The sequence below is a fragment of the Aulonocara sp. 'chitande type north' Nkhata Bay genome, linkage group LG8, assembly GCF_057382095.1.
Source record: "Aulonocara sp. 'chitande type north' Nkhata Bay isolate Kocher_YH1m ecotype deep benthic linkage group LG8, A_spYH_male_GT1.1, whole genome shotgun sequence".
NCBI lineage: Eukaryota > Metazoa > Chordata > Actinopteri > Cichliformes > Cichlidae > Aulonocara > Aulonocara sp. 'chitande type north' Nkhata Bay.
The window spans coordinates 964,535-1,106,013 of NC_141351.1; the positions used below are offsets into that span (position 1 = coordinate 964,535).

Below are 141,479 nucleotides of genomic sequence, written 5' to 3' on the forward strand. Positions count from 1 at the left end.
AGATCAACAACTCAACTTTATCAACAATCAACAATGATCACAACACTTTAACATCCACACAAACATTATCATTGCAGGATTCAACGGAGTGCAAGTTGGACGTGGAAGTGAATATTTTGACTGTTGACTAATACTGTAGTGACTACTTCTTTTAAGAAAAATACCTGAGAGGCTAAGTTTGGCTATTTACTGCTGTGCATTCAACAAAGTCCATTCTAAAGCCCACTTGCCATTGAGGATACTGATTTTATTAAAGCAAACAGGAACAGCAGAAAACATTACACTGGAATCAGTCAGTAAAGTAAGAGTAACAAGAAAGAAGTCTTATTCACCTTTGGACCTTACAATTAATAATAAGCAGAAAATCGCTATTTATCATGTGATGAAAGTGGCCTCGAGTATAACAGTGAGACAAAATAACTGAAAAAACAAAAAACAACAACTAAGGAAAATAATAAGTGATGAAATGTTTGTAAACTGAAAAATACAAATACATTGTACAGCAATGTTACTTTTTACTGTCTGCTATTCATCATTCACAATATCCCATTTCAAAAGTCATTAGGCCTGTAGATCCTGTGGAAACCATGGATACCAATCAATTTACAAACTTTCATGATAACTAATCTGCTAGTTTTTGTGTGCAACGCTAATTCAGTTGACTCTGTGTAGCAGGCAATTGCAGCACCACTGGTCTCTTTGCTTAATTCTGCACACTAACCTGTGGTCCTTAAGTCGAACTGTTAAAGGTTACCTTCACTGGGACATACATTATGAATGATGCCTACAGAAGTAAAAAGATAGTTTGATTCCTCTGGTTTATTTTGTTTTGGCTCCAAGGTGGTGAAAATACCACTAGACACATGCTGAATGTAAAATCTATCCAACATAGAGAATCAACTGAGGGCAGACTGCATGCTTTCATATTTTCTTAACCAACATAAACTCGAGAGGGTCAGTACTGGTGAAAGCTACAGGAACATACGTACTATAGTCTAATTACTTACTATTTCTTATTAATATTTTTATTCATATTGTTATTCTATTGCTTATGGTAGTAGAACTGGTTTTCTTATACCACGCAGAGTGAAATGGATACATATGATAAGCACAAAACTAGACTACACAGGAAAATCTCCAGTGTTAAATTAACACTAGAGAGTGTCTATATGGGTCCACACCTCTGAGTGTTAAATTAACACTTTTGACAGTGTTATATGTTTAAAAGTAACCCAGTCAGTTTTGAAGATTAACAATGGCTAACACTGAGCAGTGCTGATTTTCTAACACTGGAATATTTCTAACATTTTGAGTTATTTTCCAGTGTTAGAAAATCAGCACTGCTCAGTGTTAGCCATTGTTAATCTTCAAAACTGACTGGGTTACTTTTAAACATATAACACTGTCAAAAGTGTTAATTTAACACTCAACAGTGTTGTATTTAACACTCAGAGGTGTGGACCCATATAGACACTCTCTAGTGTTAATTTAACACTGGAGATTTTGCTGTGATACAATACACACCTGAACACACTTTATCTAATAGAGTTACAAACACACTGGATAAATGTGTGCCTTGATGTGTGCTTCCTGCTTTTTTCTTTTGTTTTGAGAAATTACTTTTACTGGTAGCTGGGATAGGCTCAAGCCCCCACTGCAACCCTGACAAGCATAAGTGGAAGACAATGGATGGGTGGATGGATGGATGGACTTTTTCTGTTACATTTTAGAGATGCAAACCAGGAGACCAACTGCCAAGGGGAGTTCGCAAACTAACTGGTGTCTATTCAAATGGATTATTGTGACTTTTCGTCTGTTGATCAAGCTTGTTGGAAACTGTATAACTAACAATTGGCAAATGCCATGGTTGAAACTAATTATCTACATTCTTTTTTAAGCACTGTTTGCTAATCCCTATAAAGATTCTCTACACTGGCATGATTTCGACATCCACCCCTGTAATCATGTTGTGATTTTGTACTTCTATCGTAAAGTATCATAACCTTGACCCTTCTAGCCTGATTGTCCTAGTCAACTATCTACTGTATGTGTCTGTAAGAGTTTACTCCAACAAAGACCTCAGAGAGAACCCCCACAGAGGCATAGATCAGCGAAGTACTCTAAAAAGACACTACTCAGATATTTTACAGTACAATGTACATTTAAATGGACTGGTTGTTATATAGTACTTAACTACTCTATCTGAGCACTCACCACTTCAAAGCACACAACTCACCTCAAGCACTTTTTTCTATGTAAGTACTTTCTGAGATTCACATTTCAAGCAATGGATTGGAGAGCAATGTGGGGTTAAACTCTTACATAAAGACATTTGGCATCCAGACTGGAAAGTCAGGGATTGAACCACCAACCTTCCAATTAGCAGAGGCCCTTCTCCACCACCTAAGCTACACCCACCCCAGGCTGTAACACCAACTAAATACAAAATGATTTAAATGAATTACAGATATAAAGCACAAATGCATGTTTTTATATGTGTTCCCCTCTATTATTAAGTCACTCAATTAAAATACAGCTGCTCCAGTCAATATAATTAGTTAACCTGGGCATTGGAGGCATTATATAAGTCCATTATAGTATCAAGATCTTTCATTGGTTAATAAGGTGACAAAATCCCTCTCCACAAAACAAAAATTAACACTTGACAGAAAAAAATCAAGTCAGGTTTGATAATAAGCTTTTGTCAAATCTATCTATCTATCTATCTATCTATCTATCTATCTATCTATCTATCTATCTATCTATCTATCTATCTATCTATCTATCTATCTATCTATCTATCTATCTATCTATCTATCTATCTATCTATCTATCTATCTATCGAGTACTGTGCAAAAGTCTTGAGTCACCTCCACCTAGAGAACACATTGGACCTAGCTTATTCAAACATTAAGGAAGTATTTAAAGTATCTCCTGCCCCCACCTCGGCTCCTCAGACCATCTCTAATGCTAATTCCTGTACATACAAAACATTACTAATCACAGGGAAATCCACTCTGACTGAGAGTCTAGCCTGCAGGAGCCATGGAGGCATTACGTATCAGGGGAAGAAGGTCTTATGCAGTAATCGATTCAAATTTGAAATTTTTAGTTCAAATCATTATCAATATGTATGGAGGAGGTCAGTAAGTGTTTGAAGATTGGGCTGGACTTGCTCAAGAGATGTGTGTGGCATGTTGAAAAATATATCAAAGAACTACAGGCTATTATCTGGAAACAAGGATCTACAATTGAACATTAGCATCAGGGGGGCCAATAAGTTTGACCCCAATAGTTTTTGGCTTTTGTAAAATAAGTTTGTGTCTGTGTGCAAAGTTAAATAATGTAAGCATCCAAACTAAAACTAGGATGTTTGGAAAACCTGTGTCAAAAAGTTATTTCTCTGTTTAACAGCATTTATATTACATTATGACCATTGAATAGCACTGAGCATGTCTTCCCTGTGGCACCTGTTAGTGTGTGAGATATATTACGGAGCACATGAACATGTGTCCTCAAAGCTAATGTGTCAGAAGCAGGAAAAACGGGCAAACCTGAGGATTTAAGCAAGTTTTACAGGGTGAGTTTGAAAACAAGTTTTGACAGTTACTTCATGGGCATGGCTGGTTGCGTGTGCATGCCAGGATTTGCCTTCTTCTCATGACTATGAAAAGAAGGCAAGCTGGCAGAGTCAGTTTCATATCTTGAGCAATTTTCGGCTGGGAAACCTTGGGTCCTTCCATTGATGTAGATGTTACTTTGACAGGTACAACATACCTAAGCAGTGTGGCAGGTCATGTACACCCTTTAATAGAAACAGTATTCCCTGATGAATGCACCCATTCACAAAGCAAAATAGTTCATAATAATAATGGATTGGATTTATATAGCGCTTTTCAAGGCACCCAAAGCGCTTTACAATACCACTATTCATTCACTCTCACACACTGGTGGAGGCAGCTACAGTTGTAGCCACAGCTGCCCTGGGGCAGACTGACAGAAGCGAGGCTGCCATATCGCGCCATCAGCCCCTCTGGCCAACACCAGTAGGCAAGTAGGGTAAAGTGTCTTGCCCAGGGACACAACGACCAGGACAGAGAGCCCAGGAATCGAACCGGCGACCTTCCGGTTACAGTTCAGGAATAGTTTGAGAAGTACAACTAGTTTAAAGTGTTGACCTGGCCTCCCAATTTCCCATATCTTTATCCAATCGAACATCTTTTGGATGTGCTGGACAAACAAGTCCAATCCATGCAGGGTCTAATTGCATCTTAAAAGAGTGGTGCTACCATCTTGGTGCCAGATATCACCACACAGCCACAGGGTCTAGAGGAGTCTCAGGGGGTCAGGGCTTTTTTGGTTGCAAAAGGAGGACCACCACAATGATGGAGATGATCACTGCTGGGGATACTGGAATACTGGAAGAGCATATGGGAGAAGGAGGTAACCCATAGTGAAAATGCTAAGTGGCTAGTGCATCTAAGGGCAGACCACAATAACCTCCCTGAACAGGTGACCATCACTGGACCATCATTTGGCAGACATCCAAGAAAGGTTCTCCAGTATGAAGACTTGGACAGCACCAGGGTCATGGAGCACCAAAACCAAGTCACTGGCATAGTATACCGCAGTGGCTCCCAAACTTGTTTTGCTAGGCCCCCCTTTGTTTTACAAGAAAAATATTTGCGCCCCCCACCCCCGCGCACACACACGCACGCACACATCCTTTAACCACACACACCCACTTTTTGCTCCATTGCAGTTTATTTCACACCTCAAACATTTAGTAAACAATTAAGTAAATACAAGTAATGTACAGGTAGTGCAGGTAGTAAGAAAATAAACTACTAACTCTTTTACACTACGTCCGCACCTACACGGGTATTTTTGAACACGCAGCTGTTTCGTCCACACGTAAACGGCGTTTAGAATCACCGAAAACTGAGATTTTTTAAAACTCCTTTTTTGCATTTACGTGTGGACGAGGAATACAGAGTTTGTCACACAATGTCAAAGGTATGTGCCTTTTTTTCACGTCACGCTGTGCGCCACGTTATTGTTCACATGAGATGAATTGCAGAATGGCAGATATTCAGATTAACAGTGACAGTATTTTGTCTCTATCTTCAGGTTTTACACGCCTACATACACACACGCAGTTACTGTCCCTCTATTTAGAAAGGCAGAGGCGTCACGGTGTAATTATTTTACGTGTAGTTGTTTTTTTTCCTGTGTAATAATATTCAACATTGCTATCAATACATTTTTCAAAAAATGCCTCTCTGTGGAAATTGGTTTAAAAACATAAACAACTGTGGGATACTGTTTGTCCGTGATTTGAACTGGGGGAACAAATCGTGGCAGGATCAGCCTGATATTATTTGTATCCCACTGTAACTTTACTGCATAAAAAGTTAACATATCCAAAATGTCAGGAGTAGTTAGTCATTACAAGAAGTGTTTGTGAACTAAAAATCAAGAATGTGGGATCCTGTTTGTCCGTGATTTGGACAGCCCAACGCGTGCTCCCGACGAAGGGAAAACCACTTATGCAGGGGAGACCAAAGGGAAGATTTGCTTCACCATATTTTCTAGTCGTCGGCTTAGAATGAAGTTGGTTTGGAAACATATTCAGCTATGCTTCATCTCATGCTTTGCATTTGTGTGGGAGCCCTGTCAAAAACCTGTCCATTATGCTAGCAGTGTGTAAGCGTTGTTTTTTTGTTTTTTTGTTTTTTTGTTTTTCATACCGCGCCCCCCTGCAATGGCTCTGAGATACAGACCAACCAAACAAACATAGTAGTAGTGGACAAGCAAAGGAAGATGTAGCAATACCAGTTGAAGGCAACATCCTGAAGAGGGAACATGAGAAGTTGGAGAAGTACTAAGGACTAAGAGAAGAACTTGAGAAGATGTGGAGGGTGAAGGTAACAGTGGTCCCAGTGGTAATCGGACCACTTGGTGCGGTGACCTCCAAGCTAAGTGAGTGGATCCAGCAGATCCCAGGATCTACTAGTAACATGGGTTAGTGTTATACTACTTACCATGCAATTTAGTCAGTAAATAAGTAGATTTGATTAGCAGAAGGGGGCAGCACGGTGGCATGGTGGTTAGCACTCTTACCGCACAATGAGAAGGTCCTGAGTTCAATTCCGCCATCAGGCCGCGGTCTATCTGTGTGGAGTTTGCATGTTCTCCCCGGGTACTCTGGCTTCCTCCCACAGTTCAAAAACATGCAGGTAGTGGAGATAGGTTAATTGATTAATCTAAATCGCCCATAGGTGTGACTATGTGAGTGCGAATGGTTGTCTGTGTCTCTATGTGTTAGCCCTGCGACAGACTGGTGACCAGTCCAGGGTGTACCCTGCCTTTCGCCCTATGACAGCTGGGATAGGCTCCAGCGCCCCCCGCGACCCTGGAAAGGATAAGCGGAAGCGAATGGATATGATAAGAATCCAAATTAAACCAGGACTGGACAAAAACTGTAGAGGATTAGTAAGAAGGAAGTGACGGCACTATTCACAAATGAGATAAAGACTGGAAAGGTTGTTGGTCCTGATGACATACCTGCGGTGGTATGGAGATATCTAGGAGAGAGGGCAGTGAACTCTTTGCCCAAATTGCTTAAGACAATGAGTGAAAGGAGAGGAAGTGTACTGGTACCAGTTTTCAAGAACAAGGCTGATATGCAGAGCTGTCGCAACCACAGAATTAATGGCATGCTGACAGATCTACAGTGTGTAAAACTTGCTTTTATGAGGTATTGTTTCGATTAGTAGATCACTCACTCTTTCATCAGCTCTGTTGATTTTTGATATGCTAATTTGTGCTGCTCTCAGTAAACCATATTTGATACCATTTAAATAAACAGGCTGCTTATAAATCAGTCCATTATTGATGGGATGTCCCACAGAACTTTCCAATGATGCATTTCGGATGTTACAGCTTCATAACAATTTGCCCCACTTAGTTAATCTGATTAGTAAAATGTTCACTGATACACATAGTCAAATCTTGAATTAAATAGCATGCAGGTGAGCATTTCACCATAAAAGCTGCTGCTAGTTGGAGGTTTACATGCAATAAAGGCAGCAAAATGCATTTATATTTTTTGGAGCGGCTAAAATGATAAAAGTTAACCAAACTTTGGAACACTGCTTCATTCACACGGACGGTGTAAATTACCTTAGACAATGATTTAATTTACCTCATCAGATAACTGTCTTCTTCTTATTTCTTTTGTTTGATGTGACAATGAAACCAGTGTTATCATAGTTCAACGGTAATTTTGCTCCTGCACTGTTAGTTACTGCAATACAGTATTTATATAAACTCAACAATTCTTGTCATTTTCAAAATAATAGTGCTCTCTTAAAGATTCAATTGGCAGGAACACATAATTTGTAAACTAGGCTGATATTGTGAAATATGCTGAGCTTATTTCAAACCAAATATCTCCAATACTGTGTAACTGTGTCTGTGGCTATATCTAATTTGTTTTTATATTTTGATTCAAAGAAACCTGACTTTCTCATCATTTTTTAAAAAGTGCTCTTGAGCAATAATTCTGCTGGCTTTCCTAACGTCCTTCAGTTTTTCTTTGGAATCTCACTGCTTTTCCTGTATTTGGAAGGTTGGAAGGTTGAGGTTTGGGAAAGGCCACTCCAAAACCCTCCTAAAACAAAAGAATGACTCTGGAAAGCTGGTCTTTGGTCCACCCATTCCTGGGACATTTGAGACTTCCCTGGTGAAGGCACAGGCTCCTCGACACGCAAACAGCTGCAGGAGAGAGAAATCATGTAAATGTATTTGCTCGGGTATAAATCACCCAGCGATAGTGTTCTAGGGTTAAGAGCAAGAAACCTCTAGCAGAACCAGCTTCAGGGTGGAGTGGCCATCTGCCGCGACCAGTTGGGGTTACGGGAGGAAGACAAAGACTGTGGAAGAGAGCCAGAGATTAATAATATCAGCAACATCAACTGGGACTTTATCCCTCTATAGATGCAGTGCTACCCAGTTAGTGGAGAGTTCACCCCGCCCCCTCCACCCACTTCTGTTGAGAGGGATAAGACTGGGGATCCAAAGACAAGCTAAAGGCTAAGCCCTACAAACTGGCCAGCCCAAGTCTTTTTTTTTTTTTTTTTTGCCAGTCGTAGGTTTTGGTTGACCTTTAACAGTGCTAAAGGCAATTAGCCTTAGCTACAATTAGCTACAATACAGAGACCTATGCATTCTGTGTATCTCTTAACTCTGGCCAGACTTGGCTGTTGAACAGGCCAGGGACGGTCTAGCTTTATATAGTTCTCCTTTTCACATGTTTTGAAAGAGACTGTAATAAACTGTCTTTGTTTCAGCATCCCAATTGGACCTTTATCTGTTACAATTTACGTCACTGAATTATTCATTTAATTTTTCATTCACTTTATACTTTGACTTTTACTTAGTGATTAGCTGTTGGCACTAAACGCTACATTGTTAACCCTCTCAAGGCAGGCGTTGCTGATTTGCAACAGTTAAAAACTAGCAACCTGATTACCCCACATACATATTTTATGAGTTTTTTTTTACTCAGAAGTATCACTGCAGGACTTGGTTATGCATTAGCAACAAAAAGTTTAATTTGAGCCTGAGAGGGTTCAATTTATATCAGAATCAGAATCAGAATCAGAATACTTTATTGATCCCTGGGGGAAATTATTTTTTGTTACAGTGCTCCATTTTAAACCAACATTAAGACAAGACAGACAATACGCTAACTAAGAATAGTACAATATATACATATATATACATACATACATACATAAGTCACTCATAAATAAATAGTTGGAAAAGAAACATGTGTAGTTGTAGCAGCAAACAGTGTGTTAAGTGGATGCGTTGTACAGGGAGATGGCCACAGGCAGGAATGATTTCCTGTGTCGTTCAGTGGTGCTTTTCGGTAATCTCAGTCTCTCACTGAACGAGCTCCTGTGACTGACCAGCATGTCATGGAGTGGGTGGGAGGTGTTATCCAACATTGTCTTTATCTTGGACAGCATCCGCCTCTCCGACACCACCTTGAGGGAGTCCAGCTCCATCCCCACAACATTGCTGGCCTTACGGATTAGTTTATTAAGTCTGTTGGCATCTGCGACCCTCAGCCTGCTCCCCCAGCATGCAACAGCATAGAGGATCGCACTGGCCACAACAGACTCATAGAAAATCCTCAGCATTTTCTGGCAGATGTTGAAGGACCTCAGTCGCCTCAAAAAATAGAGACGACTCTGGCCCTTCCTGTAAAGTGCTGTGGTGTTTTTAGCCCAGTCCAGTTTATTGTTTATAAAAAGGAAAGGAAATTCAAATTTCATTCCACATATTTTTAGCACTGCTGAAGGCCAGCTAAAAGTTCAATACATACAGTGTGATGAAATAGTACCTAACTTAGATAACGAAAATAAGTATCGATGCCATTTGACGTCTATCATGCCCTAAATCATGAATCAAGATTGTGTCGTTTGATTTCAGATGGACTGAGATTGATTATGGAGTGGTGAATATGTAAACAGGTTGTTATTTTGATCTTGCTATTAACTCTGGTGAAATGTGTTTTGCCCTAACATAAAGGACATTTTTCTTTTGATCAAAAAGCCCCATATTAAATTTACTTTGAGTCAAGCCATAAAATAGGAACCCTTCCATGGGGGCAAATCCTTTTTTAGTCACCGAACTAAACTAAATCTTGTGTTGTAAAGGGACCCCTTGATGTCAGGAACCCGTTGCACTGGCCTAAGAAAGCCATGCATAATTTAGGTCAATTTATTGTGAAGCCACTCACTGGCTGATGAGCTGTCGAGGAAGGCAACGACAAAGCTGGGCCTCTAAGGGCAATAAACAATCCCGACTAACAAGCCTCCTCTGGCAGCATGGAGCACAAATAAACACAACAGTGTTGGTAGATCAAATGAAAGCAGACAAATACAAAAGTTTGATGCGAAGAAGGTTGTTAGCAAGACACACAAATCATATGCACACATACACATATTGTGGGAACATAAATGCGCCTTTGACGATAGGAGTGCTGTATAAAAGCTAGAGTCAATGAGACTTTCTGGAGTAGGCATGCACACAATTATATAATCAACACCATATTCTCTTGCCCCTGTGAGTCATTTCAGAGAGTTTGGGCTCTCTGCTGTTGCCTGCCATCCATTCGGTGTCTGTACACTGCATCACTTGGTGGAACTGAGTCTTCGAAGGCATTCATAGTTTAATCAATTAAACACTGTTAAGTCTCAGGCTGTCTAACAAGCAGAAGGGGTGGGGTGGCTTTTGCAGGGATAAGCTTTTCCCCTACAAAAGAGGCTTAATTTGCTGTAATTTAAGCTCAGAGCACATTCAGGGTAAAAGTTGGGATTCATTTTGTAGGTTTCTAAGGTTTTTTTGGTTGCAAAAGCAGAAGGCAAACAACATTAAAAGGTCAGAGGCAAAAAAATCAACTCATCTTTCTGCTGAAGTACCAAGCTGAGAGCCTTCTTTGTGAAAATTGCCCCATTCCTGAGTCATCGTGCTTTTACTCACGAGTGTCCAAATGGACCACTGGGGAAAGCTTTGGGAAATCTTGATTCATGCTATCTTGTGTCTAAATGGTTGTGATCATCCCTGAGGGAAATACTCCTGTCATCTCAGCATGTTCTCAGGTTCAGGAATGAGAAACCTTTACGTAAACAGCAGATGAGATTAGATCATATAGAATCTCCTTCTCATCTCCCAGTTGATTGTACAGGAAAGTCACGCTTCAGCTCCCATTTCACACTTTTGCATTTATCAGACCATGACGATTTTCAGCCATCTGTTACCTGTAGGTGTTTTACACATCACAGCAGTGAGAGTGCTAATCTAAAGCAAATGAAGTCCATTTATTTCCTGCAGAGAAGGTTAACGTTACGGTCTCAAGGATATTTGAATGATCAGTTGGCTGGAAGCAACTTCTCCTGACACCAAGCAAAAGTTGCTGGAGCTGCTTTAATATACTGCTACCTCTGCCCCAGAGTAGGAACAGATGGCACATTTTGGCAGAGGGTTTTTTTGGCTGGAAAACACCCTCTTGATTGAGATGCCCATTCTTTTACATGTCTAAAAATTATGTGTAGAGAGCAAACAGTGGAAAAAAATACGGAAGCAAAGCCAAATTATATTCTGCTATGTATGCAATATCTTATAGACCATCTGGATGATTCATTTGGCTGTTTAGGTTTCACTGCACTTCCAAGAGAGCTCAGAGTTGGGGAATGTTACTTTTGAAAGTAACTTCTTGCATTACAAAATTACTGACATGAAAAGGTAATTTTTTAGATTACAGTATTGCCTACTGAGAGTACTGACTCTTTAAATACTTGTTGCTTTACCAAAAAGAAAATTTGCAATTACCTTGTTGGATATATTGTCCAGATGTGAAGCCTACTGTACGTATACTTCTGAGTGTACCGAATTCACCTCATTGCACAGCATTATGATTCTTTTGGCTCAGGAGAAAGAGGAGGGGTACCGTATACGTAGCAATCAGTTGTTCAGTGGCTTTATCCCTGGCTCCTCCAGTCTGCATGCCAAAGTAAACTATTCACATTTTTTTTGAAATCCAAAAAAAAGTCAATTGTGTTTCTCTAAGTTAGGGTTGGAAACTATGATCAATTATATGAGAATTCATGTCAGGCTATTGTGCAGAATAAAGAATGAAACAAGTAGTGTAACTCTCATGTCTTGTTTTGTCCATTGAGTCTTTTGTCCACTGGCCTTCTGGCTCATGACAGTAAGAAGTTACTTTCTTCAATTAAATATGTAAAAATAACAGATAAGATAAGATAAGATAAGAGAACCATTATTACTCCCACATGTGGGAAATTTGTTTTGTCACAGCAGGAAGTGGACAGTGCAAAAGTTATATAGCAAAAATTAGAATACAATACGGATAATATACTGTACACAACTGTACAGAATAGAATAGAATAAAATAAAATACTATATACAATAGGATAAAAATAGAATACAAATTCTATATAAAACTGAGTAAAAATACAAGTTTGTCAGAAAAGAGTATTGCACTTAGTCTTATTGCACATTACTTGTTAAAAGCAAGAAGTAATGTCAAATATATTTTTTAGTAATCACTCAAACACTGTTGTGTAGTGAGTGTATATATGTGACATTTCCTTCTCCACACGATCAGCAACAGCTTTAGAGAAAGGAATTTAGAAAACTATCAAAAGCTATTCTCTAATTATTAGAGAAATGACGAACTAATTTCTCATTTTTATACCCAAGTTCGAAACACTGGACTTGTCTAAGAAGTTGGAAATTAAGTAATCATAATGTTAAACTACTTAAATGGATTTAAGACAAACATCCACCATGTAGCAGAAGCCTATTGAAACTAGATATTAACCTTCACAGGCTACTGTGAAGCAGCACCTGTATTCTTGTTGAACGTTGAAGAGCTTGTTTGTGCTTATGTTTCTTCTTATTTAGAAAAACAGGAATACACAGGAATCCCATCTGTCTTGATATTCCATCAGCACTTAAATGCAGCTTACATTTCTGGATCTAACAGTATGAGATATGTCTCCAAATCCCACATGCACATTACACGATCTGTTCTTATTGGTCATTGTTGTTTATACAATTTTTCTGAAAATAGCTTTATGTATGTTGCAGTTCCATTTATGTGTGTGGATTGGAGCAAGCATTTGTGAACTCTCAAACACTTAAAGACAAATCAGTCTACACATTTGTAAACCTTAGTTTACATTTATGATCATATCATAAACATTTGGTGCCAATATGAGAATGGTTTTGCTCCATACTGGTCTCCCTACTGGTGTTCCAAAACTTCTTGCAGGTACTTCTTAAACATGTGAAGTAGCTCACTTGTCATTAACCCAGCACAAAATAATGTGAAAACTTCACACAGTAATGACTGTCCTCTCTGCTGTCTCACTGACTCACTTAACATGCTCAATGTAATGGATTGCTTTCTTTAAAAAGTAATTAAGAAACCGATTGCTTGAATCGCTGAAAGTAAAATGTGTCTTCTCCTCTGTAAAGTGTACACATTAAAGCTATTCACACACTCCGGTGAAGTTTGTATATTCTGTTTCTCTGTTTCTTGTGCTGATATCTCTGTTGTAGGAGTACATAAGAGTAAAGGCCTTGATTTTCTCGTTGTTCTGCATTAACTGCAGTAATCAGCTAATGGCCAACTTTGGTCACAAACCAAAGGGCTCTTCAAGGCTGTGTTACAGTCACCATTATCCTTATATTGTTAATGACAGCACATGTGGGCCTGGGTTTCTAAGTGACTCCCGGTAGTATGCCTTCTAATCCAGTAATTGGTAGAGTGAGAGGAGTAGAGAGAGGAGGGGGGGTGTATACAAAGAACACACAGAGAGGACTGACCCTTTTCTCTCTTTCTCTAATTAGTAGTATTAGACAAAGAGCCCTGGGAAAAGACAGATTGCATCCCATCTCAAGTGTGAGATCACTCATGTTGGAGTGGTCCTCGGAGCAAACTGGGAGCAGTGTGCCAGCATCTGAAATAAAGCTGAGAACCAACGCACCTCGTGTGACTCTAGAAGGATAGGGTATCAACTTCAGAGCGGGAATGAATGTTTGAAAACATTCACTGACAGAACTGTTTATCGGAAGCATGTTTTTCTGGATAAATGACCTGCTGTTGATGAATTAAAGACATTACATAATGAAAACTGGAAATTCAAGAAAAAGGATTTTGATTAATTTAATTGGTTCAATTAATGTCTTGATGCATGCTCAATCATCCAGGTAAGGAAATCCCAAAAAGTTGATTCTGTTCATTGGGAGAAACATTTTGTCACTTATCCAAAGTGACTTCTTCAGTGTCAGCAGGTTTCCCCAACCTTATAAAGAGTACATCTGCATAATGACTGAAACTAACACCACTGGTGAACAATGGGCTGTGAGATCAGTTTCTTGATTATTAATATGCAAATTGTAATGACCACTGATTTTTGTTTCACTAGTGGCATCCTTTCACAGTACCATGCTGGAATTCACTGCTCCTGAGAACCACCCATTCTTTTACAAATGGTTGTAGAATAAGTGTGCATGGCTAGGTGCTTGATTTTAGACACATGTAGCCACTGAACTATCCAAGGTGTACTCTCACTTGCAAGGTAACAGCAGGAGAACAACAGCCACACCAAGGATGAAGATGGAACATGTAAATGGAGAGTCCTCTTCAGACACTGAGATTAATTATGGAGTTCCACAGGGTTCAGTGCTAGGACCAGTTCTGTTTACACTATACATGTTTCCCTTAGGCAGTATCATTAGAAGACATAGCATAAATTTTCACTGCTATGCAGATGACACCCAGCTCTATCTGTCCATGAAGCCAGATAACACACACCAATTAGTTAAACTGCAGGAATGTCTTAAAGACATAAAGACCTGGATGGCCGCTAACTTTCTGCTTCTTAAATCAGATCAAACTGAGGTTATTGTACTCAGCCCTGAAAAGCCTAGAAATATGGTATCTAACCAGATTCTTACTCTGGATGGCATTACCTTGGCCTCCAGTAACACTGTGAGGAACCTTGGAGTCATTTTTGACCAGGACATGTCCTTCAACGCACATATTAAACAAATATGTAAGACTGCTTTCTTCCATTTGCGCAACATCTCTAAAATTAGAAATATCCTGTCTCAGAGTGACGCTGAAAAACTAGTTCATGCATTTATTACTTCCAGGCTGGACGACTGTAATTCATTATTATCAGGATGTCCAAAAAACTCACTGAAAAGCCTTCAGCTAATCCAAAATGCTGCAGCAAGAGTCCTGACAGGGACTAGAAAGAGAGAGCATGTTTCTTCTGTTTTGGCTTCCCTTCATTGGCTTCCTGTTAAATCCAGAATTGAATTCAAAATCCTGCTCCTCACATGCAAGGTCTTAAATAATCAGGCCCCATCTTATCTTAATGACTTGTAGTACCATATCACCCTATTAGAGCACTTCGCTCTCGCTCTGCAGGCCTACTTGTTGTTCCTAGAGTATTTAAAAGTAGAATGGGAGGCAGAGCCTTCAGTTTTCAGGCCCCTCTTCTGTGGAACCAGCTTCCAGTTTGGATTCGGGAGACAGACACTATCTCAACTTTCAAGATTAGGCTTAAAACTTTCCTTTTTGCTAAAGCATATAGTTAGGGCTGGACCAGGTGACCCTGAATCCTCCCTTAGTTATGCTGCAATAGACGTAGGCTGCCGGGGGATTCCCATGATGCATTGAGTTCTTCCTTTCCAGTCACCTTTCTCACTCACTATGTGTTGATAGACCTCTCTGCATTGAATCATATCTGTTATTAATCTCTGTCTCTCTTCCACAGCATGTCTTTATCCTGTCTTCCTTCTCTCACCCCAACCGGTCGCAGCAGATGGCCCCGCCCCTCCCTGAGCCTGGTTCTGCCGGAGGTTTCTTCCTGTTAAAAGGGAGTTTTTCCTTCCCACTGTCGCCAAAGTGCTTGCTCATAGGGGGTCATATGATTGTTGGGTTTTTCTCTGTATCTATGAAGTGCCTTGAGGCGACTTTTGTTGTGATTTGGCGCTATATCAATAGAATAGAATTGAATTGAATTGGAACAATACTGGAAGAAGAAGAAAAAGAAGAATGCAATGGTCAGTGGCTAGTAGGTCTAATGTCACTGCTGTGTTGGTGAGGTGGGTGATATTTGGAATGAGTGAGCCATTTCTCTGTCCTTCATCTTTGTAACATGCTAGGTCTAGAGAAGAGGGACTTTGTCTGGCAGGTATTTGAAAAGAAAAAATCCCCAAAACAACAACAAAATAATACTATCTTTGTCAGGACTCCTCACAAGTCTAAGAACCTCTGTTTGCAGTGTTCTTCCAGGCGTTGAATCACAATGTATTCTAGGCTCCTGGGTTATTTTTGAACATTTTACGTATATAAGCAGCTGTTAATATTTCATCATGATGAATTATCCAGAGCCTCTGTATGATGCAATATTTAGCAGATGTGTTTTACTGTATACACATGGTTTTCAGGATATTAATTGTTATTGTTTTTAATGTGTAGAAATAATCAGTTTTCAGTTGATATCATGACACCTAGGGGTTAAAGTAGCATGATCGTCTTTTCTTTTTCCGGGTATAAATTATTTAGCAGCTTATAAACATATACCTTTTCAGTGAGTGTTTTTTTTGGACATGTCACAGCAAGAAAACCACATGTGTAAATATTCAAATAAATAGAAGGTGAATTTCATGTACCTGCTTTAGTTCCCCAAGACTCCAAACATGAATAATCATAACAAGTAAAACTTACAAAATGCACACTTTTAGGACAACAAATACACACATTTAGCATTTATCAATTTGCATTTGAAATTCTCCAAGTTAAACCACTCGTTATCTCTAGACTGCTGACAGAGCAAGGGTACCTAAACAATATTGAGCAGATGGTATTTAATGTTGTTGTTCATCTGCACATTCAATGCATAGTCATAGTGGTTACACTGTTCAGCCCAACCCATCATTTCAGTGACACTGCCTGCCAGCAGGGGTGACAGGGCTGAGCCTCGGCGTCCACCAAGGCTCAGCCCTGTCACCCCTGCTGTTCATCCTCTGCATGGACACAGTGACGACTGACCTACAATCACCAATACCCTGGAGACTCCTTTACGCAGATGATATGGCACTTGCAGACCCAGACTGCCTGCCCATCTAAGAGCAGTCGCAAGAATAGTAGGACTGGCTGGAAGAAAGTGGAATGCGCCTGAACGCCAACAAGATGGAGTATCTAGAATGTGGCCATCAGACTCCGGGATCGATCCAGATCGACGGCCAGGAGTTAAAGAAGACCACCCAATTCAAATACCTCGGGTCCCTGGTCTCGGTGGCCGACCGCGAGGAAGACCAAAGAAGCGGTGGATGGACGCAATCACCGAAGACATGCGCGCAGTGGATCTCGCCCCAGAGAACACGCAAGACTGATCCAAATGGAGAAGACAGAGCCATGCAGCGGACCCCGTGCTGGAAAGACCCTAGGAAAGAGAGAGAGAGGCAGTGTCAGAAAGCAGACGCCATTCTTACATGGACCCATAGTGAAGGTCACACTCAGGAACTCACTGACTATAGTATCTGCAGAGAAGCTACTGTTTGTTATCCACACACAGAAAGAAAACATACACACACCTTTCACACAATTCACAAATATACTGTATTATACAGTTCAAAAAGTTTAATTATACAAAAGTATATATCCATGTAAACAATAATGCATGCATGCATGCATCCAATCCATGCACATCCACGCTTACAGTAATACAAAGCCAACTCAGCACAGCTGTGGCTGTGTTTGATGTGGCCATCCAAGCAGAAGAGGCTGTTTCCCTGCATCACTCATGGGTACAAACTTTGATCTCACTGTCGCTCTGTTTCTGTTTTCTCTCTTATTTTTTTCCCATCTTTTTTCTACCTTAACGTAAGTTTAGTGGCTCATTATTGGTACCTTCATGGATTAGCATAGACATTAGAAACATCCATCTTCCCTTGTTGACGTCAGAAATTACGTCTAATTGTTTTGACCTGTTTTCTTTTCTGAAAGAAAAAGAGTACAGACAACTGTTAGCTTAGCTGACTAGCTTAATTAGATATTTAGTCAGCAAAGTGGCATTAGCATCAGGCCTTTTGAATTTAGTTGTGTGTTTGGCATAGTGTTCAGAAATAAAAGGCACTGCAAAAATGTGAAGATTAGAAAATTAGTAAGGCCACCATTGTGCTGTGTGGGAGCCTGTCTATGGCTAAAAATGTTACCATGTAGCTAAAGCCTGTTCAAAACATTGCTGGATCTCTTGCATGTACTTAAACCAAATCATGTCTGTGTGTTAATAAAGAATGTTCTACTCAGTTCCACTCTTTTGCCTGTTCTTGTCTGGGTCTTGCACTTGGGTCCACTTCCCTCTGGTTTAGCTGGTCATAACATTAAATTAAATATTGGCAATTTGCAGGTCTGCATGCTGCAGACCATATCTTTTTTGATTGAACTCAAAGGCAAAGATTAAAACTTAAAAAACATAGGGTCAAATGAAAGAATTTTATATGAGAAATAGAGAGCCCAGTGTCAGGGGGCTGGATCTGTGATCCAGCATTTTTCAGTTTTGTATTTTCATTGCTTATTATATATTGAGATAATGTTAAGTTCTAGTACTATTATTAGTTTGTCTTAGTTGACTTTTAGTCTAGTTTATGTTTCTTCTATGTCTCCTTTATGACTGACAAGCAATCAGTCTTAAAACAAACAGTCTTAGCTGACTTTAACTCTTCTGAGCCTGAAACAGTCGGTTGTCCCAGTTCAGGTTAGTTTAGTTTTTCCCCCAGTTTCACTTTGCCTTGTTTTGAGTTTTTCCGCCAAAACAAACGGCTTGCCTTTTGTTATACTTAGTTTTCTCTTCCATGTCTGCTTTTGGGTCCACACCACAAACACATCAGCCATCCCGGCAGTGACACCTAGAATACTCATTAGGATCCTACAAACAATAACATGAAGATCATTGCTAGCAAATCAAATCAAATCACTTTTATTGTCACATCACATGTGCAGGTACATTGGTACAGCACATGTGAGTGAAATTCTTGTGTGCGAGCTTCACAAGCAACAGAGTTGTGCAAAATACAATAATGTAAACAAGCAAAATACAAGAATGGCTACATCTGAAACTAATAAATATATGTACAATATATAATAGTATATGCATTTCTGGATGTGTATACTAAATATTTTTCTACGTGTGGGTGTGTGTGTGTGTGTGTACACATATTTTACAAATTAAATAGAGTAAACAATAAATAAAATATATAAAAATATACAGAGTTGAGACATGTGCAAAACAGTGGCATTACTGTACAGTATGGAGTGCATAATGTTAAAGTTCCAGTAGTGAAGCTGAGGTGTCTATGACGTGTTCAGCAGTCTGATGGCCTGGTGGAAGAAGCTGTCTCTCAGTCTGCTGGTACGGGACCGGATGCTGCAGAACCTCCTTCCTGATGGGAGTAGTCTGAACAGTTTATAGCAGCATTGGCTATCATGTCCACAATGTTGCTGAATTCATATGATGGTTGTTTTCTCCGTAGCCTGGGAGATCCACTACATAACATAAAAATCTCTCCCAGAAGAGGTGCAGTGTTTGAAGGAACTCCAGGTAATGAGCTGGAAAACTACACTGATAATGTTGACCGTCACTTACTGTTCTGATGTGAAAGTGTCAGGCTCGATAAATAATGTGTGAGGTGCTATCTCAATTTTGTGAACGCTCACCTCTTTGAACCTTTCATAAGCATATGTCTCACTGAAGCTATTTGATTATGTAAGCCTATAACTAGTGGTAGGGAAAAGGAAAAATGGGGAACGAGCCAACAGAAGTAAGTTATTTAACTTGCTTTTCATGTGGATGCTTGTGTAATTAGGTGAAAAAATAAAAGAAAGCCAGAGTGACGAAAGACACAGGGTGCACAGGGTGAGGTGCTCGTTAGTTGTAGTCATGGATGACCGAGAACCTTCACAGACACTCGTTAGTTGTATTTGGTATCCTAATATAATTAAATCTTCACATACACACAGAAACCTTGTGGTTTATCATTAACAGAAGTATGTTTGAATAAAACACAGAAGCAGAATATTCTGCAAATATTTTCAGACCATAGTCTATGCAGAAATTGGAAATACAAGACTAAATTAAATTTTCCTCAACAACAAAGATAAGGCCAACCTAGGAAACAAGCTTTGCTTGGTCTGAGGAGACAAAGCAGATATCAAAGAGAAATACAGGGATACCTAAAAGATAGAGGGAAGGACGTGCATCAATATTACAGCCTATTTGGAAAATTTATGCTTTGCTATTGCCACTGTCTTCCTCTTGCTTCCATAGGAGAGGACATGTATTTTGAAGCTGGGCTGGATGAGGACAAGCAGGGGACAAGGTTGATGCTCCCTGCTCATGGAAAGACCCTGCTTTGCAAAAATACCCTTATATTGGCAGCTGTGACCCACTTCTACACATCCATGCACAAGCTATGATACACACAAACGCACACCCACAAATGCCGTAATGCATCAGTGAAGAGGAAAACAGAGGCATCTGGAAAAGTCATCCTCTGGGACGCATTGACATGATTTGCAGGGCCTCAGTGCGTTTCCCGTAACTTTTAGAGTACAACATTCTGGTATGTGACTTCCTGGTACCTTCTTGGGATGTTGCTTTGGATTCCCAGAACACACTGAAAGTCAAATGAATTTTACTTAAGGAGCACAGAACAAAAACTAAGACTCAAATATGTAATCACCCCCCCACCCAACCCGCACACACACACACACACACACACACACACACACACACACACACACACACACACACACACACACACACACACACGCACACACACTTGTGATGGAGACGACAACGACTGCAGTAACAGTACCTGTAAGACTCATTTTAGTTTATTGGCCTCTTGGCTTGCCATTCTATAATAACACTACGTGCAGGTGCACAGAAACAAAGTTATGCATGCACACACCGTACTCACACACACACCTACATACACACTTTTCATTCCAAATATAAGGACTCTTGCTAGTTTGTCGCACCCTTGTCTCTACTGTGTCCAGTGTTGGGAAGGTTACTTTTAAAATGTATTCCACTACAGATTACAGAATACATGCCCCAAAATGTAATTTGTAACGTATTCCGTTACGTTACTCAATGAGAGTAACGTATTCAGAATACTTTGGATTACTTAATATATTATCGTGCTTTTTTACAACTACATGAATGTGAATTATTACTTTTACTGAAGGTTACTACCAATACCAACTAAATTTTTAAATGTTAATATAAAATGAGTAACTGTAGGGTGGACATTAGGTAAGGCTGCACTTTTTGAAGTGATCTCGTATAGAAAACTATTCCGTGCATATATAAAACATGTCCGAGACTCCGAATCGTAGTAAAGGGACCTCTGGCTAATACGGGCTTGTAGCTGAAAACTAGCTTTACTTTGTTGCCTGGGTCAACTTTGCTAGCGAGAGACAGAGAGAGGCGTTGAAAGGCTGCTCCAACGAAACTTATTGTTTCGGAGGAAAACACGAACACAGCGTACAGTTGAGTCTTAATAGCTTACTTACAACTGGGCTCGTCAGGCACTCTTCTTGGCTGCAGTGGTTATTATTATATTTACATGCTTCCAGCTCCCGTTTCTGCTCGATGACAACTCGTACATTTACACTCTCCTTTTTCTCCCTCCTCGCGTTCACAGACACATAACGGGTATGGCAGTCCATTCTCCCTGCAGCACGACTACACTGCCCATCAGGCTACATTCTCTAGGGCGAAGCCTGTAACGCTCTGCCTATTGCCTTCATATTAAATAATTTTTAAAAATATTTCTTCACGGCATTATGAGACGCGAGATTGAGACACAGGCATTTGAGCCTCTTAATGCGTGTTTTGTTTGCATTTCCACCGGCGTGGAATTACCAAAAATAGAGAGGGCATAGCCTAGCATATGAAACAGGAAAAGACCGCCATGTAATCCCTTTATATCAACAAAGTAACTGTATTCTGAATACCACCTTTTTAAACGGTAACTGTAACAGAATACAATTACTCGTATTTTGCACTTTAAATACGTAACGGCGGTACATGTATTCCGTTACTCCTCAACACTGACTGTGTCTCTTGTTTTTTAAAAGAATCATACTTGTTAAGTGTTCCTCATCTAGCAGGATAAAAAAAAGGCATTGTAGTACAAAACGTTTTTTTTCAGTGGCTCTAATTCTCTTCCGTACATTTTTGATAGAGTTAACACAAAACACAAACTCAAAGAGTATTTGTTCCTCCTAGTGGTCAATACTCAAGTGATTTGTTATGGAATTCTTTGATGTGCAATGACCATTAGAATCAGTGACCACAAGTGTGAGTATTATAAAACTTCAATGATGCATTAACTGACATCCTCTGCCAATTTTGCATTTCAGTGGTTCACTTTTTCATTAATTTTTGCTAACTATTTTCTATTTGGTACTTGCCAGGTACTATACAGTAAATTTATTAAATTAGAAATAGTCATACGAGTTCAGGGACCAAATCAAAACCTTTAAATTCTACGCTATAAAAAGCAAATAATGAGCAGCAAGCTAGTAAAAACTGCACGAGTGAGTGAGTAACCACATTGCATACTGTTATTTGAACCATTGTTTACACAAAAATATCCATTAATTGAGCTCTAAAGAGCTAGCTATTTGCACACCCCACTCTAAATCCATCCCTGCTTCACTCTGTTGTCCAAATGTATATCTTTGATTCATGATAATGTCATGAAATTGAAATCAACAATTTCACTTTGCAGTTTCTTTTTACAGTGTTTTACAGCATACAGTTGGAATATCCCAAGATTCCCTGATGACGACAGCAGATGATTATTATATTCTGTAATTGACTGCACTTTGAAAGAACTCTTCCAATTCCTATATGGGCTACCAATCCCCAGGCACTTCCACTACACCATCAACTCCCATTCATTACATTCTACAAAGCGGCACTTCAGTAATAATCATTTATAACCCCAACCACTGAGAGCTCTGAATATACAGCCCTGATCAAAAGCCAACACTGAACATCAAACGGGCTCATTCACTTGTAAGTCTGGCTGTAAATTAGTGAGATATTATGGCGTGCCAGCGCTGGTGCGGGGACAGGATTTTAGACTAACAAGACAGTTATGGGAAGTGATGACAGCATGCTGGCAAGTGCCATTACTCTAGAGCTGCCACAGTATTCATCTTCATGAGACAGCTAGCAAACAGCTGAAAGCTAAGAAAAATACTGACAGGGTTAAAGTGTTTCATCACTCCCAAAAGTGGTGCATGTATTCACTTAATTTTACTTGGCATTAGCACACCATACAGAACATGTATTTCTATTTTTGCTGACGTCATGTGAGGATAAAGCAGCCATACACGACATTAGAAACACCATCTTGTTGGGAAGTGTTCTGTTTCCATATTAGAGAATCTGTCTGGGTTTTAGTTTGCGCCACACTCCACCAGCTTAAAGCCGATGGCTCAAACTTGTAGCCCTGTGGGCAAAAAATGAAGCATTATCAGAAATTCCTAACAAAGCACTTTCTGGAGTAAGACTCAGCAGCACGCATAGTTAAACTCAAGGGGACAGTTTCTCTTGAAAGCTCCTGTCCCAGCACCGGCTCTTTCTGCAATTTGGGAAACACGGTTTTCAAAAGAAATTGGGTCATGGTAATGGCAGAAGAACATGGCATGTATAAAGGATTGGCCCCTGGAGAGAGAGAAAGAGGAGTCAAGAACAATGGTGTCCTGCTCATACAGGGCCGCGCTTCACTGGTTTGTCAGTGCTGTAACAGCAAAGTCTTGGATTGTATAATTCTACTCCTTCAGCCCATCTCTCTGTTTCTTCCACATTCAGGTAATGCATAGTGTGGTCATGACACCGATCAGGTCATTTCACAAGCAAATAAAAGGCTTATTTTTTTCCCTGACTCAAGTGATGGTAAAGTTCATTGCTTTTCAGTGTCAAAAAGGTCTCTTGGCAGCCATGTGGGAAAAAAAGAGAAAGCCATGGCACTTGAAACAAATGTATCCGAAGCCTTTATTCTGCATGGCTAGTCATGATTGCAAGCTTAAAATTACACAAGAAAAAGAAAGCGAGAAAACCAAGGCACTCAAAAAATCAGTCTTTATTCCGCTCGGCTGGTCACTGTGAAAATTTCTAACTCACCATTATGACTACACAAACAGAGATGCTGTTGATTCTTAACAGATTTTAACAAAACCCTGAATTTGTACTTTTACTTCATTATAATTGTTTAACGCAACACTAACAGACACATGAGTCAAGTATATTAAACAATGGAGCTGCACAATAACTAAAGACCCTGTCTGTAACAGTTTTAAGGAATATTCCAACATTTAATATTAATTAAGCAGCACCCTGTCCAATATGCACCCTGTCAATGGTGCATATTGAAAACTTTCCTTTCTGATAAAGTTTATAGACTGGGTGATGTTTATTATATTTTTTGTATCGCATTTGATACATAAAGCGTTTTTGGCAACTTTTCTTTTAACAACAGTGTTAATTTTAGACAAAAAAAAAGAGTTTTGTCCATAACATTTTGAAATTATGGCAAGTATTAATCATGTTGGTGAGATAGAGGTCTCAAAAACTCACGTATCAAATATGATACAAAGGGCATTATAGGATTATACTACTACTGTAATAATCCCTGGGTTTTCCACAGGGTGTGCAGTTTATTGTACTTGATATTCTGTATTTAAAATGTTCTCTTTAATTATTGTTCATTCCCTGAATTTCATGTATGCTGACACTTTGGTTTTTACTTCTAGTTTCTATTGGAGTTCATTTTATTCTCTCGGGTGTTTCCTGTCTCATCAGCTCCCTTATTAAGTTCATTTTTGTGTCTGTATTTTTCCCTTTGATTATTGTAGTTACTTTTCTCTAGTGTCTTGTGTTTAGCTCTACTTTCTGCCTCATGTGTCAATGTCTTTGATTATCTTCACCTGCCTCTGATTACCCACCAGTGGTCAATTCCCTAATCACTGTTTTTGTGTTTTAGTAGTGCAGTCTTGCCTTCAGTCTCGTCTCGCTGTTGTCATCCTCTCGTTCTTTGCCAGTTTATGAAGTACTGGGGCTTTAGTTTGCCTCTTCATGTCACGGACTTGGTAACTCTTGGTAAATCTGACAGCAGCCTAATTAAAGGTTTGCTTTTTGTTTACATGTGCCTGCCTGTGAGAATGCATTTGGGTCCTTTAGACTAAGGCTGCTGTGGCAGTTCCCATGATGCATTAAGTGTGCCTTCCTCACTATACTACATTTCATTAGATTTTGTCTTATCACTCTTCTTTGTGTTTTTTGTTCTTGTGTCTATGCTTTCCTTTCTTCTCTTCTCTTTCCCTACACGTCACAGGCAGTCATGGTAGATGGCTTTTCCTTCCTGGGCCTGGTTCTGCCAGAGGTTTCTTTCTGTTGAAAGGGAGTTCCACCTCCTTAGTGTCACCAAGAGCTTGCTTGTGGATGATTGTGTGATTGTTGCACGATGATGATGATGATGATGATGATGAATGAGCCTTTATTTGTCACTTGCAGTTGCCTGTAGTGGATTTTTGCTTTAAAATTGTATGGTGTTTATTATACAGTATATAGCTGGTAGATAAATAGAATTAAATTAAACTGAACTTTAGTAATGAGTAAAGTTTATTTATATAACACCTTTTACAACACAAAGTGCTTAAGAAAGGTTTAACCTCCTAAGACCCGAACTCTTCCACGGCATGCATTTTTAATTTCTCTTTGATATTTGGGCTGATTGGGACCCAATGAATGTAAAAACAAAGAATAACCAGATTTTTTTTACCTGATTGTTGTTACAAAGAAAAATGAGAGCCACATATGAGGATATTTGTTTAAAACTTCGATAGAACAGTAGCAGTATAATGTCCTCGTAAGTGGATATCAGGCCCTTGTAGAGCAAAATTGAGTATTTTGGTCTAAATAACCCAAAATGTGATGTCCACATATGTGGACACCAGGTCCTAGGAGGTTAAAATAAACTTGATGGGACCAGCATATATTCATGCTTGGGATGTAAGACTGTACTCTCCAAGAAAATGACCCCATTGGTGCTTTATGCAAACTGTTCTGAGCTACACATGTTTTAAAGTTAGGCCGCCAGTAGTGGTCATATGTATCTAAAACATATGATGGTGTTATTACCTTAAGGACAAGAACCCAGACTGTGTATAAAACATGGATGAAGCCATTGTGACATTAGTAAAGTGTAGTGAAGTCTGAAGCTGAGCATTTTTGTGAGGTGGACTATACTTAGAAACTGGACAACACTGCACTCATTTGGTAGCAACTTGTAAATCACAAGGCAGGCCCACCCTGAAGCCCACTTTAGTCTCCTTTTTCAAAATTTAAACATTGTCCACACATATGTTGTATATATATATTTAAGAGTGATTTTAAGAAGTTATTCACATTCATCATTTAGAAAAATCCTATTTTAGGTTCTTTGGAATATGTAACTCCTCATGATTCTAATATTTGTTTTCTGAGTGTTGCTGACACTAGTCCTAGCACCAACAATCATCCTTCCTAGCATATTACACTTACGTATTGGAATGTTATCACAAACTGGTTTGATGAGATGGTTATGAATGGAACTGTATTTCAATTTAACAACAAAACAGACATGATTTTAGATGTCATTCAGCTGACCCTTTTAGTTGTGCACATCCCTAAAACCCATGGTTAATATTAGGAAGCCAGTTAAAACATATAACATAGGAATTACCAGTAGTAATGTCTCTCCTTGGTGTTCACATTATGATCTGAAGTCTGAGACATTCAAAATCTAAGAGCACATGGCATAGAAACAACTGGAAAAATACGAAAACTGCAAAAAAAGATGACAAGGACCTGACAAGGGCTCCTGGAGTAGACAAAAGTTAGATATACACAAGGTAGAGAAGGTTAGTAAGGAATAGGTAAACTCAATTATTCACTAACAAGTGTTAGTGAATAAAAAGCAATAAAACGCAGATGAGGCATAAACCTTCAAAATAAAGACTGTGGTAAACTGGGAAAGAGACCAAGAATAAACACAGAGAAAAATATGAGATGCAAACTGGGGAAAGACAGGAGGCAAATGAAAAAAGGAAAACCTTCAACATGCAGGAAATCCAAAAGAATAATTACAACGACCATGACAACAAACCTGTAAAAAACATATGCCACCAAAACCAAATCAAACATTAATACAGTTATGACACCACCAGTAATGGGATGTAGTAATGATGCCAAATGCAGCCTTATGCAAGATGCATCTTCAATCATGTTTATTGCAGGAACAGAAATGGATCTGAAACATTAATGGAACATCATCCCACTTGGTCACAAACCACAGCACACAGAAAGTACAAGGTTTAGGTTAAAACACTACCCTCTGCATATGCATTTGTGCGTTTGGGGATACAGCAATATGAATTGCGACTCATGGAAACAGAGTACACTCTGAACTCCTACTGTGTATTTGTATGTTTTGCACCACTGTGTATTTTTCTTTGATGCTCAGCTTGGTGTCCTAATCCATATGTTTCAAAGCACCATCTATATCTTATGTCAAAGTCCCAGAGAATAGTTCAGTATTGAGTAGTTTTAAATTTTTCATCACAAGTATGGATGGCATCGTAAAACGTGGTTACCAAGCAACTGCTTCTCAGCCTCCCAATCAGCAGCATTGTTGGTTTGAGATTCAGACACAAATATCATCACAGTCTCTCTCTCTTCACTGCATGTCACTCAGTGTGCTAAACCTATACTGAGTGAAATATTTGATATGTCCTAAATTAAAAAAAAGAAAACTTCTATTCAAAAAGTCTTTCTATTTCTCTCCTGAGGGGCAAATCTACCTCCTGACTCAGTCTATCAACGTCAGCCTGATGTGCTAATCTATTCAGGAGATACAGTACTGTAAGTTTTATAGGAGAGGCTTAGACTTAAATTAGGATCTTTTGGTACCCTAACCTGCTGCCAGTCACACCACTGGTGATAGTGGAAAAAATATGCTTATGCAAAGCATTTTTCCCCCCATGCTGTTTCTGTCAGGGAGTTTTTGAAATCCCTTTTCTAATGAGAACTGGCATTCCACCTTCCTACAGTATTTCCTCTGGAGGACAAGCAGGGAGGGGAGGAAACGGAAAGATGACAGCACTGGAAGTGACACAGTCAGGAAAAGTCTTCTGCTCTCAGCTTATGCAGAAGTCGTAAGCGGGTTTGTGTGCTTCATAAAAAATGTCATGGAACAGCAAGGTGGTGGTCAGATGATTTCCATCTGCAGCGATGATATCTGATCTTGCAGTTCCTGTGCATTTCTGGTGGGGAGTGCTGAAAGATATGGATTAATGCAACTTTATAGTCAGTTTCCTTGTGATATCATAGTTCAGAATCAAGAATTGTAGACTCTCTTAACCCTCTGAGGTCTCGGGTATTGATGAATAACCCTAGCCCTGAAACCCTACCCCTGTTTTTAAAGAAAACATTCTTACTGTGACGTAACCCTAAGAAAGACTCAAGTAAAACTCTCAGTAATCATCAGTGATCCTAATCCTAAATTTGGACACTACAGAGAAAAGCATTTTTTAAATTACATAGTCTGATAATTAGGATTAGAACTGGATTTATTTAAAGTGATGAGGATTAAAAGGGTTTTAAAAAAATGGTTGGAAAATATATGTTATGTTAATAAAGGTTCAGCGACTCCCTGAAACAGCTACTGTCTCCCGTTCTCTTTTCTTCCTTTTTTCTTTTAAACATTACTTTTATGAAGGTAAATGATATATTTGTTGTTGACTACTTTTTACTTTTGATTCATCCACAACTGGTGCGCCAGGTTTTTTCTCTTTTCAGCTGCAGTATCTGTATCTGGGATTAATCCTATAATGATGTCCTTTGTATCATATTTGATACATGAGTTTCTGAGACCTTTATCAACATGATCAATACTTGCCATAATTTCAAAATGTTATGGAAGAAACTCTTTTTTTTGTCTAAAATTAACATTGTTGTTAACAAAAAGTTGCCAAAAATGCAATGAATATTTTTCCTTATTCATACTGTTTCTCACAGGACTGTGAGAGCCCACTAGTACCTACTCGGCTCGGCTCAGCTCATCCCGACTCGATTTTTAAGGTTTTCCATTAGGTGGTAATACCTGGTACCAGGTACTTCAGGGGGCCTAAGCAATCACAGGTGATCCACTGATTGGCAAGTCAGTGGAGTCAGTTGGTGAGTCATGAGAGCGACTCATTCATGAAAATTAATTTAGCCATTTTTGAAACCTGACAATGAGAGAAATGGCAACGCAACAAATAACCCCGTGATACACCAAGCAGCATGTATATTATGGCCTCAGCGGCGTCCTGTGTTGTGTTGCGTTTGTGCTGCATACACATGACGTCATGAGACTTTCGGGCATGTTGCTATGACGACACATTAGGACGTACTCAATTGTAATGGAAAACAACAGAAACCGAGTAGAGTCCAGTTGAGTAGTGTCAAGTTAAGCTGAGTACTAGTGGGAAAAAGCTATTTGTGTTGTGTGTAGACCCATGTCTTTTTCAAATTTACATGTAAACATAGAAACACTGTTCAAGGCCTAAAATGTTTTACAATAAATGTATAAATTATTGATTTATCCACAGAAAATTTCTCGAACAATTAATACACAATGTGAAAGAAAGAAGTTAAAATACATTGAATAATAATACTTTTATTCATTTCACTTTCAGCTAATTTTACATGATTAAAGCTTATGATGTGGTAAAAGTTGTAAGCGTTAAATTTGTCAGACATGCATTGCTCGAAAAAATAATTGGGGGACACTTTTTAATCAGAGTATGGCATCAAGTAAGTGAAACTTCTGTGATACTGATCTGGTCAGTTAAGTAGCAGAGGGGTTGTTAATCGGTTTCAGCTGCTTTGGTGTCAGTTAAATAAAAAACAGGGATGCCACAGGGGCAACAATGAGACAAACACCAAAACAAGAATGCTTTTACAGGTCCATTTTGCTACTGATATTTGAGGACCCGATGGGCCCAGTGCTCACCGCCTGGCACCGTGGAGCCCAACTGGCATTTTCCATAGAACCAGACAGTTCCTGGAGGATGAAGTTATTGTTATCACCGACTGGCTCCACACTTGCATGATCTAAATCAACAGGGAGATATTATGTTTAGTTCATTCTTATGCACTTTCAGGCATCTATCCTGTACATCAGAACAACATTTTTGTTTTACATTTTGAGAGAGGCCGGGTGAGTTTAATAATAGACTTAATGATGTGTTGATCTTGTTATTTTTAGCATCTACATGGATGTTAAAATCACTCACAACAATTATTTGATCTGCGCTGAGCACTAAATCAGATAAAAAGTTTGAGAAATCAGACAGAAACTCTGAGTAAGGCCAGGGTGGATGATAGATAACAAATAAACCTGGTTTTTGAGTTTTCCAGCTGGACAAGACTAAGCATCAGGCTTTCAAATGAATTAAAGCTGAAGCTGAAGAGGTAGATTGCTGCAACAACATGGATGCAAGTCCAGGTTTTCTCCAGAAAATTTCCCAATTATACATAAAGCCCACTTTTTTTTCTTTTATGACATACTAAGTAATTTGTTTAGATAATTCTTTATGGTTCATAAGCAAAGTGTTTCACATATAAATACATAATTGATTTAATTTTGACCCTGATTTAAGCATGGTGCGTTCCACCGTAGTCAATTGTCCCTGGCCTATAAAATTTAGATATAAAATGCAGCAACGTGACTTCACTGCAAAGGCCTTTTGAGTAACTTTTCATTTCCAGCACATTCAAAAATCATGCCCAGTTTTGTAATGATTTGGAAGTTCAGGCTTGTTGGACTGTAAATAATGGCTGCATGAGTGGAATTTCAGGTTCTTGAATCTTTCATGGGAGCATAAAAGTGGTTTGCCTTTATTTAAGACAGGGTTTTTTTGGTCACTTTAGAGCAGTAAAACCAGTTGTGACATAACATTGGACAAATTATCACCATGCTGTTTAAGTGTTTTTTTTCTTTGACCTTATACACATATGGGAAACAGCTATTTGCAAATGTATTTAACTACTATTGTGTCTTTTATATTTAGAACACATTTTTTGAATAAAAAAAATCCATATTTAAAGTTCTGAAGAAATTAAAATAGGATATTGTAAAACTTGAATAAACTAGAAAATATTAAAATAAATATTTATATTCAGTAGAAAACATGAGTTAGCTAACTCATGCATTTATTTTAGTACTGGGCATTTACACAGCTGACCCTAAATAGTTTCCAAGCCTACATACGTCAGCGGTCTCTGTTGAGTATCTATTACCACTCTGCATTTATCCTCAACATGAAAATCCTAATACAAACTGCTTTAAAAGTATGGCATTCTTGAAAATTCCTGTGGTTTTAGAATTTAAGCATTTTAAATACTATAGTTATTCAGCCAATATCACTTAATTTTCAGTCAATTTCTTCTTAATCACACAAAAGCAGTGTTTAACTGTAGTTTCATTACTTTACACAGCCATAAATAACAGAGCTTGAGAGAAATAGAACCCCAAATGACTCAACATGATACAGTATAATTATGCATAATTTTCTACTTCCCATTTTCTACTTCTTGAAACACTTCCAGGCACTTATTTTCCACCATTACTTAAATTATCTTTAATTTCAGTACTTACCAGGAAGCTGCATGTATAGAATCAAGTTCTATCAAATCCGATAAAAGCAGCTTAAAAGGTTTGTGAACTGCTCTAAAATTAGGTTTTAAATGGCCTTTTGCCCCATGGAATTTATACGGTCATTACTACCTTTGCTAGAAATTTCCCATAGATTTCTACTCTGAATTCTTTGAGTGCTATGTCTCACTCTTCTAATAACTCTGAGACTTCCCCATCATATTTGCTGAATTCCACCTACAGAGTGTATTAGATGTACAAACAAAAATAATTACTCTGAAATAAGATTCTTAAGTGGGCTTCTTTAATCTCCAAAGTAGTTCACCAAAACGCTTCGATTTCATCAACTCAACACAACTCTTTTTCTTAAATTGTTATTCCATGCACTGGCAACTGGAAGACAAAATACTAAAACATCCTCTTTTTGCTTGTCTCTGAAACACTTAGAGTAGGTCTTCACTGATTGGGATTTCAGAACTCGGGGAGTTAAAGTAAGGGGGGGGGGGGGGGGGGGGGGGGAGAAAAGTGTACTTATTTAGGTCTATAAGGTTAGTAGCTTCATACAAAGTCTTTCCACCAAAGTCTTTGCTCAGTCTTTCCACTGTGAATTATGTTGTGTGGGAGAGTGGATTTCTGAAAATGCAATAAAAGCCACAAACATAATCGCACTTAGCTATAACTTTAATAAACGTGTAATCAAATGAGGTTTGCAAATAATAAAACACTTCTAGTCGATTCTTCTTCTTTCTCTCTCTTCAAGTTCTCACAACATTCTCTCTTGTCTGATCTTTACTAGTGCTCCTTTGTCTCACATCATTACAGCCCGCTGCCTACCAGAAATACTCGTCATTAACAACACGCTGAATTCTCCTCACGTTGCTGTGCGCTTCCAGCTATGGAGGATAACTGCGATTTAAGGTCCCACTCTCACCCCGCAGCTTCCACACCTTTCTGAAGCTGTTGCTGTCAAGACACCCCTGGCAGTTTGTCATCAGAAGGCGAGAAAGTGTTGGGTGCGAATATGATGTGTAGTATAACTCTGCTTTCAAGCGCTAGGAGCGATGTATGCAGCTCTTCATTATAACCCGGCTCTGTACCTGCCTTTTTCTATAGCTGAATGTGTGTTAATTAGTGAAGGGGTTTATTTGGAAATAAAAGCATGGGCGGTTTGCATTCCTGACCGCCGTTTAAAAAAGAAAAAGGGAGATCTGTTTGTGGAAGTGTGCATTTCAGTGCAACAGTGCTGAACACACACTTGACTGGTAATTTAGCCCTATCAGTTTTCCACAATCCCCCAGGTACCATGGCTTGGCTACAGTGCCAACGTGAATGACTTAATCTGGAATAATGAGTGTGTTAACTGTGATCGGGAGCACAGCTTAGTGTTGATTCCTCCTGAAAACAATGCGTGTTTACAGACATTAAGCCACAAAATGATAACAGCCAGTCGCACAGAAAGGTCAGGAAATTGCGCAGAAGACTGCAAGCACGAATAAGCATGCAACCCATGCGGAGAGTGAAGGATGCTGCCGGATACCGCCAGCGAACAAGAGGTCTGTGCAGCCATTTAATTTAGAAGTGTTAATGCCAATAACCAGGCTTGCTTGGAGGAGGAGAAGGAGAAAAAAGAAGAAGACGGGGGTGCAATTTACCGATACATGGCTGAGTTCTGACGCCAGCACCGAAGTGATGTAAGACAAGAGGGAGGGAGAAAACCAAGAAGGAGGAGAGGAGAGGAGAAGTAGAGAGATAGGGAGAGAGACTTTCAGAGACCCAGACACAGAGCAACTCCCCAGTGGGTATCCTAACAGAGGTAGGCTGGCTTTTCATACTCCCACTCCGAATTAAAATACCGTGAATATATCGAGAAAAATAAAACTCGTCAACTTACTTTGAATCCTCTTTGAAATTAATGACTGGAATGCTCTTGGCGCCACGTTTAGTTTAGTACTGCAATGCTCGGGTGTGATGCTTAACATAAAGATAACACACCAGATTCATTTGGACGATCTTGTGATGTGTGGGTGGAATGTTATCAAGTTCGAGGTGTTGCGCAAACTGCACGAACGAACTCAAATTCATGGCTCAAATGTGTCGGGATATTTATACGGGTAGAAAAATGAATTAATGACGCGCTTCTGACGTGAGGATAATACCTAATGAGCTCATTTGTTTTATTTGTTCCCCCAGCCTAACTTTGACTCTTAACGGAGCTGACTGTGGGCTCCAGATATCAGCACCTCGGATAGCGACGCGCCGCAACAGCTCAGCAGAGGCAGGGAGAACGCGCAGAGCCCGGGCGGCTGTCAGTTCCTGAGCCCGGTCAAGATATGGTTGTGCTCTCCTGTCTACACTCGGCGAAGGCTCGCAATGGGCTTTAGTGTGTCCATTGCATAATAACTGCAGAGAATGCCCTTGACAACAGTCCGCACAGAGTTGCATTCAGCATGACGGCTGCACAGGACACTGACCGAATAGGGGAAGACTTGCACGAGACTGAACCTTTGAGCGTTTAACCAGAGTTGAAGTGTCTGTGCAAGCACATAACACTGGAAGACTTCTTCACATTATCATGGGGATAAGGTACCTTTTATTGCTGCTGATCTACCTGGACCCCCTGTGCGTCTTGAGCGCCGCAACGGGCGGTAAAAAACCCAAGCCGGCGACCAGGAAGGCTCCGAAAGCCACCGCTATCCCCACGGTCGTCCCGCAGAAGACTCCAAAACCGTCGCCCGTCAGGAAACACGAGTCCTGCAAGGGCTACTTCGATGTAAGCGGGCAGTTTGACAGTGCGTTCGAGTGCAACAACACAGATCACCGGTACTGCTGCGGGACGTGCTTCCTGCGCTTTTGCTGCGAGTATAAGAAAGACCGACTTGATCAGACTGCGTGCACGAACTACGTAACGCCGGGCTGGTTGGAGACGGCCACTCCGTCCCCCATCCCGACCAATGATCCCTATCTCTCCATGGATCAGACCAACACGGCGGTCTACATCACCTGTGGGATCATAGCCTTCATCATAGTGTTGGGAGTGTCGGCCAAAGTTGCATATGACAAAGCCACAGAGCCGCCTCAAGAAATGAATATACACAGGTGAGTGGGAGGAAGACTGTAATAATTCTGCTTAACATGCTCCCTTTAATCAAGAAACAAAGCTGCATATTAAAAGTCTGCCTTTTGCACTTCATGCATATGTATAACTGGACAGACCATAATATGCACAGAGATGTAGAGTCCATTTACAGGCAGGGGCTAAAGGTCAAAGAAACAGGCCCAAAGTGCTGTCAAATGCGATATTTTTCAAGCAAGCAACTTGTTTTCTTCCTCTCCATCAGCGCTAACGAAGTGAAAATGAGGCTGGTAAAGCGCTGGAATGAATGAACAGACTGTTATCTAAAAGGCAGCACTTCTCAGATCAAATTGTGTTCGATCTGCAGCAGATGTTAAATCCCAGAAAAACCAAAGCCTAAAATAATTATAGAGAGAAGTTGAAAGAGTGTTATCATACTGATACTGATTGTGGTAGGCTGGTGCTCCTGAAACAAGTGCGTGCATCTGCTATGAGTGGGAGTGAGAAGGACTAATGGCCAACGTTTATATTTTATGTTTTTTAGTTCATATTGCAGAATTAAAAAAAGAAAAAGTAATTGTAACTAGTGCTGGAGTCTAACACTAGTCTGCATACTGGGCTCAGGAGGCAACCAGCCAGCTGTCAAGAATCATACTTGACAGCCCTCTCTTCAGCCTCTACACATCAGCACATGGCTGTCTGATGTGTTCAGGTGAGGAGGTGGATGAGGATGCTTAGCAGAGATGGCGCAACTGCATCCCATCTCCTCATACTGGCCCCATCAAACACGGGCAGACCAACGCGAACAAATGCTGACACATAAGATCTTCAACATTGAATTGTTTTTTTATTATTACTGAATGCATTATTCACAGTCTTGAGCAATCTTAAGTCTGTGAATAATAGATGATGTTTGCATTAATGTTTTGGCTGTATCAAGGCTGTGTGACACGCATGCACCACTGGCACCACCACATTCCATAAGGGTCACAAAGGAGGGCAGGGTGGGAAAGGGATGAATCGCTGAGGTGGGGAGAGGGGGGAGGTAAAGTGAAGCTAAGATATTAATTTAAAGGCAAAGGTTAAACCACCAATATATTTGTCGTACAAAAGCTTTGAGATGCTGCGGCGCCTTCAAAGTAATTAGATTTCCCCCCATTTTTTCTAAGTATGATGTCAGAAAAAAAGCAAACAAACATTTTTTTTACTTTCTTTCATCATGATTGCTTCTCTCCCTCTTTCACCCCCCTCGAGGGCTTCATCCTTCCACATGCACCTGGTGCGGTCTGAAAAACATTCAAATTCAACCCAATTAGCTGAGATACTCACACATCCAACGCTGTTTCTCTTGCAAATGAACATTCGTCATGTTCCCAGACGTGTTAAAAAAAAAAAAAAAGAAAAGAGAGAGAGAGACAGAAGAACAAGAAACGGAGCAGCCCTGAATTACCCATAATAGCGCAACACTGTTTCAACAATCCACGTCTGGTTTTTAACTGTGTTCAGATGCATGCACAGAGACAACCTGTACAAAGAGGAAAAGCCTCCTTTTTGGTGTAATGTTCACACTTGTTTGCTGTGTGCTTGTCTGTTTTTAGGGCCCTTGCAGACATCCTGAGGCAGCAGGGGCCCATCCCTATATCACAATACGACTGTGAGAATTTTGCAGCCATGAATGGCTCACCCAAAGACAACACACCAGTCAGAACCTCATCCAAGAACCACTACACCCCTGTTCACACCTCCAAATCCAACCATGGTAAGAGCTCTTCTTGCTCTCCTCTCTATACTCGAAGCTCTAAAGCTTATGTTTATGGCTGAAGGGACATTTCAGCAGCTGAACCCTGTGCCTGTGTCTTTGAGAGCATTTTTGTGCAATGCATTTGCAGCATATCATCATTATTTGTGTGTAAAATTCTGCAATACCATTCAAATCGCAGCCACTGTACTGACCCTTTCAGCATTTTAATCTTCCGTGGTAACATCCTGTAATCATCTGATTTGAGCAAAAGAGAAGAGAGAGCAACAGCGAGACTAAAGGACAGATAATCACAGACTAGCAAAGGTAGACCTGCCCAGCAGATTCTGATAGGCTGGAAGTGATGACCTCTCACTCAGTCAGCACACACACGGAGTCATTTAACCTTGCAATTGCAAGAACAGACAGGAGTGTTAGTCATTAATATGGCCTGAAAAACGGACACAGAATCCAGGCAGCACTGGCAGGTTCACAGACAAAGCAGGTGTTATCAGATGGAGAGATACAAAGCCACTTGGGGAGAGGGACACAGATGGAAAATAATGAGATATTACAATGGAGTTGCTGAGATGGAAAGAAAAACAGAAAGATGTTAAGCCTCTGTGCAGGATGAGCAAATGCAGAGATACGGAGTAGAAAATTAAAGGTGATGTAGCTCTGAAAGCACGGCAGACTTTACTGCTGTGTAACGTTTTCTGTGGCATGATCTATTAATTTATCTATGTATTTACTGTCAGAGAAGAAACTTCCCCTTGCTATACATATACCCCTAATTTAAAGCTCAGGTGGTTGACACTGGTAAGTAACTACAAATTGTGTTTTTTAATTTTTAAGTCCGGCTGGGGGATTTCCTGCAAGTTATATAAACTAAACTAAAATTAAAAGCCAGAAGAAACTGTCTTTACATACGTCAGTATATGACAGCTTAACTTTTCATGAGTTCAGCAAGAAAATTTAGTTTCATTTTTAAAATAACAGAACAATATAAAATAATTCTCATACGCAAACTTCCCTTAGCTAAAAAAAAAGTCTAAGAATGACATTCGAGCAACACGTGGGAAGGCTGAACTGTCATGTTGTCATCCAAGGCCTCAATAAAAGACAATCAGCTAACAGTTACTCAGAGTCAAAGTGTTTGCTTGGATGCTTTCACACTGTGATAAATGACAAACAAGCAGTTATCTCTGTTTAGAAATCATCTTGCTGTATAGAAATTCTTATTATATCCAAACTATAGTTGGACAGGGTATATATATCACTTTGATACTCTGAATGAGCACTCAAAGCATTTTCGGACTTTGAGGGCTATCTGTCATTCAAATACTCCAATGCAGGCATCGGACAATTTGCTGTGTAGTACCTTTTCCGAGGCTACTTTGACTTGTGGACTGAGAGAGCTGGAGATCGAACCTCAGATTAGTGGACAAAGTTTTGAGACAAAGTGTTTTGATCTCTGCCAGCAGCTTCACAGCTCAGATGCTGTGAGAAAATGAGCAGGTTGGAGAAATCAGAAGTGAAAGGATATTGTGAGCCACTGTTTTTTACCTTTGGAAATATGGTTGCTAGTTTGCTAACTGACCTTGAGATAATGTTGGCTGTTCTCACTTTCAGTCAGTTCCATAAATATGTGTATCATACTAAAACACATCTGAGCCCCCAAATCCAGGGCAAATAAATGAATTCTCATACATACATGGACGATTACGCAGGTTACTTCACCTGAGAAAAGGCACAAAAGCAGCCTGATGGCAGCCAATATTGTCAGCTCATTGTACAGTAGGAGAACATGTAAGTGTAGATGTGGAAGTTATAGTGTTGAATGTAAAAAACGTCATGAAAATTTAATTGAAAGCACTACAGTGCCAAAGAGTCTCAGTACATTATATTGCAGTATATATTAAAGTGGAAACTAGTGCAGAAAATACAGGGAGTGCAGAATTATTAGGCAAATGAGTATTTTGTCCACATCATCCTCTTCATGCATGTTGTCTTACTCCAAGCTGTATAGGCTCGAAAGCCTACTACCAATTAAGCATATTAGATGATGTGCATCTCTGTAATGAGAAGGGGTGTGGTCTAATGACATCAACACCCTATATCAGGTGTGCATAATTATTAGGCAACTTCCTTTCCTTTGGCAAAATGGGTCAAAAGAAGGACTTGACAGGCTCAGAAAAGTCAAAAATAGTGAGATATCTTGCAGAGGGATGCAGCAGTCTCAAAATTGCAAAGCTTCTGAAGCGTGATCATCGAACAATCAAGCGTTTCATTCAAAATAGTCAACAGGGTCGCAAGAAGCGTGTGGAAAAACCAAGGCGCAAAATAACTGCCCATGAACTGAGAAAAGTCAAGCGTGCAGCTGCCAAGATGCCACTTGCCACCAGTTTGGCCATATTTCAGAGCTGCAACATCACTGGAGTGCCCAAAAGCACAAGGTGTGCAATACTCAGAGACATGGCCAAGGTAAGAAAGGCTGAAAGACGACCACCACTGAACAAGACACACAAGCTGAAACGTCAAGACTGGGCCAAGAAATATCTCAAGACTGGTTTTTCTAAGGTTTTATGGACTGATGAAATGAGAGTGAGTCTTGATGGGCCAGATGGATGGGCCCGTGGCTGGATTGGTAAAGGGCAGAGAGCTCCAGTCCGACTCAGACGCCAGCAAGGTGGAGGTGGAGTACTGGTTTGGGCTGGTATCATCAAAGATGAGCTTGTGGGGCCTTTTCTGGTTGAGGATGGAGTCAAGCTCAACTCCCAGTCCTACTGCAAGTTTCTGGAAGACACCTTCTTCAAGCAGTGGTACAGGAAGAAGTCTGCATCCTTCAAGAAAAACATGATTTTCATGCAGGACAATGCTCCATCACACGCGTCCAAGTACTCCACAGCGTGGCTGGCAAGAAAGGGTATAAAAGAAGAAAAACTAATGACATGGCCTCCTTGTTCACCTGATCTGAACCCCATTGAGAACCTGTGGTCCATCATCTGATGTGAGATTTACAAGGAGGGAAAACAGTACACCTCTCTGAACAGTGTCTGGGAGGCTGTGGTTGCTGCTGCACGCAATGTTGATGGTGAACAGATCAAAACACTGACAGAATCCATGGATGGCAGGCTTTTGAGTGTCCTTGCAAAGAAAGGTGGCTATATTGGTCGCTTATTTGTTTTTGTTTTGTTTTTGAATGTCAGAAATGTATATTTGTGAATGTGGAGATGTTATATTGGTTTCACTGGTAAAAATAAATAATTGAAATGGGTATATATTTGTTTTTTGTTAAGTTGCCTAATAATTATGCACAGTAATAGTCACCTGCACACACAGATATCCCCCTAAAATAGCTAAAACTAAAAACTACTTCCAAAAACATTCAGCTTTGATATTAATGAGTTTTTTGGGTTCATTGAGAACATGGTTGTTGTTCAATAATAAAATTATTCCTCAAAAATACAACTTGCCTAATAATTCTGCACTCCCTGTATATAAACTGGTGCACAAATGTAGTCCAGAATGTAGGAAATAAACTGCCTGATGCTATCCCCTAAGATGCCACCCCCACCTATCCCTCGATTAAATCTTAATCCATGCCTATTTTTCCACTCTTTTTGAAATGTTTTAATTAGAAACCAATCATATAACAACATATTTATATTAATCGATGAGAGAGTCATAACGACCTTCAGAAAATGTGAGCAAAGAGAATATGCTCACATTTTCTGAAGCTGTAGATGTAAGCAGCACAGAACCTAACACAGTACATGAAGTTGTTATGGCTGAGTTGTGTGACAAGACAGCAACAGTCTCTCTGCATCCTCATCTTTAAATAATAGATTGTGCATATTCTCAGCTTTATTTGGGTTTGCAGCTGCTTGAATGTCATGTAAACTTGGCCTCTTTCTGTCACTTTCACATCTATCACACACTTGGGGGGGGGGGGGGGTACAGTGCTTGTTGCAGAAGAAAAACTAATGACATGGCCTCCTTAATGTCTCCTCAGCTTAGTGAATGAATTGGTCTATCCTTAATGGTCACTTGCCGGCCCATGCACAGAGAGGGAGAGAGGGCAGATGCAAAGCTGCACATGTCAGCCTGCCTTCAGTGCACACTTGCATGTTTTTTTCCTCACATGAGCTCGGGCATCGCTTTATCTTTATATTGCTCACTGCAAAGAGAATACAACTTGCGCCAGCTCTGCTCAGTCTATCCTAGATAAAATAGAAAAACCCACCCCCTCCACATCAGGGACCTCAGCCGTCCTGATGGGGTTGGACATGAAAGGCAGTGACAGTGCGGGCACAAGTGTCGTTAATGTGTGCATATAAATTGAGAGAACAGAGAGGGAGTCCACTCGCTCACATAGAAAATGCATATTCATGTACGCCTAAATGGGCATTTGGCACAGAATGGCAAGGCAGGCCTCTTAAGGAGAGGGTTCTCGGGTGGAACTGTTGCTGCTGGCACTTCACATCCAGAGGCTTTCTGAGACACTTTTATATCAGGTGGACAGACCTCATGAAGTAAAAGGCTAAGGGGCCCAAGAGGATCCTGTCAACTTATGTCTAAAGTGGGTATAACAGCCATATCTTCTTTGATCTTTGCATTTAAACATGTCCGGTCTCTCTTAGCTGCAGAGATGTCCTCCCCAACATATTTTAAAATCCTTTATTTCAGCCCTTTTCTAAAAATACACGCTGATTTATTTTTTCACATCACAGATCTTGTGTGGCAACATGGTACCCTTGGTGCATTGCAAAACATCCCTGCATTTTTTTTAAATAAAAAAAAAGAGCGGCCTACAGCAAAAACAGTACAGACAGCATAATATGATACCAGCGCAAGTGCTTCTATTTTTATTCGAATCCACTCTGCATTGTTGTGTGGCTCAGATCCTCTTTTAGGTCGGGGTGTAAACACAGAGCACCCCGGAGCCACAACAAGGAGCCGGCCTTGAAAGGGAGGAGCAGATACCTTTGCAGGAGTTTGCCGTCGGTTAAAGTAAACAATAACCGCCTCTCTGAGTAATGCAGTTTGGCCCACAGCTCTCTTCAGATGAAGCTGATTTATTCACCACAAACCACAGGCAAAGAGTTGCCTGTTTTTCGGAGGGTTTTTAAAGTGTTGCTTGGTTTACTGTCTGACAGTTTCCTAATGCAGAGAATGATGAAGTAAAGTTTTCAGGTACAGAAACCAAAAAATACTAGTCAAGCGCATTTGTTCCTTATAGGCAGGCCAACTAGAATTCCCTAATATCACAGTGTTTTAAAAGCATTCACTTCACTTAGAACACTTGCAGGGATTGGTAGTACTCTTACTGAAAGAGAGATCAGATCTTTGAGAGATCTTATGTTTGTCTCCCTGTTAAATGCAGAAGAGAATGAAAGAATCCTCCATCTCCTAATGAGCAACGTCTTGAGTGGTCAGGCCCAGTTTTCAAAAGTAGAATGGGTGAACTACAACAATAAACTTGTAATGAGTTGAATTAAAGATTGGATTATAATTTATGGTGTTGAGTTCATTGAATCGCCGCATGTTAGGGTTCTCATAGCAGCTGAAAAGCCTTGAGCTGGTATTTATATATCTGCACTGTATGCAGCACTGAAGGGATGTGAGCTGTCAGTTCCTTTTATGCGATGACTCTCGAGCTTAAAGGTCAGCTGCTGTGGACAATTAGAGGTCGTGATGATGCAACAACATTTTCGGCTGTTTGGCGGTTATGACGTGATCTTCAGATACATATTTTTAAAAGCGTTCTCTGTGTAGCACCTTCTTTCCACATAAACCCCAAATTTTGCCTAAACAACAAAACAGTGAATTAATTACTCTAATTATTTGCCAATAGGCACTTTTATAATTATATTCAGTGAGGCATCCCGCCTCAACCACTACTACACACATGTAACAAACATCTGCTTCCTCTTCTTGCTGCTTCTTTCCAATTAATCCTTGAAGTGTGCAGCAATAACATCTCCGCTGTGACCTCACTGGCTCCCCATTGGCCAGATAATCATCAGGCCCCATGTTAAAAACAACATTTCTGTGCTGACTGCATCAACATGTTTATTAGAAGCTTTCTCTTGAGTGCACCTGTGTTTAACCTGAGCAACTGAGAGACTCCACCTAATTGTTTCCTGCCCTAGATCTCATTATTGCCCCTTATTATACAGCTGGACTTCTGGCACCCCGAGTGCCAGACATATGTGGATACAGTAAGTGTGTTTCAGGTGCAGAGGCAGGAATCCAACTATATCCCGCAGCTGTTGTGGTTTAAGACAGCCCAGAGTGGGTTAGAACTGAGGACTGCACTGCACAATTAGTTTCATGAGAGGGCAGGGGCATGTATTTTCCAAGGTATCACTGAAAATGTTTCCTTTAGAGGTTTCAGCTTATATAACAGAGAAACTGAAAAAGAATGAGATATGTGACACTGAGCTACAGTCAAATGGCTTTATCAAAATGACACATATAGTTCTGATCATTCTCTAAAACCAGCATATAAATGGTATTACGGTTTAATTTAGGAAGCAGACTTAAAATTCACAGAGGATTGATCAAATACCATTAAGTACACTTAAAAGTAAATGAATGTGCAATATTAAATATTAGCTCTCTTTCTTATAAATCACTATTTATAAATCAATAAATAATTGATCAGAATGATGATTTTCTTTTCCATAGGAAACCTTGTTACAACAATTTGAATATGTTAGTTTAAATAAATTAGCACCCACAAGTCATACTGTCAGAGGCCAAGGAGAGGAGTGGCAGCAATCTTTTACTTATTTTACTTATTAATCAACCAAAGACCTGGACAGAGTTATGAATCATTTGAAAGCCACTCTGAACTTTGTCCACCCTTATCAGAGAAGCCAAAAATCAGGTGTTATCTGTTTTAGTGCTTCCTAATGAACATTCTTACTCTGATGGATGCATCGGAGAGCAACTTGGGGTTCGTATCTTGCCCAAGGATACTTGGCAAGCAAACTGGAGGAGCCAGGGATCGAACCTCTACCTCCAGAGCTACAGCCACCCCCAGCCTTAACACCTCATTTAATTTTTTATTAGAGAAAATATAAATAAGCCCAGCCATGCCTTTAATCATACTCAGGTTACAACCCCAGATACTTTGGCTGCTCCAAAAAAGAAGGCAACAAATCAGAGATCGATACTGGTGACAGAGGTTGGTACCTTGCGTAACTGATAAATCTGTGCCTTAAAGTAGATAACATCATTTGGAGAGAAAATTGCATTAAAGATCTTAATTTGGGTAGAAAAAAATCAAAAATCCAAAACTGTACCACAATAAGAGTCTTCCATAAAGCTAGAACGTTTACTATTTGGTACGATCAAGGAAAACAACCCCAGGTTTCTTTTCTGCACTGTAGCCACGCTGACGGAGTCAGAGCTCTCTTGAGCCAATTATTCCTTTTTGACCTAAATTAGCAAGGACTTTATGAATTTCTTTACATATTTTAACCAATAGAGAAAAAAATATTCACAGCTATCCCACAGATGTGTCATTAAGCAGAGGAACTTAGAGTCATTCTCTCCAATCAATTTTTCAGAGTTAACTTCAATAATGTCTTCCTTTAAAACATCAATACTCCATCCTTACAAGATTGTTAAAAAAAAGTTTCACCATTTATGAATGATTTAATTTTAAATATGATTAATCCATCTTTATTAACAGGCTGTGAACCACACGCTTTTAAGGCCCTTACTCAATCCAGCCATAAAAAAACAGTTTCCAACCTTCCTATCATTAAAAAAAAATCTTTGTCAAACAGTTAACTGATCATTTACAAAGGAATGTTGTTTTATTGGAAAGAGTTTCAGTCAGGAGTTAGAGTACATCATGTCACAGAAACAGCATGAGTGACTGGCGTCTGACAGTGGCCTCACCTCTGTATTGTTCCTGTTCGATCTCAGCCCAGTGCTTTGAATCATATCAATCTGACAGAGTCTAATTTGTGTATGTAAATGGGGAGTTTTCCTCAGACACAAAAGTTAGTCATGGAGTTCCACAGAGGACTGTGCTGGGACCAATACTTTTTACATTGTACATGTTTCCTTTAGGGAATTTTATTAGAAAGGACTGCACACATTTTCATTGCTATGCAGGGGAAACCCAGTTTTATTTATCCATGAAGTCTCATGGTACAAATCACCTAGTTAAACTACAGGCATTTTTTAAGTTAGTATACTTGGCCTGAAACATTTAGGACATTTAGAAACATGGTATCCAACCAGATATTTACTTTAGGTGGCATTACCTTGTCCTTCAGTAATAATGTGAGAAATATTGGAGTCATTTGTGACCAGGAAATGTCCTTCAGTGAGCACATCAAACAAATATATAGGATCACTCTGATTCATTTGTGCATTCTTGCTAAAATTAGAAACATCTTGTCTCAGACACTGATTCATGCAATTATAACTTCAAGGCTATAATAATTCATTTTTATCAGTTTGCTCTAAAAGCTTCCCAAAAAGCTTTCAGTTGATCCAGAGCTCCGCAGCAAGAGTACTAACTGGGACTGGAAAGAGACACCACATTCCTCCCATATTAGTTTCTCCTCATCAACTCCTTGTTCAGCTCAGAGTTGAATTTAAAATCCTTCTCCTCACATATAATATCTTGTATTATCAAGCCGCATCATGGAATCAGCCTTCAGTTTGGATTTGGGAAATAGACACTGCCTCTGCTTTTAAGATTAGGCATAAAGCTTTCCTGTTTGATAAAGCTCATAGTTAGGGAGAATCAGTTGACCCTGAACCAGTCTTTAGTTATGCTGCAATAAGCTCAGGCTGCTTGGCTGCTCATTCCTTTTAACTGGTGTTTATACACTACTACTGCATTTAATCATAGGTTAGAATTGAACTCTGGCTCTCTCTTCCGTAATCTGTTTTTTTGTCCTGACTGGTCTCTTCCCCTCACCCCCAACAGTTCTCTGCAGATGGCTGCCGCTCCCTGAGCCTGTTTCTTTCAGAGCTTTCTTCCTCTTAAAAGAGAGTTTTTCCTTCTCACTGTCACCAAGTGCTCGCTCAAAGGGGGTCATGTGATTGTTTCTGTTTCTTTCTAATATTGTAGGTTCTTTAAATTACAGTATAAAGCATCTCTATGTGACCGTTGTTGTGAATTGATGTTCGAAAAATTAAACTTAACTGAATTGAATTGAATCAAATTACTTTTGCCTGGCTGTGTTGGACCTTAATCGACCTTGGATTCAGATAGTCTCTCCAATGCCTGCCAAGCTGCACTACATCAGGCTTTGTTCATAATATAATTATCTTATTATTCACATTTTTCCAATTTCAGAGGTGTAGGTGTGCAGTGAAGAGGTCAGATTAAAAAAAATATTACCATATGAATCCTCAGCGTGCATTGGCTCCAGCGGCTGTTCATTTCCATAGTACATCATTGAGGTGAAAGTCACGATTTTCTTTGTATCAAGGAGGATAAATTAATAATGTGCAACGTTCTCTCTGCAGACTCTTCATGCTATCTCTCAGCAGTGAGCAGTGGGAGAGAAAGCGGGAGGGGAAAAAAGGTGGATTCTGATCACTTTTGAATGGTTTTTCCAGGGTCGTTACAATGGCCTGTGGAGTTACCTACCAATGACAAATATGACAAAAGAAGACAATAGTGCAGCAGCACTAGCAATTCTGCATGTGATATATATACATGCATGCTGGTATGACTGAATGCGTAAAATAACCCTTGTAGATATTCTATCTGCAGCATGAAGGCAGCACAGGGAGAGGTGTGATTGAGTTCAAAGTGCACTAGTATGTGGGTGGTGGAAACATATTGCTTTGTTTCTTCTTCTTCCTTTTTTTTTTGAATATCACAGCACTGTGTTTGCAGCTGCTGTTCACATTTCAGCCACTTCCCCTCAATCCATGTCTGAGGGGTAATGACACCATGGGAAAATTTTATATTTGGCACAAAAAAAACAAACAAAACACATCTGAGGCAAATAAGAAATTTGATAGAAACACTCAAACACAATTTAGCTGCCCTGCAAATGTTCTTTTAAAGTGAAACATTGTTGATTTTATACGTTAGTATATATATTATATTCCAAGGGTTCTATCAGTATTAAAGTGGTTCTATATTTAGTTTCCATTAAAAACTGATACATAACTTTTTGAGCTTTGTAATTTCTATACATTTCTATATGTCATTTTTTGTGTAAATGTTACATTTTACTGCGTCAGTGTCACAAAGAAAATGAAAAAATCTGTGATATTTGTGCTTTTCAGTGATATAAAAGAGTTACAATGACACGGACAATTACATGCCAACACAGTAAAAGCAATAATCTAAATGTCCAATCTCTGCCATTAGTCTGATTGTGCATTTTCAATAACCGTAAAGTATTCTATCCTGTCACCAAACACTGAGTCAAACTAATAAATTAAATCTTTGTCCTAACTGTCAGATTCACTTGTAATGGGCGCCACCTTTTGACATTTGAATATGAGTTCTGGGAGAAAGCAGGTAGCTTTTATAGTTAATTTCTAACATTTCATATCAAGTGGCTGCAGCTCAGGAGGTAAAACGAGTCATTTAATAATCGGAGAGCTTTGTACACGACATTGGAGTGTGACTGAACCCTGAATTTAGTTTGTGAATGTTAAATAAAAGCATTTGTATGAATCTGTGTAAATAGATGAATGAAGCTCATAGACAGCGCTTTGAGTGCATGAACAGAGTAGAAAAGCACTACATAAGTACCAGCTTATTTACTATGGTAAATGGCCTGTCTTTATATAGCGCTTTACTAGTCCCTAAGGACCCCAAAGCGCTTTACATATCCAGTCATCCACCCATTCACGCACACATTCACACACTGGTGATGGCAAGCTACATTGTAGCCACAGCCACCCTGGGGCGCACTGACAGAGGCGAGGCTGCCAGACACTGGCACCAGCTGACCACCACCAGTAGGCAACGGGTGAAGTGTCTTGCCCAAGGACACAACGACCGAGACTGTCCGAGCCGGGTCTCGAACCGGCAACCTTCCGATTACAAAATAATCTAAAATAAACTAAACTAAACTAAAATAACAAGTGAGTAAAAAATGAAAATATTAATTTGTTATAGTCCCACAAGTGATTGAATATGCTACTTTCAGAAAGGGTAAGGCTTCAACGGGATGGTCAACATTATTGCAAAGGTTCGATTATACTTTATACTTTACTTTTACAGTTGCCTTCCCTGGAAGTGCTAGCAGATTATTTCCCACGTTGTCTTCCATTGCACATGGTTTAGCATTTTTGTCCCTCTGGCTCAATGTCACCATTGTGTTTCATGTTGCTTTTTTCTTAACCTTAACTGTCCAGACTTAAACAGTCTAAACACAGTGTGGATATGGCAAAAAACTCATGTTGACCACCAATTGTTGACTGTAACACACAGTTTTCCCCTTGTCTCTTTGAATTTTAAAATTTTTGAGTTGCTGCAGGAAAAGCAAGTGTGCCTCCAACAATATCCAAATTTAAGCATATTTAAATAAAGCTAGTTAATTTTTAGCTTAACATCTCATTGTGAGTCAGATGCTTATGTTTGACATCATTCCCTTATGACGTTTAAAAATTACTGCAATATTATGCCTTCTTATTAATCAGGGAAAATGGGTGTATTTAGTCACTTCTGCATAACAGGATATTTTGGTGGGATAAAGCTCCCTTCTTTATTGATTGGCATGGTGGTTAGTACTGTTGCCTCACACAAGAAGGTTCCTGGTTTGAACCCTAGCTGGAGTTGTTTTGTGTGGAGTTTGTAATGTTATTGCTAGACCTGCATGGGTTTTTTTCAGTTGATCTTATTTCCTCTGTCCCAAGGTCATATATGTTAACTGGTTAATAGGCCATGGACGTGAGGTATAAAGTGTTTGAAGTGCATAGAATAATGTGATGTATGATTAAAAATGCCACTTGTAGTGCTTTAAGCGGTCAGTGAGACTGGGAAAATGCTGCGTAAATGCAAGTACACATCTTGGACAGCACGCCCTCAGTATCTCAGACACAAGTTACCTACTGGTTACACAAAATTTAAACGTTCATATTCAGGATTCAGAACACTAACACTGTGCATTCAGGTCTCCCCAACTGCTGTGTTATAATGTTTCTGTGTTGTGGCTCTACATGCTTGCCTCTGTGTGTCTCTGTATGTGATCAGGTCTCCACTACGGAAAAGAGAGCGTCAGAAGCAGTGGAGGCGCTGACCTTCACAACTTTATCTCTTCTGGTTTTGTGACACTGGGACGAGGCCATCAGAAAGGTAAAGTAGTTTTTCTGTCCTCGTTTCCTTCTCTTTTTCTTACTTAGAAGTTTAAATTCTTTTTGTGCAAACACCACACTTTATACCTGCTGAATGCTTAAAGTCCTGCTCACTGTTCCACTCACATCACCGATGATCAACTACGAGACACTGGACAGAGGTAAAATATTTCCAGATTCAATTTCCCTATCCAGTCCCCATGAATACATTTTGCAATCAAATACAAGCAAGCATAAACATAGCTCCGGTGATGGGCGACATGGGGTGGAGAAGGTGACTTTGTGTATGCATTCTCAACCCACATGCACCTATTAGTAGGGCGGGGGTAGAGTTTTCCCATGGGTAACACACTGATTAGTATGCAGCCACATTGACTAAGCTCTTGTGGTTTATTCCCATCCATTTTAGCTCCAACAAATCAGACTCAGTGTGTGCCTGTGTGTGTTGGTGGCTGTGTGTGTGTTGGTGCAACCTTGCAGTGGTTGCAAGATGACATCCTTTACCTGACCCTGCTTTCAAATGTTTAATTGAATGCTTGTACCGTTTCATGGTAAATGACTGCCTTTGTAAAAAATCGACTCGATTTAAATATAATTTGCTTCCTCTGTGGTGTACTTTGATGTATTTCCACGCTTCCTCTTTGCTATCAAAACCTGCTGATTTCCTGCTCATCATCATAATTATGGCAGCTGATGACCTGCCGTTGCTTTAATAAATACCAGTTCAGATTTATGTGTTGCTCGGTAGACATGTATTTGTGTGTGCGTGATTGTTTGTGTGTATGTGTAACTGTATATGTGTGGCTTTTCTACCAGCAGGAACGGATTCTCTTTCAACAAACATCATGACTTTGTTTCCAAGTGCACAAGACTGCAGGAGCCTGCAAGTTTTCCTCCCACTCTTACTTCTAATGAGGAACCATCGCATTTATGTTTACATGAAATTAGCCGTTTTCCTCTTTGCTCTCTGCTTCATTTGTTTTCATCCCCAGAGGGGGTTTGTTTCACAATGGCATTCATGTGCAGCTAGAAATGATAAAAAAAATAATAAAAAACCCTTCTGATATGCTCTGTAGCCCCTCCACCCCCCACCCAGCGCTTCTCTACCAGAGATGAGTAATGAAGTTTTGTGAATCCTGATTCTTTTAAGCAGATTTTCCTCCCTGTACAAATATCACAATAGCAGCACTCCCGCATCCCTGCACTTGTCATAACAGCAGCAAGGGGGATGGTTTAGCATTCAGCATCTGTGCAGTTAAAGCCGTGTTTTCTTGCAAACTGTAGCCTTTGATTCCTCCACAGCACAAACAAATAAAATGTGACAGACTGAGAATTTGGAATCTTAGAAAGACGTTCTGATGCTTAAATTTCTCACAAACAAATATGTGAAGCTTTTTGCAGAGCCCCAGTTCTTTTTAACAGTATTCTTCTTTCCAACATCTCTGTTTGGCCATGCTCGTGCCCAGAGGCAGGTATTACTGTGGAGTGAATCCTGAAATCATTGAAATGGTGGTGTGAAGTTTGGTTCAGATGTTGTTACTGCTCTGTATTATCTTTAGCAATGTACACTTCAGGACAGCAGAGGCAAACAAACCGTTTAATTAGGGATCCCACACTCTTTCATGGTGTTTTAACAAGTCCTCTACAAATCCACTAAAGCAGAATGGATTCAGCTGCTTCTTAGTTTTCTCCTTGACGGGCAAAAGAAACTAAATTTCTTCTACCTACTTTACATCAAAGTCGGAGTTTCTGACAACATGTGTTAATATTTCCAGCCCAGTGATTTACAATTGTCAGAAAGTCACTTTCTCCCTCTCTTTAACCAGCTTTGGATTTATCCAAAATCTGTGGATGGATTCTAAAATGTCCAAACAGTAAACATGTGGGCTGATGTGAGCCACGTTAAGGTTAACATCAAGTAAACAGCTGAAGTTAAATCATATCGACCTTCATTACGTTTTTTTTGGAAGAGGTTTGCACAGCTTGGTTTGCTCTAGGCCAAGAGTAACAAAGCTGGAAAAATGAGAGAATGCAAATACATATTCACAGGTCAGTCAGTGGAAAAAGTCTGTTTGCCACATGAATTTGAAACAGATGTTGTCTTCTTCTGTTATATATGGGTTTTTTTGCCAGGTTGACAACGAAGTTTAGAAGTCATGATGTAGTCCTCTGGCTCGGATTAGCATAGCATCTGTTATAGCACTTAATTACACAGGCAGAAGGTATGTTTGGTTGGTAATTAGATGGCAAGTTGTGTGTGTTTGTGTGTATAGGTGTGTGTGCTGTTGTAATGCAGTCCTTGGGGAGGACAGGTGAAGTCAGGACTGGGTTTCTGGGCGTCAGAGCAGCTGGATGTTTCACATCTGTGTAGCATGATACAAAACAACTATGTGTCAAATGAGATCAGCTCTGAGCATGAAAAAGGGGGAGCTTACATTTATACTCAGAGAGTATAAATCACCCTTTTGAGTACGATTGAGATTCTACTTCAGATAGGAATCACCCACATTTCTGAAAGTGCTTTTAGCAAGCTTTACATAGAGATCAGGAACTTGAGTGGTCATATTTGACAACCTGGATTAGGGGGTGGTCATGTTTGTGCTTGGGTTGGCAACAGAAGACTTCTGGTTAAGGTTAGAAAAGATGTTGAAATGGACTAAGTGGTAAAATTGGCAATTACATGCAAACTATTTGTCACAAAAAGGTTCAATTAACTGCAGTAAATTTGTGAAAATCTCAATACACATACACAGAAATCACTCACAACTTGTGAACAATTACTGCAGGATAGTCATTTAACTTTAAAATGGCAGAAAGTCAAAAACTTTGGCTTTATATCAAAATATGGCTAGAATACAACCAGTTAGCAACCACTTGACTTGAGCCACCTTTGTTAAAGAGTTGTATATCAAATGAGTTGAGCTCATTGGGACAGAATGCCTTGGGGAGGACAGGTGAGGTCAGGGCTGGGTTATCATTAATGTACGATTATGGAAACAGGTTCCCTACCACCAAGCAATGTGAACACTCACCATGAAAGTGGATGAAAGTCAATGGTTGAGAATGTTCATGCACAACCTTTGACTGACTAGTGAGTAGTTGTGGTGACAAACTGCAACTAAGAATAAATTTTAAGATGTGTTTTTATCTAGATTTGATTTTACAACCTTGTGTCTCTATTGTTTTACATATTATTACGTTTCATTTTGTTAAAACACCAGAAAATGTAAAATACTAGCAAAATCCACATGAGTGTCTGGAGAAGGCACCTCTTCACAATTTTTCTAACCTAATCCTTAAAAGGAAATGTAAATTAAAACTTTGGTTCATTCCTTTCTGTCAATAATAATCTGCTATCAATCTCTGGCTCTCTTCCGCAGCGCGTCTTTGTCCTGCCTTCCTGCTCTCACCCCAAACCAGTCATGACAGATGGCCACCCATCCTTGAGCCTGGTTCTGCTACAAGTTGCTTCCTGTTAAAAGGGAGTTCTTCCTTCCCACTGTCGCCAAAGCACTTGCTCATAGGTGTTATATAGTTATCTTAACCTTACAATATAAAGCACCTTAAGACAACTGCCATTGTGATTTGACACCATATCATTAAAATTGAATTGAATTGAACTGAATAAACCAAATGTTCCTGTATGGTGCAATTAAACCCCTGTAGAAGCAGACACTGTTTTAAAAGACCTTTAATCACACCTACAACAGTGAACATAAAGAGATATGACGCTTCTGTTTTGGGGAAGGTTTTTAGTTCTCCACACACATCTGTTGTTTTCTTCATCCCAGTGGAGTCACCAAGTCAGTTTTCTGCATCATTTTACATTTAAACAATACTGAGCCACCCCCTCATTTCTTTAGAAATCATTGTTTGGGGTTGCATATTATCCAGTGGTGCTGGGAACCTTGTCAAAATAGCTGGGACTGGTATTTTTTACATGATCCTTTAGGACAAGAAGCAATGAAACACCACGAAAACACATTGAGTATCCGGCAGCAAATGTCTCTGAAGGACAATCGGGCTCTCCCAAGCCCAAGCTTCTTGTTGAGAAGAGAAGGGTGTCAATTTCATTACCGGACCACCTGATCAAATCCATAATTCTTTAGGTTTTATTGACTTTCAAGTTCATTAGAATTGTACAAATACTATTTTCATTTAAATCCTCAACTCAACTCAACTTGTGACACATAATTCCAATACATGCTTCCAGTATGTATTAACTCACGCTTGGATTATTGCAACTCCCTTTCAATAGGGGTTGGACTGGGCACTCTGACACGCCTGCAACTAGTGCAGAATGCTGCGGTTTTTATCTGGTAGAAGGAAATTTGAGCACATTACTCCGGTTCTGGCCTCCCTGCACTGGCTTCCAATTGAATTTAGGATTCATTTTAAAGTGCTTTTATTGGTTTTTAAATCCTTAAATGGTCTAGCACCTGCATATTTGTCTGATTTGCTGAAGCCCTATGTCCCCACTCGTTTGCTCCGGTCAGCTGAGCAGCTGTTGCTCTCAGTCCCCAAATCACGGCTGAAACTTAGAGGAGAAGGAGCGCTCTCTATCATGGCTCCAAAGCTTTGGAATAATCTTCCTCTTCACATTAGGCAATCGACATCAGTGCTGGTTTTTAAATCCAGATTGAAAACACATTTTTATTCACTGGCTTTTGACTCAGTGGTTAAATGACATGTATTTACTTATATTTTATTGTTTTTGCTATGTTTATTATTTTATCGTATTTATTATTCTTATTGTATCTCTTATATTTCTATTGTTCAGCACTTTGGTCAGCCTTGTGTGTTTTTAAAGTGCTATATAAATAAACTATGATGATGATGATAAATCCATCCATTCTCTTCTGCTTATCCTCTTCGGGGTCATGGGGTAGCTGGAGCTTATTCCAGCTTTGAGATTCAGGCTACACCCTGGACAGGTCCCCAGTATGTTGCAGGGCTAACACATAGAGACAGACAACACTCACATTCATACCTTTGGACAATTTAGAGTTACCAATTATCCTAACCCACTAAATGCATGTCTTTGGACTGTGGGAGGAAGCAGAGTACAAAGAGAACCCACAAAAACACAGGGCAGAACATGCAAACTCCATGGGGTGGAGCTCAGGCGGTAGAGCAGGTCATCTACTGATCGGAAGGTTGATGGTTCGATTCCTGGCTTCCCCTAGTCTGCATGCCAAATATCCTTGGGCAAGATATTAACCCCAAATTGCTCTCCGATGCATCCATCGGAGTGTGAATGTCACTTAGAAAGCACTTAGAACAATGTGCTTGTGCGAATGCACAAGTTGTGTAAAGCGCTTTGAGTGCTCAGAAGAGTAGAAAAGCGCTAATATAAGAACCAGACTATTTACCACACAGAAATTGAACTCCAAATCTTCTTGCTATAAGGCAACAGTGCTAACCACCATGCCACTGTGCTGCCCTAATGCTGAATTACTGCACATAATTCCAATACATGCTTCCAGTATGTATTAACTCCAATAATACATACTCATGTGGCCATGACAACGTTACACATTTTGGACTTTTTCTTCTGACACACAAAAAAGTTATTTTTCGTGTAAAAAAAAATAGGATGGACCATATCACGACATTTGTAGTTACCAGGACTGAACTAAACAGAACTAAAATTAAAAGTCAATGAAAAGAATAACTAGAAAAAAAACCTGGACCTGTAAATACATCAATAAATGCATAAAACAGTATTAGTGTTTGGTTTTAGTGTCTGGCAATGCAGTCAAATTTGTCAACACACACACACACACACACACACACACACACACACACACACACACACACACACACACAGATATATATACATGCAATAGTTTGGCTGAAAAATAAAATTCAAAGAAAATTAATTAATTGAATTTATAAAAAATATTTGATAGCAATTACAGACCTCGACCTTTTAATGTTGGAGCTTGGCTGGATAAATTTATCAGCAGGTGTGCCATGGATAATGCATATTTTGATTCAATTCACATATGTCACAGCATCTTTATACTGTAGTCTACTTCACACCATCTTAGAGCCCATTCACATCTCCACTGATAGAAAAAAGAGCTGCATTATTTTGTCCCAGCAGTCAAACCACCAGCAGATGCAAGCTTTTTGTGTAAAAATATTTCATTTCTTTCAATTTCACAACTCCATTCAAAGCCTTGTGGTGGTGTATGGAGCCAGGTCTACTGTGAGGGTGGGTGGCCATCTGTTCCCTGCATGAATTCCCTTTGCTCAATGCCTCAAGTTGATGCAAAGCAAATACAAAATACTGGCTACCAAAGTGGCTTTGATTTATGGTATGGCAGAAATTAATATTTTATTCATTCTTTTATTTTATGTGGGAAAGACTAAATGACAAAAACATTAGGCTTATGTGTCTTTCTTGCAAAAATATCATTTAGTAAAGCATTTTTATTATCTTTTTGTTGTTACTTGGTTGTCAATTTTTTATCCCTTCATTTAGCATGCACAGCTGCTTACCTTGCTTCTGTCCCCTCAGCCATCTGTCCAGATCGATGCACTGCCTGACACATTCTTTTGCGCTTGTGTTTTTTCTTGTCCTCTTGTCCAAAATTAAGGAGGCAGGGAGGTTGAGGCTTCTGTCAAACTGAGCCAAACCAATAAAGATTCTCAAAGATCTGTTGTGTGTGTGTGCGTGTGTGTGTGCTGCTGTCAGATAGAACCGCACTGTTACCTCTGCCTTGGGTGTAAAAACTGCAGAACTCAGTTTGAAGCGTCAGAGTCACCAGTAATTGTATAAAAGTTCTTTGGAAGCATAATCTTAGAAGAAGGATAAGACCAAGGCGGTGCTTCTTCTCGTTTGCTGGCAGCGCTACACCACATCACCACTCGTAGCTTTCACAGACTGACTTCAGTGCCATTGCAAACTTATATTAATTGCTTTTGTCATGAGAGAACTGCAGTGTACTTTTCTATTCACTCACTGTCACTGAATCAAATTCAGCACTGTAAATCACTGTCACATTGTTAGCACATATTTCCTCTGTGCGCGAGTGTGGTTAAAGAGAAAAGCTCAAAATCCACGCCACTGATGTAGTTAGATTACACTTCTAACACCTTGATTGATTAGAATTTTCTGCCTCAGACAGGAGACTGGATTGACAGGTAGCATGCAAATTTAATGGTGTATTAAAAATGCAGCTTGCCAGCTGTTGTTGCAGGCAACAACTCGAATGTGTCCATTTTAATTATTTTTCCATATGTCACTCTTGTTGATATGAAATACGGCCAAGTCACGGCATCCGGAGAAGTGATTACTTCAGACAAAGCCTCCATCCTTGACTTAGCGTGTCATACTTCATTACCTTGCTAAGCCCAACTTTTAATTCTGCCCTGTGGAGGAAGGCAAATTGGTTTTCATGGCAGGCAATTAGTGTTTTTACTGTATGAATACAAGTTTTGAATGCTGCATGTGATGATGCAGCAGCAGAATTAGATGGGGAAGTTAACTTTTTATTTACAACGCAATTTCAATATATTAACAAGTCCAGGCATCACTAATTGGCATTCAACTCGAGTTGTACTATACAACGGCATCGTGCCGAGGGACTGTAGGGACTATCAAGGGAAAGGACTAGCAGAGCAAACACCAGTCATTTGTTTCTCCTGTTATGTACTAACAGCTGTTTGCCTCTGATGTGTTCTTTTTTTTTGTTTACCTTTTTGTGAAGAACTTGATGGCAGGGTATGACAAGCCCCTCCCTGCATTTCAGCACTCCCCTCTGATTGTGACACAGTCATCTCTTGTTCCTCTGAATGAATCAGATGCAACACAAAACCAAAAACAAAACAAGCCTACAGGCATCATCATTTCCAGTCTGTGTAATCACCACTCCAGGCTGATAAGACCGAAGATGAAAACATCCACCCGTGAAAGCGTTTGCTGTTGTTTAAAGTGTGCAAGGGAAAACAAATCCAGAGATAAACTGATTCACATGGTGGCCACGGATCGTCAGGCTAGACATGGAAGATGAGATACAACACTTAGTGTTCTTAGTTACTCAGTTCAGTCTTCAGCCCTCCTTCAGACGACTTCACGACAGCTTGCGGATTCTGCAAAGTCCCTAATCCTTTTTATTTAAATATTTAATTGTAATGTGTTTGATTATTTTCATGACAAGACAGTACAGCAGACAAGAAGTGGCCTAGGGCAGAGTATGGGTTGCCTGTTCAACCACAGCCAGAGGAACCCCTAATCCTGGATGAGGTCACTAAATAAGCACTTTTGCCCTCTTTAGACTAATCTACATCAATGTGAGTGGATCTAGGAGGTTGCCAAACTAACACTGGAGCTGTAAGGTTATATAATGCAGAATTTCTTCTTAACAGTATTATAATGACCTTATATAAAAAAGAGATTACATAACAAAGGTGGCTAGTGGGATTCAAACAATGTAACAGAATGAGCGAGCAATCGAAATGCTAACCACCCTGCAGCTTCTACCGACTTCTAATTAGCCTTGTGAAACATCTGGACTGTAAGGTGAACTTACACGGTGAAAGGCGTTTCCTGCTGGTCGCATGTCGTAGCCAGAGTACAGACGGGAACCAGACGCAGTTTATACCTCTTTATTATTACTCTCCTGGGAAAAAAAAACACTTTTTGAAAGTTGGAAATGTTTTTCACAATGGAAGCAGAGTAAACACTGTCAGTTTTTTTTGGCTCCATTTCTGCAATTTTGTTAAAAACAAACGCACAAAGAGAATTGAAAGCTGAGCTACTACTGGGAAGCTGGAGTGGAGCGTGGGAGAAGCAAGACAGGACAGCTACAGCAGACAGTGCAGAACTTGAAAACTGATGATAAACAGTTTTCTGTGGCAGTAGTATCTTTACACAATGAAGATCAGGGGCTACACAGCAAGTCAAAGATGGCTTTCTGGCTGATAAGGTGTAATGTGCATTGATTGCCTAAATGTGGCTGTTTGAGTTGGGTTTTATGGTTACATCTGACACTCAACAACATGGATTATAAATTGAGAACTCCCCAATTTCACGCATGTAACCAGCACCTTAATGGCCTGCTCTGTCGTGTGAATTTTTTTCACTGTTTAATAGCTTACACTGGAAGTTGTAACATGCTGTATAATGAGCAATTAGCTTAAGTAACTCCACAAAGACTCCCACAGGCCATTTGTGTATCAGCAGTATTGGAGTATTTTCTCTTTCTTCTTTTTTTTTACCTTTTACCTTTTTCTTTCATTTATTCACGTATATTGTAATTTATTATTTATCTTAGTAAGAAGTCATTTGTATAACAACCTGACCTGACCACCAGAACTATTTATTGTAGGTCAATTATTCATCAAAACAATCTCAGTGAACACATGTTTGAAAAATTGTTCTGATTTTATGTTTGTTGTTTTGTCTAGTGAGGGAGAGACTCAGTATGACTGAAAAAACTGACTAAATTTCCTTGAAAAGCTGTGAGTGTTTACTGCAAGGTCCTTTCACTGATCAAAAACCCTTCAAATCGTGTTAAAGAATAAAATAAACACCACTTACGTTACAGTCTCACACAATTACACTAGTAAGTGAGATGCTACTGCAAAAAAAAAAACTGGTCTGAACTCCAAATCTCAACAACTATAGGCCTATTTCCATTTACCGTTCAACCAATTCATTGTGAGCTGCTAAATGCTCAACTATGTTATCCAGATAGCCTGTAATTGTGTCTGTCAAGTATTGTATACTGACTTTTGAGAGCTTTATCTGAGAAATCAGCTGCCTGCTGTGACAGAAAATGGCAGTATGCCAAGCGTGAGAGTGAAACAAAACAGTAAAGACGTACTGTAAACTGACAAGAGAGTCTGCTGATAATTTTCTGTAGATTCATCACAATAAGTGACATTTTTCACTTTGTCATTTGACAAACTGAAGAAATCTTTATGATATCTTCAAATATGACTTCAAAATTTGAATAAGTAATGGAGTTAGGTAGGAAGAATAACTATAAACTGTTCGTAGTTCCTGTTGTCATTGTTTGAATAGCTTTCATGAGAATTACATTGGCTTGTTTTCGAAAAAACAAGACAGTTTTAGTGTTGTGTTTCTTCACATCTTTAAAATAGCAGCTTAAGCGAAATATATAAGGTCTCTTGTGTTGCTTACATCTCTGATGATTAGCTGTTTAAAGTGCAAGATGCTAAAGAAGACAAGCTTCTGTAGGCCTTCACAGCTATTAAAAAAATCATTTTATAGTATATGATGTGGCATCTAAACATGGTCTTACAAGGAATACATGCATTATTTCTAGATTTAAGAAGTGTTCTTCGTGGTTCTGCTGGTTACTTTCCCTACAGCGACTTTTCCTTCCGTTTGTTATTATCAGTTCAGGTTAAAACACTTTGGAACCAGGTCCCACTTCAGGGAGCAATCTCTACCTCCCAAATCAGTCTTAGGTGGAAATCCATCCTGGCTCTGTGGCAGATTTTTTGATTGACAGCACTACAAAGTATCCTGCACATTCAAAATGATGGTCAGGTTCTGGGGAGGTGGCATGGATGACCTGCTGGCTAAGCAAATCACGGAATAACCATTAAAGAAGTGTTAATAAGGTCCTGTGGAGGGCAAGGCTGGGGCTGTGGTGCTCATTAGCAGGTTCCTTTCAGATACATTACAGAGTGATTGGACTTGTCCCATCTCTTAAAGTTCTTCCACTGAATATGTAGGGGAGCCCAGGAGGAGAAGGATAGAGGTGAACAACTGTGTCTGTAAAAGAAAATGAAAAAAAGTGACTTGCTATGCATTTCACCATATTTTGGGCCAGTTTATAGTCTGTTAGAATTAGTTCTGACAGTTCTGTGTTTGGCAGAAATCAGTGTTTGTATTTGTTCCAAACGGAGCGTAGATGGAAGTTTAAATATTTGGATAACTGTGAACAAATTCATACAGTCCAGTCTTGCACTTAACTGACATCAAATTGCATGGTCATTGTAACATTAAAAGTGCTGCTGAATAAGTTAAATTATCTTTCTCAACACTCCCAACCACACCATGAAGAGATGATCAGTTTTGCTGAGGTACACGGCTACAGTGATCAACCACAACATTAATATCACATCCTTTGTATTTTGAGGATCCCCGTGGCTCCATACCCATTGAAGGATTGTCAGTCAATCTCTGTGATGTCCTGTGGTGTCACTAGCAATGAATCCTGTCTCTCGCTCCTTTGTTCTTTGAACTGTCTATGAGTAGTTTTGCTGGGTTTATTTGGATGCATTTTTCTACTCTGGGAGTGTACAGCCATTGGGGAATGTTATCTCCACGGCAGCTTGTGTCTCTACTGCAACAATTTTTGCCAGGATCAAAGGTTTCCCAGTAGAACATTGCAAATGTAGGATGACAATCAATGTTAGTTGTTAGTTGTTGGCTTCAGTAGACCTTTTGATAAAGGTTGTATAGTTGGATCAGGTGGTCTGTTGTCACCCCTACATTATGTCGCAACAGCATAAACAAGGTATGGTGGTGGGACGCTTCACAAGACGCAGTACCTCATGAGGTACTACAGATGAAGCACTGAGCACTTCTCTTTTACTCGCTTCTTTTTCACTTCCCATGTGTTTCTAAGTCACTATTACACATCATTACTTTTGTCTACTCTGCCCTGTAGTCTGTGTTATTTCTTCATCTGCCTTTTTTCTGTCTTTTCTTCTTCTTTGTCGTCATCTCAACCAGTCATTGCACATGGCAGACCTTTTTTTAAATAAGGTGTTTTCCTTTAAAAAAAGGTCTCCTTCCTCATCATTATCAACTTCTTGTTCATCTGTGATTGTCAGATGTTTCTAATATTGAACGCTCACAATATAAAGTGGCTTGCAGCTCTGAACTGACACTATAAATTGAATTGAATTGAGTGGTTATTATTTGACATTTGTATTGTTGTGTCCTGAAGATCTCTATAGTTTCTCCTCAGCTGCAGAGATTTAATGGCAGCTTCTCTTTCCCACAATTAACTCGTGAATTTATACAACACTGAAGTAATCCTCACTGTCCTTTAGCTGAGGACTGATTTAGCAACTGTCTCTGGTTTTTGAAATTTTAACACATGTGACAAACACCTTGTAGCATTTTCCAAAATACCAGCAGAGAACAAATATGTCGAGGTCAGTGAATGACAAGCCACCCTACAATTCCTGACAAGACTCTTGGGTATCCCGAGGAACAATAGCACTTCTAGATACACTGCAGTCAATTACAGTGATGTGAGATGTGGGGGCAGACAGAGGAAATGACAGTTGGGAGACAGCTCTCTTATCATTGTCCTTCTGTTGTGGTCACTTTGAAACAAGTGGAGCTATTTGTCTGGCAGTGAGGTATGCTGGAGGGGAAGAGAAAGAACGCTTTTATCTCTGAAAAGACAGGAGAGGGGAATATGCAAGAATTGTAGCGCAGACAGAATATCTGAGTATTAACCGAGGGAGCAAGCTAAAAAAGTACTTTGAGAGGAGCTGTTTGGCAGGTAACTGGCAGGAGAAGTGATAGAGAATACTTGTAGGCAGGTAGCTGGAGGACAATGGACTGACAAGGCTGCGGTGATGTTTGCCCGAGCACAGTGTACTTTAAATGTGGAGCATCAATCAAGATGCTGCCCACTGCACAGCACGGCAACTTTTATCGCCACTCATTAAAGTAAGTGCAGATATTTTATGCATCAGTTAAAATGTAAGGACATTTTCATGCTAATTTCCCTCTTTTAGATTTGTTATTCATCATCTTTGATCAACATGGTCCTGCACACAAATAAAGCAGAGGGTGTGCTGCCTGATGAGTCTGGATGAATCACATCTGCAAATTGCTTCTGCTGCTTCAGTTTATTTAGAAAACTCAGGACTTTTATTTATGTTTAATGAAACCGTGTGATATATTAAATCCCGCTTCAGTTGTTCAGAACCAAATTGAGTGCAGCATTAATTTCTTTTTGCAAGGGAGCATTTATCATCTTTAAAAGTGGAGAACAAACAGAGTATGGGATTCAAGTTCTGTTCTTGTTCCAGTTCTGTCTCTGGGAGCGGTTCCATCATCAGAAGAACATTTAGCAACTCTAAATCCAACCTTTGCCTCCTGTCTAACCACCTTTGCCCCCCTCTCCGATAGGATATGCTAAAAATGCGGTGGCCTTCTCTGAAATGAAATAAACTTGTGAACTTTGGCCCAAATTTCTCACCCCGTGGACCGTTTTGCCTCCCTTGTGAATCTGTAATCAGCGGCCGGTTTGTGTTTTGGGTCTGGTCTTTGAATTTCAAGTTTCTCTACACTGGGCGCTTTTTGTTCTTCTATTTCACAGCAGAAACAATGGTTTTTAATTGATTTTTTATGAATGAACGTGAGCAGTGAACACCCTCTCTCATTAGAGACATGGGTGCAGATCTGAGAGCTGTTAATCCACTGTTCAAAGGACAGTTATGGGCTTTTGAATCTAACAGCCTTTGTATAGCAACACTTCCTATTTAGGATGCCTTTAAGTCTGGACTTTATTTATTAACTTACACAGCGGCAGTTGTGTTAATGCTTGTTGTCTCTAAATACCTTTAAACTGTTTATCTGCTGTTGCTCTTTTTACACCAGCTGAAGATTCAAAATACCAAACATAAGAGCAGCTAAGCTGGAACAGGAGCAACAATGGCACTGGCTCAAGCTGTTTATCGTATTGAAAACCATATCACTGTGCACAGTCATGTCCTTTAAAGAGTTGCACTGAGTGAGAAAACAGCAGTTATAAATAGTGATGCTAAGGGCATTTTAAGGATACTTTCTCAAGTATTTTAGATAAACCTGGTAAAAGACTGATCTTGCCTCCTCTGTGCTGACCTCGAGCAGCTTTATATCCCACCTCCTTACAAGGCAATCTCTTGCGCTCATCTGTAATCTATTATTCATAACGAAGAGGCAGAGTAGAGACTGGGAGAAGCAGATAACTTGGTCACTTCTTTCTCCATCCACCGCCCCTCAACCCCTCATTACTATTATCCAGAAGCTATTGTGAGGGGAAAACAAATGGAACGACTGCCTTTTGTTGTATAGGAGAGGGGAAAATTTGTATTCTGTGCAGAATTTGAATGTAGATTCAGAGCACACAGGCTATGGCTGCCAGTTGCATTGTGCAAATAATAATGCACGGGAGGGATCAAATTAAAATTTATCAGCTCTGAGATGGTATCCTTCTCCAAATCTATTTCTTGCAGATGAAAAATTGAAAATGCAAAAGTGAACACGTTTTGAGTTTGCTGCTAATTTGCTCTGTTATTCCAAGAGAACTCCGAAGACAAGTTTGTGGCTAGTTTGTTGGGACATATATAGTCCAATGGTCATATATATATATATATATCATAAATGTTACATAATGGACCCCGGCCTTAAGTCACTAGAATAATATTTGCCATGAGTGGACTAGCTTGTTTTTGTTTCCCTCATTAACAATGACATTTTCATTTATATAGCACATTTCATTCACTATAAAAACCTGCGCAGGTTTGCAGTGCCTTAAGGCAGTGAAAACAGCAAAACAGAACCAAAAAACAAACAACAAAACAAAATTAAAAAACAAACAAACACCTCTTAAGCTCAGGCCTGTCTGAATATAAGGGTTTTGAGTCTGTTTTTGAGTATACGTACAGATGTAATTGACCCCAAATCAGCAAGACAGCTTGTTCCAAAGACCAGGACAACAGTAACTGAGAGCAGCCTGAGACCTGATTCTAGGAACAATTAAAAGATCTAGAATCAGATCTTTTAAATCCATATAAATTTTAGATCTAGAGGAAAAAATGAAAAGGTCTGAGAGGTCTGACTGGGTTGTAGAAATGGGGGAGTCAAACTATTGTATTGTATCTTTATTTGTTTCTTTATTTGTTTCAGACATATAAAACAAAAAAACAATATATACACACTACATATATTTTCATTTACAGATACGAATATATATGTAGATATACACACACACACACACACACACACACACACACACACACACACACACGTATGTGTTCAGATAAACAAAAAATATATAATGAAATAAAACACCAAAGGCTATAAAGCCAATGAAGAGCCCCTTAAATACTGGGGTAAGGAATCTGCTGCATTTTCAATGAGCTGAAGTCATCCCACTGATGATTTGGGGCATCCTGCAGTAATCTAACTTGAGATTTTCTAACCTCAGATATATTTGTTATGTGATAAAAAGGAGCTGTGGAGCTCAAAGCTGAGATCACTGTAAAAAACGAATAACTGATGAATAAATATGAAAAAAAAGGTAAAAAGGTGATCATTTCAGGATGGTCACATTAAATACAAAAACAAACATACTAATGTTTTCACATTGACACACTCAAACACACAAACAAACAGTGGTCCCACTCTTGGTGTAAAAGCTGATAAATGACTCCTGTTGTTGAGATAATCAGTAATGATTATCAATTTGCAGAGGGCGATTGTTTACTGAGCGCCTTCACAATTTGCTAATAGTCACAGATGATAAACCACTACGACACAGTCAGTGAATTCGGACAGAGGGATAATACATTTCCTGATCTGGGCTCAACCACACTTTTATACGTAATTGTTTTATTATCTCTGCAATATATTTAACAACAAACCAAGTCTCTCTGTCTCTGCATAAAGTAGGCGGTGTTTTCCTGGGCATCTATTTCACACTGTTGTACACGCAAGCTGGAGGGACGAGAGATCAACACCCTGTCAGGCTCGGTATTAGGCTGCAATCTGAAAAAAAAAAAATCACAAGATGTGAGAGACTTGACATGCTGAGAGGTACTCTGTTGGAGTGAAAAAGCTACTCCACGAGTTGTTGGTTGAAGAGAGAACGTGCAGCAAAGTCTACATGTCTTAGCTGTCACTGACTCCATTCCCCCGCTGCACATTACAACATGGTACTCTCAGCCCTCTCCGACCAGACCTGCAAATTGCCTCTACCTTGTTGCCGTTCCTGGTTCTGTGAACTTATCACATGGTGGGCGAATGAATTATCACAGATAGAGGCAATATCTATCAATTTGTCAGTACAGACTGTGGGGTAATAGACACGGAGGCTGAGATATTATAATTGAAAGGCCCCTTCAGTAGCGATACATAATGAAGTTTCCCTGTGGGCTGTTAAGGGTTGGGGAAGGCAGAGTTTCAGATGGTGGAAGGTGTTTTCACATATATCGAGTCATCCTGTTAACCCCCCACTGGGTGAGGCATGGAGGGAATATGATATGGGTGTGAAAACACAGGAGGGGGAGTCACTCACACGGCTTCATTATGAATCACTTGGAACAGGTCTGTGCATGACGCAAACGTGGTATTATCTGAAAGTGCTATTAACTGACAAATTCAGTGAGACATTAGGGAGACAAATCAGCAGCTTTCCATGACACAGCCAATGTACTACACATCATGTATGTGACTGCTAAACATTTTGCAAAATGATTGCAGTTGTCGTTTGTTGATGTTTAAAATCTAGCTGAACCCATGAGGCCTAACTCATCACTGGTGTCGATCCCAATCCTAACAGTACCAGTTTTAAATCGTTTTTTCACATCTCATTCAGGGAACAGAGACAATCATTCGAGCATTCATTTAGCACACATCTTTTCACAGTTTTCCAACATAAGCTTGTTTTCCCTTTCTCCAAAGTATAGGATTAGGGTTAGAATACCACTCTACATTAGGTCATTGGTGACGCATCTAGGGTCCATTAAAGCCATATACTTAAAACTAAACTGGATTTAAAGTATAACTGAGAAAACAAAATAATAAGGCAGCTCACCCCTTCAGCTTCACCTCCTACTTACACGTGATAAGTAACCTAGTTACAAAGCTCAACAGTCCTCGGGAAAACATGCACAAGAATCACAGAGGGTTTGGAGGCCAAGGTCGGGTTTGTTGCTGCTGTCAGTTGCTGCCTGGGGACAACTGCTGGAGAGGTTTTTTCAAAATAGCCACTTGATCAGGAAGCCAATCAGCAGCTGCCAGCTCTCCAATCAGGAACGACCTGCAGAGACTCTTAAAGACACAGAGCATAGAACAAAAAAACAGCCACTGGGATTCAAATTATGGCAAGGGCCATAACACGGATTTTTGTCCATCCAGCAATCCATAGGGTGAGAGGCGGGGTGCAACTAAACTGTTCTCTCAGGTCTTGGCATTCATGGAACAGGGTTAGGATTATCACCTATGTTGACTGTATTCATTTTGGAATTACAGTTCTTCTTTTTATGATTTGGGTTACGGTATGTAAAAAGTGCTGGACATTAACCACACCGCAGTTTCAATGTTCTGTAATGATTTCACTGATATATGCTTTAAATAATTTGTTTCCAAATACTGAACGAATTTTAACCCCGTGCACCTTTGAGCTACATCTACCCAGGTCAGGTTGTTACAAAAATCAGTTTCATGGCACATTTGGTGATAACACTGCCCTCTACTTGTTCAGTTCAAATGGCTCTAGCATAGGGCTTCATTTCCATTGTAAAATATTTGGGACAGTTCAGTGTTTTTGAATAAGGCCAACAACCCAGTGCGTATACTCGTGTTCACACTTATTCACACTATAATTTCTAATGTTGATTTGTGAACTGAGAAAGAAAAAAGATTTTCAAACCTCACTTTTGCTTAATGATGGCAACAGTGATTATGTATGTACTGTATTTAAATGATTTCAAATTCACTTCATTTGTATGTAAATTAAGTGTATTCAGTGACATTAAACACTGCGCTAGATCTCATCAGTGGCACTTTGAGGAGAAAATATTAAGTAAAGGGTAACAAGAAATGGAACAAAATTGATTTTTTTTTAAGTTTACAAATGCTGCTTCGGGTACCTAAAACATTTATTTCATTTTTGAGTGTTAAAAATCTGTTGGTATCTTATGATTGTCAAATGGTTTACAGAAAGGAGTCAAAACCATTAGTTTCCATTCATTTTCAGACACAATATCCATATAGCTGAACCTTGCCTCCAGTTATGAAACCAGTCTATTATTAGTAGTATTATTACTTTCACATTCCTTAATTACGACAATGAAAACCAGTGGATTAAATAGTCACTGAACTCACATTAAATGTTTATGCTGTCAAAATTTGGCAAACTATAAACCAAGACAAAAAAGACGAATTGCTGAACAGGATAAAAATCCGTACATTTGAACTGTGCAGCGTACATTTAAAAATTGTCTGTCAAAAATATGTGTGTGATTCATATTTTAACTACATTTACTTTAAAATATTTTCTTATTAATAAAGTCTGTACTATGTCAGGGTAAAAGTCACAATTTAATATTTGTTCAAAAACCCTACACACGGATATGAACCATTCACAGCTACAGGGGATAAAAGAAAATCAGACCTACTTCTATATGTACATTTATTTAAATGCCAACTTTACATATTTACACATTAGAAAATAAAATATTACTCAAGAGTTAAGATATGAAAATAAGGACATTCATTCTAAGGGAGTTCTGCGGTTATCTTTTACTCAACATGACATAAGAAAAAATCACACCATGAGCAACCAGCAGCGCGGGGCACTTTTATTACTAGCCAGTATATAAGGCTTATTCGGTATCTATTCAGTCAATCAACTTTCCATTGTTTTGCCATCTACTAAAAAAAATCCAAAAGGAACTGAGAGTAAATCCTTCTCTCTGGATCCAAGCTGGATTCTCTGCCATTATTGCTACACGGCCTACACTGAGTCTGCATTGGCCCTAACCAGTATTTTATTTTATTTGAACAATAATAACTTAATAAAATAAAAACAATAAAATCAATAATTAATCAATCTTAATTTGGAAAATATAGGTTATTAGCCTACTGCCACTTCTTCTTTATTCTTTTTTCAAATAGAAATGATAAACTATTTGGAGTTTGTATGTTCGACTTGAGCCTGTATGGGTTTTCTCTGGCTCCCGGGTTTTTCTCCCATAGTTTAAAGATATGCTTATTAGGTCAACTGGTGATTCTTAGCTGGCCATAAATAATGTTATTAAGAAAACAAATATCAAAGCTGGCTTCTTTTCCTCACACTTGTTGCAATCAGCTGATTTCAGCTTATGTGCACGAAATAATAAAATAGTACAATAGTCTATAACTTTTAAAATAGTGTCGATATAAGCATGACTTTTTGTTGTTGTTATTGCAGAAAGGACATGTTTATTATGGCAAAGTTGTCTCCATGTTGTTACTTATATTATGTCTAATTACGGCAGGCTAAATGACTCACTACAGACAAGTCCAAAGCAGCAAGATTTATATCTGTGACACACAGTTCATCCACTTTTACGACACAATGTTCAATCTCAGAGATAAAAGACTGTTTGGAAAAGATGCTAGAAAAGAAATATTATTTAAAGTGGGCAATATGGTGACTGATAGAAATTCAGTGTAAAAATTATGGATGGCTACGTTCTGATGGTTAATATAAAATTTGTAATCTTCCATCTGATATTTAACAAAAGGCTAACTATAGCCTGTTGGTGGTGTTCATTACTTTTCTATGCCCATCCCCAAACGTGAATCACATGTCACTGCCTATACTATATGCACATAGTAATTGGTGCACCCTTGGAGCGCTTTCAAATCAGGCAAAATTAGCCGCATGCTGCCGCTTCTGATAGATATGAGCTTTTCAATCCTCTTCCCAACTGAGTGGAGGAGTTTTCTGTGTCTTAATTACCTCACATTTGGCACAGTGCACTGCAGAGCTGGCTGTCGGGAGATAGGGACTCAACTGAGACACTCAGACAGCGGTTGGTGACAGAAGCCAGGGGAGGACGCAGGAGAGAAAAAGCTCCCAGCTAGCATGCTTTGGATGACAGAAGCAGTGTTGGAGGGGGCCATAGATCCCCACGGAGGGGCAGAAGAAAGAGAAAGAGCCAGCTCAAGGGAGAATCCCCCTCAGGCACATATGGCAGAATTGAAACATCCATATGCTGGCATAAAACAGAAGAGTGTCGATACTTTCGCTCTCTCCTTCTCTCTGCCTTTGGAGATACGGTATACTGGCTGGTCTTTTTTATTTTGCACACAACTCAGAATCCCCAGAGGAATGCTGACTGTGGTAAAGGAAAGACCGATGTTTCAAAAATCCATACTGGGAATACAACATCATGGCTAGTCCATGGATGAAGCTATAAAATAGAGGCTGCCACAAGAACAACAGGGTTTACAGAACATTATATGAAACAACCAATAAAAGTCATTTTTCTCTAAGACATTATGTGTGTGCCATAAACTACTATTGCTGAGCAAAAAAGAAAGTAAAAGTTGCACCTTTTACAACATGTTGGCTGCAGTGTTGAGGCACAACTTTACTTAGAAGGCAAACCTTCTCCATTTCCACTTTGCCTCAGAGAGTAGCTGGATAGTGTGCGTAGACCAGTCTGCCACTTCCATTGGAAAATGCACTTTTTCCCCTAGCAACAGGATATTGGCAGGGTTGCTGACTGGTTTGTAGGCCAGCATGACTGGGATTTACATGACTCCCATCAACATCCGGCAAAACAAATTTTTCCCTCATGACTGGTGGTTGTCAAAGGTTGTGACCCTGACTCTAGGACTGTTTGATTAGGACCGTATTCACTTGATACATTGTTACTATAACTGCCACATAATCCACGATGGCAAGCAAGCTAATGTCATATTGTTAGTAGCCATGTGTCTGCACAACCTAAATATAGACTGGTGATAAATAAAAAACAAACAAACGAATCCATCATGGTTTCTTGGTCACCATCTTCACGCTTCAGTCTGACCGCGAAACCACTTACTCGCTGGATTAAGTCATAAGCCAGCGAGCATACCACCACCATTTGCCATTGTAAAACATTTTAAGAGCAAGACTTACTAAATTGAGGTCAAGTGAGAAAGCCATTTTCCCATAGACTTCTATAGGACCATCTTTTTGCAACCACAGCTATCACCATCTGGTAGCCTTTAGAATTCAAGTTTAAATCACTCTGGATAAGCTTCATTTTTCCAACCCTCATGTTACATCCATGTTTTATTATATCGTTATTTCTACAGACAATATTTAACGAGTATTAAAAAAGAAACAAAGTGTTAGGCTGTAGATATATACAGGATTTGATCTAACCAATAATGACTCATTCAATTGTCAAATAAAATAAAATAATATTAAGTACTGCTGGGATATCACAGAGGTCCAATCACTTAAAGACACTTCAATCTTATTTCTGTATTTACAGCTGAATCATCTAATGGAAATTCTCCTTTACACTTAATAACTCAAACTTGAAATAAAAGACTAGCGTGTATGTCTTATACCCAAGCAATTTCCTGTCAGTGTTTTCTCTGAGTCAGTTGATAATGGGAAAAACATAAAAGGACCCTGCAGAGAGAGTTGACTCCTGCAGCCAGAGGCAATGAACTGCAAAGGCTGACAGCGAAGCACCCGAGGTGTTAGTGTAAAAACTCTTCTTATATCCATGCCGCAGACACTCTGCTACCAAAGTATGTGTATGTTTGCCCACTCTTTTAATTATAAGAGTCAGCTAATTGTAGGTAAAACAGGCCTAAACACAGCACAACATGACACTGACACCATGTCAGTGTCATGTCATGTCTATTTTTTAATGTTTTATGGACAACATATGGAAATTAGCCCTTGGCTATAATCTGGCATGTTTACATGTAATTTATTGTTTATGTTCATTAACATGCACTGTCCTAAATAAATAAAATAAAAAAATAAAATAAAAATTGCCGACATAAATAACTGTACCTGTGTTGGATATAAAGAAGCAATCGTGTCATTGCAGGGGCTGTTTTTGTTCCCCTAGTAATACACGGTGTGATTTAGAATGGACAGAAACTGTACACAGCGGGCTACAACACAACATCTCCAACCAGATCTGCCTCCAGTTCAATTGTGCTCCCTGTACTAAACTGTCTCTATTCCCTTGATGTGGCATTGATCGGCCTACTCGGAGCATTGTCTGATAGTCTGACCACCACCATCAATATTGCATCAAGTTCTTTCTAAACAGCTCAGAACTATTTTGCACTCCATCTAGGGAGAGGTAATAAACATGTCTGTCTTCATTCCCTGGCAAGAATCACATGCCGCCTCATCTCACCCAGTGGCTTTATTTTGTGCGAGGGAGAACTGAATAATTGAGATCCACTTCTTTTGTGGCGCAAGGTGAGCTTTGGAAAACAGGACTTGTTACATTATTAATCACTTCAAATATTAATTAGTTATTCTTTGTAATTAGTATGTGGTCCACAGTATCCACTGTGAAGATTAAATGTTTACAACAGAGTAAGTCAATATTTGCTCACTGGAAGTTAAAGCACTCAAACCTGTGGTAGCAGCAGAGGGAATTCAGGCATTCCAGTTCTGTCTTCTGAAAACGCAGCTGGACCAGATTTTGGCCCAGACTCCACCTGACTTCTCACTGGTTTTTTCCTCCATCTCTCTCCTGACCACTGTGGTCTATCTGGCAGATACAGCAATCTAGGGAAGCATGAAGATATTAAATTAAACCAGGAGGAATCAGTCATGCAGCTGCCACAATGCCCTGTGGGAGATATAGTAAAGAACAGTGTTTGAGAGGAGGACATCTACAGTACTGGTGACTCATTGACCCAAGTCCTCTAGCTAGCTCATTAGCCCTTCATTATAACAGGTTCTGCAGACTCTGGTGACAGTGTGCTGATGTTATGTACCTTGATTTTAATTATTGGCCTGGAGCCGCTCAGATGCACTCCTGTGCTACCAAATTGCATCTGATAGCAATCTGTGTGCAATTAGGGTCACTTAAAACATATTCATATTTAAACTGGTGGTTTTGGTCAAACGATTTGAGACAAGAGACCAACCAAGTGCAGAGCCTACTTCTGAGGATGTAGCAGCTCACTAATGATCTCATCTAATGCTATAAACCCAGAAGAGAGACGGAGGGAATGCCATTTTCCCCAGTTCACCTAGTAAAAATGATCTAATTTCATGCCTTTATTTAGCTTGATTTATTTAGCATTATAGTAGGTCTAAGGGATCTTTAAAAAAGAGTAAGTGATCTTTGATGCAACTCCCCCAATGAATTGGGCATCACTAAGGTTAAATTGATTATAACTGAAATTGACCATAATATTGGGTTAGAGAAGTAACAAAAATGCATTAGTTTGTACCAACAACACGTAATTAGACAATTAATCACATGTACAATCATCCAAAAGGTACCATTATCAAATGCTTTTAAACAGCAAAAAACAATTTATTCTCATTTACTAAAGCTTTGTAAAATAAATTGTAGGACACTGTACCGCCCAAAAAACTGCTTAAGTTCTTAATACCCACCTGGTTGTTGGGAACATGTTTAGAGTTATGGGAGGTTTTAGGATCCCCTAAATCTGACCTGTTGTACGTGAAGAGGTTAAAATGTTGAAACTTTCTTTTTATCATACTTATGATTAGATTATATTAAAAAAAGAGAAAATAAAACAATAAATGTTTTATGGCATCTGCAGCTCCAGTTCAATTTGAATGTTAGACCAGCATCACTATTAACCTACTAATTAACTTAGTAATATTCATAACTGGAGTGTTTATGTTTCAACAAACTTACAACAAGAAATTGTAATAACCTTTTTCTAATCGAACTGACATTTTTACACAATCACATGTTCACACGGACATTTCTTCTGTTACATTTAAGAAATTCTGTCTCACGCTTACGGCCAATTGAGAATCACAGCTAAACTAACATGCATGTGTTTGATTAGGAAGCCATGTGTCCAGATATGTCAGGCACTGCGCCTTCCCTGATATATTATTTAAGTGCTTCTGTGTTATGCTGCTTTGTTATTATTGTATTTGGTTGTAAATATTGTGTTTCGCACTCTGTAGAATCCTTTTTCAAACCCAAAAATACATTCAAAATTGTAACTATTTGCACAAGTGTACATCAGAATCAGAATCAGAATACTTTATTGATCCCTTGGGGAAATTCTTTTTTGTTACAGTGCTCCATTATAAACAACCATTAACAAAGATAGACAATACACTAACTAAGAATAGCACAATATATACAGGCATATATATACATAAAGGTCACTTATTAATAAATAGCTGAAAAAGGAAGAACATGTGCAAAAAGGGTGTAGCTATTGCAGTATACAGTGTGTTAAATGGATGAGTTGTACAGATGGCCACAGGCAGGAATGATTTCCTGCGTCGTTCAGTGGTGCTTCTAAACATAAATGATGATCTAGAATGCTACAACTAAAACGACATATCTATTAATCTACAAATAAAGGAAATAAATGATTATTATAAGTTACATTACATTAAAGAAACCAGTCACCCTGTGTTTATATCAAATCAATGTTTCTGATATTTGAAAAATTTAGCATTATATCTATTATATCTAAATCTAGCATTATATGTGATATATGGTCTCTGATATTTCTGATTTGAATTTTTGATTAAACAAGAATATTCAGAACAGAAATATTCTGTCTTTACTCTCCCATTTTAAAATATCCTGGAAAAGCCCTTCCTTATATCACATTTATAAAGCCAATCCCAGCCCACAACCCTCTTTTAATGCAGTGTGTTGCAGTTCATAAGCCTCCTGCTCTTCGCTTGTTAAAATGTAACCATCTATTGACTTCAAAATCAAATCTGTGTGCATTAACGCATTTTGTTTCATAGATTTGAATCAGAATCAGAATCAGAATACTTTGAATGGGGCCGCTTGCTGCCTTTATATGGGAAACTGTCTTTTAGTAACATCAGGACAATATTGACCTCATCTATTTGTGTGTCAGTTGATAGTTGATGTTAATAGATGATGAGTTAAACATTGATTCTGCAATAGGATTTAGGACTGGGCAATGTAATTTGCTTTCTCATTAATGTAAACATTATACATGCTTGTTCAAACCTGACTGTGAGAAAATATTGATCGGCCAAAGACTGACTTACCTCAGTTAAAGGGCGACGCTCTGTGACTGTTGCTGTTTCTCTCACTGTGTGCAGAGGCAAACAAAGGTCAGCACCGATACAGTACGTTCCTCCCAAAATACCTATGAATGGTAACACGATGACTTCTGGGAGACAACGTTTGAGTGATATTTCAGAAAGTCCTGTCGCCTTTTACATAAATAGCTCGGCTGCTCTTTGTCCTTCATGACTTCCTCCACCCTGACAGGCTGATTGATAGGATTGTGCCTAATCCATTATTTTAGCCCATTGATTGTGCCCAAAGATCAGTGTTGTGGCAGAGGTAACAGGACCCTCCTATGAGATAGCTCCTTCATGCACGCGCAAGCAGAGGTGTCAGCTGCCAGCCTACTAATCACCCTATGCTGTGAGTAATGGCTATGAAAGCAATCACAGAAGAAATGCATCATCTCTGCAGATGCCTGATCTATCAACCTGACTCACTCTCATTTGACTGAAACGCATGCCAACATGAAATATGAAGTTTTGTTAAAGGCAGAGGAGGAGTGGTGGCTCTAGAGCTGCAGAATGTGATAATTAAACACACCCATAAAGACCAATTGTATTTCATATATTGACATGTACATGTTGCGCATTTTCCAAACATCTCCCTGGGTAAACATTTCATGCTTAGCTGTGGTGCATAATTACAATGATTCACTGGTTATATACCAACAGTCATTTTCCACTTCACTCATCTTTCAATTTGTTTCCCCGCACGATATCAGCAGAGTAATAGTGGCAGAAGAAAGAAATGGCTCGCTCGCACACCATCAAATAGCTATTTGTCAGAGAGTTTGATGTTTCATGCAAACAAAAGCAACAAGCAAGGCGTTCTCAGCTTCCCAGATTTGTTGATGGCTTGCGCTATGAAGAGGTAGCAGGAGAGACTCGCTGGTTGTCTTTCCCCATCTGCCATATTTGAAGCTGGTTTTGTTGTCATTTTGACTGTGCAGACGTAATTTCACACAGTGGGGATCGTCCCCTCCCCCAACCATTATGGAGAATGCAAAAATTGGCAAAGGGGCTGCTACATTTACTACAGCACGGGGAAGACCGGACGGAGACATCAAGGAAGAGGAAATCCACACAGGCAGATTTTCTTTCAATGAGTGCTAATGTGCCATGACCAAGAATGTCAAACCTGGCCTTTCACACCATAATAGAGTCTCATGATTTATGTTTTGGGCATCTAACAAATGCAATATTTATCATTTTGCAACAAATTACTGCTGCATCTCTGGAAATGAATTCTATAGATTTTCCTCGCGGCTTATTCTGGTTTTCTCTGAGTGAGGGTTATTACTTAATTAGATGGGAGGAAGGCTCTGTCAGACATTTCCCCTGCCTCCAACTGAGACTTTTGTTACCCCAGCTGCTTGTGTAGAATACTGATCGCCTGGCAGATACTTTAACCAATTACCTGACAAATTTGAAATTTGAAATAATATATGAATGCCATTCCTCAAATCCCTGCTCTTGCTTTACTCTCTACCCATGTTTCGCTGCAGGATGAGTCCCCTGTTTTCAGGATTAGCTGGAATCTAGAATCTTTCAAGTTTTACTGCTCATTAGAAATAGAAAAAAAAAACTCTTTTGAACTGAAATCAATTATAATGAAAACTAAGTGTTGTACAAACGAAAGCATTTCATGACATGATGTTAAGATTAAGAGATGATTATTTTTTAAACAAAGTGTGGTCCAGTACAATCTTTTCTTTCATTCTAGGTAAACATGCTCAGTTATCCCCTTCAAAAAGGTTTCTTTGCTGAATTTTATTACATGATACACTTGGGTAATAAAATAATAACTAAAGTGCGTAGTGCCTAAAAATGCAATACGTCTATTAGGAAGTTGCCGTCATGGTCAAGTAAATCTTTAGTCTCATCAGAGCATGAACGGGTCTTCCAGCTGTGTCTCCTGTGTGTCATCTGACAAACTGTAGCTGACGCGTCACGTGGTTTAGTTTGAGCGCTTTCTTTTTGGCACTCTGCCACACCACAGATTCTGGTGAAGGACAAGGTTCAGCTGCTGTTGTCTGCACAGTCCCTTCACTCTGAATGATACAGCTTGAAGCTCTTTCAGAGTTATTGTTTCTTGGCGTCCTTCCTTAGAAGTCCCCTTCTCGCTTGCTTACTCAAATTTGCAACTGTGCCAAGCTCTCTCCATTTCTTAATGACTGATTAAAATGGCATCAGGGCTTCTCGGTGACTTTTAAATGATTTAGGTGGCTTTTATTGAATGCATGTATACTTGGAAATGTATTTTCTTTTAAGATTTCAAACAAGACAAGTGTTTTTGAGTTGATCAAAGTCAAACCAGACTGCTGGTTCTATAGCCATGTTGTCATCTAGAGGAGGCTGCACTTCAACTGCTTAATAACCCATAACATGGCACTTCCTATAACATAAATCTAATAAGAATGTAAAAGGAAGGGTCCTTTTGATTCAAGTCTGCTTTTCCAATGCATTTCATTATGGCATCTTGAACTTGAGTTGGCGGAGTTTGCAGAACAGGGCTGAAATTCAGTGGAATTTGTGGAAAGAATAGCAGAACCAAGTAGTTGAAAAACTTTTCTTGGTCTGAAAAATGAAGCTTATGCTGAAATCTGTGTTCTTTGTAATTTTCCTGCAGGAGATGACTACTATTGTAGTAGTAGGAAAACTGCTCTTTTGCTCCGTTACCTCAGTAAGCTTTGTTCAATTACTAGTTTTGAGTCGCATTTAAAAAAACACATTATGTTCATTTTGTAATTTATGAACCAAAATAAGGTTTTGGTGTTTTGAGAGCCCAGTTGCAGCAAAAAAGCCCTATGCAAGTACCAGTCCATTTAAACTGCTCTTGAAGCTACCACCGTGGCTGTTTTGAATACTTTAATGTGTATTTATGTGTCTTTATTAATCCAGCCATGGAAAATAGGGTTGGTATGGCCCATGACTACTCAATAAGGGGCTCTTAAACGACGGGACCAACGCACACTTACCTGTTTGATGCCTTTTAATATATTTGTGAGTCCCCACTAAGTAAGCATATTTATCTTCTATATAAAAATCTGGTGTATATAATATGATGTGATTCCATTACAGCATGTTCTCTGTGTTTAACCTAATGATTACTCTGCGTAAAAGATCAGGGCACCACCCCTGACTGCCTGAAGTAGAATTTCCACAAAAAGTTAGAAAATAGATTTTTTTCAGTATTTCAATAGAAACAACAAATTGAAAATTAGTTCAGAAATTCCCAAAGTTATTGGGATACTATTATTAATCGATGATTGCTCTTCCAACTTCTCTATCTTGACTTGTAGGTGGCGCAAATTAGTTAATCAGAGAATTACTACATGCTCAAATGTATCCTATGCAACCAGCAGAAAGGTTCATTATGCCATCACTACACTAGTGTGGATAAAAAGGGGATGGGGTGGCTGTAGCTCAGGAGGTAGAGCAGGTGATCTACTGATTGGAACGTTAGTGGTTCAAGCCCTGGCTCCACCAGTTTGCATGGCAAGTATCCTTGGGCAAGATACAAACCCCAAGTTGCTCTCTGATGCGTCCATTGAAGCATGAATTAGGAAGCTATAAAAAAAAAATTAGAAGAAAAGTGATCAGTTGAATGTTGTATAGAGCGCTTTGAGTACCCTAGGGAGAGTCAAAAAGCAAAAAGCCACATCTAGTATAGATGGGAATGCGTACTTTCTATAGGCGGTGCAGACTGTGTGTGAACTGAAAACAAAAATCTGCAAAAGAGACAAGGTTTTACTTCCCAGTGAGAAACATGAAATACTAAGAATCCTAAATACTGTCCTATAAAAACCTTTTGTGTAGCTTTTCCTTGCTCACCACCAAATGAATCACAATTGCTGTGATCGGTACAACTGATGTGACCAGTGGCATCTTTCTTACATGTTAATAAAGCCATGCTGAACGGTGCACTATTCTCAGCTGGAGCTCTGTAGCCTGTGGCTGCTCACTAAATCTCAATGACTTCATTAAATCATTACCATGAGTCACAGCATGCAGTGCCAACAGCAATTAAAACACAACAGAAAAGAACAGAGTCCTTGGGCCACTGTTTTGCTCTTGAGACTGCTACGCTTTACTAGATTTGGGAGAATGATTGACATACCAATAGGTCCCTAGGTGGATTAAAGAGCCTTAATCAATATTCAAATTTGTCTCACTCACACCCTTTGCCTGGAGCTAATTGTGCAAACCATGTCAAGTGCTGTCTGCTTTTGTGCTTCAGGCTGATTTTGAAGCAGGACACATTTTCTGTCACATCCAGGAATGTGATGAGCCTCTGAAATTTTAATGGCGCAAATGGTGAAAAATGATTGATAAATGGTCAGAAATGATCAAAAGCCAAGCAACGGGGCTCTGAAGGTCTCCACTCATACAGAGAAGGCTCATTAATACGCATACAAATCTTTTTTTTGATATTTCATTCCTCATTCAACCAGGAGGCCAAAGGAGATGGAAAAAGCACAACTTTCAATGAATGTGTCAAAGCTTTAATTCTAGTCTCTCCTCTTTTCTTCTGCAGAAACACATTTCTATTCATGAAGTAAACCCGTCATAGCCATGATACCGCATCCTTATGTTTCTTTTATAAAACTCCAGCAAAATGGTAATTGAATTGCAACAGTAGGCTTCCGTCCCTTATGCAGTCTTAAAGAAGCCTTTATCTTAGCAAATGACTGACAGTTGATTATGAAAAACCCAGCTTTTTCTTTTTTTCCTCTTGTGTAAAGACGATCCACCCACACCTTCTGCTTTTGTGTGCACCATTGTTATGGCTCCATTGTTAATGAGTTTAGAATTAACTGTCTGTATTGACTGGAGACCGGAGACCCTGCTGAGGCTGATTGTGCTGTTGAATGGGGAACTGGAGAAGTATGGACAGGGTGCACAGTGTGTGCAGGTGTCTGCTCGCTGTCTAGAAGTGGGAAGGGTTTTTCACAGTGGTCGCACTTCAGTACAGGTGACTGCTGTGGAGCCTGACATCAGGTGTCATCTGGTGGCAATTCATCTTTACTTTGAATTTTATTGTAATTTTTTTTATTTTGATGTAAAGAAAGCATCAACTGCTAAAGCTGGAGCACCAGTTAAAAGAGGGCATTAAATACTACCTAAACTAATCCATTGCACTCAGTTCTACTTGTATACTCAGAGACATTTGGCATTAGCCATTGTAAGCGTAGATATATTTGTATACCAGTTCTTACTGCTTTTTTCCAGCAATGGAAGAACAGAGTGATTAGACACAGCATCTGAATGTTTTCACTCATAAGACAACTTTTATCGAATCATATATAAATATGTATGTATTCATTATGACTTGAAACAAGCCCACAATTTCTATGCAGAAGGAAATTGTATTGTAACCAGAAGAGTTCTCTCATGCTGATCATTAGAAAGAAGGTATTTCCACACTGAGTTCACTTCTCAAACCCAGACTTGGTTTTAACACGTCTGTATTGTTTGACAGCTATTTTGGAAACATTATATTCTTGACTTGCATATGTGCACATGTGCAGTTATGTAGACCAGTTATTTTTTCACCCACGTTCAACCAATTTCTGAATGTAACATTTCTGAACACCTTGCTGGAATTTCTTACCTTAACTTATTACTATTTAGTGGCCAAAGATCCCTGAGAGATCACTGTAATCACTTATTTTCTTAATAACATAAGAAATCACACACTAATTATTATTAAACGTAAACTCAAATGAATTTTAGGATTAAGCAATGAAGTAATGACATTAATGAGCAGTAGAATCATGATGTGGAAGAAAGCCCAGAAGCTAAAAAACTTCTTTATTCATCCACTTTTAGTGGATGTGGTTTTTCACGATTTTAAGATTTGACATTGTTGTATTGTAGGGTCTTTACCTACAATATGAATGCCTTGAGGTGATTGTTGTTGGCATTTGGCCTGATAAAAACTGAATTGAATTTAAATTGTGTATTTAGATAGGAGTGTACTGGAGGTGTGCATGCAAGTAGGCCATTTAGTTTAAGCCAGCCAAGACTACGGCAACTTTAATGAGTTTTGGTCTTGAGGATATCTGAAGTCAGAGTGCTGCTTATATGCTTAGTTTCCCTGCTGATTGTCAGTTCATTAAATACCTTCAATGCCATTCTTTAAAAAATATCTATCTATCAATGTTAAACACAGAAGATGTCTCATGTGGATCAAGTAGGTGAAGAATTTATAGAAAGACAATGCTGGGAAACACAGTACTATTTAAACCATCCGTCACAGGTCAAGCAATTTTAGTTATATAGCAGTGCTAAAAAGTATACTGTAGTAATCTGGCTGGATGCCTCCTGTGCTTCTGCTACTTCTCTTTCCCTCTGTCCTACAGCATAGTTCTCCAAAATGAGCTTGTGGACAGGAGATGAGATATGATCCTTGGAATTAAAACAGCATTTTCTACTTTGATCATCCAGCACTGTGTGAAGCACTGAAATAAGACTCTTCTTTATCGAATCTCTACTCTCACTCTCCCTCTCTTAATCTTTCCCTTGCTTGCTCACCCCACTCTTTCTGAGCTTGGGGGATAGCTGTATGAGATGAAGAGTTAATGAAGATTTTTTTTCTTCCCCTGCATGAAGACGGGTAAACTCTTGACAACTTTGTACTCTGCTTTTGTTAATCATGTCACGATCAGCTTTCATGCTTTACAATCCCAACCCCTGAACCAGTTAAGCATGAATATTTAACATTGTTATTTTCAAGTCTCTATGAATACGGCTTAAATAACTGCATGAGCTGCTGCTACACAAATGAATCGGGACTGTAGTTGGCCGAATGGCTTCAGCCTTCTCCGTGTAACAATCTCAGTAATCTCCCTGTTTATTTCTTTTCATTACACACCATCTTATTTTATACCACTTACACGCCCTTGTCCTTACACAAACACTCATATGTGGCCATGTCTTCATAAACTGCTACTGAGATGCAACATTGTCAAATAGCCATTTAAGATGCTATCATCTGATATGGAGGCTGACGTGGGATGATGCTAGAAGTGTAGTTATGTAAGCAGCTTTCTCAGGGACTGATAGCAATCCAGCAGGGGAGCGGCGGTGTGTGTGTGTGTGGATGTATATTGGGTGTGGGTCTGGGGGTGTGAAACAAATCACACATTCAGTACGCTACATAATATTACACCCAGTGTTTTGCCACAGGTACAGAGATTCACTCCTTCAGGGAATTTGATTTGTTAACATGCTAATGTGCTGAGATTAGCGAAGCAACAAACTGAGCGCGCATCACTCAGTGAGGTGCTGATTGAAAGAAATCAACAACAGGGGAAGTGGGGAAGAAACAAAATGCACATTTTTGAAATTAAACCATTTTATTTACAGACCAAAGATAGACACACTTGATTTTTAACCAAAACAAATACCAAGCTGTATATGGACCATGCTGCATTGCAGAGTTTGCAGTCACATGACCGCTAATCATGTGACCCTACAAGAATTTCTATTTACAGGGTATCATATGCCCCAAATTCTAACTGCATTCTTCTGCTGTATTAAGTAATTCATTTTAAAGACAAGTCCTATGACTGAACTATGGAAATATGTAGCTTGCTTTAAATGATCTTGAAGTGATTGGAGGCTCCTTCCATCTCAGTAAACCAGTGAGGCATCCCAACAGCTGCTCTGCATGTTACGCTGAAGGTTTCGAGTTAGCTCATTACAATGATCCATTTGTTGTGATGAATTAATAATCATTTTGTTTGACTGTGTGTTCAGCTCCCAGGCTGCATCTCCACTATCAGCAAACATGGCTAATGTGATTTTAGGCCAACATATGCTACTTTTTGCGTCAATATGAAATACAAGAGTACGCGAGGAATTTGTAGTCATAAAAAAACATTTAGTTTTATTGCAACATGCATCACAGTATGGCAGCAGCCCCTGAAGTCAGTATTCCCATCATGTTGCTCGTTAATGCTCATTACTATCAGTGATGTTTACAGCATTGATTGCTGGATGGAAACAGATTTGTGAATTATGAACTTCTCAGTAAATATCAGGGGGCCAAGTTTTGCCCATTTTATTGGCTCATACTTTTTCCCTCACCTTGGGTCTGTGTTTATTATGAACACATGCCACGTTTGGGGCTGACATTTGAGCAGGCCGACTCCACATCATTGATTTCAGGTAGTCCTGCTGATATGTCAGGGCCTACAGGGGCATAGGTGGCTGGAAATGCAGCTGCGGCCCTGTAGAACAATCTTGGGCTGAAAATTTGAGCAAACATTGTTCACTTCTGATGGTGGGTGTGCTGGCAAGGAGATTTTCCTAGGAAAGGAGGTCTCCCCTGTGCACCCACTTCTCTCTACAGCTTCCACAGCCAGCATCAATAAATGTATGTATGTGTAACCATCTTATTCCATGTAAGGAGCACATCTAATGTCGTATACTGTTGAGCTTTTATATTTGTAACCCAGCTTTTGATTTATCTAATTTCTTAACGGACTGTTTGAAACCTTTAATTTATCTGGTTTCTCGGTATTTTAAGAAAATGCAAAATAACTGACTGCTTTACATGGCAACACTGTGAAATGAGACAGTTGTTTGCTTGTGCAACGCTGAAGGGAAATGCTGAATCTTCCTGTAGCAGTCTTCAACAATATGAGTTTCTGTTGACTAAAACACTGCACACATCATAAAATACACTGCATAATGCTGACTCAGGAGAACAGTAACTAATGCTCAGGTATCAAGGTTTCTTGTCACAATTTGCTTCTAAAAAATGTGCATCAACCCTCAGGCTGGCATGAGAAACCACAAATAGGGCTGGTCTTTTGCAGCTCTTACAGCAGGGTCACAAAGAGATGAATTGCCTGCATTACCTCCAATAAAGAAAAGAAAATATATTCTGTGGCTACTAAAGCTGAAGGTTTATGGAAGCTACACATTTTACTAGGCTTTAAACTGAGCATAGATTTCACTGCAGGTCCCCAACGCTCCCATGCTGCAGGAATACATCCACATCCTCCTCATTATCCCCCTCACCAAGCATAGGGCATCAATCAGGTGCATTGAGCGTGTTCTCTGGGGGAAACACTCTGCAACCATCAATACGTCAGCCTTGCATCACATGTCTTATAGATTTATCAAGTCATTTATTATTTATTGATGTGAATAAAACTCAGGGTCATCTTGTAAGAGTCTTCACCCATACTGCTTGAGAGGGTACAGCAAGGGTTTGATTTCAGTGGTCTTACTGCTCCTGTAAGGTCACAACCTCGTGAGGTCAAAGTGACCATAGCTAATCTGATGAAGAGGTTATCATGAACTACTCATCAATAACACTCTACAGCAGCTCAGCTACTGATATCATAATGAGCACATTCAAATATATATGTCAAAAGATTCAAATGAAAAAGATACATGACTCAGCTTTTCTTTCAATACAACCCGTCTTAATATTTGTTAGTGTATTGCCCTACCTCTCCACCAAATATTTATGACAGATGTTTGCTCTAATTAGTTTTTTCCTCGTATTTTTGGAAGATATGAGCTCATTATTTTTTCAGCTGCAGGCAATTCCAAGCTGCTGTATGTTGTTTCTATTTCAGCTTAATAAGTCAAAAAAGTTAAAGCACTTTGTTTAGATATAGAATCAGCTCAAAATCAATAAAATGATACAATCAATATATGAATTTACTACTACTATGATAGTAACAAATAATTAATTAACTATTAAAATGACACACTAAACCGCTGTCTGTACGTCTGTTTATTCGTAGCTGAGCAAACACACAGTTTTTCGGTCCACCGCCTGCAGCTGCATGCAGTTCTTCACTTTGAAAATTGAAATAAAAAAGGAAAGCTTTGGCATACATTATGCTTTTTTTTCTTTCACTCCCACCATTAAATTGAATATAACATATTTAATGGTGTAGCCAGATCGCATTTTGGCAGCCGCTGGTAACCATGAGCTTTGTTGCTCTCACTATGTTGTTACAGGAGCTTGTTTTTGGAGCAATAGTGTGTCCACAGTTAAAATACCTATTACTAGCTTAGTTCTAAATCATATTTTATGTAGTTTTACTATATAAAGCGTCAGATAAAATGATCTGATTTCTCTGCTATGGGTGGTTCTTTACAATATAAAAGGGAGACAGGAAAGACCCAGTAAGCTATACACTACAGTGAGCACACTAGTGTGTCCATGTGTCTTCACTCTGTTGGGTATGTGTACTTTAGCATTTCATTACTGAGGTGTAGTGTTTGCAGATTTCTCTCACAGGGGATTTCACATAAACCACTTAATGTATATGTATAACTACACTTAAATCTGCAATTCATGCTCATCAGTATATCCGCAGTAAAATAACACCCCCACCTTTTGTCATGAATGTATTATAGAGTCGTTGGGTTTAAGGTCAGAACTGGCATGCACACCATGTAGACACAGAGCTGGGGAAAATATCCTTGTAGCTGCGTGTTGTTGTGTGGGAGGCAACCACGATGAGAAGCTGATGTTAAATCGATGATGATGGATCAAAGTGCTGCATGGCTGGAGCCCTGCGGTGTTAGGGTGTGCGGAACAACAGTGACTTTTGCATCTCTTCCTTTCTACTCATTAGCCTCTTTGTCTCCCCTTTTACCCCAATTCTCTCTTCATCTTGAAACCCTCTCTGTCTCTCCCCTATATTAAGAGGAATGCAATGTGTGTCTGAATTTTGGAGTGGGGAGAGAGGTGACTTGATGCTTTGTGTCATGGTGTCAGGTAGAATCAGACACTAGCAGATGGGAAGAAAAATATTAACCTTTAATAAACAATCAGTATCGGTGCACAAAAAATGACCTCACTTTTGGTAACATTTTGCCTGTAACCACTATAAAAGACATGTTTGTCATGAGTGAAGCTACTACGCTTCAGTGAGGCTGAATTTTGGCATGTAGAATAACAGCAAAATGGTTGTTTTCACCTCTGAACAAGACTATTGTAAATTTAACCACATGCAAAAACAATAACTGCCAGTTATTCAGTGTGATCATGTTCTATAACCATCCAAGTGGCAGAATCTAATCACTTGGTTCTGTTTTCTAGGAGAAAAACATTGGCCGGTCCGCTCCCAGAGTCACCATGGTAGGGATGGCTATTCTTTGTTAAAGGTTAAAGCTGCCTCTAGCCACTTATTTTACATTTGCTTTATCGTTAGCTTCATAGCATAATTGCCTAAGTCATTTGACTAAGTCAATGACTTAGGCACTTATGCTATGAAGCTAACGTTATGAACCTGTTAAAGATTTATACAGATAATATAAGATAATATCAACTTCCTGCGTGTTTGGAGGCAGCTTATACCTGCAGTGTTAATTGTAGTGAAGTGCCTTCCCATTGATCTCTATTTGTATACTCAGTATATAACCTCCTACTTGACATTTAGCTTTTCTGTCTATGTAACAAGTGCACATGTGTAGTCTGGTTCATTTGTGTGCTATTTTTAGGGGTGAAACGGTACACAAAAATAATTAGTATGGTTAAAAGTCTATGCAATGTTAAAACAAGTTGAAGTTGTGCATAATAAAGACAAACATGCTATGTCACCCTTCTGCAAAGAATATTTTTCCAAGCCTGAAGCAGCAGAAAAAACAGATTTATGAGGAAATAGCCAACCTGGTTTTGTCCAAAGCTATAATACGAAACAACCAAATAACTGGCACTTTTGAATCAGCTGTGATCACTGGTGGTTTTTCCTTAAAGCATGCCTCCAGTCATGTCTGTAAGGTTGCCTCCAACACATTTTGGTTGTCATGCAGCCGCTAACTGGACTCTAAAATCCTAAAATAGTTAATTGCACATTAGAATTGTCAAGTCATGGTTAAAAGAAAAATATACCTCTTTTTTTCAATTCCAAGGTTTTACATATCAGGACATCACAAAAAATGAGAGATGAACAAAAAAATATATCAAGTCATTATTTAAGAAATATAAAAGCAAAATGTAGAAGCACTGAGGGAAAAACTAAGTGCGCCCAATGATTCAGTAGCTTGTAGAATCATTTTTATTAGGAATAACTTAAATTAATCATTTCCTTTAAGGCTTTGTCAGTCTCTTCATTGAGGTTTGCAGAGATTTGTTTATACACAGCTCTCATGTCAAGGTCATGCCACAGCATTTCAAATAAGCTGAGATCTGGACTGACTGGGCCATTGCAGTGCCTTGATTATTTTTTTTTCCCATTTTTTAAATAGATTTGCCAGTATGCTTGGGATCATTGTCCTGTTTCATTACCTTATGTTACCTGTGAGACATTTAACTCCAGAATAAGTTGGTACACAGTACTGAGTCTGTATCCCAAGATCCGCCACCGTGTTAGATAGTTGGTATGTCATGCAATGATGTTTCTTTTAAAGAGAAGTGGCTAATTACTGGCAACCTTTCCAAAACATGTCATACTTGTTCAGTTTTTTTCTAATTGTATTGTCCTGAACTTTAACGTGCTTACTGAAGTTTATAGATCCAGGATGTAAGTTTTTGTAATTCCTCTGCAAACTGGTCAATTTTATTTTGGGATGCATTTTCCCTGGATGTCCATTTCATCATCACTCCATTACAGAACTTTGGATTCGTGGACAGATTGTTTGGAAACAAGCTAATAAACCTAATCAGATTAATGAGTAGGACCAGATAATGTTTTAGGTTGTCCTGATATGTAAAACCTGAGAACTGAAAAGGGGCGGTGTGTTTTTTTTTTTACCCTAGCTCTACCTTTCTTCATCCAAGCTTTAGTTCCACGTATTTGGTAGACTCAGTGAATGTGGTGCACTAGTCTGTGTCCAGTTTTTGTCATTTTGAATGATAGCCGGGTGGTGCCTCTTATACATCCAGGGGCTAATACATACATTAGTATGTTGTTGGACAAAAGTGGCGATCTGTTAAAGCTCTGCAGATGGGACCATCTAACTTGAGATAACAAGTTTCCTTTGCATTAAAATATAGACTTAATTAGTCTTACGCTAATTTAAAGGCAAACTGAACCCAATGCCCTGTAACAGGCTATATGTATGTACCGTAACACCCCTATCTAGTTCTGTTTAGGTCACTGGTGTGGTAATGTGGGCTTGCCTATAAGAAAACACTGTTAAGAGGAGATTTGCACTAAAAAAGTTTCAGCCTACTTATTTAAAAATATATATTTTTAAAAGCTAACCAAACTAGGACAGACTTTTTGTAAACAAGAATATTCTGTACCTCCTGATGTTTGTTGAAGCTGGCCCACATTATATGACTTTTGTTTTTTTAAATTGTGCTGTGCATTAAAACCCAACTGGTCTTGTTTCACGCTTGTGTTCTAATTCCTGCCCTTTGGACTGTATGTTTTGAAATGTTTCACTTTCTATGTGTTGTCCTCTTTACTGAATTGAATGTCCTAACCTCTATGGTGTACGTGCTCTTCGATTCTGTCCGTCTCAGTGGAGAGGAGGGCTGGTCTATGAAGGCATGGATAAAGGCAGTTTTGATGATGTTACTTTTTTAATTTTAAGAAGACATCAGATAAATCTGTCCTTATTCTTGCTTACGATATACGGACCCTCCTCTTCCTCCTCTACCTCTTCTTCGCCCTCCGCCTCCTCCCAAAGGAAGTCTGCTTTTCAACAGCCTGCAAAAGGAGTCGGTTGGTATGTCGATCAACTGTGAAGCAGAAGAAACTGATTCTTTTCTGCTGAGGTATTATTCCTACAGTGCGCCAAGCGATGAAAACGGCATATTGTTACACTGTTTGATTTTCAAGAAAGATTATCTTTAAACCCAGGGAGCCACTGTGGCTTTGTGGCGAGAGAACCGAGTGTAACCACGCAAGCTTTGTAGGAACATCATGACACACCACTTCAATAAAACGGATGCCTTATTGCCTTTTAACACTTGGGGTCACAGTCCACAGTGGGTTCAGTGTCTATCACATTTCAAAATGAACTGGGTATGAAGTCCATCTCAACCTCTTGCCCTTCCCCTTCCCTGCTGAGACTATCATGGCACATTTGTCAAGCAGCAGAGGCAGTGAATTGTCAAGTAACTGCTTGGCCTTTGGTGTCTTGGGGGTGATTGTGAGCTTTGAGATAAAGAGCGATATTTACTGGCGCTGTGGATAGACACAGTCTGTGTTGTATTTGGATTTTACTGCACTTGGAAGAACATAGTAGCAACCCTCTTTGTTAATGTATTTATCTATGAATGCATAATAAAATCTGAGTATTTCTGTGCAGCTATTAGCTTCCAACAATTCAAAACACTCATTAACAGACATGAGGTAGAGATCAGTCCGCAACCTTGGCCATGTAGCAATACACTGTGTCTGTAATACTAAAAGTATACAGACAGGAAACCGCTCCAGTTACTGTAATTTTTAAAAATTTCATTAATGTATGTAATCGAACTCGCTGCTGTGAAAAATCAATAAAATAATTTAAAATACGATCCAAACCTTTCATCTGATTTTTAAAGCCAGTGACAAGTACAGCATACGGATGAGAAAAAGATAGTGTGTTACTACATGGTTTTGTTTAGAACTTGTTTTGTGAAACTGACCTGTAATTCAATCGTTTTTACTAGCTGTGTAGAGCTGCACTTTATTTTAGTCATTACCTGCTTCTCCCTCTGTTCTCCTTTCACTAATGTGTGGCAAATCCTTTCTTTGGTATTTCAGGCCATTGAAAAAAAACAAAACAGATTTTAGAGATTCCGGGAATCCAGTTTCCCACTTAAATGTAAAAATCATTTGTCTCACACCCTAAGAAGGATATATAATTGGTGTCCTGTGTTGTTTATGACTGACTAATATAGGCTGTATGGCTACTGCTTTCCTACTTGTGGAATAAGATTCTTTCATAGTCTAAAGTCATCAGAAAGTAGCTATATGTACAAAGTAAAGTTAACAATATATTCCACACCTGCTAGCTGGTGAACACAGTGGCATAGTGAACAGTCAAATAAAGAGTGAGCCATTCAGAGGTGGATTTACTGGTGTTTGTCAAATCATTGTTCTGCTGCATAACCCAAGTGCGCTCAGCCGACTTTCTCCTTCAGAATTTTCCGGTAGAAAGCAGAATTCATGGTTCCCTAAATTACAGCAAGTTGTCGAGGTCCTGAAGCAATGAAGCACCAACAGACCCTCACAATACCACCACAATGTTTGACTATTGGCATGATGTTCTTCTTATGAAATGCTGTTGAATTACATGATGGTACAATTAGAAAATACTTATCCACACAGGGCCGGGTGGGTCTGGATGGTTGTTTCCTTTGATAAATGAAATCATCATTTAAAAACTGTATTTTGTATTAACTCAGGTTTTCATAGTCTAAGATTAAAATTCATATAAAGATCTAACATAATGAAGTTTGACTGAGAAATTACAGAACTGTGTGTGAATATGTTTGTCATATCTTTGCAAGGCCATAGCATATCAAATATATCTATGATATGAATTCTAGAGTTTAGTCTCAAGTGGCTGAAAAAGACAGCAACAAGGTTTCAGAAAACCTTGGTTGTGTGAGAGCTGTTGGATTTGTTAATGGCAAACTTCGGTGCTGAATTATCAACCCGTATGCCGTTAGCTCATTATTTTCAGTCTTGTTTCCATTGCCTTTGCATATACTGTTCATCATCGCCGCTCTTTCTGCCAGTACATAACACCACGCTGTTGTCAGGCACGAGAATTAAAACAGCTACATTTAGGATGGTCATAATTTTCTCCAAAGGAAATCCCGTCATATTAATTAACATGATGTCAATGTGATGTTATAGTTGAGTATTTATTACAGAGTTTTATTTGCAAACAAGTTCCCTGCGCTTTCTTTAATTTGAAATGTGTTTTGCTGATACTGCAAAGTAATGCTGTACAAAGTCTTTTTCCTATCTGCTGAAATTTCTGTTCTCATTGTTTTTGTTATGGCCTTAAAGTCAAATATTTAGTCTACGCCTTTTGTCGCTTAAAATTGTGTTTGACAGATAAGAGCCACTCAGTTAAGAATGAGCACTGAGGGCTAAAATTAGATGGGGTAAAAGTGCTATAAATATAACTTATAAGCATTATCACTAGGATTGCAATTGGGTCAGAGTTAAGCCTCCTGCTCTTCCAGTGAAATCAGAGAGGAGGTGGAGCCTGAAGCTTTGTCCCTTACTTACTGAGTGAAAGTAGGGCTATTATGGCAGTTAACATTTAGCGATTAAATGTGAACAGTCTTTGTCAGTTGGTAAATGTCAAGCCCATGGCGGCTTTCCTTTTGTCTACCTTTGCTGCGAGAGGAAGGGAAGGGACATGTTGGTGCCACTGGGCTGTCAGCTGAGCCAATGGGACATATACTGCATATCTGTCACACTCATTCTGCACAGATTCTGGTGCATAGATACACGCATGCACAGTGTAACCCCACTGTCACCACCTCCATCTCCTCTGGGCCTTTTATAATGCTGGTAGCTGCTCTAGCTAAGGCTAATGGGATGGCAGGGCTGCTGGTTTTAAAGAGGGGTGTCGTGAGGAGAGTGGAGCAGAAAGCTGAAGATGGCTTTCTAATAGAACTAGGGTGGGTGCTTTGGAGTCAGAGGGAAGAGGTGGAGGGATGCCTTGTGGTCACTGGGCCATTTACTTTTCATCCCAGCACCCCAGCACGTCCTCCTTTTTCATACTTTCTCCTTCTCTTATCTACTTTGTGTCTCACTTTATCCTTTGCTCACTGTATTTCTGTCTCACTGTGCTTGCTTTCCTCCCTCCTCCTCCTTGTTGTTCAGAAATACTAGGCCTTTGGGGTTCCATTAAGTTGTGCATGAGCAGCTTTAACACCAGTGTCTTGAAGTCTGTCTTTGACCACCAGGATTTCTATGATAATCAGCTCATGCTTTGTTTTTTCCAAAGACACCAAACTAGCAAATACACTTAAAAATCATACAAACAATCTAAAGGGATATGTTTTGTTTTGTAAGAAGAACACAACAAAAAAAGTAAATATCTTCTCTGTGTTATACAAGCTAAAGTTGTCTTTTGATGGTACACGTTTGTATAAGCCAGCTTTCTGTAAGGTATTGCACCACCAAAAAGCTGCAGATGAGTTCTCAGTTTCTCAAACCTGCAGCATTAAAACTACGAACAGGTGAATTAAACAGCAGTGATTATCTCATTCAGTGTTGGAAAGGTTACTTTTAAAATGTATTCCACTACAGATTACAGAATACATGCCCCAAAATGTCGTTTGTAATGTATTCTGTTAATTTACTTAATGTGAGTAACATATTCTGAATACTTTGGATTACCTAATATATTGTCATGCTTATTATGTTACTCCCCAACACTGATCTTATTACAATTCAACATTCTGCTAGGATCAAAGTATTTTTGTACATTGTGTACTACTTTCCCAAGGACTACACATCTAAACATTACTGCCAACCAACCACAAAGCAAAATTACTTTAGAAATTACCTGAAAAAAGTTCACCATGCCTTAAAAGTTCCAGCGCTACATTCCATCTAAGGATTTGCTGTTTGCCCCAGAACAAACCTATTCCACTGAGTCCCCACCCTAACTAAGAGGACCGAAGAGTCCCACCTGTCCAGGACTTGGTGGATAGGAGATGTTTTGATGCAGTGAGGGGAACCTGTGCAATCTTAGACAGGTGTTAATGTTGTGGCTGATTGATGCACGTTCACCAGTGGAGTGATAGCAAGCATTTTTTTTTTTTTTTGAAAATACAGTCTCTTCCCTCATTTGGTTAATGGTAGTGAAGAGCATCTGATGTGTTACTATGAAATCTCCCATTCCTCAGCAGATTTTAAATAATGCATTCTTGTAAGGGCAACAGCTCAAGTTTCATGCTAATGAGACAGGCAGTATGCACAGCCCTTACTGGCAGGCTAGAATACTGGATGAGCAAAATGATTCCTCAATTCAGAACTCCATTAGAGTTAAGGTTTGGAAAACTTTGGAATCGTGGCATCATAAGCTATGGTTAAAGTCTTGTAGGATTAATGAATATTTCACTGGGTATTAACTGTAATTTATCTGGATTTGATTTCTGAACATACATATGGTGAGAAATGGATCCAAATGTTGGACAAAATCTCAGGATGACAAAAAAATCTATTTGCCAAACTAAAAAAAAAGAGGATAAATCAAAACATGCTGTACAAATCTAGCTGAAGAGAAAACTAATCCAACAGAGATGCGAGGAAATCGAAAAAATGATGTAAGATAGGAAAACTGGTAGACACATGAGGGTGAACGGATAATGTGAAAAATAGGAAGAGAGGGTTAGAAATACACAGGGACACAGCTGGAGCAGAGGGTGGGTGAGAATCTTCAAAAACAGGCTAAATGGGTATGTTTGGGTATGTTCGTCATAGCAAATTACATGGCAAGCTAACACAACTTTTGATTAGCTGTTAGCATAGCATAGCATCTATGTTAGCATAGAAAAAAAATCACCTTGAACAGTAAGCTACTCAAGCATTATTTGATTTCATTAGCCTGCAGCAGCGCTCAACCATTTCAATAAACACAGTGTGATTATATGAGAACTGTAAGCGACTTGAAAAGCTTAGCGTTTCTCAACTCTTGAGCACAAACAATGCGACATCTCATTTAAACTGGACGCGGGGCATGCCTGAAGCATCAAATATGTTTGTGTTCACACCATTTATTAACATTTGTTTTTCCTTACCCAGATATGGGGTTGGGGTTAACTACAGCTTTGACTGGAAATGAAATCCAGCCTCTTTCATGAAATTTGGAGCTTCCGCTATTCAGCTACTGTACGTCTTCAGCCTCACTTTCACCCTAGCTACACGAAGGGCACACTGTATTTGTGCTGAACGTATTTTATTAATTATTAAATGTGAAACTGTCCTTTCTAAAGTGAATCCCCAGGGAATACTGATCTGGAATAGAAAAGTCAACCTTTGCTAATTTATTCATATATCACTGTCACTCTGTTATGTTTGTGTACAGTACATGATGCTTGTATGTGGCTCAAAATGATTTTGTATGTGCATGGTGCTAACATTAGGCAGCTGGTGTCTAGAGCTTGGTGACCTTGGTCATATGTTTGTTATTTTTCTCCCCTTTCAGTCTCTCATCACTCACCACTCTCTTCTCTGTCATTTGCTTCACTAGAGATTGTGGCCAAATACACATATCCCTATTCACTGGATATTCAGTGGCTGGCTTTTCAGTAGTTGGACAGAACGCAAATCCTTAGAAATGAATGTTCTGATAGTTTCTATGATACCTCAGAGAATGTGACTACAAATGCTTATTTAACCTTGCCAAGGGGTTCAAGGTATTTTCTGAGTTTCTCAGCATGCCTTCTCTTACCTCCCTTATGTGTTGTATGTGGATGCAATGCTTGGAAGTGTGATGTGAAACAAAATGCCACGCCAAATGTCAGAATACTGAGTCACTTGCACGCCATCTGGATGCTATTATGCAAACTTGCCAAGGAGGTATTCTCCAGAGATCACTTACCGTGTCAGTAAAGGGAAATTTAATGTGAGTAATGTTCTTGCGGACTTGAGGGTGACTGTATCCAAAAAAGGTGTTTAAGATTAGTCTCTGCAGCCCATTGATCACAGCTATGGGTGTATATGCTTGATTTAACCATTAAATCTGACTGACACCATCTGACAAACACACAGCTCCGTCATCAACATACTGACAGCAAATCGGCCATTTAGCAATTTAGATAGGGATCCTGTTTAACCTAACAATCTGGAGAGTACGTCAATCACAGATAATCAACCCACTGTATGATTAGACAGCAGCACTGGCTTTGAATCTATTTTAATATGCCAATTAAAGCAGATGAAGGCAATAAGTAAAGGATGGCGGAACATTCAGGAGATCTCACCCTCCACACTAAGCTTACTTAACCACTGAAAAATAGGTTTCCTGGGGTGCTTTAAAGTAGTACCAAGAGAGTTTTTTTCTTTTTCTTTTTTTGCCATGTCAGCTCCAGGAGCCCAGGAGGATGATGGTGCATTTGGGTGTTCCGAGCTGATAAGCAGACTCATGGCCCTGAGAGTTTGGGGGTGCTAACTGTGCTGGGACTCTGTCTTCAATGTGGTTAATTGGTCCCCTGATTACTTTGGGATCAGTGAACGTTGCTCTCCAGGCTCTTAATGAGCTAGTCTTCTCCTGCTTCTCAGCCCGTCATTCAGCTTTGGCTCTCTCTGTGGACCCCTCAGACCAGACTTTGAATGGAAATCACCAGATTGAGACAAAACTTCACAAAGTTATGCTCTGTTTCTGGGTTCTGTTGCTTTCAAATTTTTACAGTAGAGACACATAATATCCTTCAATGATGAGTTCCCCTATCAGCACGGTCCATTTTTCTTGAAGTTTGTCACTTTTTAAAAACTTGCTGGGTAGCGTGTACTGAAACTACACATTTCATGCGCAACAACACGTGAACTGCATGCAGTTTACATGGTTGGTGATGACCTCTCCACAATTATCCTCAATTAACTACTTTTCAACTGAAAACATGTTTCTTATCTTCAAATCAGATGTTTTTTAATCTTCTAGGATTTTGTGGAAATGGCAGCCTTATTCTGAAAACATGTTGAACTGCAACATATCTTTTACCAGGCTTGGTAAAAGATATCATACTGTCCAAAATAATGACTTAAAAAAGTCTAATCTATGTTGTGGAATTGGCTTAAATACCATTTGGATTTTTAAATATACAATAAATACTTACTGTTAGTGTTGTGTTTATCAGTAAAGAATGAAAATATTATTTCAGTTCTAAAAGTAAAAACATTCAATTTAATTGAATTCAGTTTCATTTTATACAGCATCAAATCACAACAAATGCCTTAAGGTGCTTTATATTGTAAGGTAAAGACCCTACACTAATATAGAGAAAACCCCAACAATCACACAACCCCCTTTTAGCATTTGATGACAGTGGGAAGGAAGAACTCCCTTTTAACAGGAAGAAACCTCCGGCAGAACCAGGTTCATGGGGAGCAGCCATCTGCCGCGACCAGTTGGGGCTGAGGGGGGGGAGACAGGACAAAAGACACAGGGTGGAAGACAAGCCAGAACATATAAATCAGTCATGAATATGAATTAACTGAAACTATATGATGTTCATGTGTTACTGGAGTAACTAATATTAGAGTGTGTATTCTACACTCTAATTAATTTTTCTCTACTTCCCTTCATACATACTGCAAGAGTTCACCTTACAATATAAAGCGCCTTGAGGTAACTATTGTTGTGATTTGGCGCTATATAAATACATTATAAATAAAATAGAACTGAGCTGAATTGAATTGAATGAAGAAAATAAATTATTGTATGTTCTGCACAGAGGACAGATGTTTACTTGTCACCTGCTGTAGCTCATTACAGAAAAAGTTTGTTTGCAGAGATGAGTCATTCACTTTGTGACTCATTAACATAATACTGCACGTTGGTTTTTGTTTTTTTTCCTGGGGGTGGGGATAGGGCGGGGTTGTTGCTTTCTTTGTTAGATTGAAATGGACCAGTTTTAACCATGTTTGATTTAAATGCATGCACTCTGTGCACGCTATGATAAGGCATCCTGTGTCTACTCTGCAGTATAGGAATTAAGATCAAGTGAAATCATAGCAGTTTTTTCCACGCCAGCACCAACTGATACCTGGGCCATAGTCATTAGCAGTTTTTAATAATTAAAAGAAGTTAATCTGCTATTATATACCCTGTATGTGTCATTAAAAGGCTGTTTCTCTTAAATTATCACCATTACTGAGGGTTTTCCCAGACACAGGATGTCTTGGCTAGAAGTAGAGCAGGTCGCCTGCTAATCAGAATCCCTGCCTCCCCCCAGTCTGCATGCTAAAGTGTCTAACCCTCAATGTGTCCATGTGTGATTTTGAGGAAGTGCTTGAGGCATAGAATAAAGTGTGTGAATGTGGCTTGCACGCTACTTTGAATGCTCAGGTAGAGTAGTGAAAGGGCTATGTAATTACCAGTTTGTCAACCACATTTTGTTTTACTAGTCACCTTTAATAAGATTAGCATAATCACATGCACATTCATTCATAAGTCGCTCTACTATTCAGTGACATACCAAAAATGTTTATTTCATGAATTGTTTATACTAATAAGCTAAAGTAGATGCAGTGAGCTTTAGCAGAGACAGAAAGTCTTGGTTGTAGTGATCCAGTCATTCCTGGCATCACTACTCAAAACAAGCCTTTGTATCAGTAGTATTGATACTTTATTTTCTCTAGGTATTCATCCAGACACCATAATAGAAGCGTCTCACTGCCTAATTGGCAAATACAATACATCAATTGCATCAATCAACAATAAATCTGATGCAAGTTTCTCAAACACTGATTTTAGGTGAAATAATTCAGTAGTATACTTCATAATAATAATTATTTTGTAAGCTAAACTAGTTCAAGCTCTCTTGGTGTGCCACCTGCAGCGCACAAAATAGTTGCCTTGTTGTTGTCATTTAATGACCTGAACGCACTTCAGTTTGTCTCAGCAAGTCATATCCTCTCACTCTCTTTCACTTTCATGCACAGAGAAGCTTTTGATAAGTGCTTTTTCACAGTAAAATTAGCTTCCCTAGTTTATGTGTTTTGTGGTTTCATTTGTAAGTGGTGACACAGTCACACTACACTTAAGCATGCCCGGACACAGTGCTCAGCAATTAGTCAAAGTAACACACTAGTCAAAGGAATTGGACTTTGGGATTCAAATGAGCCTAGTGTGAGTACACCTGTTTAATCACACCAACAAATGAAGAAATCTCTCTTTTTGGCAGGCGTATTCCTGATCAGGAGGGGTTTCATTTTAGGGGTCTTCTCCTGAATTCTAACATAGATAGGAGAAGACTTTAGAAATGAGGATGACAGTAATCTGAACATCTTCTTTGGTCCACCAGCAATACACCCCATCGCATGGTCATAGACCATAGATAAAAGTGAAGAACACATTGATTTGATGCATTAGTAAAATAAGCAGCATTATTGTGATATAATAGATCATTAATAATGAACGATAGTGCTACCAGGGACAAGTAAAAACAAAAGATCTGTTGTGACAGATACAGATAATATAGTAACTAAAAAGACATAGCTTTTTATACATGGCTTTATATTACTAAGCTGTTCATTTAATATGTTCCAAAGAAGCAGTTTCTGAAGTCTGTGAATTTATCCCCTTGAATAATCTTTTCTGTGAGTCACTGTTAAGCACTGATAAGAAAAAAGAAAAAGCCAGTGGAGGAACACACAGAAGACACATCTCATCTATCTCTATAGCTCGAGCAAATATTGAAACCCATGATGTGAGAGCGTCGGGCCTCACTCTCCTTCTTCACTTCTTTGACAGATGTAAATGGATGTTTCAGCAGTTGGCTCTAATGCATTTTTAAACAGGCACAGCAGCAGACAGCAAATGAACGTGTTGCAATGGCAACACTCTACACTGGGGTCTCCATCTATTGCTGCCTTCCCCTCTCATACAAACACACAAACCCACGCTGCTGAGAATAGCTGTCATTCATCAACTTTCTCAGTACAATGGGCTCAGTAAAGGTCCCATCTTTCAACTAAAGCACTTCCACGGTGCGGTGCCAAGGCGAGCACCATACCACTGCATCACATTCCCTGTCATCCCACAAACACTCCAGCACAGCAGGATGGATAGGTGATTGGGGCCAACTGTTGTTTATCCTCTGAGATGAAATTTAAAAAGGCTCTGCTTACTCAAATGATAACACGTTTGACTGTTACTACTGATTAGAGCTTCCTTGCAGAGACAGAAAAAAAAGGGATAATGGCCAGAGATGAGGACCAGTGCATGTTAAGTTTGCAGAGTCCATTCCAAAGACTACAAGTTCAAAAACACATCCCAAATATATTGTACAAACATTATCCATAAGAAACGTATTAATCACTCTGATGCATACTCATCCTGAAAAATTACTGCCTTTCCATGCACATATGTGGAAAGCCAGAGATAGAGATGGCAGCAGTAAGACCTACAGCACAGAACATCAGTGAAAAAAACGGACTGGAGCCATAAGCTAGTCTGCTGGGATTCTGGCTGAGCTTGAAGTCATGACCTGTCTGGACAAACACTGGGCTTGATTTTTGACCGTGTCAGATAACACACAACTGTATAATATGCATGCTAAAAAATTCAGATTAACAAGAACACGATTTGGGAAGCAACCAGGGCAAAGCTTATGCTAGCCTAATTAGCTAAATTAGCTAAGCAAACAACATGAAACATATTTGTCACCTTGTGTAATTGTGTGCTCTGGTAATGTTTTGCTGACAGTACAGTTCAGAACGCTACTGATGTGGTATCTCTGAAGGTCACTGCACTTCACAGCTCCCATCACCGAGGAATCTAAATCCTTCACTATTTGTTCATAACAGTGTCGCTAGCCGACCTGTAAGCTGATACCATTCAATGTTAGCAAGTTAGCTGGTGGCACAAAAATATACAATAACTTCACCGTCTTAGATTTAAATATGAAAAACTATGTACCAAAGCAGGGGAACACTATCAGCTCCTTCTTTGTATGAGTCATAACATTTTTTGTGTTTCTTCCATAGTTTTTCTTTCTGAGTTTGGATTTTCTTTTCTTTTCCACAACTGTTTTTTGTTGTTGTTGTTTTATTTTTTGTAAATAAAAGTATGACAATGGTTTCAAGTCAGCTGACAAACACTGCCCCTAAGTTTCTGGGATTTCTTGGTTGGCTTCAGTGTAAAACAAATTGTTTTGGTAAGTGATGACCAATGACCGATTTCACTTAATTTCTCTCATGATAGTCAGACTTCATCACGAACAGGTAAAAATTGCTCAGTGTAAACAGGCTGCAGACCTTGAAATTTGCTCTGAAGGTTTGGCTTTGTTTTGGTTTTTTTGCTAACTACTTTTGTCTGAGGTTAAAAGAAATCTGTTTTAAAAAATATGTTTTATGTGAGTTCAATATAACTTTCATTTCTAATGAGTTGCTTGGTCATTGCTTATGTAAAAATGTTGGTGCAAAACCTCTCTTGGTAGGTTCACTGTGTATTTTTGTGTACTGGTCATATAATTTTAAACCAGAATGTCTTTCTCTGTTCATTTGTAGTTGTACTGGTGGTTTCCTGTGTTCAAATGCACCTGCAGCACTGCAGTTCATGGATCTTTTGTAATGATGAATGCATAAATGCGCGTCTTTATTCTTAAATAATACACTTTACAAAAAATACAGTAATTGCTCTTGACTTTTCCAGGACAGGATGTTGTATGCCATATTTCTGTTTTTTTCCTTTCGTCTGTTTTAGCCTACTTTCCAAAATATGTCTGGTGTAAACATATTTTGCAGGCTAATGTCAAGCTTACAGGGGACTCCATTTAGATTTACTCATCACACAGTCTCTCATGTCTTTTCTTAATTTGAGGAAATTAAAGGGATATTTCACTCAGTGAATAGGTTTACACGCAAGTGTGGAAAGTAACTGCGGCATCGTGTCTTATTTAAACTATAAAAGTCCATTAAAAATGCACAATGTTTTCTACATAGATCTATATTTTGTGAATTATATAAAAAGCATATCTCCAAGTGCCACTAGAAGACAACATTTCCAGCTTCTTCAGTGAATTATCTCTTTAATTATCACCCTCACACTGCTTGAAGTCTGTGTTTTAGAACATACAGAGCATTCCTCGTGAACATTGAACAGATCTTTCATTGCTTTTGTCATTGCAGGTACCCATCAGCCCAACTATAACCATGTGGCTCTAGGTAGCCCCACACGCACACCTAAGAATGGTAAGGAAAACTAGAGGGAAAGGGTCTTATGCAAGTAAATTCCCTGGTCAGTTCAATGTTTCAAATGTTTGGAAGTCTAGAATGCAGCTCTTAACATGTTTAATGGGGTAAATTCATTGAACTGATCTAATTTTCAATTTCTTCATTTTTAATTTTTGAAATGGGGGCACTTTTTTTCTTTGAGAGACAAGAGACAGTAGTTGTCGGCCATCTGTCTCTCTTTCTTTAAAGTGAAAACAACGTAATGCTCTGTCAAGGTCATCCCATCCCACGACAATGTTCTCCACTGTTGTCCTAAAAAACCATAACTTCACGGTGCCTGAGAGGAGCAGTACCGTGAATCAGCTTTTATTACTCAAGTTAATCAGCTGTTCCTTTGAGGGAGCTGAGGCGGCCCGTGGTCACAGTCTGCCAGTTGAGCAGTCGTGTAAGAGAGGAAAGAGGAAAGATAGCAAAGATAAAAGAAAAAGCGGCATTGAGCTGAATATTCCCTGCCTTGTGCATTTATTACATTGCCCTGATCTCACCGTGTGATTTTTATACTGTTTGTTTCAACCACAAACATTAAAAACCTGCTATCGTTGAGGCACTTTGGAGCCATAGCTAAATTCTGCAGACAGACTCATTCCTTCTTTATGGACACAACTGACCGTGTAGTCCACACACATACATCCACAGACTCACACAGAATCACACGCATAGATAAGAAAACTGCATACTGGGAACAAATGCCTTGGAGATCTATGGAAAACATGAAAAATCCATTTCAACACATCTAACACAGACACTTTGATCACAAGCTGCCAGAAATCCTTCAAGTTTTGGCACACAGTGTATTTTCCAGATAAAAACCCACAGCCACAACCCCCCCAGCGGCCCTTGACTGAAACAACCAGGAGATACTGCTCCATATCAGAGCAGAAAATGCACAATCATACACACAAGTGTACATAGCATGCCTCTGGACTTAAAAGCTGTTTTCATTAGAATAATTTTGAGGGGAGATTTTCTGTACTGGCTGTGCTGAATATGCAGAAGGTCTTTCAGGAATAGGTTCTGTTTCTCTTACCATCAACATGTTTCTGAAATATTTGTTTTTCATTTGGGTTTCGGTAGCTCACCGATCATTGAGACGTGGTAAGTCATGCATACATATGTTTAATTTAGTGTGAATATTCATTCACTGCATTCCAGCACACATTTGTGTACATACCACGACTCTTACCTTTGTTTCCTCCTTTCTCTAACTTAAACCAGTGTATTTTCAGACCTGATTCAAGCAAGAGTTTCTGTTTGATCTTTGCTTTGACAGCACAGTTTGTTGTTGGTCATGTGGGCCAACAGGAATCAGGGACACAAGCTGATGAGTTACAGTAGAAAATTATTTATGTTATATTTATGCAGTATTTTTCGTACTGTCAAAAAAATCCATCAGAAAGACCAAAACCAAATCAACAATTTTGAATGCTGGTTTTTATAAGAATGGCTTTTACTGACAAGCAGCCAGTTTACTGAGAGCCCAGCTTCACTGGGACACTCACATATGTGTGTTACACGTAAGAGGACTGGTACTTTGTGTGTAATTCTGTTCGAAATTATGTAAATGCTTTGTGTGACAGGCTCTTATATCAGTTGTTATCTTCTTCCATTTCATTGATGTATCCAATTAAGCTTATTTTATGTTGCAAAATTATGTTCTGTCTTCCATGAGACGAGTTTCTCGTGGTCACCCGTGGTTCTCATCAATGATGAGCATTTGTCGTTGTGACTCAGGGTATCCTTTAAGTTTAGGGTTCAGAATGTTCTACTTGGACATTTGCATCCCCTGAGTTGATTTTCAGAGCAGTATTAGTGCCACTGTCAGTAAACGTACTGATACCTACTAATTCTGCATCTAAAATTCTGCATCTGTGTGAACATAACACCATACTGTTATTTAATTCTGAAAGACTGCTGCTCTTATCAACTGTCATGTCATTCATGTCATTACTATGACCAAAGGTTATGTTACATAGTCAGCGCCTTTGGGTTTAGGTTTAATTTGCCAGAAAAAAACAACACAACAATCAAAGTTACAGATAGTTATAGCTATAGATTTGACCGATACAACTCATAATTATTGTTTTTCAAAACTATATCACAATAGTTATGAAGTTATGAAGTAAAATCTTCTGCTGATTTTTTTTTAACTATTTAAGTCTTGGAGCCACATCTGTGTGGCTTTACTGTGTTTAAACATAAAGTATGTCTGCTAATGAGATAGCTAACAGCATGCCACAGTCTGAGTTGATTCCCCACTTAGTAATGCAGCTGTGGAAGACAACCCACTCACAAATTTTTCACTTCGATCTCCCCCCCTGCAGCTCCCAGGACCCCCTGCAGTCACTCAGCCATGCTGCCGTCCCTGCTACTTTACTCTCGTTCCTTCTTACAGTCGTGGTCATGAGTTTACATACGCTCATCATAGGCATTAATGTCATGAGCTTTTATTTCTTTAATCAATTTTTTCCCCGGGTGGAACGATTGTGTAGATCAGGTAGTAGAGCAGGTCACCTACTAATTGGAAGGTTGGTGGTTCAGTCCCCATCTGCCCAGTCTGCATGCCAGATAACCCGAAGTTGGTCTCTGATGCGTCCATCAGAGTGTGAATGTTGGATAGAATGGGTGAATGTAGTTGTGTGCAGTGCTATATAAGAACCAGGCCATTTACCATCTACATCTTTAGTGACGTTAGTGTCAATTTAAATGAGCTGTATGTACACTTTTGGGCCTGTATGGATAACTTTGACTCTGTGTGCTTTAGAGACAATCCAAAATAAGTCATTATGGATGTACAGTCATGCACAATCATTTCACCCCTAAAAGGAACAGTTCAAAGAATTTATTTTAAAAAAAACCCAAATTATTGCCGTTCATGTCCATAATGAATGCACGTAAGCTTGTGACCACAACTGAGCATTTCAGTCTCTTGTTTCTTTTTGATTCTCTTATCCCCATCTCTTGTTCTCTTTCTCTTCCATCTCTCCATCCTGCAGCAGTTACTAAAAACACTATTCTTATCTGTCGTTTGGAGGCTAGTGTGGAGTCACACCCATGCCCGCTGCTCTGCACTGCGTGACAGACTCGGAGCTTGCAGGGGAAAGCTAGATAGAGCAGGAGTGGGAAAGAAAATGAGAGAGAAGGGAATACTGAATGGACAAGAAAGAATTAAGGAGCAAAGGAAAGTGGGTGGCAGCATGGTAAGACAGATAAGATTGACAGAGTGAGGGAAGTGGAATGGGACAGACTGCGGATGTTTGTGTGTGTACATGTGTGAAAAAGAGAGATAAAGAGAAGGAGTAGAGTGAGAAGAAAAGAAGGCTTGGGTCCAGTCCCCCACCCCCACCTTCCTCGTCTTCCTGGCATCATCTCACATCACACCAACAACAGGCAGCCAGGCATTGCTCCCGTCCCTGTCCCAGTTCACATCACAGCACTGTCACAAGCAGGGTCACTCTCCAGCACACATCTGTTGTTTGGTGTGTTGTCTATTTTTTCCTTGCCTTTCCTTGTTTGGACCACTGTTTCCTCCCGTCAAACCACCGCATCGCCTGTCAAGTCAGTCCCACACCAAACACTCACTGAGTGGCTGATGTGTCCGCCTATACTCCCCCATCACTGGCACCAACAAGTTGGAGTTTTAAAATATGCAACAGTTTCTTAAAGGCAGATATTCAACTTTTTTCCTCAGCAAACTATTGCTGAACTTTAAAGGACAGAGGGATGATTAAAACAATAAGACTTAGAACTTTAGAGCTATGGTACAAACCATAGAAAGCCTACAACCAAAGTGATAGAAGTATTTCAACTAAGTTACAACATTAAAATCAGGTCAGTTCAGTTCCATCATTTGTAATAACAGCACCTGTCAAAAGGTAGTAGGCTTTATTAGGCAGAAAGTATCTTCTAGCAGGATAATATGTGGTTCCAGAATACAACAATTTTGGAGTGATAGTTTAAGGAATGTAACAAAGAGATCAAGGTGTCCTTCAGCCTCCAGATTCCCATCTGATTTAACTGAGCATGTGTGGGATGTGCTGGAAAAACAAGTCTAATTGATTTGACGCTCCACCTTGCAACTTGTATGACTAAAAGAATCTGGTCCTAATATCTTGGTGCTTAATACCAAAGGACCTAGGGTGTCGTGTCTAGAAGGGTTAGAGTAGCTTTGGCATAGGGGAACCTACACAACCCGTTTGGCTTTAATGTTAAGGGTTATCAAATAAGAAATGTTTTATAGCCATGACTATCTTTAATAGTCTAGTTTACTGAAATATCAACAGGATACGTAACTCTCTCACTCCACTTTAGTACGAGTGGACTGGGTTTTCTATTTCAGCAACATAAAGTGTGATTGTTCTCAAAATCTATCTCAGTCATTCTCCAACCCTTTCACATGTACCTTCCTTCAGAAGTTTCTTTCTTTAACCCTCTGAGGTTAGTCACCATAAGGGATAACTCTAACTCTGCCCTACCCTTATAGTTTGGAGAAAGGCACAATAGACTATTAGGAAAGAAAGTTCATGTCACTTAGAATGATTATTTTCTTTGCTCCCTGATTGCTAAGACACAGGAGAACAACTTAATCAAAACAAAAACTACATATTCTGATTGTCTAGAGTTAGAGTTAGTAAAGACTCACACCTCAGAGATACAAAGTATGAAATGTAAGCTGCTGACTCTATCTGGTTTATAAAACCAGCTATTCAAAACATATTTTATATGTACTCATGTGTGAGTTCATGTGTATTTGTACAAATATAGATTTTTTTCTTAGGTCACTACAACCCCCAAACTCCCAGAAGAGGAGCAGGGCTTCCATATACTCAGTGGCTCCCTTGGTTGGAATTATTATTTTATACTGACGAGATTAATTTGGAGATTATTTCAAAGGACCTCTGCCTCCAGCAAATATTTGTACAGCTGAAACTCCAGCCTGTCTGCCAGCTCACTCTTTTTTCTTCACAGCAGGTGGTCTTTCTGTGATTGTTCCCTGGGGTCTCCTTTTTGGGGGGGGTGGCGTAGGAGACGTCAGCCTGCCCATTTCCCCCCCTTTTTCCCTCTTCTGTGTCTGTATATGTATGTATGTGTCTCCAGAAAACAATCGGATAAGTGGCATCCTGACCTCGCAGACGGAGCCCTACGACCTGTCTTTCTCACGCTCCTTCCAGAGCCTGTCACACCTGCCACCCTCCTACGAGGCGGCCGTCAAAGCCGACCTCAACCGGTTCTCGTCCTTGAAGAAACTCAGTAGGTCCAAGTTCACTGCAATAATGCAAGAATAGGCGCCCTGCCCTGATCCTAAAGCCCTGCATGATAAAAACACTGCATTAAGTGTGCTTTCCTGACTCCAGGCTGGGACTTTCTGAAGGGCTCTGAAGTATTTCAGATGTAACAATGGCTCACCTGCTGTAACTCGGGACATTAAACTGTAGAAAAAAGTACCCGTATATGTTGTTTTGGACTTTTTGCAGCTCGCCGTTGATTAAAGATCTAAGTGGATGGAGGGCACTATGAATTAAAGCCAGAAAGTATCCCCTTCTCAACTCTGAGCTGTCAAAAAAGCAGCCTAATCACCTCAAAAAAAACTCTGATTCATTGATATTCCCTGCTTCCCTCGCCGCAGCCATGATTTCTCTTGAATCACACATATATCAGCGGCTTCTTGCGTCTGGCCTGGCTCGGTATTAATTTAGCGTTTCTTTGGTGAATTTCTACAGCATAATGAGCTCTCGTCTCATGCTATTCTCTAAGTGAAATACAAATATCCGTTACGGCTTGTGTAGTTTCATCATGAGCGTCCTGCTTCGCAGCTGGCTCAAGTCAAAATGAAAGATGGACATCTACAACTCATCCCGTCAGGGGTCGCTCTGCACTGGCTCCCACTTAGAGCTGCCAGGCACCATTTGAAACTAAATGGTAAAACAAGTTTGCAGTAGTATTTACTGGTTGTTTTGGAGAAATAAAAACAACCACAATTTATTTGAAGAATGCTTGTGAGAATTAACATAATAGCTTTTGATGGACCGTAAAACAAAACCAAATGAATTCAATTGTCAGAGATAGGACCCCACCAAAGAGACAGTTCTGAAATGGAAAAATATCCCTTGGCGGTGTCCTTCCTTCAGTCTTCCCAACTTTCTTTTTGCTTCAAAAGCAAATTATTTGCTGCAGCAAATAGCCAAAAGGCTCTGCTGTTTCTTTTTGTTGCTCAACTAGTGTCTGCACAATGATAGATCATGCCGGATTGCGCTGGAGGGAACATCGAGCGGAGTTTTCATTGTTGAGATAATAAAAGAAGAATGGTACTGCTTATTAATGCAAATTGGTATCAAACTGAAGAGAAAAAAAGCACTTAGCCTATTGCAGTGCAGGACACTATATATCATGAGTTATTCATTCACTCTGGTAATATGGTTGATGAGTTTGCAATGCGCTGCCCAAATCTTGAAGACTATTATGCTTGAGAAAGGAACATCTTGTTTTATTATCTCTCATAATGAATCGATTTGCAGCAAGCACCCGTGACTCGGCGCTGAAGGGGATTTGGATGAGAGTAATTTGGACAGGTGGTGTGAACACTGCTGTACCATTATTGAAAAAGACAGACTCGCACCGAAAAGCCATCTACGAATTCTCAATAAGGTGGAGAGATCTGCTCTCATTATACCTTTCCACCATCAATGGCAGTGGCATTCACCTGTCTCTTGTTGTGCGGGTTAAACGCTCATTCACAGACTTATAAATGTTTCCATTTTTGAATGGTTTATGCTACTGTCTTTATGACCAGATGTCAAGTTTTTGTAAATGTGCATCACTTTGTGTGTGCGTGTGTGTTTTTTTATGTATTTATTTGGTCGATACAGCTCTCTGTGCATGTGTTTTTGTCGTGTGGCATGAATTTAATGCTACATTCACTCCTACACTTCGTCTTTGCAAATGTATTCTCGTCTTTTTGATCTGCTTTTAAATGCATGTTATATTCATTGTTTGGTTTGGAGGTTTTTGTTGGTTGCACACAGGTATACGAAAGAAAACCCCCACTCGAGTTTATATGAAACACTCCCAGCTTCAGTGTTGATGTGATTGTGTAATAATCCTATTAGATTTCCAGCATGCATATATGTGAGGTGCCTGCGTGGTTCCCTCCATGTCTGTATATGATGTTTTTTGTTTATAGACTTTCAAATGACCTTTGAAAAGTTATCCCCCACAGCCAGAACTGCCTGCAGCATCCCTGATCAAGTCTGGATATGTGGATGTTATGTGCCTAGCATGTAATGTGGTCCGTCTGTGATACTCTGCCTCTATTTTCTATTCCCCTCTATGAGCTTGGAAAGGTGAAATACGATGGGTCTCCCAACACTATTCTCTGCATTGTGTGCCGTGTTCTCCAATTCCACGTTACACGATTTCTCCCCTAGCATTCTGTACCTACCCGTGTTTTCTCTTTCTTTCGCTCCTTGAATTGCCTCTTCACTTCGTGTCTTTTTTTTTCCCACTGTGTCCTCTGCAGCAGATAAAGAAGTCGAAGACTACTACACTCGTAAGCGCCACCTGCCCGACCTGGCAGCAAGAAGCACTCTTCCCCTTCATGTTCTCAAAATGAGTCAAGAACAGGTGGGTACAGAAGTGTTCCGTTCAATAGTGCACGCTTCAAAACAAGGTCATGTACTATCAAGTTTTATGTATCTATGATGCAAGAGCACAAGTTTCCAGATTTAAATGTTAGAAGTTATTCTGAAGTAGTCGGCAGCAGAGCATCTTACCCCTGAGTTTATGAATAAACTCACCTCATCCGTCTTTTGCTCGATAGCACCGGGAACAACAGCAGAGCCAGCCCCCACAGTCCTCCATCTCCCAGGCCCCTCCGCAGTCACAGTCCTCACAGCAGCAGTCTCAGCAGAGGCAGAGGCCCCGTCGTGTCCAGAGGGCTATGTCCCAAGATCGTGTCCTGTCCCCTCAAAGAGCCCCCCAGCAAGATTATACCATGTCTTCTAACGGTGTTTCCCTGTACGGAGGTAGGATCCTGTCCGATGAACAGCTCCTATCTGCTGAACGTCTTCGATCCCAGGAGCGTCTTCTTCCACAGGACCGCCACACCTCCCAAGATCGCCTCTACTCCAAGGACCGTATGTACTCCAAGGACAGACTCCTGTCACAGGAACATCTTTATTCAAAAGACCGCCACTACTCCCAAGATCGCCTCTATTCACAAGAACGTCTATACTCACAAGACCGCCTCCTGTCCCAGGATCCTCTGCTCTCGCCAGATAAGCTGATGAGGTCGCTGAAGCGCGGCATGGTCAGCAGTATCTCTGGCGGGTTTTATGGCAGTGACAAGTCAATATCACGGGCCATCTCACACACAGACGTGTTCATTCCAACTACGCCTCTAATGGATCGCTACAAGATGACCAAAATGCACTCCCATCCCAGTGCCTCTAACAACAGCGGTGGTGGAGGCAGCGGAAGTGGGGTACAGGGAGCAGGCGGGAGTGGGCACTCCAACACCTTAGCCATGAACCAGACAGCAAATAAGAGGCAGGCATTTGCCTCGAGACGGACTCACACTGTGGAACAACTCCACTACATCCCACAGCACCACCAGCAGCAGCAACAACAGCCACAGCACTACCGCACAGGCAGCAAGACTGAGGTGACTGTGTAAATGTTCAGGAATACTCACTGCTGAATGCCAGGGGCTGGGTCTGATTGACAAACGGTGGTATATTGGCCTCCTTTTAGAGTAGGATGGTGGCAATTTTGCTTTCTTTGACCAAGGCTTCTGCCAAATTAGAGATTCCAGGACCAAGAACTTCCACTTACTTACTGTGAGAGACCGGGAAAACGAGCTACACTGTACATTGCATACACAGGCCCAGCCAGATCTGAAGCCAGAGGAGGTTATGGATGGGGAAGGTGTAGTATTATCCTGCTAACTTGCCTACTATTATTGTCACTGTCTTGCCTATCCTATTCATCCACAGGCTTTGGCACCATTCTGTGTATGTTTTAGTGGGAAAGCACCATTTGTGTTTGTTTATGCCTTTATCAGCCCCCTTTTGTCCAACAAATCTATTCTGTGACCTTTTCTGGCAAATCTTAAAGGGCTTTGCATGGTTAAACACACGAACCGATTCCTACGTGACTTCTGTTGTGCGACATAACACCACCACAGGTGATGAACTGAGAGAATGAGCCTGTAATAACTTTATAAATATATAAATAAATGAAAAAAAGGAACCATTTGTATGCCCTGTCCTACTCATAGTTGTAGAGAATCTCAATGAGAGAAATTGAACTGGATGTTATCAGCACTCCTATTTGGTGCCTCTGATAGGTGTTCTATTTCGAAAAATGAAGTGGTTTTGTGGGTTACAAAGCACAATCAATGAAAAAAACATTATGTTCTGTTTTTGATTATTAATTTTGAATTTTAATATTAATGGCTAGCTTGTTTTGTTCTTAAAGCAATGGCGTTTTTTCTCTTCTTTTTCTTTTTTGTTTCCTCTTTTGCTTCCAGTAGACGATTGTAAATAAGCTATTCTAGAAGCAGTATTATGGACAAGTCTGTACTGGATGGACTTTATATTAGACTGTCTGTTTTCAATAGATTCTTAAAAAACAACTATAAACCATTACTGTTTCGTGAGTTCAGAATAGAAGCCCACTTAACCGAGTATTTGACCGGATAAATTAATACTATACTGTGTGTGTCTTTGCAAAAACTGTTTGTAGGACGAAAAGTGAATGAATGTGTTGTTGACAAATGATATACCACTGTTCATATTTGGATGTAGACTGTGTTTCATTGACTTCAGAAGACTTGAACATCATGGAAATGGAATATAATGCTTGTCAAAGTAGGGTCAAATAAACCATCCATATTTTTCTAAACATGCAACATTGTTCTTGGAGAGATACCTCTGTTTCGTCTGTGCTTCACAAATTTGACAAATCTGTGCACTGGTTTAGCTCAGTGGTTGAGCAGGCGACCATGTACTGTACGGCAGCAGGCTCGGGTTTGTGTCTTCTGCTCTCGCTCTCTTTCTCCATGTATCACTATATATATATATGTGTGTGTGTGTGTGTGTGTGTGTGTGTGTGTGTGTGTGTGTGTGTGTGTGTGTGTGTGTAATTACACATCTTCACAAAGTTAAGCCACTTTTATCATTTGTGGCACTGGAGTGAAAAAAAAGTAAAATGCTAATGTTAGGCAAAAATAAATTACACCAGGGTTGCATATCCTCAGTATCACCAACATTAAGTTTCAGCAGGATCACACTAAATGTGTGTGACAACTACTGTAGCCTGATTTAATGAATGTTTTACGTGGAACACGCAGTAGCTTTGAAGTTCATTAGTGGTGACCAGTGTTGGTCAAGTTACTTGAAAAAAGTAATCAGTAACTAATTACCGATTACTTCCCTAAAAAAGTAATCCCGTTACTTTACTGATTACTTATTTTCAAAAGTAATTAATTACTTAGTTACTTAGTTACTTTTTAAAAACACGATTTACAACCTGAAGAGGTGATAAAGCGATAGATCTTTCAGCCCAATTCTACTTTTTCTACATAATCCATCATACAAAATGTAATCAAATGGAAAAGTCTCTTTTTTTTAACTTGTTTTATTAGTTTTAATCTTTTAATTTTATGCATCAAGCAAAAATTTTATTATATGCAACATTCTCTGACTTGAATAAATTAATTTAATATTTAAACCTATTTTCTGCACATTCCAGCTCATAAAATAAAATATTTTTTGTGTTTACACTCAGTCTTTCAAATAGATGCAAGTAAAACACAGCAGAAAATAAATAAAGTCAAAGACTAGCGGTCCTGTTGCTCTATTTTCACCTGTAAAGCAGGAGTTGGGTAGGCGGAGGTTTACCCTGGTGCAGGTGTGCCGCGGTCAGTTGAAGAATCCGTGAGTTTCTCTGTGCGCTACGACTTAATGGGAAATTAAGTCGTAGCGCACTCGGTGCTTGTTGGAAGTTTAGGGGTTTTTTTCGCTGTAAAAGGAAGTTTTCTTCCCACGCACAACGGACACTAATGTTTTTGTCACTTTTGGTGGAATCTAACTCAAAGTAAGGTCAGTACTTCCACGCTTTAAACGCTGCACGCTCATACTCTCTCCCGCACTCATATGATCCATTGTTGATCTGCACACAGCTGTTGTCACGAACGTCGCACTCGCTTACGTCACTGTCATGAGACATTCTCGCCAAAAATCACGGTTTTAGTAACGCAGTAACGCAGCGTTCCTACGGGAAAGTAACGGTAATCTAATTACCGTTTTTGCAATAGTAATCCCTTACTTTACTCGTTACCTGAAAAAAGTAACGCGTAACGCGTTACTGCCCATCTCTGGTGGTGACTTAAAAGTGCAAAATTGTAACTAATTTCCAGATTTTAGAACTCATTTCACAATCTATAAAGTTCATAAAGAAAGTGTATTCTAAGGCCTGGCATGTTTCACAAAACACTCAAGCAAACCCAAGACAACAGATGTAACAGATCTGCCTTTTTTATACCATCAACATACTATTGCACCTAAAAAGCTTTGAAATTTCATATTGTGGTCTAGGATGTGTGAGTGTGGAAATATCTCACAAAAACTACACATCAAACTATACTCAGTGTGTTTCTTTTGGTCTTTCTCAGCTCGCTGTCCAAACACCTCACATTCCCCATGATGATTGCTGGATGGTAGATGGAAAAGCTCCATCTCTGAAACCCTGTTCTTTCCTTCATAGCTTCTTCAGGATTACAGGCCTTGCTCGAGGCAAAAAAAAGTCAGCCCGAGGAGATTAATCATCAAGAGTGCAATGCAAAGACAAGTCGCTAGTAGACCTGCAAAACTTGACTTGTGAATTGCAGTAAAAACCAAGTGTCTGCTACGTGTACTTGGAAACGATCTAAAAAGACCAATCGTCTTTTTTTATCACATGCATCCATCCATCCTGTTGTGCTTATCCTTACCTCTTCAAAGAACAAAGTCAAAAAACAGAGTTTGCATTTATATGCATATTTTTATGTGTCTGTACAAATATTTGCACATTCAAACGAACAGCTTCATCCTCACATGATTTGCAGAATCTCATCTTGTGAAAATCAAGCCTGGCAAGGCAAGGTAAGGCTGCTTTGTAGTAGTTACTAACTGTAGATGTCCTGTAGAGCTTGTTTTCATATCTAATTCCTTTCTGATCGAAAACTAAAACCAGAAAGCATCATTTACACATGATTGGCCACTAGGCGATCAACTGATAATATTACTACATCACTAGTTATATGAGATATAACTATATATATATATATATATACAGTGTTGACACACACCAAAATTACATAGATATCTCTATACTTTGACCTTAAAAAAAAACAATAATTCGAACTTCCTTACCTTACTCAAAAGGGCATTTTTAGACATAAAGGTCTAGCGTCTATATTGTAAAATAATAGTTAGAAATAGTTAAATTCACTTACAGAACCATATCTTTTGTAGTTCTGAAGGCTGTCTGTGTCTGTGGTGTGGATAAGTGATGTCTACATTATTGAGTTGCACTGGAGTAAGTGCATTTCTCTGTAGTTTGATCATTATGGATTTAATAGATATATGCTGCTGCTGCTGTTTTTAGGTCCTGTGTGAACTTCATGCAACAGTAACTTTGGGTTTACAGAGCACCCTTTAAGGTTTCTTGTTTCAGTATGACAAACAGGTTGTTTTAATCAGCTTTAACAAACAGCAAGTGCTGCGTTTTATCTAATGACGATACCTTCTTAACCTCAATTTAAGAAGCTCACACTGTGCAAACATCACTTTTGTCGCTGCCCACTGAAGTATAGCAACCAATAAGATTATTTATGATTCTGGAACAGCTATGCCTCAGAAAATTGTCTGTGTAATTACAGGTCCAATCTGCCAGCTGTACAGGTTTGATTGTACAGCGGTGGGGGTCACGCACCTTTTCTGACAGCATCCCACAGCCAGCCCGGCACGCATGTTTAACTGACAGTTTCTGCATTTATGGCACTCTGGGTTTTTCTGGGCAGTGCTTTTATATGACATCTGAATTAATATGGTTTAATTTAATGCTGGTCATTGCAAATTCAAACCTTGTTTAAATTCATGGAAATCCATGGGTGTGAAGGACAATTCTCGCAGCAAACAACAGCGTCTGCAAATTGCACTCCTCCATAAACACACAAGTTTGTTTTTTTGTTTTTTTTAAAGAGCGATAAGAAAAAAATGGAAAAAGTTTGCATTTGCAATTTACACTGATCCTCGAGCCCATCAGCATTTAAATGAAAATATGAGACTGCAGTCAAAAAGAATCTATGAATGGGAGAGCAGCTGAAGAGTGAGAGGAAGGCTGGCTACAACAATGACTGCAGCTCAAGCGGTGCGAGGAGGAGGAGGTGCAGAACATGGTCTTCCATAAAACAATCAGCAGCTTTCAAACTGTCTTTCCACATCTCAAATAGCACACATTTCTTCAACAATGTATTTCATTACTCATGTGTTCTGCATTTAATGCTAACATGATACAGGAATAGAGGTCTTATTTTGCTGGTTAAAAATTCAATCTCCTTTTCTGTACTTTTCCATTTGGTCCTTGCTTTCGCCAGCTCTGAGTGCGGTCAGTGAGCACTGTCATGTCTGGATTTGAAACAGAAAGACATTTTCAGTTTCCCTGTGACATTCAGAGGATGTAGTTTAGACATATAAAAAATACAAAAAAAGGCAGTGGGCTCTTTTCTGGGTTTCATCTTCCTTATAGAAAGCTGCAATTTTAGTCCGCTGTGGGGAAAATGCTTTTTTTTTTTTATATACAGCAAACACGATGACAGGTACGAAACTGAAATCCTGTAAAATGAAACGCCTTCTACTGCCCTCAGTGATGACAATAGAGGGAATGACTTATGTTATTTTATTTGATATTTTTTAAGCTGCCGTGGATATCTTGAAAAAGGTCAAAAGAACATGACAGTGGCCCGGCACCTGCCAAAACACTCACTGTGTCGAGCCAACGTGTAATACATTGTGGCGATATGTTCAAGCCAGCTATTTCAAGTCATAATTGCTCTTTATTTTCTTTTCCTCAAATACTTACAATCTGACTACTGCCCTTCAGAATGCCTTCGAGGAAATCTTCATCTCCTCGAGGCAAAGCACGCTAATTTTCAATGTTTAGCACCACACATGACAGAGCACACAGCCCAGATTCATCATGCAGCGGTAAAGGTGACTAGACTGTCAAATCATCAGTCGTGCAGAGTGTCGCATAAAAAACACAGCAAAATAAAGTACACTTAAATATGCAAAACATATATAACTAAAGTGAATGGAAACAAATGTACGTAAGAAAAAACATAAGAAATATATTTATCCTAAAACTTGGAAAATTAAAGAATTAAAGCAGTCATAGCATGAAAAACAACTTAGATTTGCTAGTATTAAAATACATGCACTGCATACAAAAAAAACAACAAATATGGAATAAAATAGTTCATAAAGGTAAATATTTCCACTAATCAAAGAGCTCAGTTAAGCATAAAATACAAAACAATGAAGTGTTCAATAAACCAAAAATCTAAATATGAGAAAATAAGTAGCTTCAATTTAAACATGAATGCAGATATGCTTGTGTGAGGTGATTCAGCAGAATTGAAACAGTTGTTAGAGAAGCTGTTCATGTGCATGTCCAGTAAGTAATGCACAGAGTATTCAGGATCCACTAATTATTCACATCCATTCACCACAGCCACAGTCATTCGGATGACCTCTGCTGGCAGCAGAATCCAAACAGTGTCGATTCAAACTGGATTCAAACAGCAACACCAAAGACGACTTTCCTCGGTGAGTCATGTGGACGCATTCCAACAGCTAGCAGGATTGCACCACTTCTCTTCTCACCAGAATAACATCCTCTCTGTCTGAAAAGCCACAAAGCCAGGTATGGTAACACTGTGGTCTGGGAAGTAAGAGTTCGGCAGTGTCTCACTTCAACGCTGCAATGCTCCATGAAACACATGAAACAGGTCCCACTCTGAACTGCCGTTGTTTCCTCTGTGTCTCCTCCATAATTACAGACCTTACATTCAGCAGAACTGTCGGCACAATCAGCTGGTGAAGATTATCTGCTGTCAAGAAGGGGGGAAAAGCTGTGGACATCCAAAACAAAAAGTTGCTATTTCACCTTCGTATGAGTCACAATAAGCAAGAAATATCAGTTTCATCAAGTGATCAAGTCACTAAAATGAAATAAGCAAAAAGCAAAAACAGGAGCTGCTGCTCAGCACAACCCCTGGACAAATACAAAAAATACATATATTTGCATTTGTCACATAAAGTAATGCATCCTCTGTCAAAAATGTAATACAATCATAAATACTACAAAAACTATTTTGTTGTAAACTCCTAAGACCTGAAGTCTTTCATGGCATGCATTTTTCATTTCTCTTTGCTATTTGGCTTTATAGTGTCCGATAGAACTGAGTAATGATGTGCAAAACTCTTTATTTGGTGTCTGAACACAACATTTCTCCTGAGTACAAAACAAAATGAGAAACAACAATTGCGCCCTTTTGAGCAATATGGCTCATTTGAAAGAGGAAAGTTTAGTACTGTGGTCTAGACAACCCAAAATGTGATGTCACCATATGTGGATGTCAGGTCCTAAGAGGTTAAATTAAAAAAAAAGATGAAGCAATTACCAAATTGTTGATGAGTTTCACTAGTAGCATTATAGTTATTCAAACATTTCATAATGATATTGTTAACATGAATACTTTAACCACAATAATGACCATCTAATTCAAATATATGCAGATCTTCGACAACTATGAACTTACACAACCTCTTGTAACTAAGATCACATAAATCATTGTATTCCTCTTGTCCATTTTAATTGCACAGAATAAAAAGTGATGTATGTGTGATTAAATATAACTCGTAGTCTAAAAGCATTTTCTCCGGTCAGTCAGTCAGAAGGGGCTATATAAATTCCATTACATTAAATGTACATATTGCATATATAATTCAGCACTCATAATGTTGGATGGAAAACAAATCTGAATGACAGACTAATGAATTCAACAAAAGCTAATCAATGAAACCAGACTGGATGGGTGGGTTAGAGCGACTTTAAACTTCAGATCCAAAGAAAAGCCAAAATAAAAGACACTTTGTTTTACCGTTTCCAAGAAACATCTGTTGTCTGTAAACTGAAACCACTTCAGTCTGTGACTACACGGGTGGTCGAAGACAATTTAAAAAAATTACAACAAAACAAAACATTTGCTATGCAGTGCCTTGTATAAAGAGTCTGATGTTCAGTTCTTTTTTCAGCCATAATAAAATATTCATAAATACTGACACAACAGTTTTGTCCCAAAGACATCAAATCAAATCAAATCAAATCACTTTTTATTGTCACATCACATGTGCAGGCACACTGGCACAGCACATGCGAGTGAAATTCTTGTGTGCGAGCCCCACAAGCAACAGAGATGTGCAAACACAACAACACAAACGAGCAAAATACAAGAATGGCCAACCTGAAACTAATAAATATATGTACAATATATAATAGTGTATGCATTTCTGGATGTGTATACTAAATATTTTCCTACGTGTGTGTGTGTGTGTGTGTGTGTGTGTGTGTGTATACACATTTTTACAAATTAAATAGTAAAAAAATAAAATAAAATAATAATAATAATAATAATAATAAAAAAATATATAAAATATACAGAGTTGAATATGTGCAAAACAAGTGGCATTCATATACAGTGTGGAGTGCATAATGTTGAACATAACAGGCTTAATAAAATATTTTCAGCCCTAAAAATGATTTGCAAGTCTTCTTGTGATGTATGTAGCAACAACCAACTCTCCTGACAAAGCAGTACCCAGCTCTGAAAAACCTCAAAGCGCCACATCTCTCACTCTCACTCTCACCTCATGAAGTTTGTCATTGTGAAATCATAGCAACAACTGACTGTATCTGCATGATGATCAGCTCTGATCTTCTCTACTCTGGACATGTGAAGCTGTTTGGTGGAACGCAGTATTTTACAAATAACTGAGAGACAAAAACAAGAAAGCCACAAAACTTTTATTTTGTACTCCTACAAAAAACGTGTCATTATATCCCCAAAGACTTTAAAACTTCCTTCATTACACTGGATAAAAGTTTGTTTGTTCCTGATTCTGTTTGTGTACAAGATCTGCATTATCAGAGATCTTTATCTTAATAACTACATAATTAAACAAAAGTTATACAGTTCAGCAGGAGGATTTCAGGTGATAGCATCTTTAAAAAAAGATTAGGGTGTCTCAAATCGCATACGTGCTGTATATGTGCAGCCACGATGACAAGTCTGAGGCTTTTATATGTCCCAAATTCACGACAACTGTCACCTCAAGGTGCTTTAAATTGTAGACTACAGATTCTACAATATTAAACAAACACCCGTAATGGTCAAAAGGTTGAGTGTGAAATTTTTTGAAATAATTTTTAGCTTGTTAAAAGAAGATTCACTTATGGTGACAATATCATTGTGTAGCTAACAAATGGACACAGCTGCCATGACATCACGCACCGGTTTCTGGACCACACATTTTGAACCCTCACGATTAGCATTGTTTGGAGTGCTAAGTTATTACCTACCACTAGCAAATTGTTAGCAAGCAGCATTTGTAAACTTACAATGTATGAACAAATTGTAACCAAGTGATTTGAAAAAATCAAACGTGCAGTGATTAAGAAGTTGAAAACTATCCATAGAGCTTAAAAGAGTTTGGACCAGGTTGTAAACGTCCTGTTTAAAGGTGTACAGCTGGGCATTTTAACACTAGAGTCTGGGTTTTGGAGCCATGCAGCCCTCGAAACTACTGTTTTTGGAATGTGTTTGCTTGAGCCACTGCTTTGCTACCAAGCTAACATAGCATTATCTTTTTCTATGCATTGCAATTACATGTGTTTTATTATTATTTGGTGTTCATGCATGTTAAATTGTTCTTCATTATTATATGCCAGATGTAATTTCTGTTAATTGCAAAACTAGCAACCCCACATTCTGTATTTACCCATAGTGCATATAGTGTAGTACAAAAACCTAGTCTTAACTCAAACATTTATCACATTAAGAAACCTTGAATTTATGAGGAATGCCAAGAAAAGTGAACATCTGCATCCAGTGTCACACCAGAAAACACAAACAACTGCAAAAATAAAATATCGTCAAAGGTCAAGGTTTCCCTTTAAAGATAATGCCCTGTCACGAAAACAAACAAAGATGTATAACTCTTAACTAATGTATTAAAAAGTCAAAAATTAGCTTTGATAACAGATTTTCAAATTGATATTAGTCAGTACTTGTAACAACATTTGTTGGTACACAAGTGCCAGCTTGAATGTGGACTGACAGAATCATCTAACCATTACGGGTGAGTTTAAGCTCCTAACATGTACACAGTAGGTGCTGTTGTTGTGACTAGTTTCCGCCTGACTGCTCAAAACACCGTCCTCTCTGCTTATCTGCCTGGATGCAGGACCCAACCCCAGTTATTTCTGATAATCCACAGATTGTAGGCAGCTAACAGACATTTGTTTTACGACAGATGCCAGATTCAGATAAACATTTAATTAGCAACTCATCAGCTCTGTCAAAGCTAATTACCCCAGTTTCCAGCCAAAGCCAAAAACTGCTCCTCTCGCAGTTGGTTTGCATAACAGCTGAGTCTGCTGGCTGTGACAGGATATGAGGAGCCAGAGGCTGCGAGGAGACAAGACCGGCTTGCAGTGCTGTAGCAGGAATCAGAGTGGCTAATCCAGCCATTCTGCCATGGCTGAGAGTTGCAGGTCAGAGAAGTGGAAAGAATGGGTTAAATAGAATTACAGGCTGAGAAAACATTGTACTATTTATCAGCTTGTAACACGCCTGTCATGGAAATTACTGCTAGTGATATATCTCAGCAGCACGTTTCTCAGCAGTCAGAAGGAGTGGGATGTGAGTTTTTAGGATGGGCAGTGGACACAGTCTGGCTGCCAAGTGGTTCCTGAGAGGTGTATAGTGTGAAAACAGCACAGACGTGACCAGTGAGCAGCGACAGCAATCGCCACATGATCGCAGGATTACTGACCCTCTAGTCAGATGACCATCTTGATGATTTTTGCATATGCTGGACTTGTGCGGAATGTTTGCAGCACAGTAACAAACAGAAATGGGAAGACGTCATCAAGACATCTCCACGATCATTTGCTAATGTCGAGCTCTGGAATTAAATCATCACGTATGACTGTAATTAGAATTTGACATGCTTACACATTATACACACTAAGGCATCTCTATAACACTCAGGAGCTTCTCTGGGCTGACCTGTAACCTAGCAACCGTGTGACATCTCACACAAGCAGATGATTAAAGGTACCTTCTTTTCCATTCTGAGCATGGAGCCTTTGATAGATCCCCCCCGCCCACTACTTCGACTCCAGCATTCTCCTCAGTAGCATGCCAAGAACACTCATATAACCTACAAATATGAAATATGAATCGTCATGCTTTTTTTAGCCTTTTGAGACCAGGGGTCTGTAGCTGGCGTAGCAGGCAAAGCCGCATCATTAACTGCTCTTAAGAGCTGATACATCTGGCTTTTCATGACACACCAGGATAGTGCTGATCTGCAGGGGCATTTTGAAGCTCATATTATTAGTCTGCACTGCAAATAAATAACACACAACTCAGCATTTATATTTTGGCTGTTAGCCTTTCCAAAACTATAACCATGAAGGGATTATTGATGTTTGTGTCTAAAAAAAGCTGTTAGTTGCTTTCAAAAAATAGTCATAAGCTGACTACATTTTTCATTTGATTTATTCTTATTGAAATTCCAATTCATTCCGATACACTCTGTCCTGCTCATCTTCAGAGATTAAAAATAAAACAGTTGGACTTCTTGGTTTTCAAGACATTTCATCTCTCTGAGAGGCTTCTTCAGGTCTAGAACAATTGGTGTAGAGTCACAGGTAATAATCCCCTGGGTGGGTGATGGGAGTCAAAGAGTAAGTACTGGGCTGTGTGTGGATTTTTAGCTAATTTTAGTGGAGCTCTGAACAGAAATTATTGTGAGTTGTGATTCTTTTCCCCACAGTGAGCCAGGTGGTTCCCCACCTACCAAATCACACTAAAAGTCAGTAGGATTAGAATTAGAATACTCTAATCCCAGAGGAAATCATGTAAAAAAATGTATTATAATGTCCAATGTAATCCTATCTATCAGTATTGCTTATTATTCCATTAATATTGCACAGCTTTTAGTCATCTTTGCACAAAAATAGCTGCTAGAAATATCCACCGAAGATCTACTTTTAAATTTCTTACTTTGAGTGCATTTTAGTCTCTTCTTTTTCACTTTCACTTGAATAAAGAAGTTGAGTCAGCTTTTCCTACAATCCGCTCTAACTTTTACCAGAGTATTTTTTTTAACACATATCTATACTTCCACTTAAGTACAGAATGTGTGTACTTTTGTCAGAGAAGGTCAGTCAGGGCCAGTTGATGGAGGACATTTGAATACATCCAATTAGTAATTTTAGAGAGGCTGTTGAGGGTTTTTGGCTTAACAGAAAAGTACAGCCGTGTATCATCTGCATACCAGTGACAGGAGATTAAAACTATTAATTAGATTACCCAGAGGTAATATATATATATTAAAAATCAAAACACAATTGGTCCAAGACCTGTGCCATGAGAACTCCACATATGAGGGTTGCAGATGAGGACACACATTGGTTAATATGAATTCTGAACTGTTGGATGAAAACCATTTGAGCGCAGTACCAATGATGCCCACCAGTTTTGTAATCTGTTGATAAGCGTAGCCTGCCAATAAATCTAGGAAGGCTCATCTTATGTCAGCACTTATTTTTTAATACAGCTGTTTCAGTGATGTGGTTTTGTCTGTAACAAGATTGGAATTTATTAAGGATATTGTTTCCTTCAACTAAGGTAGTAGTAATAAATGTTTGGAAACTGTCCTGTTATCATCTAAAACAGTGGAGGAGTGGTTGACTTTTTTAAGGTAACCTGAAAATGAATGTAGGAGGGATAATGAAAGAAAAGAAACCGAAGAAAAAGCACACATATGTGAAACAATATCGAGGAAATCTAATGTAGCATTAACCATTTAGGAGAACAAAACTTCTTCAAAGTTCAAATGTTAGGCTTAATAATTACAAAGTCCTTTGTAATCACTGGATGCATTTCCTCAATGTGCTACTATCGCTACTTTTCTCTTCCTATTTCCCCTCACGTGCTCCTCGTGCCTCTGTCTCTTAGAGCATTGTTAAGGCTCTCAAATAACCAGATAAAGATGACGCTGGGGAACCTGGGCTTAGACAGCAGCAGAACAAGAAAAAAGAAAGGAAGACAGAGTTTTAAAGTTGGGTTATATCATAGTGCGTGTGTGTGTGCGTGGGTGTATCTGGGAGATTGCGCACTTTCTGCTTTGGAGATGTTTTTTTTATTATCTCAAATGGGGAGGAGAGAGGAAGAAAGGGGTGAAGGAAGGAGGAGGAGGAGAGGGGGAGAGAGTAGGTCTAAAGAGCTGGAAGAGAAGAGGCAGGAGTGGGGAACTGGAAACATGAGATAGGCGAAATGACTGCATATTGGCACTCAAATGGGATATATCATGGAGTATATGAAAATAAAACCACATGTGCAATCTGGAGAGGCAAGATAAAGCATTTTTATTCTGCAACTTTTCTGGAAGAAAGTACAAATGAATAAAATATTTACACATATAAATATATTTCAAACATATATTTTGTATGTGGTTAGTTAAGATATGATTATGAGATTATGTGTGCATAGTGTAGGTAGCTCTACTGATGTGAATTCAGTAAGAAAGTGTTAAATCACCCAATAGTTAAATTTATTCTGTGATATTTTCCAACCAGCCACATCTTTTACAACACCTCCTCATACAGTGACTCACAGATACATATTTGCAGAATTTCTCCACACACAGATGACCAGTAATTAAAACGCTTCAAGCTTCACAAAGTTACATTTAAAGGTACATCATGCAAAAGATCCAACATTGCTCTTTGTGACACTTCTATATAGTCCTATATAAAATCACCAACAGGACGTTTTTGCCACTTCCTGGTGGTGACTGTCTCGGAAAAACAGTTAAAAAAATGTAGGCATACTCCTAATTTTAAAAGTGCCCACTGCATAGTTGTTATGCAGGGGAAAACTGTTCTTAGACAAGAACACTATTGTACAGGACTGTAAGCATGATTTTAGCCCTGTAAAACTGGACGTTTTAACATGGGAATGTATGGAACCAGCCTCAAGTGGGAAAAAATGCAGTTTTTAGTCTTTTCACCTTCACTTCAGACAGCTGTGGAGCATGTGTGAGCATGGGGAGTCTAAAGATTGAAAGGCTGGTGGATCAGTCCCTGGCTTCTCCATGTTTCTGTTGAAATATCTTTGGGCAAATAACTGCCCTCAGTGCATGCACTGGAATGTGTGTGTATAAATGTAAAAGTGCTGTACACTGTCTATGTGATTGGGTGAGTAGGACTTGCTTTGAGTGTTTGCAGCACTGCAGCCTCCATTTCTTCATGTTTCTACAGCAGAGCTGCTGTGGCGAGTGCTTTGAGGTCTCTTTGGGCTGGTTTTAATCTTTGCTTTTTGTTGTGGGCTTTGTGTTCACACGTAAACACTAGAGTTCAGGGATATGTGTTGGTGCATGGATTTATACTGTCAACTGGTAATTATGTGACAATGAGTTTTAGGTCCATTTATGGCCTTGCGAGAAAGTAATGTAACAAGCAGTTTAACACATTACTCTGGTAGTTAAGTAACATACTGCATTACAGTAACCAGTAATGTGTTCTTTTTTTTGAGTCACGACCTCCAACGACTGGAGGGGACATTGCTTACCACTCATACTAAAGTGCCTCCTTTACATGTGGGAACAATAAGTTTTGACTGTTCAGAGATTTGTATAACCAAATAAAGTCAATCAAATGTTTTTAAAAACAAATTACAAATAAATAATGGGACGCTTCATTTGTGTGTTTAGTTTCAGTGAAACTTTGTAAATTTGGAGTTGAGTTGCTCTAAATTTTAGCTTAGTTTTAGTTTTTCACTTTCCTGCCAATGTGCCACTTAGAATTCTTTTAGTCAAATTGGTTGAATTCTTTGTAATAGACTGAAAAAAGATGATGGTTCACCTTTCTCAACCCTTTTAAGTTGTTGGGATCTTTAAAAGGGACTTTTTTGATATCTCTTTACCAACTCTTCACATTTTTGTCAGATGGAACGTGATCCTATTTTCTTTAGGGGTACAGGTCTTCCAAAGCAGATGTTCATGTGCTAAGTTTGGAACAAGTCTTGGTTTGTCTGGGCTAAATAATATGTAATGAACCAGACTGAGTCAAGAAAATGGACTGTTTGTAGTTACCACAGAAGCTCAAATGAATTCTGCTGTTACAGAGGTAATAAATTCATGATTTATGTGAAATGTATGTGACGCTCTCCTGATAGGGAAGGTCCGGAATTATAGTTGCCGTAAATGATGACAGAAAAAAATAAAATAAAGCTCAGTGTCTCAGAAAATGATTTGGAGCTCTTCAACAGCCTGACAGGAGAAAATGTAAGAGTGTGACTGATTTACAAAATACACTAATGTGGGTTTTACATGTTGCCATTTTTCATGTGTCACTTACTTGAGAGACAGGCCTTCAAAGATGAGAAATCTCTTCTTAGATCAAAGGTTTCTTATAGAAACTTTCCCCACAGGACAAGTGTCAGAGTGGTTCTTATCATCAAAGAGTCCTATGCTCAGAAGCACAAGATTGGAAATGAAGTCCTATAATCACGGGTGTCCCATAATCAGAACAGCAACCACTGTGGCCACAAGTCCCACTATAACAATAATGGCACAATCAATGACGCCAAGTTACCTTTAACAAATGCTATAATATGGGGTTCCTGTTAAAGCAATGCTAAAAACATTGGGTCTTAGAGTTATTTAGGCGGGGTAAGGTGTTTAATTTTGAGTCAGTTTCTATTTTTGCAAAACTTTTGAAATGTTTATATGTAGGTGGAAAAGTAAGAACGGTCTAACTTAGCTTTCTGAAACTATCTAGAGTAAAACCAACAGAGGCTATAGCAAGAATTCCCTGAGTGCTTTGACCAATAAATCTACCTTTTCATTTGTTATTCCCAAATACTAACACATCTCATATATGTCCATTAACATTTGAACCATTCCCTCTTTCAGGATCATTAGCGCGTTCATCTTAAACCATTCTAGATCTGTAGAAGAAGAGCCACGCCAGCTAAGGTCCACTTGGAGGGGTTTTCTTTGGTCTTCAGGTTAAAGGTCCATACGTATGTGGGTCCCCTCTGACGAGTCTTATAAACAGGGCACTGGTAGAGGTTTCTGTTGTCCCATTTGTCCACTGGGATAGCCTTGATGAACATGACCGGCATGGTTGGGGTGAGCTCTTTGAGACGGGCATCCACAATCAAGCCAGTCTGAAAGAAAAAGAAATAAAGAAGGAAAGTCGGGGAGATGGGAAGGAGAGGGAGGGTGTGAAGGAGGAATAACAAGCCAATCAACCCCAGACAGGAACATTTCACAGAACTGAAGTTATAAATTAGTTTGAGGTTTGAGGAAGCTTTGCTCAGATGCTGTGCTTGCCATTGAGCCTCCATTTAATAATCATTTTGTGCCAAAGCAAAGAAAAGAAAAGAAAAGAAAAGAAAAGAAAAGAAAAGAAAAGAAAAGAAAAGAAAAGAAGCTGTTTGACTAATCTTGGATGGCACAAGCAGAGTTAGAGTTTGTTAAACACAGTTTTGTGGCACCCTTGAAAAGTGGTGAAAGTCAAGAGAGTCTGAGCTGAAGTCGAGCTACCCTGTCTTAGTATACACACTCTCTAAACAGTCGGAAACAGAGTGGTCTGTCTCGCTAATTAATCCTCCTACAATTAGCTCCTGACAAACAGAAGTTTCTCCATGCATGCACAGTGACTTTCAGGAATGAATGTAAATCCTGATGACTTTGGAAAGCAAAGAGGACAAAGCCCGGACTGCATCTGCAATTCCTACAACACTTTAAAGAGTTGCTAAGTACCAATAACCTTATATCTGTTTCGGGTAAATAACAATGATGAGGATCCTAAAGTGAGCAAGTCATTATGGTAAAAATGGTAAATGGCCTGTATTTGTATAACGCTTTACTTAGTCCCTGAGGACCCCAAAGCACTTTACACTACATTCACACACACTGGTGATGGCAAGCTACATTGTAGCCACAGCTGCCCTGGGGCGCACTGACAGAGGCGAGGCTGCCAGACACTGGCGCCACCGGGCCCTCTGACCACCACCAGTAGGCAAAGGGTGAAGCGTCTTGCCCAAGGACACAACGACCCAGACTGTCCGAGCCGGGGCTCGAACCGGCAACCTTCCAATTACAAGACGACCTGCCAACTCTTGAGCCACGATCGCCCAATTATAAATTGTCCTAATGATGCTGTGTCTACACTCTTACTACACTAGCGAATATCCATTTTGATCGTGTGCTCACACAACATATTGAAAGTACATCAAGTACATCACAAAGCAGGACATCAATAAGTAGTGTCCATCACAAACACAAATCATTTCAAAGGACATATCTGCATATTCTGTGATTCCACATGCAATACATGATGTCTGAACCATCTCTGAATAAAATGTAAGGTTCATTAATATAGATTAGGTTTAATATAAATCTTTGACTTTAATGGCTGCACAGAGCATTGTCCAAACGGAGCGCTGCATACTCGCCTATTCACACTCTGCTACTCCCTGCCAGTGGCACAGAACTGGCCCTGGGGCTGAGAGGAGAATGGGTAGGAGGAGAAGAGTTGTGTGAGTGGAAGCCACCCAGCCTGTAGGGCTGCCTGTCTATTTGCCTGCGCCTCCAACTTTAATGAAGAAAAAAGGAACCACTCCTCCAAAGGGTGATCTCAGTGCTCAAGTGCACACTCTGCACATTCCCTAATTAAGAAGTCTAGTGGGATGCACCTTGAAAGCTGGGCACATATGCAGAGCTTGAATGTATAGAGATAGAAAGAGCTTTGGGAAGCTGAGTAATGTGCTATGCCCCAACAGCTGAACACAAGCAGGTTGCAAAGCAGAAAATGAAGCCACTAAGGAAATGTGAAGGTGCTTTTTTTGTGAGCTTAAATGAGGTGAGGGTCAGCTCACCTCATTTAGATATATAGTCTGAGGAGCTTGCAAGTGAAAGCGTGTTGTGTTTGTTGTATCAACTTTCTGTAGCAACTTTGCGGCACTCAGCTAAACAAGGAAATCAATAAAAACTCATGTACCTGTGTGTCCCAGCGTGCACCCTCCATGTACAACCCGTGTATGTAGGCCCCTTCACGAGGTGGAGAGCTGAAGTCCTCGCGATTCTTCTTTGTGACATCACACTGCAGACACATACTGTCCAGGGGCCACTCGTTTCTGCCGCATAACCACACATTTCCTGTTAACAAGCCATGTGGTTTCCATCATTTTCTTATATCTTAATGCTGAGTAGCCCTACCTTCTCGCCATAGCCTGCATGATGGCTGTGAGAAAGGACTGAGGGTTAAAGAAGCCAGCCAGCCACACTGCAGAAGGTAAGCTGAAATCAGCTGACCAAGCTTCCAGCTCCCTGATCCTGGCCAGCAGGTCAGTGAACCACAGGGCCAGGCCAGACATGGAGGGATATGCCCGTTTGGTCCAACTCTCTGGCACCATGTCCAGGAAGATAGCATTCTGAAGGTTTTCCATGTCACTGGTCATGGTCAGCTCTCCCTGATGAGCGAGGGTTAAAGGAGAGAGAACAGATGAGATAAAAAAATATATACTGCTACACGTTAACGGAGTAATAAAAAAAATTCTTGTTTCTTATTTCTCCTTTCATTAATTTCTGCAACACACTGACAGTAGAGCACCTGGTGTTTTAAGCTACAATCCCACTGATACAACATTGACACCTTCCAACAAACAACCTGCATGATGATCTGCTGGATAATCTGCTTGATTTGGGCTTTAGGCAGTGTCCTCTGGATTGCACCTTACCACCAGCAGAGAGGGAAGGAACAAGGCTAAACGAAATACTAGCTGTAGCGACTTCCACAGTCGCTACAGGCCGGGGATGGAGCCTGCCTATTTGCCTGACGCGCTGTCAGTTACGCAATAATGCGAGAGATGGAATTGTTTGCTCGTTTAATTAAAGTGCTTTGCGATTTTTACAGAGTAGTATCATCGGCTCCTGATTCAAACTCTTACAACATCACAGGCTCTAATATAACGAAGCGAACATGTCGTGCAGCGGTCAACAAAAACTACGGCTACCCAGCCCTCCTCTCTGTCAAAATCAAAACCCGTGAATGACAGACTGACAACGCCCATTTATGTCACCGCTAGCACCCACGTGACTCCCATAACAACCAAACAAATAAAAAACCCAGTGATCATCAAAATCCAATACATTCAATTATGGCTCCTACACACCAGCCCCTAATTATTAGGATCCCTTCTAATAATTACCCATAATTAACCAAGTAGGAGACATAAAACATGCAGAGAAAAGTCAAGCATTTACTGTATTTCAATATTACCCGCAGGAATCCTATAGGTAATCTTAAAGTCTATCTATAAAGAAAAATGAGAGACATTTTATATCCAAATACAATCAAAGTCTGATAATTGGACCCAGAAGTCTTTAACTGTGATCTGCCTCCAGCAGTAGACACAGTTTGGTAATAGGTCGATCCAGGCAACTAGTCTGAGTTTTAATCCGAACTTGACGAACGAATCCTCTTCGGTCAGGAAAAGTCTTTATCACACGTCCCATTGGCCAAGAGTTTCGAGGTGCCGAACTGTCCATGATGAGAACCAGATCTCCCACGATGAGGTTCCTTTTTACTCCAATCCATCGCTGACGTTCCTGTTGCTGTAGTAGGTATTCCTTCACCCATCTTTTCCAAAACAAATCAGACATGTATTGGACTTGTTTCCATCTTCTGTGTGTGTACATATCAGTGGAATGGAATACTCCTGGTGGTAATATCGGTGAGGTCTTTAACAGAAGAAGATGATTAGGGGTCAAAGCTTCCAGGTCGTTAGGATCCATTGAGGCTTTGGTAATTGGGCGGCTGTTAATGATGGCTTCAACCTCACAAAGTACAGTATGAAGACCTTCTTCATCCAGATTTTGTACTTTCATTATGGAATTAAGTACTTTGCGAACCAGTCTTATCAGTCGCTCCCAGGTTCCTCCGTGATGTGAACCTCCAGGTGGATTAAAGGTCCATTTAACTCCCTTTTGCAGAAATACGTCATTGATTTTTACCTGGTTCCAATGTTCAATGGCAGTTCTAAGTTCACGTTCAGCACCTACAAAATTGGTTCCGTTGTCAGAACGCAGTTCTCGAACCTGACCTCTTCTTGCATTGAAACGTCTGAACGCATTAATGAAAGAGTCAGTATCCAATGATGGAGCAACCTCAATGTGAACAGCACGGATAGCAAGGCAGGTGAACATAACACCGTATCTCTTCACCACGCTCCTCCTACTTTTTACACTGAAGGGTCCGAAGTAATCCACTCCCACCCGCGTGAATGGAGGTTCATCTGGAATGATTCTTTCATTGGGCAAATCCGCCATCTGTTGATTCACCGGTGGAGCATTAAGACGTCGACAGATGACACATTTAGATAACACTTTTCTTATTGCTGTACTAGCTCCAATCAACCAGTACTTTTCTCTTAGCTTAGACAGCATGTGGTTACGACCACCATGTCCAACTTCCTGATGTATGTGTCTAAGCAAGAGCTCGGAAATGTGTTGATCCTTTGCTAGTATTATGGGATGTTTCACCTCAACCGGCATTGATGATCTACCAAGTCTCCCACCTACTCTGAGAATTCCATCTTGCAGCTGTGGGCAGAGTCTTAAGATAAGATAAGATAAGATAAGATAGAACTTTATTAATCCCTCGGGTGGGTTCCTCTGGGAAATTCGACTTCCAAAAAAAGCACAGCAACGACCGAAGTTACAGTTACAGAATTGTTATATATCGTTAGCTTCATAGCATAAGTGCCTAAGTCATTGACTTAGTCAAATGACTTAGGCAATTATGCTATGAAGCTAACGATATATATATATATATATATATATATATATATATATATATACACACACACACACACACACACACACACACACACACACACACACACACACACACATATATAAATACAGAGACAAATATAAATAAAGTATACAAAGGGGATAAATAGAATAAATAGGAATAAAAAATAAAAATACAAGTGAATTGCACATTTCAAGTATTGAGTCTACTGCACTGTTGACTATTTACAAAAAGTATTGCACAAGGTATTGTACAGTGAGGTGAAGAGGCACTACAGCTTAGTTGTTCCCCCCTCCTTTGTCCTCCTGTTTCCTGTTTCCCCTCCCTCTCCCCTCCAGAGAGGAGTTAAACAGTTTGATGGCGTGTGGGACAAAGGAGTTTTTAAGTCTGTTAGTTCTTGTCTTGGGGAGAAGCAACCTGTCACTGAACAGACTCTTCTGATTGTTTATGGCCGTGTGCAGAGGATGCCCAGCATTGTCCATAATGTCCATCAGTTTCTTTAATGTCCTTTTCTCTGCCACTGTCACCAGAGTGTCCAGCTTCATGCCGACCACAGAGCTAGCCTTCCTGATCAGTTTCTCCAGCCTGGATGAGTCCCTCTTTGCTGTGCTGCTCCCCCAGCACACCACAGCATAGAAAAGTACTCCAGCAACCACCGACTGGTAAAACATCCTCAGGAGCTTCCTGCAGATGTTAAAAGACCTCAGCCTCCTGAGGAAGTACAGTCGGCTTTGGGCTTTTTTATACAGGTGCTCTGTGTTGCATGACCAGTCCAGTTTATTGTCCACCCACAGCCCGAGGTACTTGTACTTGTTGACCACCTCCACCTCCTCCCCCTCTATCTGAACCGGCAGTGGACCTTCTCTGGACCTCCCGAAGTCCACAACCAGTTCCTTAGTCTTTGAGGTGTTGAGTTGCAGGTGGTTTGTGTGACTCCATGCGACAAAGTTCCTCACCAGACTTCTGTACTCCTCTTCCTGATCATCCCAGATACACCCCATGATGGCCGTGTCGTCTGCAAACTTCTGAATATGGCATAATTCAGAGTTGTAGCAGAAGTCAGAGGTGTACAGGGTGAAGAGAAGAGGGGACAGCACAGTTCCCTGTGGTGCTCCTGTGCTGCTGACCACAGTGTCAGACGTGATGTCCTTCAGCCTGACGTACTGTGGTCTGTCGGTGAGGTAGTCGGAGATCCAAGCCACCAGGCAGGGGTCCACCTCCATCCTGTTCAGTTTTTCCTGAAGCATACAGGGCCGGATGGTATTAAAGGCACTGGAAAAGTCAAGAAACAGGATCCTGACCGTGCCTTTTCCCCCATCCAGGTGTGAGTGGGCTCTGTGTAGGAGGTACAGGATGGCATCCTCCACTCCGACACCCGCCTTGTATGCAAACTGTAGTGGGTCCTGGGCATGTTGTACCTGTGGTCAGAGGAAGTTGAGGAAGAGCCGCTCTAGAGTCTTCATAAGATGTGACGTCAGTGCCACCGGTCAGAAGTCATTCAGCTCATTGGGCCGGTTCCTTTTAGGGACCGGGACGATGCAGGATGTCTTCCATAGGGCGGGCACTCTCCCCAGTCGCAGACTGAGGTTGAAGACTCGTTGTAGCGGCTCCCCAAGTTCAGCAGCACACGCCTTAAGCATCCTAGGACACACCTTGTCTGGGCCTGCTGCCTTTCTGGGGCGAAGCTTCCTTCTTCCTTCTTCTTAGAGGACTTGATTTTATAATGGGTTGTCCCTTCTCCAGATTCACAAGCTCCAAGGAAAATCTCCTCCTCTGACAGAACTTGATAATGACAACCTCAGCTTTGTCCAGATCTTCCACTGTAAGATTCTTAATCACAGATGTCCTCTTAAAGTTCCTCAGCTTTTCTTCCACAAATGATTTCTGTTGCTCTTTGGTGACCTCTGACTGTGGTAAACTTGAACACAATTCTCTCCTTTTCTTCACAAAGGACAGAAGCAAGTCCTTAAATTTTAACAGCCATGCCACTGACTTCTTAAGACGTGTCCAGGTGGAAAAATGTTTAAACAAGCGAGTAACAGAATTTTCTCCAGCTTGCTCAACACTCACTGTGGCAACTGTTTTTACCTCAGGATCATCAGATGCAAGCAGACTGATGTCATCTGGGTAGACAGGCCATTCACTTCTAGATTGTAGAAGATACTGAGGCCCAGACAACCATTTTGTATTCTTCATAAAAACATCGACTTTCACTCCTCTTGAGGCCATATCTGCTGGATTACTGGCAGTGTCCACATATCTCCATTGCGAGGAAGATGAAACTCTTAAGATTTGTGAAACTCGGTTGGCCACAAAAACCTTGAATCTTGAAGTTTCACTCCTGATGTATTTAAGAACAGAAGCACTATCTGTCCAAAACACAGAATCCAGAAGTTCCATCTGCAGCTCTTTCCTCCAGAGTACATCCAATCGACTGGCCATGGTTGCTGCAATGAGCTCCATTCTCGGGACGGTAAAGGATTTAAGAGGAGCGACACGAGCTTTTCCCATAACAAACGCACAGTGTCGTTCTGAACAAATGTTTTCAATCAGCAGGTAGGTCACTGTTCCATACCCATCCTCACTGGCATCACAGAAATGGTGCAACTGAGCACTCGTGATTTCTCCAAATCCATCAGGTTTCAGACAACGACTCACTTCAAACTTGCTCAATAGCTGGAGCTGCTGGAGCCATGTTAACCATCTTTTGGAAAACAGCTCTGGTACGTTATCGTCCCAGCCGATTCCTTCCTGGCATAGATCTCTTAGGATTTTCTTAGCAGTTAAGACCACAGGACTTAGCATTCCAAGAGGATCATAGATAGAACTGACAATTGAAAGGATTCCTCTTCTGGTGAGCGGTCTGTCCTTGAGCACAATCTTGAACTTAAAAGAGTCTGATTTTATGCACCACTCCACGCCCAAAACTCGCTCGATCATTGAGGAATCCAATTCCATGTTCAACTCTTTCATTCCTGTGGCTCTGTGACTTTCAGGAATTGATTCCAGCACTCCAGGCTTGGTGGTGATCCACTTTTTGAGCAAAAATCCTCCTTTGGCACACAAAGAAACCAACTCGTGGTACATTAACACTGCTTCCTCATCAGTTTCAACGGACACAAGACAATCGTCCACATAAAAACAGTGCAACAACTTCTTCACAGCTTCCTCACTGTAGAGATGTCCAAAGTCATCCGCACACTTTCTGAGTGCAAACTTGGCACAACTTGGTGACGAAGTTGCCCCGAAGAGATGTACATTCATCCTGTATTCAGATGTTGGTCGTTCCAGATCACCTTTAGGCCACCAGAGAAATCTCAATAGATCTTTATCTTCAGCTGGAACCATGACTTGATGGAACATGGATTCAATATCTCCCATAATTACAACTGGCTCTTTCCTGAATCTTGTGATCACTCCTATTAAAGAGCTTGTAAGATCAGGTCCTTGTAAGAGTTGGGAGTTTAAAGATGTTCCATGATAACTCACTCCACAGTCAAACACAACTCTGAGTTTCTTCTTGGTCGGATGGTAAACACCATGGTGTGGTATATACCACAGCTTGCCATCATTGCGATTGATCTCCTCTTCCGGGACCTTTTCAGCATAACCTTTAGCCAGAAGCTCATTCATGAAGACTTTGTACTCAGTATGAAACACTGTGTCTCTCTCAAATCTCTTTTGTAGAAAGCACAGACGTTGTTGAACAACTTTCTTATTGTTTGGCATACTGATACTGGCATTCCGAAAAGGTAATGCTATCTGGATATGACCACCCACATATTTGGCAGAGTTAGTCACTATTTCCAGAAATCTCTGATCCTCTCTTGACAATCCAACCTGCTCATCAACTTTGCTAGCTTCACAGTTTCCTGAAAGTGGTCCATTGATGGTCCAGCCAAGCCTTGTCCTTACGGCATACGGTCCTCCATCAACACTACACACCACTTCCAGAGGTTCCAAGGCTTTGGGAATGTTTGTTCCAATCAGAAGTTCGATTCCTGCATTTATTTGAGGCAAGGTTATGCGTTTTAAATGTGCCCATCCTTCAATATCTCTTGGTGTTGTAATATTTCCTTTATGTACAGGCATGGACTCCTGTGTGTACACTTTTGGCAGTTCCAGAAATTCATCACCACAAAGAGCGGCAACCTCCAGTCCTGATAAAGTGTTGCTGCTCACAACTCTTTCCTGGCCCATGGTTCTGAGGAGGATGTTTCCTTTCCTTCCCTCAAGGTGAAGTCTGCGCATCAGACTCTCAGTGCAGAAAACTAGTGTGCTCCCTTGGTCAAAAAAAGCATATGTTGTAATAATGTTGCTTCCTTTCTTTGACTTTACTTGGACAGGCACAATGGGCAGTTTACAGTCCTGGTCTCCAGCCCCTGTAAGACCACTCGACACCAGTGTGCTCACATGCGGCTGCATGTTCCTGTCGGTCTTTTCAGAAGGTGAACTTTCTTTGTGCAGGATGGTGGGATGTTTCCGGCTGCAATTGGAACAGGAAATCCTCTTACGGCAATCTTTACTGATGTGTCCTATACACAAGCAGCCAAAACAGATGCCATTTTCCTTTAAGAAGGTTATCTTCTTCTCATGAGCCATTTTTCCCAACTGTGCACAGACGTCCAACATGTGTCTTCCTCCACAACAAATACAGACGTTCCTTCCAACCTGATTAATTTTCATTTCCATTTCCGCAGGCTTAGGTGTACTCTCCACAACTTGCATAGTGGTGGCAAAGCTTGTTCCTTTATTTCCAGGTCTGCCTTGATACTTGGCTTTACTCATTCCTTTTATTGGTAAAGAAAGCGGAGAATCTTGAATATTACCGAATACAGGATCAGTTAATATTCTTATTTGCTTCTCCAAAAAGTCTGCAATATCCATAAATTTGGCTCTTCTTTTATGCCTTTCTTGCAGGTCACAAACATGGCTTCTCCATTTGTCCCTAAATTTATACGGCAATTTTTTAATAATGTTCACCATATTAGAAGGCATGTCCAAATCACTCAGATGCTGCACCTCCTCCATTGCATTACAGCATCCCCTGAGGAACAAACTGTAGTTCTGAAGAGCTTTTACTTCCTCCGTTTTAATTGATGGCCATGAAAGTGCCTTGTCCAGATATGCAGCTGCGACCTTCTGTTCATCGCCATAGTGTTCCTTTAACAGTGATTTTGCCTTGTGATAACCACGATCCGAGTTCATTTGTTGACAGCTTCTCACCAATTCCTTTGCATGGCCTCTTGTGTACTGTTCCAAAAAATATAAACGATCGCTGTTATTTTTCGTATTGCACTCAACTGCATTCTCAAATGCTTTAATAAATGAATAATATTGAAGTGGATCTCCATCAAAATGAGGTATTTCTCTCTTTGGTAAAGAAAAGAGTCTTTGTTGTTGGATTAAGAGTGTTGTTATTTCATTTTGTTTAGTCATTATTCCAATAACATCATTTTGTGGTTCCAGTTCCACCATACCATTTGTATGACAGTCATTTTGTCCATTTGCATCAGATGGGTTTGAAGGAATAACTGAATATTGTCGAGGATGCTTATTTTGAGAAGATTCAGTCAGCACGGCTTGTTGCATGACACATTCCTGGGTTTTATCTTTTCTCCTGTTTTGAGTTTCAGCATTAGTCAATGAATTTTGTTTTGCAGAAATGTGAGGTATAAATTCCAATGCATCAACATTAAGGGTTTATTTAGATCTTTCATGGGAAATGTATGAATTCATTCCATCTGAAACTTTTAAAGAGCCTTTTTTGCTTGTTATACTTTGAGCTTTAAGGACATTTATTGTAGCCATTTTTTCAGCAATTTCAGTGTCCAATTTTAGCCTTTCCTTTCTTTTACGAAGACGTTCCTCCTCTTCTTCCAGTACATGTTTCTCATTCAATAATTTCTGCTTTATCATTAAAGCTGCCAACTCTGCCTCAGCTTTCATACGAACAGATGAAGTTGAAGATCTTGATGAAGAAGTTTTGTGGCTTTCAACATTTGAAACACTATCACTTGGCTTGATATCATCCTCCACTTCTGTCTCAGTATTTGATGCAACATTGTTTTCCAATAAATTGATTTGCTTTGGACGAACAGCAGGATTTTGTTCTCTTTGATTTATCCAGTTTTGAATTTCATTTAAAAACACATTGGTGTATTTCATGATACTTGAAAACCATTCCTCTTGTTTTATTACTTCTTCCTCTGGCACCAAAGACAACACCTCAACATGTGAACTTGAAGCCTTTTCACACAGTGCCTTTAAATCCACCAAATACTGCTTAATTTGAGAAAGATTTTCAGTGTGTTGCATGAGCGCTTTCATTTTTTGTATTAGTCCTTTCATTTTATTGACATATATTTTGCATTCATTTTGTAATTTTTCAATTTTATTCAACAATGCCTTTCCAGTCAATTTTCTTTCTCTCTTTCCCCTCAAATGATTAGAGGAACAATCATCACCAGCTGTTTGACTCATGATTTTCCCGTTTGTTTGTTCGATTTTTTATTTATTTATTTTAATCTTCAGTGATTATCCATTAAAACATATATCCACTGGAAGCCACAATAGACTTTGACCATAAAATCCTTTCAACGTAACGGCACTTTAATTGTCCATTTGAACGTCATCCAAGCAGCATAATTACGGTAATAAGACGCAGCGCAGACATCATTCCAAGAGCGCAGCCAAAAACGTTGCACATTTAACCAACATTCATTCCATTCAGTGTCTCTTCTTGAAACATCTCAGCGCTAATCCAATGTGGCTTCCTTTTCCACAACCAGACATGCACAGGTATTCTTACCTGCGCTCCTCAGAATTGCGTCAGGTGTGTCGGTGTTGCTGGGCTCACTCATTCAGATGCGCTGCACTTACTTGGCGTCTTTCAGGTTCCTTGATCTGATTTCTTTGATCCTGCTCGTGGCTGGCTTCTCCAGAATGCCGTTTTTTGTTGACTAAAGATGTAGCGACTTCCACAGTCGCTACAGGCCGGGGATGGAGCCTGCCTATTTGCCTGACGCGCTGTCAGTTACGCAATAATGCGAGAGATGGAATTGTTTGCTCGTTTAATTAAAGTGCTTTGCGATTTTTACAGAGTAGTATCATCGGCTCCTGATTCAAACTCTTACAACATCACAGGCTCTAATATAACGAAGCGAACATGTCGTGCAGCGGTCAACAAAAACTACGGCTACCCAGCCCTCCTCTCTGTCAAAATCAAAACCAGTGAATGACAGACTGACAACGCCCATTTATGTCACCGCTAGCACCCACGTGACTCCCATAACAACCAAACAAATAAAAAACCCAGTGATCATCAAAATCCAATACATTCAATTATGGCTCCTACACTAGCCACTCTTTATATCCTGTTTATCCTATTAATTCTGCAGCGTTTTCAGTAAATATCTTTCTATGAGCATAGCAAAACTATTTCTTCCTGTTGTGCATGGCTGAGGACAGTCAGGAAAGAGGTACAAAGTGGTGTTACTAGACAAAAAGGACTGCAGATAGCTGGATAGCTAAGGCCTCTGTCACACAGACCTAGAGAATGGTTGACAGTGGTGTATTTCCTGACCAGCTGGTGTGTGGTTACTAGAGGCTGTTGCTGGGTGAGGTTGGCCTCAAAGACAGTGGTATACGAAAAACCTTCCTGTGATTGCTTTGGTAGCTAGGAGACTGCTGTGGTTGCCTGTAGATTGTGTGGAAGATGCTGCCTTGCCTGCAAACACTTGCTAGCTAACACAGAGTATGCTAACTAACCACTCAGCCATAGTGAAAATTAAGAAAGTGTGATGCGAAGTTGTGCCTTTTTTTCTTCCCCACCTGTCACGTTTGGTTCTTTTGCCATCAGAATTATTGTCTAAAGGCCAAGAAAGATGCCCAACGGATTTACTTTACCAAATGGACCATCCCGGCCTTGCCGTATTGGTTCATTTGATTGACCTTTGTTTTTATTGTTTATTTTATTTTATTTTCACTTGCTACACATGGGACAGACATGACTGGGGGAAAGAAAAGGGAGAAAGAAAGAGAGGTAGGGAAACAAAAACAGCGGGGAAGAGGAACGGTGATAAAGGGCACAAAACAAAAACAAACAAAACAAACAGACAAAAAATACATAATCATCACCTGGATCACCGGTTGAGAAAGAAAAAAGAGAAAACAAGCAAAAAAAAGAGCAATATAATAAACAACAACATCACGATAACCTGTGTGAATATAAAAGTAAATACTAAATATTGAATATTATTGTGCAGCACATAAGATCAACAGCTCACGGTGTGCTTTGAGGTAGGAAGGTAAGGTGTAATTTGTGTCTGTGAGCACCCGTGTGTACACCTGTGAGCATGAGCGCGCTTGTATTCAAAAGGTTCCTTCATGTAATGATCTGCTAGAGGGTGTGGGGAGCCACAGCCCCGTCCTCCAGGGCATGAAGCAGGTATGGAGGAGATCCAGGCTCCAGACATCCAGAGACCCCCAGAGCACAAGAGACCAAGGAAGACCAACGACTTGCTGTTGCATAGTGGGTGCAAACTGAGGTCTAGGCCTGACTTCATAAATCTACCACTATAATAAATTAAAGAACACTTCTATGTCGGCATTACAATAACAATAGGTTATCCCACATGCAGAATTCTGAGACTTATATGTGTGGAAGCCAACAGAAAAGGAAAATAACATTTGATTGTGTTCATAAGCTACAACATTTTCCTCTGTTTTGGATACTCCCTTGGTATTCCTTTGAAGTTCAGTAATTTCAAGACATTTTGCTTTAAAACAAACATGAATATGATGCAATAGAAAAGTATGGATTTACTTGTTAGAATGTGAGGATTCCATTAAAATGTTAGATATTGCAATATGAACTGCTGGTGTGACCCGACCAGTGTTTGATAGGCAGGTCATGAAACACGAAACTGCAACATCTACACGGGTATCGGCAAGTTCTGTCCCTTTGCCATAGAAAATAGATAAATCTAATTTATCCAATTTCTAACTTCATTTTTGAAAAAAAAAATCTTTCAGATAACATTATGTTGATATAGTGCGGATTTGTTGCAGTATAATCACCAGAGCTTGCTAGGCTGGTGATGTCACCATAAATGCTAATATTAGTTCTATTGCCATTGTTTGCTGTACTTTATTGAACAGGCTGCTTGTGGATATGAAAAATCTGTTGTATAATTTGGCTTTCATGCTCTTCTTGATCATCTGGAAATACCCATTTTAATTAGGGCGAGTGCTCTCAGTGCTGACAAATGCTGTGTCTGTGCAAAAAACTTCTTGCTGGTTTTTGAATGCTATTTACAGGAAGGGAAAAAAGTTCCTGCTTGTCTAGCTAAACACTGGAGGTGAGACCTTCCAGCTACTTAAGGTGTTGAATGGTAACAAGCCCTTTAGAAATCAGTAAACATGGGAATAAGCAAGCCATGCCAGATAAGGAAACATGCTGTAAGATAGCCAAGAGAAGATGGCACTGATGAGTAATGAGACAGCATGCGAGTGAAAACAGTAGTGTCCTTCACCTGCTGATAGTGTAGCTGATGTATCGCTGATGTATAGATACCCATTTCTGACATAAGAATTCTTTATGAGGGTGATAAGGTTCTGTGGGTTTATCTAGATAAGTGACTTTATCATTAACCACTCCTCAAAATAATCCATCAGTTCAGCCATTTCATACTCAACCTCATAGCACTATGAAGCTCCAACACCTCAACCAGGATAACATTCTGATAGTTCCTATTTATTGAACTATAGAGGCAACATATGATTCCATTTGCTGGTACAACAGTGTACATGGCTTTTAAATCACTGAGCCGATTTATTGGGGCTTGTAGGGCGGGGAGATCGAAGCCTCATAACTCCTGACAAATGCATTGACATATTTTTCCCCCTTTCTTTCTCTTTTCATTTGTTGTTAACACATGACTCAGTCAGGCTTGACACAGAGAATGCCGAAATCTCATTCCTTTCTGCTACTCTGTAAGCCAGATCTCTGAGTCACTCTTACAACCGTGCTTCTGAAAAACAACAAAGGAAAAGATTTAGTTATGCAGGAATACTAACTAAGCAGCCTGTTGATGTCAACAGTAGAGAATCCTATGTAAAGTGAATCATAGGTGTTGAGAATAACTGAAGCTTTTTATGGTGGGGATTCAAGTCACAGTTCACTGTTTTGCGTTGCAGGTTTTTAGTCGTTGAGGGTCCTGTGCAGTATCATGGCTGTTCCTAGGACTGCACTCTTCTGGACAGAGATCTCTATACTTCTTATGGTCGCTCAACTCCTAGCCAAACATCTCACTGATCACTATAGCCGTGGTGTAGATCAGCTGATTTGTCTTGGTAATGGTTGCAGTAGGTATTGTCTGTAGTACTGCATTCACATAATTACATAATTTACTTAGGTATTATTAAAGTATTCTGATTCTGATCGACAGTAGGCCTTCAGAGGGAACTTGTAATCTTGGTAACCGGCTACAGAAGGTCCAGGTTTCAAGCTTCGCTATGATCCTGTCTTTTAGGTCAGTTCCTCTTGCACTCAACAATCCTTCTTCCATTGCATTTGGGGCTTGGTATCCAATCTCGGCTGGGGGTGATGATCTCTCCCCCCCAGACTTGTCGTTCTGGCTTCCACTTGCTGTGTCATTTGTGTTATACAAATTTAAACGGCTAAATTCAATGCATTTGAGTTGGTTTGAGCTCTGGAACCAGTCTCTTGGAGAAGGGATGGACTCTTTTCCATTCTGGAGTTGCCTTTGGTGGAAGGAGGTGGGGAGGCCTGGATATCCTACGTATCACCATTGGAGTTTTTATTACAGGAAAAGACGGTTGCTTCCCCGCACCTTCGGCTTGGAAAATTGGTCCTGACTGTCGTTCAAAAGTTGCTCCATTTGGAGATATCTCTATTAGGATGAACATCAGGTTGTGGCCTCCAGCTTGCACTGGAGTGGTTTGCAAGTCTGAAGCAGTGGGAATGCGAACTAGAACCTTAGACTAGACTGGTCGATCAACGTCCCTATCCTCACGTATGGATATGGGCTTTGGGTAGTGACTGAAATAGTGTGACAGTTGCTATCTCCTACCAGCAGGAGGCCCAGGAGTAGACCCATGTCAAATAGGTCTCTCTGCTGGCCTGGGAACACCTCGGTGAGGGACTTCTGGGCTTCCTTGCTTAGGTTGCTCATGTGACCCAGCACAGGATAGGTGAAAGAAGATGGATGAGTGGATGAATCGATGGATGGATCTTATTTGACTTGGTAGCTACTGAATACTGTATCATAATAAAACTCAGGCTTTGTCCACAGGACATGTACAATGTAAATGTTTTTGCAAGGCAAAACACTTCCATCTCCAGTCTCATAACAGTGCACAGCCTCCCATTAACTCTTCAAAGCCACTACTCACCTTAAGTCCAAGGCTTAGCTCGTGAAGAGAGCATCTGATCTCCTGGGTGAGAATGTTCATACGCTCACACTCCTGCAGCGCCACGACCTGATAGGGAGTCCTCTCCTCTGCTTTCCCTAGAAGCTCAGCCATGTTGAACTCCTCTGGGAGTTTCTCCAGTATCTCTTCCAGCACTGCATGCACCTGATAACATGGATAGGAATGTAGAAAAAAGTGAGAGGAGTGTTTCCCAGTAAAGTAGCCCATTATGCTTGTCAATATTAAAGCTAAGTAGGACAAGAAACACCAATGGTAAGACAATACTATCCTAAGCAAACATCTGAAAGAGATGGGTTCATCTGAGTCACATAAACTCAGTCCTGTCAATGCTGACAGTCTGAGAAACTGTTTGAAATTGTTCCATAAATATTCATGAAGACATATTTTTGCAACACCAGCTTTTTGTTTTCAATAACAGTATTATTCCTTCAGAAAATCAATGCTCACATCGTATTTTTGTGGACAAGGGGTGAAAGCTAATGTCTGTGTCCAAACTTTCCCAAGACAACCAGCAAGAGAGATCAATCAAAGGATTAGGTACCAAACTAAGGATATCAGGTCATCGTATCTATGGATTTTTTATTCCTGATGATTCTGAATATCTGACTTGACTTTGGCAGCTACTGAACACCCAGAATACAAAGTGGGCCTCTTCAGTAAGCCAGAAAGATTCCAAATCATAATATATTAAATGACCAATGGAAACACGGAAACACACACACACGGCAAATGTAAAGTCACAAATCAACCTTAAATATATGTTTTTAGACATTTTAAGGTCAACTAATCATTGACTTCAAAATACAGATGAGAGCAAACATAAGTAAATCAATCCCAGTTAAAAGCATGCGCATATGAATTAAACATGAATGAAACATGCTGAGCAAACTTCCCTAATGGTCAGCGGTGAAATCAAATTAATGTTTTCTGTTAGAAAGGGGTTGTTGCAATTATCAAATTGTAATCATAAAGTGGTGGAAATAATTATTTGATCCCCTGCAGAATTCATAGGTTTGCTCACTTACAAAGAAAAAAACAGTCTCTAATTTTTACCATAGTTTTACTTTAAAGGAGAGAGACAGGATATCAACAAAAATCCAGAAAAACACATTTTTCTGAAAAACACTTATGAGTAAAAAGCACACCTCCACCAACATGGACCAAAGAGCTGTCTAAAGATGTCAGGGACAAGACTGTAGGCCTGCAAATGTCCATTAATCATCCTTGATCGGGAGCTGGAATGTGGATGAGCCCAAAACTACACAGGAGGAGCTTGTTCATAATCTGGAGGCAGTTGAGATCACAGTCACTAAGAAAACAACTGGTGAAGCACTATGCTGTAATGGATCAGATCCTGAAAACCACAAAAGTGATCACACATTCACGATCATCACGAGCATGTTATTCTTTGGTTTGGTTTGCCACACCGACTTTGT

The 141,479-nt window shown here is 39.7% G+C and overlaps 2 protein-coding genes across 6 annotated transcripts in view; one reads left to right on the plus strand and one right to left on the minus strand.

Annotated features, from left to right (window-relative positions):
* The first annotated feature begins 32,826 nt into the window (after positions 1-32,826).
* shisa6b (shisa family member 6b) lies at positions 32,827-109,262 on the plus strand. 5 transcript variants are annotated; one of them, XM_086304947.1, is made up of 10 exons: positions 32,827-33,193; positions 33,571-34,476; positions 36,052-36,212; positions 48,394-48,495; positions 84,597-84,635; positions 99,262-99,324; positions 100,441-100,461; positions 104,461-104,613; positions 106,883-106,983; positions 107,180-109,262. In XM_086304947.1, exons 2-10 carry the CDS (start codon positions 33,953-33,955, stop codon positions 108,032-108,034), a joined length of 2,019 nt encoding a protein of 672 aa, XP_086161073.1. In that variant the 5' UTR covers positions 32,827-33,193; positions 33,571-33,952; the 3' UTR covers positions 108,035-109,262. The 5 variants fall into 5 exon arrangements, with proteins under 5 accessions (XP_086161073.1, XP_086161072.1, XP_086161076.1 ...); XM_086304946.1 differs by having other exon boundaries at positions 32,829-33,193; positions 106,880-106,983; XM_086304950.1 differs by lacking the exon at positions 104,461-104,613 and having other exon boundaries at positions 32,829-33,193; positions 106,880-106,983.
* Positions 109,263-121,151: 11,889 nt separating this feature from the next.
* Positions 121,152-141,479, minus strand: part of dnah9 (dynein, axonemal, heavy chain 9) — a 179,360-nt gene continuing 159,032 nt past the window's right edge. The window contains exons 75-78 of the mRNA XM_086304951.1: positions 140,005-140,187; positions 125,988-126,241; positions 125,770-125,905; positions 121,152-123,931 (exon numbers count right to left, since the gene is read on the minus strand). Of these exons, the coding sequence (XP_086161077.1) occupies positions 123,704-123,931; positions 125,770-125,905; positions 125,988-126,241; positions 140,005-140,187 (801 nt within the window). The 3' untranslated portion in view covers positions 121,152-123,703. The remainder of the gene's footprint in view (positions 123,932-125,769; positions 125,906-125,987; positions 126,242-140,004; positions 140,188-141,479) is intronic.

Coding starts and splice junctions, on each gene's coding strand:
- shisa6b (XM_086304946.1), top strand. CDS start 33,953: ATGGGGATAAGGTACCTTTTATTGCTGCTGATCTACCTGGACCCCCTG. Junction 100,462..104,460: donor TCACCGATCATTGAGACGTG/GTAAGTCATGCA, acceptor ATGTGTCTCCAG/AAAACAATCGGATAAGTGGC. Junction 104,614..106,879: donor CTCGTCCTTGAAGAAACTCA/GTAGGTCCAAGT, acceptor TGTCCTCTGCAG/CAGATAAAGAAGTCGAAGAC.